The sequence below is a fragment of the Vicugna pacos genome, unplaced genomic scaffold, assembly GCF_048564905.1.
Source record: "Vicugna pacos unplaced genomic scaffold, VicPac4 scaffold_105, whole genome shotgun sequence".
Taxonomy (NCBI): Eukaryota; Metazoa; Chordata; class Mammalia; order Artiodactyla; family Camelidae; genus Vicugna; species Vicugna pacos.
The window spans coordinates 1,640,194-1,784,372 of record NW_027328785.1 but is presented as its reverse complement, the minus strand read 5'-3'; the positions used below and the strand labels follow the sequence as shown (position 1 = coordinate 1,784,372).

General features: G+C 44.3%; 1 protein-coding gene and 3 long non-coding RNA genes across 4 annotated transcripts; 1 reads left to right on the top strand and 3 right to left on the bottom strand.

Annotated features, from left to right (window-relative positions):
* Positions 1-62,957: 62,957 nt before the first annotated feature.
* LOC140694831 (uncharacterized) lies at positions 62,958-93,499 on the bottom strand. The gene is made up of 10 exons (XM_072957883.1): positions 93,317-93,499; positions 92,562-92,842; positions 91,957-92,035; positions 71,031-71,057; positions 69,163-69,221; positions 68,813-68,930; positions 68,153-68,276; positions 63,521-63,580; positions 63,265-63,362; positions 62,958-62,986 (listed from the first exon to the last, which is right to left on the bottom strand). Exons 1-6 carry the CDS (start codon positions 93,453-93,455, stop codon positions 68,925-68,927), a joined length of 591 nt encoding a protein of 196 aa, XP_072813984.1. The 5' UTR covers positions 93,456-93,499; the 3' UTR covers positions 62,958-62,986; positions 63,265-63,362; positions 63,521-63,580; positions 68,153-68,276; positions 68,813-68,924.
* Positions 93,500-103,611: 10,112 nt separating this feature from the next.
* On the bottom strand, positions 103,612-108,630 carry LOC140694836 (uncharacterized). The gene is made up of 6 exons (XR_012070479.1): positions 108,545-108,630; positions 108,069-108,201; positions 107,628-107,681; positions 107,157-107,351; positions 105,279-105,388; positions 103,612-103,886 (listed from the first exon to the last, which is right to left on the bottom strand). It is a non-coding gene; the product is annotated as an uncharacterized lncRNA (long non-coding RNA).
* Positions 108,631-110,620: 1,990 nt separating this feature from the next.
* Positions 110,621-120,650, bottom strand: LOC140694837 (uncharacterized). Its single transcript, XR_012070480.1, has 9 exons — positions 120,447-120,650; positions 118,367-118,487; positions 117,903-118,101; positions 116,194-116,310; positions 115,601-115,775; positions 115,401-115,482; positions 112,080-112,166; positions 111,586-111,745; positions 110,621-110,705 (listed from the first exon to the last, which is right to left on the bottom strand). It is a non-coding gene; the product is annotated as an uncharacterized lncRNA (long non-coding RNA).
* A 139-nt stretch (positions 120,651-120,789) lies between these two features.
* Positions 120,790-125,809, top strand: LOC140694851 (uncharacterized). The gene is made up of 4 exons (XR_012070494.1): positions 120,790-121,016; positions 122,407-122,657; positions 122,805-123,012; positions 125,780-125,809. It is a non-coding gene; the product is annotated as an uncharacterized lncRNA (long non-coding RNA).
* The last annotated feature ends 18,370 nt before the right edge of the window (positions 125,810-144,179 follow it).

Here is a 144,179-nt window from a genome sequence, read left to right as displayed (position 1 = left end):
TTTACAGGTGGGATTTCAAGTTAAAAAGCAAAGTAGGAATTCAATAATTGTCTTGGGACAATCAGAGAATCCCCTGGAAAAAACAAATTCTATTCCAGTCATAATGAACGCAAGAAAAATTACAGAATATGATGTGAATATTAGAAAGTACTAATAACAGCGAATATAATTCTTTGCTCATATTAATTCAACTTCTCTTCACTATAACAAGTACCATCATCATCTCCATCTTAGAGATTAAAAAAACCTACAGAAGAAATTTATACCATTATAAGAAAGTATTTCTAAGAATAATATCAGGAATAAAACCCAAAAAGAAGACATTTACAATCTTAAGATTATTTTGGGCCACAACAAAAATGAACCTACTGAACAAAATGAAAGGCAAAAAATGACAAGGAAAAGCTCTCTGATACATGTTGATGAAGACAAGGGGTTAATGTTCATAATATACATAGAGCTGTCACAAAGCAACAAGAAGCTGCCTCACTTAAATGTGTGCAAAGGACAAAAGAGATCATTCACTTTTTAAAAGTCAGATGGCTAATGAGTGAAAAATGCTCAATACCTCACTGGTCATCAAGTGCAAATTAAAACAATGAAAAAGTACTTTTGCTCATCATATTGGCACATATTTTTAAAAGATATTCTAGCTAGTGTCCATCTTTGAGAGAACAAACTGTGAGCGATCTTTTGGAGGATGACATGTCAATGGATATGTAAACTCTGAAAAACGTGTGTACACACAGGCTGAACTCCACATTTTGGAATCGTTTCATTTAGAAAAATTCAGTTCAAGAAGATGTACTTATCAGAGCATTTACACAGCACTGTTTACAATGGTGAGAAGAAAAGCTGAAGTGAAATCATATCCAGCGATAGAGAATTGGTTACATAAGTTATTCTACATCTTTTCATGCCCCACAGGAGAAGGAATTTCTAGATTCACTTGAAAGGAGCCTGTGATTTATGTAGTTGTCACATCCAAGGACTAAATTTCCAGAAAACTTAACGAAAATAATACTCATACAAGATCACAGGAATGTTTGTATAAGAAGTATGCCAGTCAAACACCCTTTCTGACAGTGGAAAATGGAGAAAACTTAAGTGTCCACCATCAAGACAATGATGCGGTAAATCACGGTGAGCTGTGGGCACTAAAGTTCCGGTGTTTCGGCGTGGTCCAAGGCCTTGTCCACAGTACGCTCCCACGAAAGGTGTCCTTACACAAGAGACCAAACCTGCATATCAGGAAAACCCTCTACTCTATCTGAAAGGACCGGGTGAGTCTGGAGGGAGAGGACGTCTGTGATATATACCTGAGTGAATAAACCGAGCTGCAGAAAACATATAGTATGGCCTTATTTTTCAATAAAGCATATATACACACACATAGACATAGATTTCTCATATACGTGTATGTATGTGTTTATTTATATGACATAGGCATAAAGGTCATGAAATATATACTCCACATTGTCAGCAGTTTTTACTCTCAGGAAAAAAGGGGAAGGGATGTAGGGGACTTTCGGTACCACAACAGATCTCTTTTCAGAATTTCAGTTAAGTATACTTGGAATTTAAAAGTTTATTTAAGTCCAAAGTAAAATGGACGAGGACTCCACAAGACAGAATGCTATACTAGTCATTAAAAATCATGCCAGGGGAGATAGAATATTGTAGAAAAATGTGTAATAAGCCGAATGGAAAATGGAGGTCTCCACACAGTATACAGGCACACATTGCTCGCTGGTTTTTATGACAGAGGTAATACACACTGATGAAAAGAACAGAAAATAGATGTTAATGTGTTAATTATTATCTCTGAGTACTGGCACCAGGATAGATCCTTTTGACCCTTTTTTCAGACATTTATATTAAATACACACTATTTTTCATCTGAAAAATGCATTTTTAGATGTCTAGTACCACACATTGGAAAATTACACGAGTACTTACAGAAACAAATAACTAGGAGACACCGCAGCAGCGTCACAAAGTGTAGAAAGGGCGATCCTGAATAACACCGCGCAATTACATAAGGACCCACAAAGTGAGAGCACCTGCTGTAACAGGGCGCGGCCCCCTTCCATTTGTCAGATGTGTCTTCAGGGCTGAGGCAGTTCTGAGCACGGCCAGTGTCAGTGCTGGTGTCTGGATGGATGCCACTGGAGGTGAGGGCGCCTGCAACCCGAGAGGAAGAACAGAAATCATCCTCTGCTTTTTCTGTCTTGTTTCTTTGTTACTTTTAAAGAGAGGCGGAAATAAGATAAACTGGATCTTTCCTACTGAAATTTCAGTAATGAAACCATTTTTAAAGTGATCACAACTTATATTCTGCCTATGACTGTCTTTTCAACAAAGCATCATATTTATAAAATGTTAATTAACTCAGTTAATTAACTCCCTGTTGAAACATTCTAGTAAAGAGCATGAACTGCAGTATGTAAAAGAACCACACCTGCAGTGACTAGCTCAGCTGTCTTGACGGCAGTGCAGTCAGCCCCCACCATCCCGTGGCCCTGAGCTCCTGATGCTGGTAAGAGAGCGCGCTGCTGCCTCAGATGGAAAGAAAAGGTGAAAGCATTTTCTGAAATCTACAGCACTGACAAAACATAACTGATAAATCCCAGGCTCCTTTGAGGCTGTCATTTTCCGTTTCTGGCCAACCCCCGTCAATGAGCAGAACCACCCCATTCCCGAGTCATGGGACTCACGTGGGCAGCAGTTTTGGAGAAATTTCCAGGTATAGAATGTAAACCAACTATACATAAAACTCTGAAAAAGAAAAGATGCAATAATCTGATTTTGGAAGACACTAAAATATTCTCCTAAGCCTTAGTACTTGGAAAGGCTGGGCTTCTCCTATGCCACTTATTTATTTCACAGCCAATGAGCATCTCCCACAAACCCTGTTTCCCTGTGTCTGCTGGGAGCTTCAGGCACATTGATGTTGTCTATCTTATAAGTCACAAGGCAGAGGCGTGTGTCTCACGCTTGCAACTCTCACACAGGCTCAACTCCTAGCCTCACTGTATGAACTTGGCCCCATTTTCTCACCTGTTTATTTGGTATCTGTTCTTCTGTAAGCTGCCTGAAATGCTTATTGAAACAAGTCAGAAGAATGAGTGGGTAGAGAAATGGACAGATGGACAGGTGAGAGATGGGCAGAAAAACAGAGAGTCTCCAAGAGAAGGGGAGCAATCAAAATTACCTATGCAAAACCCTCTTCTAGTCAGGGAAGGAAACCACCACAGAGAAGTGTGAAGAGGCAGGTTGCTTAGGACTGTTTCCTGGATTCCATGAAAAGTCACACCAAGAGATGAGAGGGTAGAACTATAAATAATAAAAGAAAAAATTCATGCATGTTTGAAAAATATATCTACATTATGTACTTTCTAAAGAATAGAGTCAAATCAGCAAGGCCCAATAACACAATCCTTGGGTATTTACAGAAGTGAGAATCCCATCTCCAATCTGCAAGGCATCCCTTTGGAGCACTGAGAGTCTACACGGTGCGGTCATAAAGCCATCACCGCAAAAGCGATGCTATCCTGCACTTACGAGGAAAGAGCAGCTGTGCTCGGTCTGCCTACATGTGTCTTTTGCACCCCTCAGCACCTCTACGGGGGAGGGACGCCTAGCGAGCCCCATCTCTGCAGGACAGAAAACAAGTCCAAGAGAGGCTAAGCCGACCTATCAATTCTCCATCTCACAGGACTTGTCACTCCAGACCAGGACTCGAACTCGGACCCACGTTTGTAACCACAGTACTACCGTATTTTATGTGCTTTTTGTGTGTATAATACATTTGTTTCTGGCATGAAAGGGTATTTAATAAATGATCAGTTGTCTTGTCTATCTCATTAGCTCACAATCTTTATATTTTTGAATTGTACTCTTCCCATGGAGAAAGGAACGGAAAGAGCGGGGATCAGAATGAGGTGGGGCTCCATTCTTTATCTGTTGCCTCATCTCATCGAAGTCCCCAAACAAGGAGATAGAGCAAATGTTCTCGTCATCATTTAAAGAGAGGGCTCCAGTGATGGTGACTTACTCAACTCCAAAACCGAGTCTGGGGGAAGGGCACATGCAGCAACGAGAGCAGTATCACCTGTAGGAAGGCAAAAAGAGCTCAGGGGATGGCTCAATGGGTCAGCCTGATTTCATTTCAATCGATAATACAATAACACACTCTAAAAAATCTAGCATGCAATGGATTTGCTCTTTCTTGACATCTAGCAAGTTTCCACATCTCACATGTAACATTATCACGAACTAGTGAAAGGAAGAGTCCACAGACAAGGAAAATCAATGCCACAGGCAGGCTGAAACACAGGCTGGAGGAAAGGAAGGGAAAGGGCATAGTTAAGAAGAGGCGAAATTCTGGGAAAAAGACATCATCACAAGGAATCTCAAGCATCATCCAGCAATCATATAATCATTCTTTCAAGGGAGAGTTACTTAGGTCCTATTTTGTGCAACATTGTACAGTGGGCGAAGCAAGAGCGCAGCGTCCATGGTGGCAGCAAGTTGCGGAGCTCCAATACACTTCTGATCCCGGTACCTTGCACACTTGTCCTCAGTATAAAGGCAAAATATATAGTAAAATAATCCAATGTAAACTCTATGCAATGCTGAAAAAAATTAAAGAATACCTAAATACCTGGACAGACACACCACGCACATTCCTGAATCAAATGACAGCATTCTTGGGATGGCAGTGCTCCCCAGAGCGATCCATATATTCAACGTGGACTCGATCACATTCCCAGTGGGTTCCTCTGCAGAAACTGACTATCTGCTGCTACAATTCATATGAGAATTCGAGGATCTCAGTAACCAAACCGTACTTGAAATAGAAGAAGAGTTTGAGAGGACTTGTAATTCTCAATTTCAAACCTTACAACTGTATCCCCAGGTGAGATTAGAGGCCATTTTTAAGTTATAATTGTGTTTATCCTTATTTTCTAAATTCTGTACAACGAATATACCTGTTAGAATAAGAAATTTAAAAAGTAAAGTATCTTTTAAAACATGCAAACCGATTCATTCATTGGGAAGAAAATATTTTGACTATAAAGAAGTAAACAAATATCTAGTGAAAAAGGACTATTTAAAAACAGGAGTGAATTTACATTTTTTGTAAATTGGAAACTGAAAAGCACAAACACATCAAGTTTCTAGGGAGAGTGTTGCAACATATTAATTGTTATTTCCAAAATTCTAATTGAACAATGAAAACTCAAGAAAGAGAAAATCTTGATTGACAGCCAACTGCAAACACATGGAGAGCAAAGGCCTAGAAATCACAGTTCCTTTAACTCTGCTACTAACTCAATAGGAGAGGAAATTCCTCACAGAGGGGACAGTGGAATCCCATGCATAAGACAGGATACACAGTACAAACTGCACTAGAATTGGGGGTGATTTCCATAGAAGAATTCTAAAGTTACAACATTGCTGAAAAACTATAAAAACACTGACAGACAGATTAAAACACACAGTCATATATATAATATAGAAACATATGAAGTCTGCTCCCATGTTGCATAGAAATACAAACATATTTGTTCATTTATGGGCACTGATTACTTTATCCCAGGTAGAATATTTCAACTAAAATAGATAATCAATAATACACTCCTCTTGTCAAAACTAGTTGATAAGTTACTCTGCTATGTATGCATAATGTGTCTAAGATAGATTTAAAATTAGTGAAAAAGATTTTTGTATGGTTTCTTGAACCCTTCTCAAAACACCAAGCTTAATTTTAAAATAAATCTGAGCAGTATTTCTATATGATCTTTTCCCTTGTGAAATGAACAACACAGTCTGTTGTCAAAATTCTTTCCTTACAATGATTCACGAGCACCGTATACTCACAAAACTGCTGGACAGCAAGGCACTATCCAGACACTGTGACAAATCAAATGAAACACAAGGAAGACAGTGACCCTATTCTGCAGGGCTTATAATCTGTTCCAACACCAGGTTTTTATTTGATTTGTTTGATTGGTTAGAAAAATAAAATCACTCAAGTACATTCTTCTTTGAGCATTATGTAAATCATGACTCTCTTTTTAGTGTCATGAGCAGGAAAGACTTGAGTATGAATTGATTAGAACAACTAGGCACAATCATCACTGGAGCCTGTGTAATAAATAAGTACATGAGATCTAAAATAAACCTACACAGATCTCTGCAAGGAAAATGAAGAGGTGAGTTCCCCAATGAGAAAACAAACAATCAAGAAATCAAAAAAGGAAAACTTTTTCATTAACGATTCCAGGCAGTAGTGGAGCATGGTGGTGAAGATCACAAATGCTGGGGACAAACATGAGGGTCTGAAATCCCACAGCACTGGGTAGCTGTGACACTGATATTTCAGTGAAATTTTCTGCACTTCAGTCTCCTCTCCATAGACTGGGGACAACCACAGCACCCATCTCCTAGAACGGTCTTAAGAATTAAGTTATTTTTTATATAAAAGTTTAAATAAAATACCTCAGATTTTAAATATTACCCCAAAAGCTCAAGGAACAAAGAAAACAGTGATAAATTGGAGTTCATCAAATGTTAAAAATTTGCTTCAAAGGACACCATCCAGAAGGTGAAAAAACAACAGAGAGGAGAAAATTTTTTCAAATTATTTATCTGATTAAGTATTTGTATCTTCAAATAAAAGAAAAAACTCCTACAACTCAACAAGAAAAAGAGAACTCAATTAAAATGTGTATAAAGTATCTGAAAATGTATTTTTCAAAGAAAATATACAAATGGCCAATAAGCACAATCAAACGATGTTCAATATCATTAGCTGTAAAAGAAATCAAGTCAAAACCACTAGGAGAAACCGCTTCACACTTACTACAATAGGTTATAATAAAAAAAAGGTGTAACAAGCACTAATGAAGACACAGAGGAAGCGGAGCGCGCAGCCCTTGCTGGTGAGGATGTAACACAGCGTGGCCACTTTAGAAAACAGCCTGGCAGGTCCTCAGAGAGTTGAACATTTGGTTTATGAATGACCCAGCATTTCTGCTCTCTGGTCACACAAGTAAGAGAACTGAAAACAAATGTCCACATAAAAATTCCTACAGGAGTATTCACGGTGCCATTACTCTTCACAAACAAAAAGCAGAAACAACACAAACGACTATCACCTGATGAATGGGTAAACAGTAGGGCCCAGATATACAGTAGAATATAATTCAGCAATAGCAAAGCATAGAGTACTGACCCAGGCCACAACCTGGAAAAACATTGAAAAAGTTACTCAGTGTGAAAGAAGTCAGTCACAATAGACAGTTCCATTTACATGAAATAACTTGTTTTACATGAAATGTCCAGCACAGGCAAATCCATAGAGAGAGAACAATGGCTGCCTGGGGCTGGGGGAGGATGAGGAAGATGGGAATGACTGCTTGTGCATACAGGGCTTCCTGTTGGGGGATGAAAATATTCTAAGATTGACTGCGATGCACAATTCTGGGCTTTGAGTAAAAACCGCTGCACATTTTAATGGGTGAATTGTATTAAAACTGTTAAGGACAAAAGCACCTAGGGCCAGAACCTTCAAATAGTAAATGCAAATTGCTAACTTTTATTACAGGAAGAAGAAACTGCCCTCAGCATGAAAGCAGGAGATCGGCAAATATGGGTTAACAGAATTGGACAAGAGCATTTCACTTGAAAGAGTTGCTGAGTGTACACGAAATATTCAGAAATAGGAAAATCAGCTTGACATCACGAAGAAGCATTCTGCTTCAAATGCAGATCAAGGATTCGGCAAGCCCAGCTGCTAGAAATAACCAGAGAAGAAACCTGGTTCTTACAACAAGCACCAGAGCCAACAAGGAAATGGTGGTGAGGAAAGCAGGCAGCCAAAAATCTGGAACAGTTTGCTACAAATAATTTCTCCACTGAAAATTCAAAAATAAAATGAAAGTGATGCAATGCTGAGCTGGCCTCACGTTAAAGGGCTTCCTCTGCTGCTCGACAGTTCTGTAACCCCGAATGAGAGACTCAGGAGAATCAGCATGGCTCCTGGCAGTCCCCAAGTGACTGCCCACCAGCACGTTTACCACCATCACATCTGCCAGGGTTGTATTGCAGAGAAGAGACCAACTTCTAAAAGGCACAGGAAATGTTTACCAGGGAAGAAAAGGCTGCTGTCAGTCCTGGGACAGAGGCAGTGTGAGCAGAGGCCAGAAGGCTGCAGGTGAACTGGAGCAGACCTGGGGCAGGAAGGGACCACGGAAGAGCAGATCTCAATTTTCTACTCTCTCTCCCTCGGGTAGGAGAGATAAAGCCTGCATCCTTCTCACCTGGAACTGTGGGTTCTGGCTGGCAGAAGTCTTACGTACAGGGAATGAATACTCAAGACTCTGTGGAAAAAGTCACGAAAGAGAGAGGGCGTAGGGACCCAACTCCACGAGCCTCTCAAATGATCCCATATTTATTGTGTATAATCAAAGGAAAACGTCATTAACAGTTGTGTGATAGTAAGCAGGAACTTGGGGAAAGAAGGATGAGACAGAGATTGTAGAATCCACCATGAGTACAAAGGCTTAGTGTATCTTTAGGTAAGTCATGGGGTGAGGGGAATAAGATACATTCTTTAGACATGTGAATTACAAAGCAGACCACCAGACCAGCTAGGTCCTTGCTTGGGGGATAATAGAGTATCTAACTGCACACAAGCCCAGCCTTTATAGCTGTGGGCCTGGGTCATTGCTTTGCGATGAGCAGAGTGCTATCTAAAACATCATCTACGCAAGCAAAGCATTATCTCTGCTTTTTAAGGCAAGGAGACAGGAGTGAGGATGCACAGGCACTTGCTTGCAAAGCAGTTACTAAGCATACGTTTTCTTCTTAAATTTGACAGGCGGCTGGGGTCTGTTACAATTTGTTAACCCAATCATGGGCTCCCACATGGAACCATTATGGAGGACACCCTAAGGTGACAAATCCTGGCTCCAGGTCTTTTCCTGCCAGCTTCAGCCACTCTAGCAGAGTCTAGGCACATTCCTGAATAATGATCATACAGAACCACCCACACTGTTAACTCCTGGTGCTTGAAACTTAATTTTAGCTCTACACAACTTAACTTAGAAAAGTTTCAGAAATAAAAGATATTATATTTACCTTATATCTCATCATAGGACTGATTTTTCTGATTGCTCTAAGCTGCTTCTTCTTGGTAAAGCACCTAATTCTGCAGGTGAATTCAGTACTTTCTTTGGGCATAACTAGCCAGTTTGGGCTCGCTAACTTCTATTGGTCAAATACCGATACACTTAATTGATTTCATTGTTCATCAATTTCAGCTGGGAGCAGAGGGAGTGTCACTCTGTTCCTCAGCCCAACCTCAACTCTTTATCATCAGCAACTCAGGACTCCGGAAACCAAAAAAAGCTTTTGTTTCCCTTCTACAGTTTCAACAAACCCAACAGGATACATAAGCCTGGAGAAAGAATTCAACACAAATGTTAAAACAAAAATCAATAAACCTGAAGCAACTCCATCTCCGAATCATGATACACAATGACATGAGATTAAGTGTGTCAGGCCCAAAGCATGGGTGAGCCTGACCACCTGATTTCTATTCTTCAAAGGAAGGAAAGTTTTCCTATTTTTTATTATCACTCTGTCATTGTTTCTGATTAAGCCAAAAACTAGTGTATGAAATAATTAAGCATTGAAATAACAGATTTTTGTTGTATCAATTACAGAAGGCATTCAGAGGTGTTAGGAAAAACCACCTCTGTAAAAAATGCAAAATTTCTTCCACTGTGAAGAACACGTATACAAAATGCAACAGAGAATTCAAGCTCTTGTGGAGAGGAGCAAAAGCCACAGAATCAAAGCAAAGTCATTACTATGAGTCAACTCAAAATTCACTGGACAATCATGTTCAATGCATTCAATGAAATTTAAAGGCATACTGCAAACCATACACTTAATGATCTGCAGGCTAGAGGAAGAATTTCTCTCTTTAACAGACAAGAGTAATCAATAGGGTGCCCCACCAAACAAGGACCAAAGAACAATCAGCTTTTTAACAGTTATGATAAATCAGCATTTTCTAAAGATCAAAATCCAGAAATTTTAAACATTCATTCACACCACAATGAAACAAGCACTTAAAAAAAAAAAAGAAAATAAGCACATAGAACATGTACATAGATCAATGAGAATTTCTTGAGACGCTGGAAGAAACAGGCTATAGTCTTTTACTTGAGAAATAAAACTACTTTTAAAGATAAATGCTAAAACACATTTCATCATTCATGTTGCCTTGAAAAATCTGAGGCACTTGTATCTGATTAGAAAAGCAATTCTGAGTAATAGTGTGTTACAATTCAGAGCCAGTTTGCTTTAGAAGAAAAGAGAAAAGAAAAGCTACTGTTTCTCATATACTGCACAAAGTGTGAAGTGTCTCCCTGCCTCTTTCTCCTCCCGTTTTCTAAGCTCATGCTTCCCAACCCTTCTGAAACAAGTATGAGAACCTCTTATTCCCGCCAATATGCCAAATGACAAAAGAAAATCAATTTATTTGTGTAAGTATATGCTTAAACCTTGAACTGGAAGAGAAAGATATCAGAAGTCTATATGGAACTTATTTCTACATTCCTGAAATCACACACACAAACGTTCACACAGACACAGACACAGACACATACCCCCTGGATTACTGGGAAATTCACAAACTTAGGATTTCCATCTTCTAGAAGATAACTTTGTAGTTAGTTTAAAATACAAAACTGTCAGCTTTGGAAAGCCTTGATCACCTGCTAAACCATCCAAATATCAAAGAGACCCAATTAGCCTTCTCGGTAGAATGTAATTTCCCATGATGGCAAAACATACCCTAAAAAGTCCTGGATCTAAGTCTCGTGTTTATCACTAGCTATGATCGTTTTTAAGCACATTAACAGATTCAGAAACGTATGTCTCAACAGCATTTATTCTTATCGAAATAGTATACGTGTTCATTTGCCTATACAGAGACCAGGTCCCATCATGGAGTTTAAGAGCTATTTTGTGTATTGCAATATTTATTTTTAAGTGCAGAAAAGGAGGGTGGGTATTACTCAGTTGTAGAGCACCTGCATAGCATGCACAATGTCCTGGCTTCAGTCCCCAGTACCTCAAAAAAAAAAATAAATAAAATAAGGGCATATTTAAAAATGAGTAAAGTTATAAAAAAATGCAGACTAAAAACCACTGCAATCTAGGAGACACAATTACAATAAAAAAAAACAAGAGTTTCTGTCAATTATTGGCTATTTGCCAATCGCAGAGACAACCAGAAATCACACCTGATAACCATCACGTGTGATTCTCAGCAACCCTACTAAGTAGACACGGATGAGAAACCAGGCTCTGCAGATGAGGAGACGGAGCTCAGAGGAGCCGGGGACGCTGACCGTCCTGCTTCCCGTGACACCACATCAGCCCAGGGCAAGCGCTGACGGAGCTGCAATGAGGGGACACCCAGCTGCATGGAACCTTGGGGCACTGGGGAGTCCCAGAAAACACTAAAAACTGTTCAGTGAAAAACCAGCTCAAATATAATACACTGTGCCACATTCTTTAAACAGGGAACATGAGTGAGACCTTTTTGATGCCTCCGTGTCCTTTCTGCCATCGTCAGTTACTTGCCCTCACAGCGTGACCAGTGATGAACTGGACCCCATATGAAGCGCACTCAGATGGCAGAGCATTTGAAGCTGGTTTATGAAGTTTGTAAGACTCTGTCTGTGCCTCACACAGGCGGTCATCCATCACTTCTCACCGGTGTGGACGTACCACCTGAAATCACTCCTTTCTGCTTTTTAAAATCCCTTCATCTACTCCAGACTTTTCAACAGCAAAGAAGCAGCTAAACCACAGACAGTGGACAGCTTTTCACCAAATTTCTTGAACAGCCCATCGGACTACCTGGAAGCCCTTTACTTTTATTAAACCCACTTCCAGGTACTTCATCATTTTCGGATTGGTGGACTTGGCCTCTGACTGAGCTACTCAGAGAGCTCCCAGCCTCACATCCGTGAGAGGACCCTGCTGTTGGGAGAAATCAGTGAGAAAGGCGTACATCCCCCAGTCATGTCTGCATGGCTAGAAGTGCCACAACGTGCTAAAAATTTATACCATCATAACCCCTGGGCTCCCATGGACTGGTTTCACATTAACCAAACTCATGAGACACTGATGCAAGAAAACCAGAAATTTAACTTATTAATGTAACAGAAGATGTGAAACTATGAACCAGACTGCAATATCAGAGTTCAACCATGAGTATATGTTCTCCTCCACGGCCCAAACACGGGCAGGCAGTCACATGGCAAGTGTGGACAGAAGCAGAGCAGGAAGGATTTCTAGATGAATTCAATGGACTAAATTTCTGTTATACCAACAGATCTGCTGCCTGGAAAACAATTAATTCTAATCACGGTGCACTCTTCGTGGACAGTTGCCGAGACACGACTGTGAGCACCTGTGTAACTCTCCTTTCCCTGTCCTTTCTGGGCTAATTGATGCACAGACGTACAGAAATCGAGGGATGCAGATACATCTAAACACCCAAAGCCCATTCTGGGAGCCACAATACCATACAGCCAGGGTTAAAATACTTGCTCTGCCACTTACTAGTTCTGTGACCTTGGTCAACTTACCCTCTGTGTGCCTCAATTTCCACACTGTAAAACTGGGATAACAATCAAACCTTCCTTACTCGCTTGTTGAGAAGATTGAAGGATTCATTTCTGTAAAACGCTCAGAAAAGAATGTAGCACATTTTGGGTGCTCAACAAATGTCAAATTAATATTACAGTGGTTTACAAGTCTCCTTCCTAATCATCTTCTGTGTTTCCTGGCTAGACTAATACCCAAAGGATATTCTTATTTCTCCTTTTATAAACTCATGGGATGCACCCTTCTGTTCCATCCCACCACCTGTTTAAACTGATGGAAGGGATACCTCCTCCCCACTCCTCTGGGCCATGCAGAGTGCTACTCCCTTCACAGCCCTGACGCCTGGCCCACAGCTAGCCCTCCTCACATTAACAGATTGAGTTGTGATTCCAGGGAGACAAGCAGGGCATGTGAACCCTTCCTTTCCCTCCAGTGTTGACTACCCTAGGGAAGCACCCTGGATGCTCAGCTGCATTGCAGAACAGCCCTGTGCATGATGGGGCACATTCTCTCAAGGGAAGGCTTGCTGTGGCCCAGAGATACCTGGGACAGGGTGAGTCTCTACTTCTGGGACACAGTATCATGACACTCATTTATCCACAGCCCTGAAGTTCATGGAGAACGTGGCTTCATCAGTAACAAAGAAGACATTTATCACCTGCCTACTCTTGTGTCATCTCTCATTTGGCTGCTGGAGACAACATGTGTATAAGTATTGGTTCCCCTTAGGCCCCAACATATATGAAGTAACAAAAATTTCTGTGGCTTAACGTTGGTCCAGGGCGACTGTGTAACAGTTCTGACTCGGCTGATGCTAAATTATGGGTGTAGGAATTATGGAACCTCCTCAAATATCTTTCATCATAAAATCAGCTTTTCTTATTTTCTTGTTTCTTTGTAATTACCAAAGACTATAAAATGATGGCTGCACACAAAACAGCAGCTAAAGTTTATGAGCTCTCTTGACATACCCACTGTGGTAAACATGTTACATAATTACTAATTCTCACAATTCTACAAAGCAGATATGAGTGTCCCCTTCTCACAGACGAGGGGAAAACTCAGAACGAGCTGACTCAGGATCACGTGGTTCAGTGTCAGCACGTGCAGGCAAACCCAAGTCAAGAAACTACACCCCATCATATATGTACCAAATCAACTCCCACCAATTAACACACAGCGGCGGGGTCAATACTCAGGGAACTCAACACACTTTTCAGCTTTATGGTGCTCCAGAGGCAGCTTCTAGCTGTTTTAAAATATCCCGGCTCACTGGTTTCTAACACTAGAAGAAAAGCCCGATTTTGCCATTGTTTGCACAGCAAGTCTGAAATGTTCACAGCGAGATAAAAGAATAAAACTATGATATAAGCAGAAAAAATTTTCCAGGTAGAAAGACATAATGGACGTTGTGCTATTCTGAAGCATTAAGCAAAGGAATCAAAATAAAATCACATTGTTTAAGCCTTATTTTACAAACAGAAAAATTAAGACTGTAAAAAGTTGCAACAACGCCACCTATGGCTAAAAAGATCTTCCAGGTTGCCGGGAAACATGCAACACAAAAATTGACTGTAAGATGAGAAACGAGAATCAGATAACTAGAAGCTTATGTAGCATATACTGCACTTTGCTTCGGGGGGATGGAGGGGTATTCAGTATTTAATCTGATATTGCTAATACTCCTAAATATAAACAAAAGACATAGGCTCATGGAAGCTCATCTTAGAAGAGGAAAGAATCCAGTCCAGCCACTTCATTTTACACCAGGGGAGACTGAGACCTGAGATCTGTCCTCCTGGCAATCAGCAGCATAGCTCTCCTAGGTCTCATGTCTTGCACTGTAGTAAAAACCAACAGAACTGTACTACGCCTATATTCATAAAAGTCACGTCTGTATTTTTCCAACAGTAGGTAATCTAAGTATCTTGCAAAATACTTCTCAAAGAGCCAGGAAATCATAGAAGGGTATTGAAATACAAAAACATTTATTTACATATTAAAACAGCATGAGCTTTATTCTCTCTATTAAAAAAGTGACATGTCAAATCAAAATTTTGAAATTTTAAAACCTGAAAAGAGTGCAGAAAAAAATCAAAATTTTCTTTAGTCACAAAATAGAGGAGCTTATTCCCTGATAATAATCAATGTGGATTTTTCTAAACTTAATGGTTCTGGTCAGAATCCCGAGAAATTAAATGTCTGATGGATGGTTACACGGCAACATGAATTCTGAGCTGTAACAATACACATTCTGTGTAAATAATCTTCAAGGTCGTCTGCTTAAGGCAATTTAAGTAGTCCCTGTCTCACTAGAATGACACAGATTTCATTAAAGCTTCATACTGCACTTAAAAAAAAACAATCCTAGTTACTTTAAGCCATAATAATGTATATCATATATATACATATTGAATATGCATCAGAAATAAGCTACCCTTTTTAGTATTCAGAGTTGATACTTCTAAACTATCAGTCACTGTGACAGCACATTTTTATTAAGCACCTCTACGGTGCTTTGTATACAAGGCGTCCAGCTCTCACAGTCAGACAAGGTAAACCATATTACTCAAATTTCACAAATGACGAAATATACTTAAGCCATGTAAACAACTAAGATATTCATCATCAGGAAAGAAAAGAGTAAGGATTTTACTTACAATACTCACTGACAAACTTTTCTTTCATACTAAGACTACATAAAACAAATTCAGTGTTTGGAAATTTTTCAGTAAATAAGCACCACTAGAAAAAACAAGTAACATCATTAGCAACAGTTGGACTTTCAAAGACCACTTCTCTCTTGCACAATAATTATTTTAAATGTTTTGTTTTTAGTTCTCACAAAGCACTAAATTAAAAAAATATTACCTTTAAAGTCATTACCTGAGAATAAAACATTTGTGAAAATGTACAATTTTAATTTATGCCACTCTGCCTCTCATTCTCACTGGTGTCTCTCCTTTGAAGACCTCATCAGGCTGAGATAGCTAAAATCGGTCATTTATGGGCTCACAGGAGTTCGGGAAAACACTCAACGGGAAACTGATTAGAGGAGCAATTGAGAATTCATCCTGTGCAGCCTGGATTCCAGCATCGAGCTAGCCACCGCCAGCTGCGTGTGATTTGGGGCAAGCTGACCCATCTCTCAATCCCTCAGCTACAAAAAAGGAGACACTGATACCTACAATCAAACACTTGCTATGAAGTAAAACATGAGCAAAGCATTTTAGCCTCAGTTAGGCGTCCACTCACAGCGAGTTTGGTCATTATGATGATGAGGATGGCTGTTAACAAATTAAGCACGACCAAACAGGAGAAATCACCTTAAAGGAGAAACATTCTAAGTCCATGAGCATTTCCTTTTGGATGGACTGCAGAATATTCTATAGATTTTTTTTAATAAACCAAATTTTGTCCATTAATTGTAGATTTACAGGTTCATGGACAAGTCTCCAGAAAAATAATTAGAGGCCTCTAACCTCTGAAAATTAAGATGTAAATTTTAAAAAAAATCAGGGAAGAGATTATACCTCATTTGGGAGAGTATGTACTTAGCATGCATGAGGCCCTCAGTTCAGTTCCCAGTAACTCCATCTAAAAACTTTGTTTTTTAAGAAATAGAGAATTAAAGCAAAAGGATGGAGGAATACGGAAATTTTTAGAGACTCATCTCAGATTTAAGATGGGGAAGAAACCATCCAATTCTCAGAAGAAATCTTGAGGACTATGTAAACTGGATCTGAGATGTCTAGTCTTTTAACATTATTCGTGAAATCATATTACCAAGTCTTAAAACTACCTGATAACCCACAGTGGTGATACTGATCATAACAGCTACCATCACGTATCGAGCTCCGGCTAGGACTGCTCTGTTCTGACATCTCTGCCCCTAAGGCCTCACCAGGCGGAGAGCACTAAATTCGGTCATTTATGAGCATCTCGTGTAAGTCCTCCATTTGTGCTTCTCACACTCCCCTCACCAGCTCCTCTGAGGGAAGCACTGTTATCATCTTCCCCACCCGCAGATAAGGCCACTGAGGCACAGACACTAAACCCGTTCCAGGCCACATTGGAATTAAAGGACGTCTGTATTTCTGCTGTTTTGCTTTTGACAAAGGAATCTGAGATATCAATTCAAAGCAGACTGTTAAATAATCAAGTCTGTCAGGTCTTCACCTCAAAGAGCAGATACTATAAATTCCTGTTGTAGGATGAGGCTGCCGCCACAAACTGACTCAGCTTGAAATTAATATCCAAGATGAAGCAGCGGATACACGTAAATATTCACGATTGTCAAGTCTGCCCACGGGTCTGGGCCCTTCACTGCCTGAAAGGGGGTGAAATCCCCACCCGTGTCTGGGAGGGAAGCGCGGCTCTTCCCGGGCTCACCCAGGCTTCATAGGCTATTTACCCCCACAGACTAGCCTCAACGGTTAAAAGCTCTCAAGATTTTTACACCAGGCAAAACTGAAAGACATTTCTGCAGATGGAGCAATTTCTCAGGCTTAAATTTATTTGCCTACACTCAGCCAGAGGGAGAAAAGAAACAGGACTCTACAAAGTCTCTGACCCTCACCACTCACAGGAGTAGAATGACCACAGCAGAATATGGCCCTTCACATTGCAGGATGTGAACAAAATAAAGATGCCCCAACAACAGGCACTCCCAGACACAGCGCTCAGCAGTCTTCTGCACAATCACGGTTGTGCAGCCCTCAACACCTTCTATTTCCAGAACACTTCATCAGCCCAAAAGAATCCCCCTATCACTAGCATTCACCCCGTAATCCCCCTCCACCCAGCCCCTTCCAACCATCACCTGCTCTCTGCCTCTGCATGTGCCTTTTCTGGGCTTTTCAGATCACTGAAATCAACAATATGTGGCCGTTTGTGTCTGCTTCCTTTCAATTAACATGCTGTTAGCAAGGCTTGTATATTTTGAAGTGGCATCAGCATCTCTTTATTTATTTATTTTTTTTGGAAACGTTAAAGATTATTAGAAGGTGGTAAGTACTATCAAAAAGAGTAGAATGGAGCATAAGTGATTGGGTTTCAAAGGGAAAAGTGTGGGTTGAACAGTCAGGGTGGACTTCCCAAAACAGGTGGCATTTTTCATTTTCCTCTTTTTTTTTTCTTTTTTATTCACTCTTACGTGTGAATAATGTTCCACTACATGGAGATACTACATTCTGTTCATCCATTCAGCAGCTATGTATGGACGAGGTCCAGAAGAATGAGTGTAAGGGATGACTAGCATGGATGGCATTTAAGCAAAGGGCAAAATGTGCTTTCAAAAAAAAGCCAACAAACAGAGGCACAAGGAAATTCAGTGCGTTTCTGAGCAAAGTGCTTGCTTGCTTCGGCAGGACTACCGTGCAGGGCTGGGGCGGATATTGGCAGGAATCACGGTGAGGGAGTCACCTGAGAAGACACCCCACTGCAAGCAGCTCAGCCAATCCTCCTCCCTCATCCTGTATTGTTAGAGCAATGTTTCTAGGTTACTCTTATTTCAATTAATAGCATTTAACTGCACGTCTGATCATCACCATCAGACCACATTACCTCCAAGTCACAGAAAATCATTCACTGACCGGAGCAGCACCAGGACATAATGGTGATGGATTAGGGAGTCCTGCAGCATTCCAGCCTGCAGGCACAAACCCCACATGTGCCCTGGTGATGTCCAGAAAATAAAATGCATGGAAATATCTCACTGCTGGAACACGACATCTGCCCTCAAATTGCCCGAAAATCATCCTGGCAAAGCACTACTCAACCTTCTCAGTACAAAAAAAAAAAAGCTAAGAAGGCAAATTTAGGCTCTTCCATTGAAAACCAGCAACCATCACTGCCAGTATCTGAGCTGGAATGCTCCTGACTTTGAAAACCACTGCGCAGTTACTTTTCAAACGTGAAACTTATATATATATATATACCACGTAGATGATATTGCAGTAGGATTTTTCTTTTCAAAATTTCCAGTTGCAACATTAGCACAAGAAAGTTTATGTTTAGGCTTTAAAAAAAATCAATTATCCTGCATTTTCTTAATTTTGAACTTATTATTATTTTATAAATGGAGCTATGGTGCGTATTTAAAACCTTTTGACTTCTGAAAACAAGACCTTTATGACCTCACTATTTCAGAGCAAACTTTAACGATTCTTTGAGAGGTGGGGCCTGGGGTGCTCACTAACAGCTCTTTAAATACTGACAAGGATGTGCTATTAAGTAATGCAAAGGCTCTAACTCCACATTAGCTCAGAAAGCAAAGAAACTACACCAAAGACTTCCTTAAATATTTTATATATTCCTATTCTTTTGAATATTAAAGCTCTTAAAACATATGATTTTTTTTGAAAAAGACAACATCTGTAATAATTTTCCTCTCACCAAGAAAGCAATCTTTATCAGGAATAAAAACCCCTATGGAAATCGAAATGACAGGACGTTTCTAACTAAGTGAACATCCAGATCTGAACACAAACCTAAATCCTATCAGATCTCACTCAAAGGAGCTCTACAAAGGCCTGGGCAACCCTGGAGATTAGCTCTTTTGTTCCAAATGTTGGCTGAACTAAGATCATCAAACTAGGCAGGGAAGGAGAGAAGAGGAATGTCCACCTGGCAGCCTCCATCAGTTTTCTTCCAGCAACAAGGTGCTTCTAGGGCAGCCCCACTAACAAGTCCCCCATAAGGAAAGCCGGCATCCACACTGCCCCTGCCGTCCCCAAGTAGCCCCGAAGCCCATATCCCAGCCTGTGAATGGTCTTCAAATGATCCCCCAGTTGGTGGCACCCTCCACCTCTTTCCCACTACACACACACACAAAGCCACGACAGCCTTCCCAAAGCACAAATTTGATTACATCAACCCCACTTCAAACAGTTCAGAGGCTCCCTGGTAGAGTTCTAGCCCCACCCCAGACCCTGCTCGCCCAGCATCATCTCAGTACATAGGTCCCCAGTGACCTCAGGAGCCCCCTGACCTGCTCCTACTTCCCACTTGCCTCCAGGTTCATTTTGACTGTTTCCCAAGGAAGCCTTCCCTCCCTCCAACCTCCACAATTTGTTCCTCTCTTCCTAGAACATTCTAGGCTAAGTCAACTTCTGACAATGCTAAGCTCTCAAGAAGCAAATACATTTTGCTTATTTATGTGGCTACACTCTCTCTCCCCTAGACTCACTGAAGTGCACGTGTTATGAATAAATGAATGACGGGTTGGATCTCAAAGGGACAGACATACCTGCTCTCGCCCGTCCCGACCCTTTTGTCTGTAGTATATCAGAAGCAAAACCAGAAGTACCTTTCCTGAGGGTCACTTCTGTTGACACCCTTCACTGCCTACTGTGTCAGTTCTAGTAAAACTCAACTTCTTCCAAAGCCCTACACCCCGGACTCTCTCCAGTGTCCTACCCAGCAGGGGCTCCCTCCACCCTGGACCGCACAGGGCACTCTCCACGGGTCCCCACGCCAAAAGCCTCCAGGCCTCTGCCCGGGCTGCACCTGCGACCTGAGCCACATTCTTGACTCCTTCTCTTGGCTGACTCTTACTCTGTCCTCACAACTGAATGTACAGCCCATTTCTTCCAGGAAGTCCTCTCTGATAATGTCCTTTAGGTCTTGACTGGGCTCTATCTATAGCAGCAGTACATGGTGACCAACTGGGTGTTTGCCCGCTCCTTTGAGACCACGAACACTTGGGAACCACGTGGGAAGGAGTGAGAGATTACAAGACAGGTGGGGGAAGCAAAAAGCAGAAATCACAGCCCAAGTCCCAAATTCAAGGATACTTTCTCAGAAAAAAGTATAAACTATTTCACACGTGTGCAATTTGGCTACTATTTTTGTGGCTTGTGGACAGCAAGAACTTGGTGTTCTAGCCCAAAACCCAGGTTACATGCAAAGAAATGTATATATTCTTATCCAAAGGAAACCAGAGCTGCTCAACAACAGTTTTCAGTTAGAACTGAAAGGAAATTTGATAAAGGCAATCTCTCTCTCTCTCTTCTTTCTTTTCTGGAATCATATAATTTTAGAAGTATTTGCGTGACTAACAGACGTCTACAGCCCGTGATTCTGCACTGAAGTGTTTGGGGCTGAGGAAGCCCAGATTACATTCACTCTGTAAATGCAATCACACCAACACACTGATAGGTGCCGTGAGTGGTGGAGCTGATGTTCCAAAGCAGGCAACATTATTCTGTAAGAGAACTCTAAATAGAAAGTAAGAAATGCAATGTCCTGTACTCAATTTCATTTGCTATATGGTCCATTAACTGATAGTATATTTTGACTAATGAAACCCAAAAATAAATTGTCAACGTCGATTTTCTTCATCTGACCGTTTTATGCTAACATCGGATATTAAACTCTCACTCCATATGGAAAGCTCAGGCCTATGCTGCAGCACAGATACATCCCGAGGAAGAAAGCCGACCAAGGGAGAACTGGAGAGTTTCCCTTCAGAAGCTGCAAAGTCTGGTTTTGCACCTGTACACCATTTGCAACCACGTCATCATCAAAGGAGTTAGACGTTACCTCTCTGGGGCGAAAATCACTGCGTGCTTCAGAACCATCAAAGAATGCTGAGCTTTGTGAACCAGTCCAGAGGCGCTTAAATCATACTTTTTCTGAAAGGCTCCAAAACTGACCCACTTCACCATTCCAGGTATAACAGGGAAGTACTGGAAACAGTAGAGAGAACATGCCCTTGAATTCTGACAAGGCCCTGCTTGAATCCTGCTACATCATTTACTAGTCACTAAATGGACCAATTCTTTAACCCCTCTGAGAAGGCTTCCCAATCCCCAAAAGGGGGCTGTCAGCGCCCACCTGGGAGGCATGGATGTGAATGCAACACGCAAGTAGGGCGGCCGACTGGTACCTGACACGGGGCCTGGCTAGTTTCCCTCGGCTGCCCTTTTCCCCCTTTAAACTTGCACTGTTCCCCCGGTAACGATCAAGCCCCCGGAACAGACTGCCCGTATCTTCTGTGTATCCCTGGATACATGCCTTACCCTTAGGAGGCCAGAAAAACAACTGCCTCCTCCCAAGTCACTAACAATGTTCTTAAGAGTCTGGGTATTTTTAACTCTATTTTTCAGGGAGACTATTCCAGAATTTTGCAAGCACCATTCTCCAGGTTGGCTCCCCTCCCAGTGCCCATCCCTTCTCACCTCAGATCCTCTGTCTGACTGCCTTCTGTTCATGGGAAAGCGAGTCCGGTAAGGTGGGGCTCCCTAGACCTCCCTCCCTCCCTCACAGGTGACTGTGAATACCTTCTCCCCATTCCTCACTGCAACTCTAGCATCTGAGGAGTCTACCCTCCCGTACCCTGCAGACTCTGCACCTTCCCAAGACGCACACGTGGCCACGACCCTCCCTTCAGATTTCTTCCTGGCTGGCCCTGCCCAGCCCCTGGCCCCTTAAGGATAACTGGCATTGCTTTGAAAATGGCAAACGCCACTGACTGACACACCAAAGCTGTATGGTCTGGGCTTTCCTCCAACCAAGACACAGCCCTGCCCCCCCCTCAGCCTCAGTCTGCAGCTCTCGAGATGATCTAATTCACATGCAAGGCTGTGAACACCAGCTAAGAATGACGACTCCCAACGTGTATCTCTAGTCCGGCTCCTTCACCTGAGCCCCAGGCTCATCGACCCGAGTGCCTCTTTGAAGTCCTAATTTGGATGACAAATGGCATCTTAAAAATGCCTCATGTCCACCACTTACTCTAGAATTCCATTCCTGGCAGGTATCTCCCAGACTCCCCATTTTAGTAACAGCCCCAGCACCCACCGAGGTGTCTGAGGTCACATTCAATTTCCACTGTTCCCTCCCCCAGGCCCTGCCCTGGAATCAGTCCTGTTATTTCCATCAATAAGCCCATCTCAACTGTAGTTCTGTAGGGACCATGGCCGGAAACACACAAGCTCACAGCATGGTGCACTAACAGTCCGCCGTAGGGTGCTCCCTGGAGGGGGAGGCATCTCCTGCCGCTGTTCACCTCAGAAGGCAGTGGATTCTCACACAGGATGTCCAGGAGAAGGGACTCAAGGTTCTCCAATGGTCTGAGCTTTGAAGGGCCCGAGGTCTGTGGGAGCTCCTAATTAGCAGACACACTTGCCAATGAGCAGATGAGGATGGGGGAATCCACGCAAGGCTGTTATCACTTCAACTCATGGGCTCTCAGGAGCCACGGGAAAGGCCTGTGTCCAGTGTACAGCCCAGCCATCACAGATCCCAGCCTGCATTTGCCAACCCGGACAGCCTAGACTCCATCTACTTGCGACACTTACTTCTGTTCTGTTCCCCACCCAGAATGTGATGGACTCATTCAGATATTCTGGCCTGTCTCAAGCGAGACAAATTCAGTGAAAAATGAAGTGTCCACATTTGGACCAGAGCATGAAAGGAGAAACAAGGCCTCATGGTCAGCATGATGGTGGTGGCCAAACCCTTCCACCGGGTGAGATGAACCATGGTGAGGGTGAGAATCCAGGGTCCTAGGTCGGCCAAATCATCTTCCTTCACGGTTGTCTGGGGTGTTGGAGACTGACTACCACAAACTAACGACACGGCTGTCAGTGGTGGATGTCAGCTGCAACAGAAACGGATTCAACTCTTTACTGCCAACATGGGTTAAAAGTAAAGGCCGGGGCAGGGAGGTCTGCACGGCTGCTGAGGCAAACCACAGACCCAGCTCTGAATGCCCACTGGCTGGAGCAGAGAGGAAGCTACGGCCCTTTTAGCTGTCCCTGTGTCCAACAGATCCAGGTGAGCCAGCTACTTAGGAGAAGGTCATGTTGTCCTGATACCCAGAAAAACCAGCCTCGTAAAGGGAACAAATAGTGTCATGGATTTTAGACCCAATTCTGCCCCTTTATGAAGGCAAAGTAAAGTAAATGGCACGGGGAAGTTGAATGCAAAAAAAAATTTAAAGAACCAAACGGTGACCGCTTCCTCCAACAGCGTCCCCTGCAGCTGTCACCTCCGTGGCGGCCACTTCCTCACCAGTGACCGCCGGCCATGAAGCACCGTCACGCACGTCACACAGCGACAGCCAGGAACCGCGTGCCGAGCACGTTTGTGTAAAAGCAGGAATCGAGCAAAATGCTGCAGAGTTTGACCTTACAAGTTTAAATACTCCATGAAAAGAATCCCTGAGCAGCCGACAAAATCAATTCGCATCTTACTTCTTCAAAACAATCAAACAAATTTAATAAGGGCGCATTTGTCACCAAATAAAAGGAGGACCAAACATGTTCCTCAAAAGCAAGGATTTCAACAGGTATCAAACACCAGTAGGTGATGAGCTAACAAAGCAAATATTCCAAAAAATTAGAAAATAAAAAATGACTAAGATAATAGATGGATCAAAACAGCTGTTAAGTTGTTGCTTTTTAAAGTGATGGAGACTGTACGGAGGGCAATCTGGCTATTTCCAATGCAGGGTGTGCACAGCCCACATTTTCAGATGCAACAACATGCTCACTGTGCAGTACAAGTGAAAAAGGAGTAAAGAAAAAGGAAAAGAGGAACAAGAGAAAATTAGAATCACACAAGAATAAAAATGATTTTGACTGCATGTACAAGAATTTATGTGAGTGTGTGAGGCCAGGGACACGGGGATGGTGAGGCCCAACCTCACCTCCTGCTCAAGGGAAAGCAGGGGCCTGAGGGGAGCGGCGCTGCCGGGGGACCACAACGTGTTCAGCTCCCCTAAACAAAATTCGACCTACAAGCGTCTAGGCAGCTTTTGAGCTACAAATTGTTGTCGCATTTCAGTCTGGACCGTTTTACTCACTTCCACCAAGAGTAGCAGGAGAGAATGAGGCTCTGCTCCTGCACCAAAGCATTGTTTAAAAAATTAATGACTGTGGAATAGTAAAAGAAACAATGGAGTAAAAGTGACTGGAGGAGAATGTGCTTGACCCTAGCTCACTGGCCGCGTTATCTCAATGACGTTCAGATGCTGGCTGAGCCCTTATGGTACCACAATAGACAGACCCACAAGGAGGCAGGTTCAATGCGCTGAACCACTGTGGGCTAAGTACACATCCGGCTACTCCGCCAAGTCCCAAGGGCAGACTTCAAAAGGCAAAAACAAGCTGGCATTCTCTGGTGGGTCTGCAGACTCAGAGACAAGCATTTGTTGAGCAAAAATGTCACCAGTGCCTCCTATGACAAAAGAAGTGGCACTGGTGTGGGGGCTGGGGCAGGGCTTCAGGCTTCCACTGCTCACTCACCACTCTGTCCAGGGGGAGAAGGTGGTCCCTGCTTAGGTTTCGCTGATGCACCTACCTTGACTAATGTCTGGGGCCTCAGCAGGAGTTGACAGGTGAGGTGAACAGAGCCAGACTCTGTGTAGCACGGTGCTGGGAGCTATGCCCTCAGCAGTGCCCAGGCTCCTAAACATGTCAACTCATCTCCAAGAAGCAGATGGGGAGTGCGAGCATGTAGATCACAGGGCCCTGTGAGGACAAGTACAGATCATGGCCACGACATGCCTCTCCTCTTCCTTAAGCCATAGAGGTATTTCCGGGGAGGAACAGAAAATTCATCCAGAGCCTGCTAGGTGGGCTCTCGCAGGTGGGACTAGTGTCCCCTGTGCTTCTCACTCACAGGGCTGGTCTAGACATTCTTTTTATTAATTCTCTAGCATCTTCTCCTCCAACTTACCAACAACCAGAAAGTAGGATCTGATCTTAGGTAAGTTCAAGAATCACAGAGCACCACCTCCAAAGCGGGCCCGGTAGCACATGCCATGTCTTCTGACCGCCACCTGTGGGACCACCATGAGCCCTCTCCAGACTCAAGGACCGAGGCCGTAGGCCGGGGGGTCACAGCTTAACTCACTCACCCCAGCAAAGGGGGACCACGTCTCGGCAAAGGCATCTCACCCTCTTCAGCCCGAGGGACAACACGATAGATATATGGGGAAACAGAGCAGAAGGTGGGGGGTAGGCAGCCCAGAAGAGCTCATCTGTACTTCCAAGGCAAAGTGGGGCCATTGACTTAATCACAGGGACAAAGTGGGAATGAACATTTCCCTGCTCTGTCCCATACACCGTGATACGCCTTTCCCTGCATAAGGAGTTCATTAGGAAGTCCCTGGCGGTGTTTCTGATGTCCTAACTTGGCATGGTGGCTGTCGGGCAGGAAGAGACGGCCTGAGCTGAAAAGTTGCTGGGCCTGGGAGGCAGGTGACAGCGGCTCCAGCCGCAGCTCAACCAGCGCCTCGTTCTGCCTCTCGGGGCTCAGCATCTCATCTATAAGCAAAGGGATGAGCATGTACCAGGACAGGCTGCCCAACAGAAATGAAATGAGAGCCATGTAAAGAAAGTTTCCCAGTTGCCACGTTTAAAATTTGAAACAAAGAAACAAACCAACAAACAAAAAACAAATACTAGAATGTGATTTTAAGAACAGATCTTACTTAATCTACTGTATGTAAAATACTATTATTTTGACATGTAATCAATATAGGAAGTAAAGAGATAGTTTATGTACTTTTACTAGACAAGCCTCAGCGTCTGATGTGCATTTGACCTACAGCACATCTCAGCTCAGTCCAGCCTCCTCCCCAGTGCTCCTAGCATCAGTGGCTTTGGCTACTTTATTGGACAGCAACTCCAGGGGTCCCACCATGTTCCTGGCTGTAAAGCGGGAGTAAGTGTCCACACTAACCCTAAAAGGATCTCTCTGAAATAAAGGCGGATTCACTTTGAAATGTCTGGAAACCGGCGGGCTGCACCTCCCTCCCACCTTGGCTACAAGATTGACTTCTTCCTTGCTGATCCCTTTCTGGATGTAGGGAAGCAATCCAGTACACAGCCAAGGTGGACTGGCTTCCAGGTAAACTTACCTGCTGTCTGTGTCCAGTCCCATGAAGTCCTCCTTCTCAAACGGGATGCAGGGGAGGGGGATCTTGTGCCCAGAATTCTTGGGGCCACCATCCAGCCACTTGGACTTGAGCAAGATGAAGAGTGACTCAGTGAAGTCCTCGATCCTCTTCTCCACCACCCTGCAGTACTCTTAGATTGAAGGCAACGTCGGTGCGCGTCTGCTCGGCTACCTCCCCATGCTGCACAAAGACAAAAAGCTGAGAGTCATTAAGCGATGTGCCATACAGCTCCTCTGCATGTGGAGCTTCTCGAAGGCCTTGGCAGAGAGACATTCGGTAATGGTGACAAGGCCCACGACCTTGGGGTGTTTCTGGAAGACGCTCCACCGATTCTCGGGCACATAGCGGTGCCTGTAGTGGATACAGAGTGTCCACTGGGAGCCACAAGGGTTGATATGGCTAACCGAGGTGAGTAGCTGATAGATGCAAAAGAAATTCTCCTCTGAGATGATCTCTATGGATTGGACCACAACGGGACGAGTCTGGTGGTCCTCAGCACACTGCACGTAGTCAGGGATGCTCATGTTGCAGGCCCTGCCGAGAGGGGAGAGGAGATCGAGGTACATTCTCTGCTGTGTGCTACGGGCCCATCTGGGTTGCGGTGACCTGGTGTGTACCAGCCAGAAGACAAGGGAAGCCAAAGCAAATCCAAGGGTACAGTTTGTCCTCAGAGTCTGCATATGGCTACTGTAGCTCGATCACATTACCCAGCTTTTGGTCTAGGCTTCCTGCCTCTGCAGAGAAAGGTCATTTCTTATTTTCTATTTCCAAGCACATAGCAAGGCCCTGATGCAAAGTCACTGCTCAAAAATGCTGAATAAAGAAATGAACAAAGGAAATGCTTCCCCAACCCCCTTCAGCAGAATATAAAGAAAAGGACCACAGTAGGATCAAAAGATCTGGATTCCTATTCAATTTATTTGAACTCCTAAGCTTCATAATAATGGATAAGAAAACTTGCCTTGGGGTAGAGGGTACTGTTCATTGGTAGAGCATATACTTAGCATGTACGAGGTCCTGGGTTCAAACCCCAGTACCTCATTTTAAAAATGAAACAAGTAAATACACCTAATTACCCAGCTGAAAAAGTATTTTTTAATTCAAAAGTCAAAAAACACCTTGCAATTGACACAACATTGTAAACTTGACTATACTTCAATTAAAAAAAAAAGCCTTGCCTTACAAGAATATATCTGGATTACGGATGTTTGAAAATGTAAAATGCATAGGGTACCACCTGCATAAAAGGAGGTGACTGTACACATGTTCTATCCCTCCTTTATGAGTTATACTTCCTTTGGGGGGGTTATAACCTCTCAGAGCTAATTTTCTCAGATTAAAAAATATAAACATTACCTGATTCTCAGTACTGCTGAAGAATCAGATAACTCTATGAAAGCATCTGACCCACAGAGTTTACTCAATAAATGTTTGTTGAATGAATGAATAAACAAGCAAAGTGAATGCTGCTCCCTGCCACAAACCATCATAATGGTACTGCCTGGAAATCCCAAGCCCACGTTCACCCGACTCTGCATTAACAATGTGGGTGACCTGGACAGGCCTGTGTGCTTCTCGAAGCCCCAGTTTAATCGTGAATAGAAATAAGGGCAATAACACAAACCTCAAATTGTTAGTGAGTCAGTAATGAATTGTACCCCAACACTGCAAGATGGAACCATTAAGAAAACTGGGCAAAGGGCCCATAGGCCCTCTCCATATAATCTCTTACTACCACATGGGAATCTACATTACATCTCAAAATTAAAAGTCTAATATTTTAAAGAGGTTATCGAGGTTAGGTGAGCTCACTGTCTCAAATAAGGAACACACAGTACAAATAGGACAATGCCCAGCCCATGAGATACACTCAGTTAACATTCCCACTGAGCCCACTAGTCCCTCCAACTTCAGAGCAAGAGGATGGGTCCTCGTGGCAACAGGCCACAGCACCTGAAGCTAACAAACTAATGGTGTCCACTTAAAAGAGCCCCTGTCACCACCCTTGTTCTAATTTTCTATTTGTAATTTTTTTCTTTTCATTAAATTGGAACTCCAAATTGCATAGAATTCTTACCAGATATCATGATGGCAGCCCTTCAAAACCTGACCACAGAGATCATGATGGCAGCCCTTCTTGGTGAAACAATAAAATGAAAAGCCATTTCCACAAGACCTCTGTGTAAATCTACTAGGGAACTTCATCCTGGACTGAGGAAGAGGACTGGGGAGTAGGGGGTAAACTGGGACACGGAGAAATATGGGCCACCTGTCCCACAATGGACTTTAGACTCACCCTCACCCTCCAGGAACGTCTAAATACACACAGACAGAGTGCTATGGACAAGAATTTTTTTTAAACAAATCCCTGAATCCCTAGCAGATCTTGTTTCTACCGAGACACAAATGTCTTATTTGTATAATGTTTCACAGAAGCCTTAAAATATTATCACCCCAACTTGACACATCAAGAAACTGAGGTAGAGAAGTTTATCACATTCTACAAGATTAGAGAGAGGCCACGTCAGACACCGTATTTAAATCCAAGTCCCTGCTCCGTTGCTCACACTAGAAAGTGTCACATACTGCCTCTTTCCTGCCCTCTCCCTGCAATAAATCTCTGAAGAGTCTTTTCTGTGTCATCTGCAATCAAAATCACATCAATGTTTCACAAAGAGCTATGTCACTCCTTGGAGGACATACCAAAATCTAAAGGGTTGGGTTGAGAGGAGATATTTGCATTTTCTGTTTCTCAAAGGAAACATGGCTTTAAAAGTAACTGAAAAGTATTTATTTAGTCTAAGCGCTCATTGTGCACAGAAAGAAACGGAGGCTCAGAGGAGAAGAGGAAAGGGCGTTATTAACAAATATTGCCTCAGTGCAGCACCAAGCCAGCCCTGGGCACTTCTGGGGGAGGATCTGGAAGGCCCAGGAGAATGAGTGTTAGAAAATAGAAAGAGAAGAAGAATATAAGGCCCCGTCTCTACACCACCATACCATGAATTTCCACCAAATTACCCAGTATGGGTGCAGCCAATATTAAGGTTGTCTAAACAGGTTATTGAAACCTGGAATTCTCAACCATAGTGGAAATTCCAGCATTTACTGTGCTTTTTTCCCAGTTCAATCATCAATTTAGTGGGCATTCTGTACCAGGGACTACACGAGACCTGGAGTTCTCCCAAATAAAGATCTCTATTACCACGTGTGCAAACCACATAAAGGCCACCAGAAGAAAAGCGCCCACAGATAAGATGGAATTACTGAAACTGAAAGCAGCCAAAGAGCATATATTACTAGGAAAAATGGTGCTCCTATAAATGGACTCATGGACATAGAAAGCAAACTGTATTTAGCAGGCAGGAAAGGAGGGATTAACAGATACAAATTAGGAAATATAAAATAAATGACAAGGACTTGCTATATAACACAGGGAACTATATTCAATTTCTTGTAATGAGTTATACTAAAAACAATCTAAAACATATGTATATACATATGCATATGTTTATAACTGAATCTCTGCTGTACACCTGAAACTAACATTGTAAATTGACTACACCTAAATAAAAAATAATTTAAAAAATAAGTAAAAATAAAAGCAACGCCATTAAGAAAAAATAAAAGAACACTCTAATCCCCTTAGCTGTAGGTGGTGGAGAATTCTGGTTGCAAACACCAAGTCCACTGGATCACTCCATCAATGGCTGTCACTCTTTCTGACCATCAGAGAGTCACTTGTTTCACTGAGGTTTCTTTTCTCTTCTGTGAAAGGCTACAGCTGCAACTAACGATGTATAGAATCTCATCATTCACAAGCCCAACAAGTAGTGAGGACTTCCCATGGGCCAGGCTCTGGACAGAGGAAAATATAGGGTCCGAAATATATTCATGGGTAGAAGAAGTTTGTGCCATAAAGACGTTAATTCTTCCTGTTTTGATAGACAGATTCATTGCAATTCTGATTAGAATTCCTACCAGATTTTTCTTGGAATGTAACAAGTGAATTTATGGTCAAGATAAGCCAAGAAATTTCTTTAGAACCACCACTGGGGAGGGGTGGATAGGTCATTAATTTCCACTGCTCTTTCTGAAGTGATAAAAACGTTCTGGAATAATAATGGTTGCACAACTGTGAATATGCTAAAAGCTGCTGAATTTTACCATTTAAATGGATGGAATTCATGGTGTGTGAACTATATCACAATAACGCTGTTATATGAAAAAATATTTCTTGACAAATATTTTTCTTTTTATACCACTAGTCTGTCCCACAATTTAAGAAAAACAAAAAACCAATACAAACCAAACTGTGCCAGGAGTTCTTTAGGACTGCAATATCCCTGGGTCTCCAAGGCCTCTGGTGATGCTGTTCCTGTTAACACACACTAGCTGGGCTGGGCTAGTTAGGGACTGTAACTGTCTTTTTAAAATCGACGGTCACACGTTTCACCCTTGGAGAGGGAAGGAAGGAGGATATCACAGCTTCATGCCTTCAGCTCATTTTTAACAGAACCAAGCCCTGCTTTCACCACTGTTAATCCCTCTCACTATAAAAACACGTGACATCAACAAGCACCGCCATCATAACACCTGAAAGTGTTCAAGGTACTTACCTGCGGCAGAAACACTGAGGGAGGAGACAGAAGCTTGCTCAGCACTGATGCTCCCTTTTCCCGACTCCACCAGGTGAAGCTGGGCGCTACAGCCAGAGGCTCTCAGCCCGGGGAGCAGCACACACGCCACTGAGCTGGTCCTGAGGGAGGGTGAAAGGGAAAGGAGGGCAGCCCTAGGGGGGAGGGAAAGGGGGGTGCGGGCTGCAGCCCCGCTCGGAGGCCAGCCCCAGCACCAGCATAAGCCGCCCGCTCCCGTCCAGGTCCGCAGACCACGCCCGCCCGGGAAACAGCCCGCCCATTGGTGGGGACGGGCAGGCGGCCGAGGAGAGGAAGCCCGGGAGGAGAGGACTCGCGGGCGGGAGAGGGGAAGGGGACGCCAGCCGTGGACTGAGGGGATCCCAGCTGGGTGAGAGGTGGCAGGCGCACACCTGGACCTGGACAGCTGTGGCCGGGGCGCCGGGGCAGGTGGTGCTGTCAGAAGGGTCTGGCCAGAGAAATTCAGCTGAACACGGGCTGACTGGCGCCCTTGGGGGCTGTGAAAGGCGGATCACCCTCCCGAAGCCGCCTGAACCCTTTCCCGGGAGCCCCCCACCTTGCACTTCCACAGCCAGAAGCCCCGGCCCCAGGCAGGAACCAAAGGCCTAACGGGCGACAGAGTTGAGAAGCATTTGGGGCCAATCCCTGGCTTGGACATGGAGCTTCGAACCAGCGGACCACCAGGCACCCACAGCGCATGCGCAGGAGGGAGATGGATCCTCTCTGGATTCTGCGAGAGAAGGTGGGACAGCGAGGGAGGGAGAAGATGGGAGCCGGTGGAGAAGAGGGGAAAAGTGGAGGGATACAGATGGACAGGAAGAGCAGAGAAGGGATGGGTCTGGATAGGGCAGTGTCGTAGCGGAGTTGGAGAGAAAAAGCTTTACCTCTAGGGCACCCTGAGATGGCAGACCTACCTCTGTACCCTTCTGTAACCGTTCAAGTCCTGCAGCTCATGTTTTACCTCCCTGATCCAGCCCTCCATCAGATGCTTCTGCAGAAACACTACGGGGATCACACCCGTTGCCCCCATGCGGAGCTGGGTTTTCTGTTGCTCTGAGAACCAAGCACCCGCAGGTGTTGTCGCTCAGAACTTCCTTGGGAAGAGCACATATTCCCCTTTTACACGCTGGGAAACAGGCAGGAAGGATCACTGCCTTAGCTCCACTGTCCCAGGTGTTGGGCTGGGGGGAGTGGTGTGGTACAAGATCAGAGCCCCAGACAGAGCAGACTGCCTGAGTGTTGGTGCATAGTCCCCATCCCTCCTGGGTAAACCATACCCCACTCTAGTGGAAACATCAAGGGCTCACAGTGGTTTCCTGGGGGTGGGAGAGCTGTCCTCATGTGAAGGAAAAGTCCAGCTGGGCTAACAAGCTAAGTCACAAATCTAAGTGTGATAAGTGTCGGTTTACTGATCTAAGTTCTGCTGGGCTTTCTCGTAAATCTGAAGTTTAGTGTCAGTTTATTGGCCTAACAACCTAACTCGTAATTCCAAGCTCAACAAGTGTCAGTAATGTGATCTATTACAAATTGATAAGCTCCAGTGTACTGATTCCTTGCTTTTTGTTCTTTAAGTCTTATTGGCTAATATCCCCTTACTTGTATTGAAGTATTTAAAACCTCATGTGCACGTCTTGGAGGTGCTCAGAACTTTGGAGCAGAAGCCCCTCTGAGCCCGCCGGCATAATAATTCTGAGTACTCCAGCACTCCGATTGGTGCTTGTTTCTTGGCTGGCCTGTTTCCATAACACTCAGCTCCAGTGCCCAGCTTTCTAGGTAGATAGGAGTGTTACCAAGTCCAAATTCATTCTCCTCAGTGCAGGACAGGCCAATAAGTTTGGAAACCAGATGTTGGGGCTTGGAATAGCAAGTTTCTGTAGACCTAGTTGGCAAACTAATGTTCTGGAAAACCATCTCCCCAAGTCACAATTCAGGCTCCTTTTCTACGCGCTTGGTTGTTGCAAACTTCTTAGTGTAGGAATTCCTTCTTGTTAGAATCCTTTGTTCTTACAGCTATCTGCGTGGGTCAGATCCCTGTAAATCTCCAACAAAACAAACGTTATTTTCTATTCTGCAATTTGCTATCTTTTAATGAATGAAAAAGTGTTAAATATCCTTAAAGGTCAGAGCTTCAGAATAAGCTCTCCTGTGTATTTCAGGCTCTAGGCAACAATTTTTTACAAGCAAGATGAAGCCTAGGAGACAGAGCATAGGGTTAAATTCAAAGGAACAGATCTAATATGGAGTCAGATTTGTTCTGTTCTATTACCCGGGCAGAAGCCACTTGAGGATTTAAATCTCTTTAAGTTAAAAATAACTAAAATTTTAAAGGAATTTACATACATAGGTGGGAATGTGCAAAGCATATCTGGAAAAGCACCCAAAAGATAGTAAACAGTGGCATCTCCAGACAGGGCTGAAAGAACAGAGGATGAGGGAAAACTTCTTTCAATTGTGTATTTTTGTGCTCTGTTTGAGTTTTTTTTTTAACCATTTGCTTGCATTTCTTTTTCAGTTAAAATAATGTGTAATGGAGCAAAGGAGTAACTAGATTAGCAAATACAGCAGCCATGGAATCACTAAGTCATCACTTTTGATTTAAGCCAGAAAGCATTTATTGACTCTCTCCAATGTGCTCAGTCCTGTTTTAAGACTTCTTTTATATTATTATTATTATTATAATACTATTATTATTTCTAGTACTATTACTATTACTATTATTACTATTATTTTATGAAATAATAACATGGTATACCTCACCCCTGCCCATGGCTGGTGGAAAACCAACTGAGTTTTTCTTGAGTTGTTTTCCAAGGAGTAGAGATGAGTTTATAAACAGAACACATCTTCAGGGCAAAACAGGCAGTGTGCATTACCAGCAGGCCAGACAGCAATGAAGGGTTTTCAATAGAGGCGCCCAGAAGCTGAGAGAGAAAGCCTCCAGGACACTACAAAAAGCTGCCCAAACTGCCATCTCCATGGTACTACTGAAATAGGAAAGAACAAATCTGACTCCATATTTGATCTGTTTCTTTGACTTTAACAAAGCCAAGTTAATATGCTCCGGTCTTTTCATGGGTTATGATGTCACAGAGGAAACGGACAGGTCAACAAGGAACCACTCTGCCGTGATCACGGAGCCGGGGAAAGGGATGGGCTGCAAGATGTATGAAGCAGCCACAACTGTGCCCGTGCTTCTAGGCAGGTATCCAAAATCGCCTCGACAAGGTGTCAAACATTTGTGCCCATGTCCTCATCAACAGACATGTATTAAAGACAAATGGAAACATATAAAAGGCCAATACCCTTGCTGGGTACACTGTCCAAAGAACAAAGTCTCAGTTTGACAACTGGCCATCTCGGTTCCATGGGATTCATTCTTGGAGAACCTTAAAAACCACTCTTCTGTCCTCAAGAATTGCTGCATATTTGTCCTATCTTTGGCTCAGGGATGCAGCACGTTCAAGTGAACTTTAGTGTCTGCACAGATTTGACTGTCTTTCTCCAGGTTCATTTGTCCACTCCAATGAGGCCTGAGCTAATTCCATCCTCTGTAAGATCTATTCCCTCCAGTGACAGCTCATTGAGCCTGCAATTAAAAGCCAAGTGAACAAGACTGTCCTCAGCTAAAAATTTCACCCACCCTTCACTGTTTTCTTAATCTCCTCTCCTGGCTAAGTGCAACAGACTAACACCTCCCTCCACCAAGATTACCAACTATGTCATTTTGTCTCCCCAAAGAGAAAGTAAGGTCCATAATAGAGGAGATAACTCCATAGTCACCTCTGAATTCGTAGCATATAGAAATGTTAATAAATAGAACTATGATCATGGCTTCTTTCCTTTAAAACCTTTCTGGTTATTTGAATGAGACCTTGGAAGAGAGGTGTTTGATGTCCAGTATCTTGATCCACAAGACTCTGGAGGCCTTTTTCAGAATGGCTGTTCACTGATTCATTCAAAACACAACTTATCAATCAAGGAGTAGCTGTGCTTTTCTGCCAGGTGTTTGTGGTCACTCTAATGCCAGAACAACTTTAAACTATATCCTTACTTTGGATTTGTTATTTTTCCCCTCTTCCAACAAAATTGACTTTCCTTATTTTCTTGCCTTGAGGAATTCTTTTTTTTCCTATTTCACCATTTAGTAAACCAAGATCCTCAGGATGGGCTTGGCCCATAATATGATCCCCCATCCAACTCATAGTGCCAGAGGCCTGGGGCTCACATCCTGCCCTCCTGTCAAGGCAACTGAAAATCAGTTCAGGATCGAACCAGCACCCCAGGGATTCTAAGGCTCGCATATCTCCCAGAAACCCTGCTTTCTCATTTGTCTTGGCTTCTGAGAATTTCCCCTCACTTTCTTGACAATTAGTTGTGCAGCTTGAAAGATGAGGAAGGAAGGTTTTATTTCTTAATCAGCATTTTAAGGAACTTGTGTAATGAAAGTTTTCACGAGTTTCTAGAACCCTCCATTGCCGAGATAGAAAACACACTAGACATTTTCTAAATTTAGCTCCCATGTGCATTTTTTCTTTGTTTTTGTTTTCTTAACTGTTAACAGACATTTTTTAATTAAAAAAAAATAAGGCCCCAAAAAGGATAGAACACTGAAGGGGCAATCAAAATTAAAGGGCAAAGACAGAAAAATGATAACTACTCTACAAAGTTAATATAATACATTCACTATGTATCAGATCAGCAATTCTCAGTAACAGCTAATTGAAACATGACCATGAGGTAAAATTTCTCTCCTGTCAGGACATGGCCAACAGAAAATACAATTAAACCAACAAACTAATATCCTAAGTCTGGCGAGGTACAGAAGGCTACAAGCTAAATGTGTCTTCTTCTGGAAAAGAGGAAGACACACCAGCTCTTTTCTGTGGAGCCTGAGCCCACGGGAGGACGGTGAAGTGAGCTCTGTAAGTACCCAATTAGCAAACTGAGTGATGAATAAATAGACGTGAGCTTTGATGACAGAGGTGATACTACTATTCATTTGTCCTGTAAAGTATGACTTCCGTTCAGTGATCAATACTTCGGTGTCCTCAGGAGTTGACATTATTCGAAAATGCACAGCCTGGGCCCAGACCTCCTCTTTCAGCTCGTGACACTGCACTTAGATGTCACAAGGGCACCTCCAACTCCACCTGCAAAGAGCTGACTTCACGGTGCTCCTCCAATAGCCGTCCTGCCCAGGGCCTCTGGTCCGGGGCTAAGTTCTCCGTGCCTCTCCCAACTCAGACCCATCACTCACAGATGTGAATGGACCCCTCCTTCAGGGCCCAGATATCCTCAGACACCGAGTCCCACCACCCACACCTGAGCTACCAGATACTCACTGTCACTCACTCAGCACTGACTCTGTGCTGGGACCATGCTGCACACTGCAAACGTTATCTCACTGGATCTCCACAACAGTCCTGGGAATTGGGTACATCACTGCTTCAATTGATTAGATAAATTGTTTCACTTCCTTGAGTGTGTCATTCAAACTGACACGGCTACTGAGCCACAAGCCTGGGCCTGAAAACAACTTGAAAATTGAACACTGCTACACCTCGCAGCCACCCTACTCTGACTCATCACATCACCTCCTGCCAAGCCTTCTAAATGTTTCCAAGCATTCTACAAGACAAAAGTGAACTACGAGAGCACCCCACTCTCCAACATAAAATCTGTCAATGATGGTCCACTGCCCTTAGTAGAAAGCCCCACCGGGCCTGAGCACAGCCCAACGGCCCAGCATCCGCGTTCCCTGTGCGGCCGCGCCGCCTCACCCAGTACGCAGCTCTACACGTGCCTTCTCTAGGACAGGGATGCTGACTCCACACAACCCAGGGCTTGTCTCACTTGAACAATGATCACCTTCTTCAGTGTTCATCTTCTTCTTTGCTGACCCTCAGAAAAATGTTTTCTCATGATGAATCAATATCTTTTTCCTTATAACTTCCCATCATTGATAATGAGCTCCCCCAAAAGAGAGAAGACCTAATTGTCTGTCTCCTTATCTGTAAAGTGAGATTAACAAGGAAATATGTGAGGTTTTATGAAAAATAATATTCATGTGAGGCTGAGGGACAATTCCATCATACAATAAGCACTCAATATGTGCTTAATTAATATTAATAAGAATATATTGCATTCCAGCAACCTTCAATCAATTTTTAATGACTTTGTCCAACAGACTACTGACAAACTGTTGGACGAACCACTTTGAGCAGATCAGCACAAGCGTACTGGGATAGGTAAGAGCTGACTCCAGTTGCAGCTGCAGCCACCCAGCACTATGGGGTAGGGGCAGTTTGCTCAAGCTCTTACATGTTGCTTGAGCATTTAGTTGTCGTTATTGATTAAAGACAGGTGTTCTTTAGTCAAAGCCCCTGAAACATAAATCTTCAAAGATTGATGCAAATTAGGTTTCAAGAACAACACTCTCATTAGAAATTATTTGAAAATCATAGTCTTAGCTACTCCGCACATCAAAAGGGCATGTTCTTAATGTATCTGACTAAATACACCGAAAGGGTTGTTTAAAAGAAATTACGATGAAGCCATCCTGAATAAGCTCCAATATCATCTGCACAAAGCCCCACCCAAGGGTCTCATTTCACATTTCCACATAGGTGTTCAGGTAGCTTAACTTGGGTCATGGTTTCTTATAACACGGGGTGGGGAATTGTTGTGGATAGATTTAAGTAGCAAATATATAACTAGGGTAATTGCTGTTAAGGAATTCTAGAAATAAGAAGATTGATATATAGTCCCACCCATAAGAAACTCAGCATTTCCAATTACAGCAGCATTAAAAATAAAATGAGAGATACATTTAACAAAAATTTACAAGATTTGTACATTGAACTTTTTGAAGTATCACCAAAATAAATTTTAAAAGATCTACATATATGGAAGACATCCCATTTCCATGGAATGATAGACAGTATTATTAAAAATATTAAGACTCCTCAAAATGATCTACATATACAGTGGAATCCCTATCAAAATTCCAGCTGACTTCTTTGCAAAAATTGAAAAACTGATCCCAAAATTAATATGGACGTGCAAGGGGCCCAGGATAGCCAAAACAACCTTGCAAAAGAAGAGTAAAGTTGGAGGACTCACTTTAAAAGGTACTAAAATGCTATAGTAATAAGTCAGTATGTTGCTGGCATAAGTTTGGATAAATAAATCTATGAGACACAATAAAAACCCACGGGGAAAAACTTACATTTACAGACAGTTTTCCACTAGGGGGCCAAAAACACCCCATTGAAAGAATAGTCTATTCAACAAATTGTGCAGGGACAGCTGGGTGTCTGCAGGCAAAAGAATCAATCTGGAATCTGAACACCCATATTTTATATAACAAATAAAAATTAAAACAAAGTAGATCACAGACAGAAATGTAAAAATTAAACCTATAAACTTTCTAAAAGAAGACACAGTATAAATCTTTGTGGTCCTAGGATAGGCTTTGGTTTCCTGGATACAATACCAAGAGCACAAGTGATAGAAGAAAAAAGCAGATAAACTGGACTTCATCAAAATTAAAACCCTTTTCTTAAAAAGGACATCATCAAGAAAGTGAAATGACAGGGGAAATGGGTATTTCAAGTCAGAGAGTGCTTGCTTAGCAAGAAAAATAAAATAAATCATTACATCTAACTACCTCCCCTGTAAAGAAATTGTTTTAATGTTTAAAAAAACATAGTGAAAGACAATGTGCAGAATAGAAGAACAATTTTGCAAAACATGTATCTAATAAGAGAGTAGCATCCAGGATATATAACGAATTCTTACAACTGAACAATACAATAAAACAGACCCAATTTTTAAATTTACCACGAATTTAGATACATATACAAATGGCCAATAAGCATATGAAAAGATGCTCAACATCACTAGACAAATCAAAATCAAAATGAGATCTCATTTTACACCCACTAGGATGGTTATTACCAAATCACGGACAATAACAAATGTCGTTCAGGAGGCAGAGAAACCTCATATGCGGCCAGGGGAAAGGGACAATTGTGCAACTTCTTTGGAGAAGCCTGGTATTTCCTCAAAAGCTTAGAGTTATATGGCTCAGCAATTCCACTCCTATATGTAGAGTCATCCCTCAATACCCTTGGGGGGTTGGTTTCAGGAACCCCACACCCTGGATACCATAATCCAAGGATGTTCGAGTCCCTTTACAATCAGCCATCTGGATCCATGTAGTGGAAACTACAGATATGGAGGGCCAACTGTAAAGCCAACAGAATGAAAACATATTCTCATAAAAATTTCACATCAATATTCATAGCAGTATCATTCAGAGTAGCCAAAAGTTACTAACAATATCCATCCATCAATGAACGGATAAACACATTTACCAAGAATAGGCCCACAAACTTTTGGTCATTGAAACTTTGACAAAGGAGGTGAGAACATACAATGGAGTAAAGACAGCCTCTTCAGCAAATGGTGCAGGAAAAACTGCACAGCTGCATGTAAATCAATGAAGTTAGACTACTCCCTCACAGCATACACAAAAATGAATTCAAAATGTGTTAAAGAATTAAACATATAGACAAGACACTATAAACCTCTTAGAAGCAACCATAGGCAAAACATGTGACATACATCTCAGCAATGTTTTCCTAGAGCAGTCTACTCAAGCAATAGAAAAACAACCAAAAATATACAAGAGGGATCTAATTAAACTTACAAACTTTTGCACAGCTAAGGAAACAGTAAGCAAAACAAAAAGACAACCAACCTATGGAATGGGAGAAAATATTTACAATAAATGAAACTGCTAGGGGCTTAATTCCCAGAATATGTAAACAGCTTTTACACTTAATAAGAAAGAAAAACAAACAATTCAATTCAAAAAATGGCAGAAGTCCTAAAGAAACATTTCTCCAATGAAGACGCACAAATGGCCAGTAGGCACATGAAAAAATGTTCAATATCATTATCAGAGAAATGCAAATCAAAACTGCAATCAAATATCACCTCTCACCAGTCAGAATAGCCATCATTCAGAAGTTCACAGACAATAAATACTGGAGAGGCTGCGGAGAATTGGGAACCCTCCTACACTGTGGTGGGAATGCAGTTTGGTGGAGCCATTGTGGAAAAATGTATAGAGGTTCATCAAAAGACAAAACCCTGACCTCCCAGATGACCCAGCAATCCCACTCCTGGGCATATATCCAGAAGGAACCCTAATTAAAAAAGACACCTACACCCCAATGTTCACAGCAGCACTATTTACAATAGCAAGACATGGAAACAACCGAAATGTCCACTGACAGATGGCTGGATAAAGAGGTTGTAGCATATTTGTCCAATAGACTACTATTCAGCCATAAAATAATAATAAAATAATGCCATTTGCAGCAACATCAATGGACATGGAGAATGTCATTCTAAGTGAAGTAAGCCAGAAAGAGAAAGGAAAATACCACATGAGATTGCTGACATGTGGAATCTAAAAAAAAAAAAAAGAAAGAAACAAAAAAATAAACTTATCTACAGAACAGAAACAGACACAGAGTCACAGAAAACAAACTGTGGTTACCAGAGGGGGGAGGGTGTGGGAAGAAATAAATTGGGAGTTCAAGATTTGCAGTTACTGAGTATGTAAAGAATAAACAGCAAGTTTATACTGTATAGCACAGGAGAATATATTTAATATCTTATAGTAACTTATGTTTAAAAACAGTATGAAAATGAATGCAGGTATGTTCCTTTTTAACTGAAGTCTTTTGCTGTAGACAAGAAACTGACACAACATTATAAACTGACTAGACTTCAATGAAAATATTTTTAAATAGACTAAAACCAAAAAAAAATGGAAAAGGATATTATCAAACAAAAAGAATAAAGTACTGATTCAGGCTACAATATGGATGAACCTTGAAATTTTATGCTAAAATAAGCCAGACACAGAAAGCCAAATAGTGCCCTATAAGGTGAACTGTATCTAAGCGTTTATTGTACTACTGTAAATTTTCCAGAGGTTTGAAATCTATCAATATCAAAATAAAATGTATTATGCATTAAAAACGCTTCCTCACAGGAGGGCTTTAATTATTAAATGCAGAAACGCATATAAAGCTCTTGGAAAAACAATTTGCACGTCCACACACAGTCACTGCTGTCACTGCCACTCAGAGGGTGGTGACAGCGCTGATGAGAGCTGCCTCCACTCGCTCCCCTGCAGAAAGGAGTGAAGGCCTGAGCTCTGACAGGCAGGGTGAGCGTGAACCTGAGTCATACACAGCCACGTTCCAGACTCTGCGTTACCCAACTTTCTTATACAAACTGCAACATGTAATGTAAACACGCTAGAGGGATGTATCTTACAACACAGGGAATACAGACAATGTTTTACAGTAACTATAAATGGAGCATCTATTGTACACCTGAAACTAATATCATATTTTAAATCAGCTATATTTTTATGAAAAATTAAAAAATATTTTTAAAATGCTATCACTTTAATATTCAATTCGGTTTTTAAGTTACTACTAAACAGCTCAGAATGTATAAAAGCATTTAATTGTGCTGTTTGCTTACATATTTATTTACATTCAGCCTCTTGCTAAAAGAGAATTTAAACAATTCTGTTAAACACAGCTTAACAACCATAACAACAAAAATGCAAAACGGAGAGTGAAGAGAAAATGGAGATTCAATACTTAAATGAAACCAGGGGGAGATAAACTCATAAAAATGGATTCCATGAAGTCAGGGCAAGTGTTAAAGGCCGACTACAAATTCAGCTGTAAGATTCTTGGCAGCTAAAGCAAAAAGAAAATGATGAAGGGGCGGGTGGTAGAGCATGTGCTTAGCGTGCACGGGGTCCTGGGTTCAAGCCCCAGGGCCTCCACTAACAGATAAATACATCTAATTACCTCCCCCCCAAAAGAACCCCAAAGAAAAGATAAAGAGAAATTTCTTTCCCAAAAAACCCTGATATTAAATTTGGGTTAAATACTTAAAAAAAGATAAAAAGAAAAATAAAAAATATAAGTGACACTGTGAAGGAAAACCCCAGCTGGGCTAACAAGCTAAGTCACAAATCTAAGTGTGATAAGTGTCGGTTTACTGATCTAAGTTTTGCTGAGCTACCTGGCAAACCTGAAGTTTAGTGTCAGTTTAATGGGCTAATAAGCTAACACGTAAATCCAAGGACAACAATTGTCAGTAACGGGATCTGTTCCCAATTGATAAGCTTCAGTGTACTGATTCCTTGCTTTTTGTTGTTTGAGCCTTATTGGCTAATAGCCCCATACTTGTAATTAACCCTATAAAACCTCATGTGCACGTCTTGGAGGTGCTCAGAGCTTTGGAAATGAAGCCCCTCTGAGCGTGCCAGCGAAATAAATCTCAGTACTACAACCTTGTGAGTTATACTTGTTTCTTGGCTTGCCTGTTGTTTCTATAACAACACAAGCGATAATGCCCGTGAGATAAATCTGCGGAGGTTGCTGTCAGGTCCCCATGTCTCACGTAGGAAAATCTGAAACATTTTTCTTACCATTCAGGGTCATCATAAGCCCACCTCACACCTCCCACCTTTAAATGCAGGAGCACAGGTAGGGCCCGACCTTTGCTGTCTCTGTGTCATCACAGTGAGACAGGATGGAAGGGGGAAGAGCACAGCCATTCAAGGAAGGCCACAGCATTTAACATCAAAATGTTAAAGGATTCAAACCCCAATAGGCCTTGAGGCTCAGGATGAAGAGATTTAACTTCTAGCAGATCTTGAGCTTCAGTAAACATCCATTGTAATAGTAACTTGGTGAATAACATGCCCCAGGCACCATGGCAGTCCCAATGATAGCCACAAAAGGTCAAAGGGTGGGAAATGGCCAACTCCCTGGGAATCCTAGCCCCTTGCCCTAAGGCTGGTCCTTCTACTTATTAGCATATGAAACCACCAAGCCCAAGAAAACAAGCAACACAGCGCCACCTCGCGGTCACCACTCTCTCTCCCTCTTTGGGGAAGGCCCACAATGTGTGGAGTGCGTACCTACTTCTAATATGAGCATCAAACCCCCACACCTCGTGAAGTTTCTCTTGCCTATCAATGTATCTCTCTGAATAAATCTACCTTTACTCAACACTGGCTTGCTCTTGAATTCTTTACTGCATGAAGTTAAGGAACAAAATCTGGTGGGGCACATCCCAGGGGCTCAATGAAAGCCTGGGACACAGCCCTTCTCATGCCCAACGTTTTTTATTCTTGTATCAACAGGACTGGGCTGTGAAGGGAGGTCTGAGGCCACAGCTAAGGGACAGAAGCAGCCTCCAGGCCTCCAATTGGTGGGCAGTCTCTCCCCCAGCATGGGTCTTGGGGTCTGCCCGGTTCTCTGTGTTTCTCTGTTGTGCTGACTCCCCAGACATACAGCGTACTCCTAGGCTTGTCCCCACAAAACCCTTCTCTCCAAAATACAAGCACATCATGTCACAATCCTCTTGTTCAACAAGGAAATGTTCAGCCCACTTTTTTTCCTCCCCAATAAAGTACCCAACTGTCCTCGCTCCCATCACACCACTATTTTCTTTGTGAGAACTCTGCACTCGCCACACCCCATCCTGAACACAGGTGCCTTACTGGCTGTGATTGAGATGTTTCTTTCTTACACAGCAAGCGTCCTTTCACTTTCCCCTTGTTACCTTAAAAAAGCATTTCCTGAGTCACTCACCCCTCTGATTCTGAACTAACAAAGTGCTGAGTTTGCAGTCACTATATGCATACATCCCAGTTTTGGCTAGGTTTCCATCACAATATCTTCATTAAGGAGCTGCATCAAGAAGTTTAAAGAGGCTATTCTTACATCTGAGTGGAGGAGCCTGCAAAAAAGTTGAATGGCTTTGAAGAGAGAGTTAACCAGGGACAAAGAATTTGCAGGTCCTAGTCAAAAGTGTCATGAGGCAAAATGTTCTCCCAAGACTCAGTGTGGCTTATGAACACGGAGTCGGCGGGGAGGAGGTGACAGGCAGTGAGGAGGGTGAGTGATACAGGTTACGCTCCCCCAGCTGGGGAAGAAAAGGTTTTTTCCAGTTTTCCAAACAATTTCTTACTACATTTTTCTATTATTGTCACATACTATTTCCAACGAATTAAGCATATCAATGTCAGTCATTTGGGCCACTTGGGAGAAGCTACACGATGCCATTCACAGGGCTGGGACATGACAGCCACACCAGTCTAGATTGAAAGAACAGTCGGGGTATTTGCAAGGTAATCACGGGCATGCAGCAAACTCCCCAGCTTCAATGACCTCATCTCAATGCTGGGGCCAATAAAACTACCAAGCAAAGTGCGTGATGATTATGGCCAACATCTGTTTATTAGTTAAGTGCCCGAGACAACTGTCGCTTAATGGGGAATGAGTAAGATCAACGAGGCCCTGTCTACCTGGCCACACGCGCCCTGCCTTCCTGCCTTGGTGCAGCAGCAGAACTTGTTTAGCTGAGATGAACACCCCCAGAGCAGCCCAGACGGGAAAGCTCCCAGCTCTGCACGGCGAGACATGTTCCTTTCCTTCTCAGAGCTGATCACAATTTGCTGTCGTCTGTTTTTATGTTTATCCCTTTTGTAACTGTCTCTCCTTTGGAGTTTTTGCTCAAGCAGCACGGGGCCAGATGTGTCTTGCGGCCTGCCGGATATTCTGGGCAGGGAAACAGCCGACTCCATATCTGGCTCTGGTGCTGAACAGAGAGGGCAGAAGGCCCAGGGGCCCATGCTGAACCGAGGCCTCTGCACCCAAAATTATGGTCTGATTTTGGGCAAATTATACAGTCTTTTTACCATGAGATTCCTCATCTGTCCATGAAAATAACTGTCCATGGCACATAGAATTACAAGGATTATAGGAAATCACCAAGTTCATAACCTAGCCAAGGGGCTGCAAGTGCATCCTCAACAGACAAATGCTGCCTTTACGGCTCTGACACATGCTAAGCGGGGCGGCCCCACACAGTGAACACTGCTAAGTGCCAGTGGGTTAAGTGCTTCATGTGTGCTATAATACTCTTTAGATCTTACAACAATCCCAGGGTGAAACGAATATTATGCCCATTTCACAGATTCACCAACAGGTTAAGAGATTTTGAATTCTATTCCAAGGCCCTATGGTGAAGAAATGGCAATTTAAACCGGAATCTGGGCCCAGGCCTTGGCTCCATCTCTCTCCAATCCACCTGACCACTTGCCTTTGAATTCCACCTCTCCAATACACAAGTTTCAGCCGGCCAGCTCTTAAATGCAATTTGTGCAGTTTGTCAATGTTGGTTAATTACCATAAACTGTTCTCAGAAACCACTACAGTAAAGAAAGGTGGACGTAAGGAATTCTGCATTGCGTTCTCCTGCAATGTGCAGGATCCCTTTCCTACACCTCCAAATCCAAGTGTATGCTTCCTCCCTGTTTATGTTTGCACACGGCTTATTAAAGCAGAAGGTACCTGCAGTAATTCCATCTCGGTTGCTTTCCAAGTTTGCAGATTATCCATAATCAGTCTGTGAACGAAAATACTACAATGTGAATGAGAATACTGCAACCATGACAGTAAACAAAGAATACTGAAACCAAGTCATTAAAGGCTGCCGCCACCCCCCAGCTAGGACAGGCCTGCAGCTCAGCTGCTACAGCAACTCACAATGGTGTCATCTGAGCAGACTCAGAATAAGAAAGGACAGGCTACTGGCCCGAGATAGCTAGGTGCTTGTCTAAAAAATGAATTCAGTGAGTCCAAATATTTGCTTCCTCTCACACATACAAAAGTACTAAATTCTTGAACTTGAGATACCTGGCTTTCTTTAGATAACAAGCAATCTTTTATTGTTCCAACAACCTGGTCTTTGTTGTAAAGCTCCTATATATCCTAGCTCTGCCTCAACCTCTTGGGAGCAGTCCCTCAGAGAGTTCTGACAGGTGTCATCCTGGCTCGAGTCCTCCCGCCAAATGAAACATAACTCTTAACTTTTAGGCTGCACATGTATTTCAGTCAACAGTTTTGGACACCATGAAGCACCACAGCAGATTTCTCTCCACCTGAACTCTCCAAGTAACCGGAGCCTTGGTACCAGCAGTGGCCCTTTGTGCCCATCCACCTCCTCGGGGAGTCCAGATGAATTTGGGTGAGTCTCTCTAGGTTCTCGGATCTCACATATTGGTTGATGATCCTAAGTTTTATCTGGCGGTGTATCCAGGTACGTGGCCCTCCAGTTGAAAGAAACTGAGGTGAATTACCCACCCAGTGGAGACATATTGAGTGGGGCCTGGTTGAAAGATAACAGGAAATATCCACCTTGAGGATATGTCCAAAGTGGGGCTGGTGGAAACATATGAGGAAAATACTCACCCAGTGGAGACATCCTGAGTGAGTCCAAGTTGAAAGACACTGGGTTCAGGACTGAGTGGTTAGGTAAGAGTCTGGTCTAATATTTTCCTCAATTTGGTTACCTCCATTGAATTTTTCAGGATAAAAGTAAAACTCTTATGAGGAAACTTTCAACTCCAAAATTCGGACCATCCTCCTGGCTGGTAACAGCTTTCTCGGGTGACAGAGAATCTTCCAGGAGTGGTAGACACAAAGACTTCATGACACAGAGTTGTCCCTGTGGGAAATCTTACTAGCAAATTTATTCTGAGAACCCGACCTTACAATGGGGAATAGAAATTTCAAAAAAAAAAAAAAATAAAGAACAGAAAAGAAAAGAAAAAGAAATGACAGTTTGCCAGTCTCCAACTATTACCCCAGCCAGGTTTATGTACATACAAAATTTACAACATTAATTGGGAATAAGAAAAAAAAAAACTCACTCTGAAAATAACTAACCAGGCCTGATAAAAACATTTTTTGGAATTCTGAACTTATAAAAACAAAATCCCCTTTAGGGGTAACTTGGATTTCTCTTCCTGTGTCCTTGAAATGTAAATGTTTTATCTTTCTCTGGGTGTTTTAAGTGTGTGTATGTATGTATATGTATGTTTATTTTATTTTTTAAAGGAAACCTTGGACTCCACCATACAAAAGTTTCAAGTATTGTGTACATATGGTGGCCACGCAAATAAATTGGGATTCTAAGCAATTCTTTGATTGTACCAATTTTCAGATATTTTGCCATCTTAAACTTGGCTGCATCAGCCTGGACCACAAAGGCTTTTAGCTTTTGGAGAGTAAACCTTTGAATTTTATTTAGGCAACACCCCGACTCTCATGTGGAAGTGCCTCTTCATCTTATTGGTTTAAAATCACTATATATATATTATATTTGTATATAAATTGACGGCCATATGATGGATTTTTTAATTTGGAAAAACTTTTTAATTGGTGAAAGTTTAAAGAGATCTCATTATAAACAGTTGTTTTATGGTTTCTATTAAAATCAAGTTTAAATGTAGAAAAATATATCTAATGGTTAACCTAAGAACTTAGTTGAAAAAATAAAACTGGTTTGAAAAGCTACGTTTGTGTTTTCCTTTCTGATAAATGTTTCTAGATATGCTAATAAAAACTTAGAATAATTAATGTTAATTAGGTTGAATAACTGGAAAAATGATTGTAAAAATGTGGAAAAAAAAAATAAGTGGCTTATCCCAAAAGGATAAATATTTTTATATGGTTATTTTGAATCAAATAAATAAAATGGACATTTTTGGATTTACATACAGGGTTTTGATACTACACAACGTAAAGTTAAAAAAAAAAGGGCCAAAGAGTTCACCTACTCCCCCCCAAGATTAAAGTTCAAACAAGCCCATTTTACTTACCACAGTTTGAAATATATGTATATATAGACTGAAATACTTGATCAATAATTGGGATAACAGACCAATTAATGAAATTAAAAACTGAGAAGTGCCTAAGCTCTTTGGCTGAATCTTGGGCATCCTAGAGACTTCTATAAAATTATATACAATGCACACACACACAAAAAAAGGTTTCTGGCACTCCTTCTAGAAATAAGAATTATTGATTAAACTTAATAAATATAAAAATTAAAGGTATAAGATTTAATAAAATTGAGATAAAAGTTTGTGAAATTGGTATATTTAAATGGTCTTTATACAAAACTTTTGCTTGTGTTGTGGGATACATATGTTTAAGAGGAAAAACACTTCCCCTTCTTGGTATTATAAGGCTAGGCACATATCTGTCCCTCTGAAAATATTAATTGAACAAATTAAAATAAACCAATATAGTTACATAAGCCGTCCAATATAATGTAAACTAAAAACTAATTTGAGTGGCTAATAAAAAAATACAGGTTTACCCTGGGTTTAACTTATAACACAAGGAAAAGAGATCTTACTAAATGCCTTATGCAAGTTTTGGAAGACATATTTAAGTAAGCCTTAAAGTTTTAAATCATGGAATTCTTTGTTTACAGCTCTTCTCACTGATACAAAAATGCCATTTAAGGAGATAAAATACGGCCTGGGTGAGAGAGCAGTTCTCTGGGGACCTGGAAGGCAGTGTCTTTGTCTTGCACATCAGAAATATAAATACAACAAACAGTGACCTAGGACTGAGTCTAATTAGCTCAACGAAATAAACCTTAAGGCCAAGAAATTTTTGGCATATTAGAACTCAGAACTCTGAAGGGTCCTTCAGACATTGTGAAGAAATTTTAACTGTCTGTTTCATAAATAGTAAGCCTTAATGATTTGAGCAAGCAAATTCAGCTTACTCCAACTATTATTATACCTATCTTATAAGTAAGTTTTAAAGTGAAGCTATGAGATCTCTAGCTTTTTTCTGATTATAAGCCTGGGTACACATTATAGAAGTGAGATATTTCTACTGCTAAAGAAAAAAAATTCAAAGTCATAGAGCTCTGCTTAATTGACGTAAAAATATAAGAGCTTAAACATTAAGTATTTTTAAAATAACAACTGAACAAATTGACTTTCAGCGTCATGTGAAATGGAAAATATTCAATATTAAGATAATATTTGATATTGTTTAGTTTAAGTATGTTCTAATTAATATAGACATCTTTAAAGTCATCAATATTATGTATAATACCTTTACTGTACCTAGGTTTAATGAAAGTCAAATAAGATCCTGTTATATCTGTTGCAGATTTGTCAAAAAAAAATAAAAGTAATGTGCTGTGGTAAAATTTTAAGTAAATTAAATGCAAATGAGATGAGAGCTTTGGGTAAATATTTAAAATATATTTTTAAAATGTATGTTTAAGATAATCTCTAAGTGTTTGGTATCTTTAAATTCTAGTGTTGTGCTAAATTAAGTTAAATCACAAGATTTTATTAAATAGCTATGCCATTTTCAGATAAAATAACATTGAAATACGAATTACTTAACATTTAACTTCCTCTTACAGTGAAACTAAAGGTATATAGAAATATTAATAAATGGTTGGTGCCACACTGAAATAGTCTCTATTAGTAAGGGAATGATCTCAGTATCCTAGGAAAGTAATATAAATGCATAAAGGAAGATATAAGAATGGAATTATATTTTGTTAATGAAAAATAGTGACTTTCTCCTGAACCTGGTTACTTCTGAATAGAAGAAAAATAAGGGACACACTAATATAAGTATAGAAAGCTGTGGAAGGCTTGTGGAAAAGGAACCCTGAGGGAAGAGTTTTGTACATGGTCAGAATTGGCTAAGTTTAGAAACAAATTGGGCAATGTAAATGAATCTTAGAAGTAAGCTGGTACAAGTTTAGAATTGTTTTTCTCTCTGTTAAGAGGAAAAAATTTTCTTAAAATGTTAATCCTCCTTCAGTAACAGATTGTAAAACTTCTTATACCACTTAGCTGATCTGTTCTGCCTTTACCTTTGACGTATTTTCTTGTTAATGAATTAGTACTACTTTACAGTGATCTATATGTTTATCTGATCAAGTGTTCTGAAATCTTTCAAAAAGCTCCCCAAATATAAAATTCTAATTAATTAAATAAAAATTAATTTAATTAATTAAAATTCTTTTAATCTCCAGTTAAGTTTGGGATGCTACAGAAGGCCCCTGAAACATCCCAAAGAGAGATTTTTAACTATAAAGTTTCATTTGGCATTTTAAATAACATGGAATTGTCAAATGAATCATAAAACTTCTAAGGTTATATTGAATGAGACAATATTATTAATATAGATATTGTAGAAATTATATGGACTCCCTAAAATTCTGGTATATCTGAAATGTTACCAGTGATAATTATGGGTATAGTGAACAGATTTTTTTATTGATTATAGTGTAACGGTGTTTAACCATGGTTTTAAATCTTTTGTCATTTATAGACAGTTAATTGTTTTCTTCTGATGGTTTTGCAAAATGCTTTCTCTTCAAGGAGATTTACTGATTCCTAATAAATTTCACACTATAGCACTGAACTAAACTGGGTAAGACATTTTAAAGTTCTAATGAAAACTCTCATTAAAAGAATTAGTTACATGGGACTGATTAACCTGCTGAATATGGTTATAATTTTTGATATTGTTTGAAATACTACTGGCTTTTAACCTGTTTCCCAGACGTAAAGAATCTCTTCTCCTTAAGCTAGTTATGGTTCACAGCAATTTGATAAATTATACCTATGTAATCACACTTGGAACACTTATCTTTTCTCTCTATCTGATCCCTTAAGAGACTAAAAACACTTAGGTCCCCAGTGGCTCTATCAAACAAATTAGGGAGATCATCTCCTAACAGATATAGGAGTATAAAGATATTTTAAGGATTTTAAAGAGAAAAGAATTTACCTAAATCTGTAAGGCAGAAACCCATGAAAAGCCTTGACGTGTCTTTCTTGGCCTTAGCAAACCTTAACATTCTACCCTGAGACTCCGTATTAAAACTTCCAACACAGCCAATTTAAAAAAGCCTATATGATCAAATAATCAGACTTAACTTGTAAAAAATTAATCTTGATTTGGCTATATTTGAGAAAACTGAGGGTAACTTAAGAGAGAAAATAAATTATATTTTAGTGGATATTAAATTCTAGTTTTGTTAATTGAGGTCCATATTTACTAAGACACTTCCCAGATCATTCCTTGCTGTTATGTCACATTACTGTACGGTTTAATTGAATTATGAAAAGGATACTCTAGGTTTGTTTCTGAAGCTCAGAAATCTATCCTTGGGTAAAGTTCCAATGCCCCATGACCTGCAGCCAGGGGATTATACATACTGCAACAGGCATGACTTAAAGAACTGTCTCCAACCTGAATGGAAGGACCCTTTTTCAGGTACTCTTTACCAGACCATACACACCAAAGCTGAAGGAAACGAAGTCTCGGATTCATTTCCTATCTGAAACATCCCCTGCAGTGCACTGGCCTATCGAGTGCTGCTCACCTTAAAACAATGCCCAAATGGAGAAAAAGCTACCAGACCAGGATGAGAAGAAGACGACATCTGTGCTAGACAGCTGACCCAAGACACCGGACCAGGACTGTATACCAATTACTTTGATAATTTCTCCAACCTTTGATTATGATCTACTCCACTTGTTAAGTTTATGATAAATTACCTATGTCTAGTACTTCTGTGTTACCTTGGTGGGTTTCCCTACTCCAAGGCTCTAATTAGATAGCCCTCAGAAACGTTATTCTAAAAAGAAATTATAGTTCTGTTTAGGCCACTGTTGATCTTACAAGGTGGGAGATTTCAACTGGCCAATTAATACCTGCTCTGACCCTGACCAAAAATATGAACTTTCTCATAGGATCAAACTCAGAAACACAAGCAAAATTTTAACCCAAAAATACAACTTCTCGACTATTAAATTCTTACTCGTGACTTTATTAACGTTACTAGCTGTATTACTTATATCCTGTCTATTTTATAAAATTGTTGTCTGTTACATTTCCCAATGTGTAACTAAGCCCACAAGATTGATGATGGCTAAACATCTTGAAGAAACAGATAAAATTTATAACCCTGAATAAAATAAATATAATAGTGTGATTCTAGGTATGGGAATGAGCAAAGATGGGTAAACACTTTCTGTATCATAATAGACTAGTAAGACAGGTGATCCAGAGAACTTTTAGTATCAACAGGGCCTGACCAAAAAAAACTTACACCTTGAATGGCAACTTAGAAGATTCTTCACCTGAACTAGGAATGAGCCATCCTAGCACCGTGGGACAAAATTGGTCATGAAATTTCTCTCAAAATATTGGTCAAATTTAGGACCAAGTGGGAGCACTGTGAATGAAAATACTACAATGTGCATGAAAATACTGCAACCATGACAGTAAACAAAGAATGCTGAATCCGAGTCATCAGCGGCTGCTGCCAACCCCCAGCGAGTACATGCCTACAGCCCGGCCTCTCAGCCACTCACAGTGGTGCCCTCTGAGCAGACTCAGAGTAAGAAAGGACAGGATACTGGCCCTAGATAGCCAGGGGCTTGCCAAAGGAATGAATTCAATGACTCAAATGTTTGCTTCTCACCATACATAGAAAAGCAGTAAATACTTGAACTTGAGATATCTGGTTTTCTTTAGATAACAAGCAATATTTTATTGTTCCAATTACCTGGTCTTTGTTGTAAGCTTCTAATATATCCTAGCTCCTCCCCTACCTCTTGGGAGCAGTCCCTCAGAGTGATCTGAGAGGCTGTCATCCCGGCTCGAGTCCTCCAGCCAAATAAAACAAAGCCCTTAACATATAGGCTGAACGTTTATTTCAATGACGTTCCAGAATAGACACAACTCATCAATTCTGTAATGGAACACACTGAATCAGGAACCAAAGCATGTTTTAGTCAGGAAAATCTCCGGGTTCCTATTTCTTCCTGTCATTATACAATCCCTCTAGAACTCATTAATTTGCTGTCTGCTCCTCTGGCAACAAAACTCGTAGAAGACTCAACTCAGCAGAGCGCCCTGCTGGGGAGAACACCCCGCAGAAGCACTGCAGGCTGCCTGCCCTCCTGCACGCTCTGCTGACCCTTGGTGTCCTCCGTGGAGACCAGGCCAACAGAGCTGTTCCTAACAGCTACAAATTCGCACACGTTAAATAAATCATTTTATTTTATATGATATTTTACGTATATACACATCTCTGAAAACAGCTTTGCAGAAGCTCAAATCTTCAACATCAATCCCCAAAGGCAAATCCGGTCCCCAAGGGGAAACAAGTCTTAAGACGACGCTAAGGCCTCCAAAGTCCTCTCAAGGACCGTCAACCAAACTGCCTGCAGGTCTGCAGCTGCAGGCTGTTACATGTCTGCTTTTAAAGCAACCCCTTCCTGCCCTCGGGTATTACAGTGTCCCTCTATGCCCTCCCGTCTCAGGGTAAAAGCAGCCGTTGCAGAACCTTGCAGGGAAGCACTGACAGGAGTCGACAAAGAGGATCAGAGCTAAGCTAATACTTCTGATGACACGACCTTGTCACTGTGTCACTTTACAGATGAAGATATATATAGAGAGAGGTGGGGTGATATTGCTCAAAGTCACATAGCTAATAAGTGGCAAAGTCTATAACTCTGCTCTTCCCTTCGGCGTGACGCCCCAGCTGGGACGCCCACAGGGTTGTCTCATGCCTGCCTGAACAATCCTCTCCTGTCACTCATAACCCACCACAGGGTCTGACCCTAGCCTGCCTTTTCAGCATCTATTTCCTCCAGTCTCTCAGGAACAAGGCCGTTTGGGCCACTGTATGACTTCCGGCTCCCGGAAACATCAGTGCTCATGCTGGTCTTGCCTGTGCATCCGGCCCGCTGCTCAGAGGCTCTTCCTCCCCTGCAGGAGTACGTTTCCACTCTCCGCAGGGACACCTCCTCAGGGGAGCCCTCTTCTCGCTCTCAGCACGGCAGGGCCACATCCCGAGCTGCCCCATTAGGACAGTGTGCGCCCAGGTCTGTTAATCAGACCAGCAGCATCAGAGCTAGGGATTATGCCCGGGCTACCCTGCAAAACTACTGCCTGCCACACAGCCCCCAGCCAGCAGGTCACCTGGAAGTCACAGCAAGTGCCCCACCCAATCCAGAAGCCTCTTCATTTGCCAGCATCGCTGATGACTGGTTTCCAAACTTTGGTCAGTTTCGCACAAAACAGCACCTTCAACTGTGAAGCAGAGGGTTTCGCTTCTGCTCCCCATCGTTACTGGTAATGTCAAGGAAAACAAAGAGGCCTTTTCTCAACACTTTTATAATGACACCCTCCCACCCACAATACTCATATGCTCAAGAGCTTTGGATCCACGTGATTTTCTTTCCCTTATGATAAGCGGCTCAAAACACTGCGGGATTCCTTCTATTTAGAGGGTATTTGTACTCAGTTTATCGGCTTTAATCTGTTTTTGTCTCTCTTCAATATCCCTAGCAGTTGCCACCTCTTACTCCCTTCAGCAGCCTCCCTCCCAACATCTACTCTAGGAAATCAGCTGTGATGAGGGGCCCTGGGGCAGTCACAGACGATGCAACTAAGGCAAAGAGAGGGTCCATAATTTGCCCGAGAAGATCAGCTTCAACCCCCAACAATGTGTGTCACGTCCCCGTGTTTAACTCTTATGCTAAGCAAGATAACTTTTTGTAGATTATGGTTATAAACAGATGAGGTATAAAAATACATACAAGGACACACATCTACTCTAAGATGCTCACTAACTCCACTATTTTGTTTCTACTTATTTCTATTAAAAAATATTAAGAACCTCTGCAGTCAGTATAGCAAAATGTTACTGGGCTTTAAATCCAGAATATAGAGGTGTTAAATGTGTCATTACTCATACTTATTTGTATGTTCATAATACAAAATTATTTGAAAGTCCCTCTCACCTCCCCCTACTCACTACTGGCTCTCACCTGAGCTCCCAGACCACACATCTAACAACCTTTCACTTTACCCACAGCTGAACTCATCAGTTTTCCGCAGAACTCCCTCTGCAGCTTTCCCTCCTCAGAGCACAGAAGGACCATCATTTACCTCATTAATCCACCCAGAAACCTGGGCCTTACTCCATCCTGCATTCACAGCCAGCCTTCATCCTTTCCTTTTTACCATCTAAACATGCCTTCAATATGTTCGCTTTTAAACACTGACCGTCCCACCGCTCAAGTGGAAGCCACCAACACTGCCCACCTGGACTCACGAGTCTCCTAAGTGGCCCCACAGCCGCTCTCCCCTACTTGAGACAAATGGGACTGTGCCACTCCCGCGCTTTTTGGACTCTTTTAAGACCCACTCTTCTTAGAAGAAACTCCAAGTTCTTCACCAGGTGAAAGTCTTTGCCATGAAATTGTCACCTCAGGGAGGGCAGGACCCGCCCTCTCCCCTCGGCCCCGCCCTCTGGCAGAGCATCAGCTTGGGAGGACCTGCTGAGCTACACCAACCTGTATTCTAAACCTGGTCTGAGTTCTTAGCAAACTGCTTCACTTATCCATACAATTCCAAGGTAAATTAGAAAGATTTTAGATGTTGAGCTAGACTATTGATTTTGGGATTTTGCACTAGCAACCTGCAAGGACATGTTCTAAAGATTCTGTCTTCTTAAAACCACACCCAGGTTAAAGGAGTATTTGTGGAATGTCTTCGGAGGAAAAGGGACTGTACTTTTACAGGCTTTATGTTTTATAACATGAACAACCCGGACAGGGTCACAAATGGAACCGCCTCACAAGTGACAGAAGACAGGTGAGAGGCACAAAGCAACAGGTTGCAAAGATGGTAAGAGTAAACATGATTCTCCAACCCCCCCAAAAAATTTTTGAAACAACCAAAAATTCTGAATTTTAAAAGTAAAAGAGTATCATATAGAGAAATGAAATAAATAATGCTCTTCATCAGGGTTTCAAGATCTCACTCCAGAGTTTTTAGCAGGCCATACTGAATCCTAGCACAGAAAAATCAAATGGACTTGTAGTGAGAAAGTTCCAGGAAAACTGCAGTAATTCCTCCACTTGTGTAAGGACATACACTCACCTGCTGAAGGTGAATGTAAACCGCATTCTGGATAAATTCGAAAGCTTCCAGGCTCCGCTTCTGGATGCCAAGGACATGGACAGCTTGGAAGCATGCTTCTAACTCAGTCACCGGCATTTTTACACTGCAGGGGAAACGGAGGCACCCAGTCAAGAGCAGAGATGTTCCTGTCGTGTCTCACAGGCCGTGCCTCGGGGATTCAGTGCCCTGCAGCAGCCCGGCCCCAGGCAAGGACCAGCAGCGTTTTCCACCCAAGCAGGAGGGGCACTGTGCTTGAGAAAGCCCATCTCCGATGGGGGCAAGAGGGGCTGGTGGGGTTCAGTGAACCTATAAATGCCCACAGAAATATGCCTGCATTCATTCAAGTGATGCAAACAACTGTAGCAGGCTATTTAACAAAATTTCAATTGTCAGTGGAAATTTTGCCATTCCTTTCCGCTTGTCCCCTGCACTCTGAGACAGGCTTAGGCTCTCTTACACCTGCAGCTCTGTGCAATAGTTGTGAAGTCATTTTACTTTACAGATACCACGGTTCTGCCCAGGGTGATATCCAGCCCAGAGAGGTGGCCCAGGCCAATTTAAAGCTATGTGGCTTGCGTGCAGGGACAATTACAGGAGCTGGTTCCAGAGCCAGGCCCCTCCCCACCTCTGCTCCCCTCTCTCCCGAGGCCCCGCTGCCAAGCACTCAGGCTCCGTGATCTTAAGTCCTACTCTTCTACTCTACTCCAAACCCTTTTCCTTTTCTTTTTTTTCCCTAATTATTCCCAGCTGGAGTGATTTTTCAATCTCAATATCTGAAAAAATTCCTGCAGCCGAAAAAGAGGTCTCCAGAGGTCAATGCCCATATGCTGGTTCCTGAAGAGAGCCCCTGGCTACGGGGACCCTCACCAACACTCACGGGGCATCAGAGATGTTGCAGGGTCGGCCACCCCCTACAAGAGTTTGCTGTCACCCCAATGCCTGCACAGCATCCCTGCTCACAAAATATAGTTGGTACACTTATCGGTTATTAAGAAGCAAAAATACAAAATTGCTCATATTTCTTACTAATATTATCTATGAAGCTGGAAACGGAATTGTAATAAAATGTAACAGTTTTTACCCTATGTTAAATCTGTTCCTTTGAGTTTAAACCTGTGCCCTGTTTCCTAGGCTCAGACTTGGTAGCTCTGCACCATTTGAAAAAGAAAGTTGCCTTTAGCCTGAAATCTGCAGGAAAGCCTATTCTCCTGGCCCTGATCTTTAAAAATGTTAGCTCATCTGCACTTCTGTAGAGATGGCAAGTTACATAATAGAGAATAGCCTTTGTTTTTTTGGAGGTTTTACAGGGGTACCATGATTTGATCCACATGGACAGCTGCAAGAACAGCGGATTCAAAGGACAAACAATTCATAAAGCAAGAAGTATGCAACAACCAACCACAACCCCCCCCCTTTTTAGTATAAAAGGAGACTGAATTCTTACTTGGGGAAGATAGTTCTCCAGGACATCAGTCTGCCGTCTTCTGGGTCTGCCAGCATTGCAAGTGAAGTCACTATTCCTTGCTCCAACACCTCATCTCCCGGTTTATTGGCCTGTCATGCGGCGAGCAGAACGAGTTTGGACTCGGTAACAAAATGACTGCATTGGAGGTAGTATGTCTCCAATGTTTCCTCGTTTCCAATATGTAACATTCACATCATTTATGATCTAGTGCAAATAATTCATCAAAGACAACCACAAAAAGAAACTATACTCACCTAGCTATCAACACTGAAGTCACAACCTGTCAATTTTATATGATGTTGAACAACACAATGGAAAAACCTAACATAGGGAGTTGATTCCACGGAAATAAAATTATTTCTACTCCTTCAATACTTTTTCTTTTCTTTTCTATTTTATTTTGTTTTGCTTATTGAAAGGAAAATAAAAGTCAAGTCATTTTATTTCACGTATTTTTGTTATAGCTACATTCTTTAAATACTACAAAGAGATTTAAACTGCAAAAAAAATTGTTCATATATTAGTATAAAGATATATACACAATCAATGGGGATTAGGAAAGGAATGGACATTTACTAAAAATCCACTGCAATCTTGTCTTTTACAAGCATATCCTGGAATATAAGCTGTATGATCCAGGGGGCCCCATCCCCATTCTCACTGTTGAGTCCCTTAGCAATCAACTACTAAGGCACCAGCATAGAACCATGTGATCAGTATTTGAGGAATAAATTAGGGAATTAGCACATTCAATTCTAAAACAAAAACCCTAAAATAAATACTGAACTTATTTACAGATAAAGAAAATTGGAACCAAAAAATAGTTATTTCCCCAAGGTCACAAAGCTAATAACTGGTAAAGACAAGATTTGAACTCATCTGCCTGATTCTAAAAACTAAGGTGGAAATCCCATTCAACTGGGGAGGGTCCAGCAGCAGAGCCTATCACCCTATCTTTGTTCAGATCTAGCCTTAGACAGCCTGAGACAGCACCCCATTCCTATGGAACTCGAGGGCAAATGATAACTATAAGGATTTTATATCCAGTAGTTTGTTAGGTCTCATTTATATAAAGTGTCAGCAGGTCAGCAGAAAAACTCTGGAAAATATGAGTGGGTCCAGAGCTTTCTGCTGATTAGTAACTCAGTCTCTCAGGACATAGTGACCTTCCCATGAGAGGCCTCATGGACATAAACTAAAGGCAGCTGAGCAATGAAAACTAACAAGAACCTGGAACTCAAGCAAGAAGGTTCCCTGCCATCCCCCACCCAGTTGCCTCTTCACCCGCATGGACACGATGGCAGGAGACCCAGATTCTTGTCCAAGTTACATCATCATGGATTCTCATCCATAATAATGTATGACTCTATGCCACCTTATGTCCATTAAAACTCAAATATGATAACACCAATATCTCAGCAGAATATCTATGTCTCCACTTCCTGTCTTCTAATAGGAGAATATTTTTATGGACAAAAAGCAGAAATCCAATTTAAAAAACCATGCACGAAGCCAGGTGAAATTCTGCTTAAGAGACTGCTCTCACGCTGAGTAAATGAAAACTCAGAAAAAGTGGCCCTTCTCCCTCAGTAAATGGGAGGTAGCCTGATGTGTGTGTGTGTGTGTGTGTGTGCACGTGTGTGTGTGTGTAAATCAAATACAATGAATTCTGGGATGTGTACAGTTTTTTTAAGTCACTGTCATTTCATGGGAATGAGCCAACATTTAAATAATTTGAATCTAGTGTTCTGAGAGAGTCTCGGGCTCTTGGTGGAGGAGGTGAAAGGGGAGAGTGAAGGAGGAAAGAGGTACATGAAGCAAAGAAGTAAGAATACTGCCAGGGAAAGGCAAGACGTTAGTTTTGTTCTTCCTTGCACCACATACAAACTAGGGACTCGCTTTCTGCTGATGACTTATCGAGCACTGAGTTGCAGGAGAAGAGGGGACAGCTCATTGCTCACTGAGCTTGTGACTGTACGTGGCATCTTATAGACACAAATCATTTACCCTGATCAAACACTCTAGCAGCAGGCTGTAATTCTTCTGTTTTGAGAGACAACAAAGCAGGAGTTCAAACAGGATGCATAACTTGACAAAAGTCAGAGGTCCAGTAAACTAAAGAGGATTAATTCAAACTCAGATCTGAATGCAGAGTCTGATCTTCCCACTCCCAGGACTGGAAAATCCTTAACACAGGCTCCCCAGCTCCCCTGCATTGTTCCTGGCACCAAGCATTTGCCATGGCAATGGTCACCATTTCTCACAGACACAGCGCTCTGTGCAGCAAATGACCTTGATCAGACCTTGATCATCTACCTGCCACGCCCACCAGGCTTCACCATACAGGCAGGAAAGCTGGCTTTCAAGTGCATACAAAGCCATTCCTTGTCTAACCTGGGCTCTTCTGTGGTTTCTCCAGCCTAAAGGCAGCCATGAAACTGCTCACAGTTTGTACATGAGCCACACTACCTCTCTCCATCTGTCTCCCCACCTATACTACTTAGCTATGAACATTTTGAGAATCTTCGACACAAATTTTTAAAAACAAAAAAGAAAGGATTCTGGAACAACTACTTAATACTTACAATTTTAAATGACAAATTACAAAGTGAGTATTTACAAACCGAATCTTCCTTTCTAAATTTCAGTTTTAAGCGTTTAAAAATATAATAGCAAAAAATTTTCACTTACAAAATTGACAAAAACATAAACAATAATCTGGAATAAGTTAAAAAATAATGCCCATGTTCTAAATGGAGAAACTTCAGGGCTGTACTGAGGGGTAAAGTAAGAGGTGAGAATGTAGAGACATCAACAAATTGCATGGAGGAAAGCAGTTTTGTAAAGATGTAAGTTCCCATCAGAATAATTCAAAACTTACTGAAAACTCCCATGACAACTCCAATCTGATTTTTTTTTAACTTGAACAAAATATTTTGGAATTCTTCAGGAATAATAAAATCATAATACTAGACAAGAAAATTTGGGATGGAAGAAAAGAATGAAAAAAAATTCAGACTGCCAATTATTAAATAAATTTTTACAATATGTAAGTTATGGTGCTGGAGTAAGAAAGGCAGATTGACAGAAGGGAACCATGAGCTCAAAAAGAGACTCTAGTGTACATAAGTATTTTGTAAAGGTGGGATTTCAAATCAAAGAGAAAAGTATGACTTCAGTAATTGTCCTGAGACAATCAGACAATCACCTAGAAAGAATAAATACTATTCCTCTCATAAGGACCACAAGATAATTTACAGACAGTGATGTAAATATAAAAAAGTACTAATAACAGCAAATACAACACTTTGTTCTTATTAACTCAACTTACCCTTACATTAACAAGTACTATTATCATCTCCATCTTAGAGATTAAAAAAAACCTACAGAGGAGATTTATTCCAGTATAAGAAATTATTTTTAAGAATAATTTCAAAGATAAAACACATAAGGAATACATTTATTATCATAAGACTATTTTGGGACACTACCAAAATTAAAATCCTCCTAAACAAAATGAAAGGCAAGAAATGACAAGAAAAAGCTCTGTGATACATGTTGTTGAAGACAAGAAGTTAATGTTCATAACATACAAAGAGCTGTCACAAAGCAACAAGAAGCTCCCCCACTTAAATGTGTGCAAAGGATAAAAGGAATCATTCATTTTAAAAAAGTCAAATGGCTAATGAGTGAAAAATGCTCAATACCTCACTGGTCATCAAATGCAAACTAAAACAATGAAAAAGCACTTTTGCTCATCATATTGGCAAATATTTTTAAAAGATATTCTACCTAGTGTCCATCTGTGGGAGAAGAAACCATGAGCGACATTTTCAGAGGACGACATGTCAATGGATATGTAAACTCTGAAAAACGTACGTACACACTGACTCAACACCACTTCTACGAATCGTTTCCTCTAGGAAAAAACAAATTTAGTCCAAAAAGATGTACCCATCAGGGCATTTACACAGCACTGTTTACAATGGTGGGAAGAAAAACTGAAGTGAAATCATATCCAGCAATAGAGAATTGGTTACATAAGTAATTGTGCATCTTTTCATTCCCCTATGGAAGGAATTTCTAGAGTTACTTGAATGGAGTCTGTGATGAATGTAAATGTCACATCCAGGGACTAAATTTCCAGAAGCCTTAACTAAAGGAATACTCATAAAAGATCACAGGAATGTCTGTACAAGAAGGATGCCAGTCAAATATCCTTTCTGACAGTGGAAAATGGAGAAAACTTAACTGTCCACCATCAAGACAATGATGCGTTAAATCACGACGAGCTGCGAGCAATGAGGGAGCCGGCGTTTCGCCGTGGTCCAGGGCCTTGTCCACAGCATTCTCTCACCAAAGGTGTGCGTGGGAAAGAGACCACACCCGCAAATCAGGAGACCCCTCCACTCTATCTGAAAGGACCGTGTGAGTCTGGAGTGGGAGGACGTCTATGATATACACCTGAGTGATTAAAGCGAGCTGCAGAAAAACATATAGTATGGTCTCATTTTTAAATAAAGCATATATACACACACGTATACATGGAATTCTCATATGTGTGTATATATGTATGTCATAGGCATAAAGGTCATGAAACATATATATCAAATTTTCAACAGTTTTTACTCTTCGGAAATAAGGGGAAGGGAGTTAGGGCCTTCCTCTACCACCACAGTTCTCTTTTCAGTATTTCAGTTAAGTATACTTGGAATTTAAAAGTTTATTTAAGTCCGAAGTAAAATGGACAATGCCTCCACAAGACAGAATGCTATACTGGTCATCAAAAATCATGCCAGAGGAGATAGAATATTGTAGAAAAACATATAAAAAGCCGAATGGAAAATGGAGGTGTCCACACAGTAAACAGTCACAGAGTGCTCTCTGGTTTTTTATGACAGAGGTGATCCACACTGATGAAAATATACGTTAACGTGTTAATTATTATCTTTGAATAGCGGGACAAGGATAGCCTTTTTTGCCCCCTTTTTCAGAGTTATTATTTTAAATGCACATTCTTTTTCATCTGGAAAATAGCATTTTTAGGTGTGTAGTACTATGCATTGGAGAATAATACAAGAATACTTAGAGAAACAAGTAACTAGGAGACAAAGCAGCAGCATCACACAATGTAGGACGGGCGATCCTGATTAACACCACGAAGTTACATAAGGACCCACAAAGTGAGAGCACCTGCTGTAACAGGGCGTGGCCCCCTTCCATTTGTCAGCAGTTTCTTCAGGGCTGAGGCAGTTCTGAGCATGGCCAGTGTCAGTGCTGGTGTCTTGATTGATGCTACTGGGGGTGAGGGCACCTGCAAGCCGAGAGGAAGAACAGAAATCATCCTCTGCCTTTTCTGTCTTGTTTCTTTGTTACTTTAAAAGAGAGCCATATATAAGATAAACCGTGTATCTCCCCAAATGAAATTTCAGTAATGAAACCGTTTTTAAAGACTTCACAGCTTATATTCTACCTATAACTGTCTTTTCAACAAAGATCATATTTATTAAATGTTAATTAACTCAGTTAATTAACTCCCTGTTGAAACATTCTAGTAAAGAACATGAAATGCAGTATGTAAAAGAACCACACCTGCAGTGACTAGCTCAGCTGTCTTGACGGCAGTGCAGTCAGCCCCCACCATCCCGTGGCCCTGAGCTCCTGATGCTGGTAAGAGATTACGCTGCCGCCTCAGATGGAGAGAAACAGTGAAAGCATTTCTTGAACCCTACAGCACTGACAAAACATAACTGACAAATCCCAGGCCCCTTTGAGGCTCTCATTTTCTGTTTCTGGCCAACCCCCATCAATGAGCAGAACCACCCAATCCCCGAGCCATGGGACTCACGTGGGAAGCAGTTTTGGAGAAATTTCCAGGTATAGAATGTAACCAACTATACATAGAACTCTGAAAAAAGAAAAGATGCCATACTCTGATTTTGGAAGACACTCAAAATATTCTCCTAAGCCTTAGTAGCTGGAAAGGCTGGGCTTCTCCTAAGTCACTTATTTATTTCACAGCCATTAAGCATCTCCCTCAAATCCTGCTTCCCTGTGTCTGCTGGGAGCTTGAAGCACACTGCTGCTGTCGATCTTATAAGTCACATGGCAGAGGCATGTGTCTCACACCTGCAACCCTCACACAGGCTCGCCTCCTAGCCTCACTGTCTGAACTGGGCCCCATTTTCTCACCTGTTTATTTGGTATCTGTTCTTCTGTAAGCTACCTGAAATGCGTTTTGGAACATGTCAGAAGAAGCAGTGGGTTGAGAAATGGACAGATTGAGAGGTGAGAGATGGGCAGACAGAGAGAGAGACTCCAAGAAAAGGGGAACAAATAAAATTTCCTATGCAAAACCCTCTTCTAATCAGGGAAGGAAACCACCACGGAAAAGTGTGAAGAGGCAGGTAGCTTAGGACTGTTTCCTGGATTCCATGAAAAGTAACACCAAGAGATGAGAGGGTAGAACTTTAAATAGTAAAAGAAAAAAAGCACGCATGCTTGAAAAATATATCTACAATATGTACTTTCTAAAGAATAGACTGAAATCAGCAGGACCCAATAACACTATACTTGGGTATTTACAGAAGTGAGAATCCCATCTCCAAACCACAAGGCATCCCTTCAGAGCACTGACAGTCTACATGGGGCGGTCATAAAGCCATCACCGCAAAAGCTATGCTACCCTGCACTTACGAGGAATGAGCAGCTGTGCTCAGGCTGCCCACGTGCGTCATTTACACCCCACAGCACCTCTACGGGGGGGACGCCTAGCGAGCCCCGTCTCTGCAGGACAGAAAACCGGTTCTGGAGAGGCTAAGACGACTTACCAGTTCTCCATCTCACAGGACTGGTCTCTCCAGAGCAGGACAAGAACTCGGACCCACGATTGTAACCATGGTACTACAGTGCTTTGTGTGCTGTTTGTGTGTATAATACATTTGTTTCTATCATGAAAGGTTATTTAATAAATGATCGGTTGTCTTGTCTATCTCATTAGCTCACAATCAATCTTTATACTGTTGAATTGTACTCTTTTCCCCTGAAGAAAGGAACGGAAACAGCGGGGGTCAGAAAGAGGTGGGGCTCCATTCTTTATCTGGGATCTCATCTCATTGAAGTCCCCAAACAGGGAAAAGGAGCAAATGTTCTCTTTATCTTTTAAAGAGAGGGCTCCAGTGATGGTGACTTATTCAATTACAAAATCAAGGCTGGGGAAAGGGCACATGCAGCAACTAGAGCAGTATCAGCTGTAGGAAGGTCAAAAGTGCTCATGGGAGGGCTCAGGGGGCAGCCTCATTTAATTTCAATCAATAAAACAATAACAAACTCTAAAAATACTGGCCTACAATGGATTAGCTCTTTCTTGACATCTAGCAAGTTTCCACAGCCCACATGTAACATTATCGGGAACCAGTGAAAGGAAGAGTCCACAGACAAGGAAAATCAATGCCACAGGCAGGCTGAAACCCAGGCTGGAGTTTAGGAAGAGAAAGGGCATAGTTAAGAACTGGGGAAAGGCTGGTGAAAAAAATCATCACAAGGACTCTCAAGCATCATCCAACAATCATATAATCATTCATTCAAGAGAGAGTTACTGAGGTCGTATTCTGTGCAAGATTGTACAGCGGGTGAAGCAAGAGCGCAGCGTCCATGGTGGCAGCAAGTTGCGGGGCTCAAATACACTTCTGATCCCAGTACCTTGCACACTTGTCCTCAATATAAAGGCAAAGATAATTAAAGTAAAATAATACTCTGTAAACTCAAAGCATTGTTGAAAAAAAAAGTTAAAGAAGACCTAAATACCAGGACAGACACTCCACACACATTCCCCTATCAAAAGAAAGTGCTCTTGGAATGGCAGTGCTCCCCAGAGCGATCCGTATATTCAACGTGGTCTCGATCACAATCCCAGCGGGCTCCTCTGCAGAAACTGACTATCTGCTGCTACAATTCATATGGGAATTCGAGGATCTCAGTAACCTATACGTACTTGAAAAAGAAAAATTTGAGAGGACTTATAATTCTCAATTTCAAACCTTACAACTGTATCTCCAGGTGAGATTAGAGGCCATTGTGAAGTTATTACTGTGTTAATCCTTATTTACTAAATTCTCTACAATGAATATTACTGTTACAATAAGAAAAATAAAAAGTAAGTTATCCTTTAAAACATGCACACCAATTCATTCATTGGGAAAAATTATTCTATCAATTAAGAGATAAATATCTATTGAAAAAGGACAACTTAAAAACAAGAGTGCATTTGCATTTTTCATAAATTGAAAACTGAAAAGCACAAAGACGTCAAGTTTCTAGGGAGACCAATGCAACATATTAATAGTTATTTTCAGAAATTCTAATTTAACAATGAAAACTCTGGAAAGGGAAAATCGTGACTGAGAGCCAACTGCAAACACATGGAGAGCAAAGGCCTAGAAATCACAGTTCCTTTAACTCTGCTCCTAACACAATAGGAGAGGAAATTCCTCACTGAGGGGACAGTGGAATCCCATGCATAAGACAGGATACACAGTACAAACTGCACTAGAATTGGGGGTGATTTTTTTAGAAGAATTCTAAAGTTACAAAATTGCTGAAAAACTATAAAAAACACTGACAGAAAGATTAAAACACACAGTCATATATATTATATAGAAACATATGTAGTCTGCTCCCATGTTGCATTTAAATACAAATATATTTGTTCATTTATGGGCACTTATGACTTTATCCCTGGTAGAGTATTTCAACTAAAACAAATAATCAATATAACACTCCTTTGTCAAATCTACTTGATAAGTTACTCTGCTATGTAAACATAATGTGTCTAAGATAGATCTAAAATTAGTGAAAAAGAGCTTTGTATGGCTTCTTGAACTATTCTCAAAATTCAAAGCTTAATTTTAAAACAGATCTGAACAGTAATTCTATATTACCTTTTCCGTCGTGAAATGAACAACACAGTCTGTTGTCAAATTTCTGTCCTTACAATGATTCACGAGCACCGTATCCTCACAAAACTGCTGGACAGCAAGGCACTATCCAGACACTGTGACCCAACAAATGAAACACAATGAAGACAGTGACCCTATTTTGGAGGGCTTATAGTCTGTGTCAACACCAGGGTTTTATTTGATTGGTTTGATTGGTTGGCAAAATAAAATCAATCAAGTACTTTCTTCTTTGAGCATTCTATAAGTCATGACTCTGCTGTTAGTGTCATGAGCAGGAAAGACTTAAGCATGACTTGATTAGATCAACTAGCAACAATCATCACTGGAGAGTGAGTAATAAAGAAGTTAACTGATAGCAATGCTTCTCCCTACATGAGACCTAAAATAAATCGACACTGATATCCGAAAAGAAAATGAGAATTTGAGGTCCCCAATAAGAAAAAAATCTAACAAGAAATCAAAAAAGTAAAGATTTTTTCATTAACGTTTCCTGGAAAGATTGGAGCATGGTGGTGTTGAGCTCAGATGCTAGGGAAAAACATGAGGGTCTGAATTCCCACAGCACTGGGTAGCTTTGACACTAATATGTCAGTCAAATTCTCTGCATCTCAGTCTCCGATGCATAGACTGGGGACAACAACCGCACCCATCTCCTAGAACGGTCCTAAGAATTAAGTTATTTTATATATACAAGTTTTAATAAAATACATCAGATATTAAATATTACCCCAAAAGCACAAGGAAAAATGAAAACAGAAATAAATTGGAGTTCATTAAACTTTAAAACTTTGCTTCAAAAAACACCATCCAGAAAGTGAAAAAACAACACTCAGGAGAAAATTTTTTCAAATCATTTATCTGATAAGGAATTTGTGTATCAAAAAAAAAAATTCCACAGCTCAACAATAAAAAGGCAACTCAATTAAAAAATGAAAAAAGAATCTGAAAAGATATTTTTCAAGGAAAATATACAAATGGCCAATAAGCACAATGAAACGGTGTTCAATAATATTAGCTCTAAAGGAAATCAAGTCAAAACAACTAGGAGAAACCTCTTCACATTCACTACAATAGGTTAAAATCAAAAAAAGATTAACAAGCACTAATGAGGACACAGAGGAAGCGGAGCCCGCAGCCATTGCTGGTGAGGATGTAACACAGCGTGACCACTTTGGAAAACATCCTGGCACGTCCTCAGAGAGTTGAACATTTGGCTTCTGAATGATCCAGCAATTCTGCTTCCTGGGCACACAAGTAAGAGAACTGAAAACAAATGTTAACATAAAAACTCCTACAGGAATATTCACCATTACTTTTCGCCATTAATTTTCAGAGCCAAAAAACAGAAACAACCCAAATGTCTATCACGTGATGAATGGGTAAACAAAGGGGCCCAGCCATACAGTGAAATATTATTCAGCAATAGCAAAGCATAGAGTACTGACCCAGGCCACAACGTGGACAAACATTGAAAACGTTACTCAGTGTGAAAGAAGTCAGTCAAAATAGACGGTTCCACTTACATGAAGTGACTCGATTTGCATGAAATGTTCAGCACAGGCAAATCCACAGAGACAGAAGAGTGGCTCCCTGGGGCTTGGGGAGGATGGGGAAGTTGATAATGTCTGCTTATGCGTACTGGGTTTCCTGTTGGGGGGAAGAAAATATTCTAAGATTGACTGGGATGCACATTTCTGGGCATAGAGTAAAATCCGCTGTACATTTTAATGGGTGATTTGTATTAAAACTGTTAAGAACAAAAGCACCTCGGATTAGTACCTTCCATAGTAAATGCAAATTGCTAACATTTATTACAGGAAGAAGAAACTGCCCTCAGCATGAAAGCAGGAGATCAGCAAATATTAGTTAACCGAAATTGGACAAGAGCATTTCACTTGAAACTGTTGCTGAGTGTACAAGAAATATTCAGACATGACAAGGAAAATCAGTTTGACATCACGAAGAAGCATTCTGCTTCAAATGCAAATCAAGGATTCGGCAAGCCCAGCTGCTTCAAATGACCAGAGAAGAAACCTGGTTCTTAAAACAAGCACCAGAGCCAACAAGGAAATGGTGGTGAGGAAAGCAGGCGGCCTAAAATCTGGAACAGTGTGCTACAAATAATTTCTCCACTGAAAATTCAAAAATAAAATGAAAGTGATGTAATGCTGTGTTGAACTCACGTGAATGGGCTTCCTGCAGTGCTTGACAGTTCTGTAACCCCGAATGACTCAGGAGAATCAGCATGGCTCCTGGGAGTCCCCAAGTAACTGCCCATCAGCACGCTGACCACCATCACATCTGCCAGGGTTGAATTGCAGAGAAGAGAGCAACCTCTGAAAGGCACAGGGAATGTTGACAAGGGAATAAAAGGCTGCGGTCAATCCTGGGACAGAGGCCCTGTGAGCAGAGGCCAGAAGGCTGCAGGTGAACTGGAGTGGCCCTGGGGCAGGAAGGGACCACAGGGGAGCATATCTCAATTATCTCCTCTCTCTCCCTCGGGTAGGAGGGATAAAGCCTGCATCCTTCTCACCTGGAACTGTGGGTTCTGGCTGGCGGAAGTCTTACCGACACGGAATGAATTTCTCAAGACTGCGGAAAAAGGAAAGAAAGCGAGAGGGATTAGGGAGCCAAATCCACGAGTCTCTCAAATGCTCCCATATTTATTGTGTATAATCAAAGTAAAAAGTCAATAACAGTTGTGAGATAGTAGGCAGGAACTTGGGGAAAGAAGGGATGAGACAGAGATTGTAGACTCCACCATGAGTACTAAGGCTTAGTTTACCTTTAGGGAAGTCATGGGCTGAGGGGAACAAGATACATTTTTTAGACATGTTCATTACAAAGCAGACCACCAGACCAGCCTGGTCCCTGTTTTGGGGATAATAGACTATCTAACACCACGCAGGCCTGGCGTTTATAGCTGAGGGCCTGGGTCATTGCTGTGCAATAAGCAGTGTGCTATCTATAACCTCAAATATGCAAGCAAGGCATTGTCTCTGCTTTTTATGGCAAGGAGACAGGAGTGAGGATGCACAGGTGTTTGCTTTAAAGCAGTTAATAAGCACATTTTTTTTCTTAAAGTTGACAGGCGGCTGGGATGTGTTACAACTTGTTAACTCAATCATGGGCTCCCACATGGAACCATTATGGAGGACATCCTAGGATGAAAAATCCTGGCTCTGGATCTTTTCCGGCCAGCTTCAGCCACTCCAGCAGGGTCTAGACACATCCCTGAATAACGATCCCACAGAACCACCTAAACTCTTAACTCCTGGTGCTTGAAACTTAATTTTAGCTCTACACAACTTAATGTAGAAAAGTTTCAGAAATAAAAGATATTATATTCTTTTTATATCTCATCATAAGACTGATTTTTCTGATTGCTCTAAGCTGCTTCTACATGGTAAAGCACCTAATTCTGCAGGTGAATTCAGTACTTTCCTTTGGGCATAACTAGACAGTCTGGGCTGTCTGACTTCTATTAGTCAAATACCAATACACTTAATTGATTTCTTTGTTCATCAATTTCAGCCTGGAGGTGAGGGTCTATCACTATTTTCCTCAGCCCACCCTCTACTCTTTTCTCATCAGCATCTCAGGCCTCCTGAAAACAAAACAAAGCATTTGTTTCCCTTCATCTACACTTTCCACAAAGGCAACAGGAATCATCATGCCTAGAGAATGAATTCAACACAAATGTTAAAACAAAAATCTATAAACCTGAAGCAACTCCATCTCCGACTCATGATACACAATGACATGAGAGTAAGTGTGTCAGGTACAAAGCATGCGTGAGCCTGACCACCTCATTTCTATTCTTCAAAGGAAGGAAGGTTTTCGTATTTTTTATTATCATTCTTTGTCATTGTTTCTGATTAAGCCAAAAAATTTTTTATGAAATAATTAAGCACTGCAATAACAGATTTTCGCTGTATCAATTACAGAAGGAATTCAGAGGGGATAGGAAAACCCACCTCTGTAAAAAATGCAAAATTCCTTCCCCTGTTAAGAACACGAATACAAAATGCAACAGAGAATTCAAATTCTTGTGGAGAGGACAAAAGCCACAGAATCAAAGCAAAGTCATTATTATGACTCAATCCAAAATTCACTGGACAAACATGCTCAATGCATTCAAATAATTTTTAAGGCACACTGCAAACCATTCACTTAATTATCTACAGGCTAGAGGAAGAATTTCCCTCTATAACAGACAACATAAATCAATAGGTTGCCCCACCAAACAAGGAACAAACATCAGGTTTTTTGCAGTTCTGATAAATCAGCAAGTTTTAAAGATCAAAATCCAGAAATTTTAAACATTCATTCACACCAGAATGAATCAAGCACTTAAAAAAAATAAATAACCCAAAGAAACTAAACACATTGATCACGTACCTGGATCAATGAGAAATTCTTGTACAGCTGGAAAAAAAGAACAGTCTATAGACTTATACTTGAAAAATTAAACTACTTTTAAAGATAACTGCTAAAACACATTTCATCATTCATGTTGCCTTGAAAAATCTGAGGCACTTGTCTCTGATCAGAAAAGCAATTCTGAGTATTAGTATGTTACAATTCAGTGCCAGTTTGCTTTAGAAGAAAAAAGAAAAGCTACTGTTTCTCATCTTGCACAAAGTTTAAAGAACCTCCCTGCCTCTATCTCCTCCCATTTTCTAAGCTCATGCTCCCCAACCCTTCTGAAACAATTATGAGAACCTCTTATTCCCACCAATATGCCAAATCACAAAAGAGTATCAATTTATTTGTGTAAATATATACCTACACCTTGAACTGGAGGAGAAAGATTTCAGAAGGCTATATGGAACTTATTGCTACATTCCTGAAATCACACACATACACGTTCACAGAGACACAGACATATACAAACTGAATTACTGGGCACTTCACAAGCTAAGGACTTACAACTTCTAGAAGATAACTTTGTAGTTAGTTTAAAATACAAAACGGTCAGCTTTTGAAAGCCTTGAACATTACAAAATCATCCAAATATCAATGAGATCCAATTTGCCTTCTCTGTAGAATGTAATTCCCCATGATGGCAAAGCAGACCCTAAGAAGTAGTGGATCCAAGACTCGTGTTTTTCACTAGCTATGATCGTTTTAAAACACGTAAACAGATTTAGAAAGGTATGTCCCTATGACATTTATTCTTATTGAGATGGCATATGTATTCAATTGTCTATGCAGAAAATAGGACCCATGATGGTGTTTAAGAAATATTTTGTGTATTGAAATATTTATTTTTAAGTGCAGACAAGGAGGGTGGGTATTACTCCATTGTAGAGCACCTGTTGAGCACGCACATGTTCCTGGCTTCAATCCCCTGTACCTTCATGAAAATAAATAAATACAAGTGCTTACTTAAAAATAAGAATAAATTTATATAAAAAAATAAATGCAGACTAAAAACCACTGCAATCTAGGAGCCACAATTATAATAAAAAACAAGTGTTTCTATCAAATATTGACTATACGCCAATCACAGAGACAACCACAAATCACACCTGACAACCATCACGTGTGATTCTCAGCAATCCTACTAAGTAGACACGGATGAGAAACCCGACTCTGCGGATGAGGAGACGGAGCTCGGAGGAGCCGGGGACACTGACCGTCCTGCTCCCCGTGACACCGCGTCAGCCCAGGGCAAGCGCTGACAGAGCTGCACTGAGGGGACACCCAGCTGCATGGAACCATGGGGGATTGGGGAGTCCTAGAAAATACTCAAAAGTGTTCAATGAAAAACCAGCTCAAATATGTTACTCTGTGCACCATCCTCTAAACACAGAACATGTCTGGGACCTTTTTGATGCCTCCGTGTCCTTTCTGCCATCATCAGTTACGTGCCCTCTCAGCGCGACCAGTCATGAACTGGACCCCATATGAAGTGCACTCAGATGGAAGAGCTTTAAAAGCTGTTTTATGAAGTTTGTAAGACTCTGTCTATTCCTCACACAGGCGGTCATCCAGCACTACTCACCGGTGCGGATGTACCACCTGAAATCACACCTTTCTGCTTTTTAAAATCCCTTCATGTAATACAGACTTTTAAACAGCAAAGAAGCAGCTCAACCACAGACAGTGGACATCTTCTCACCAAACGGACTCAAACAGCCCATCGGACTACCTGGAAGCCATTTTCTTCTATTAAACCCACTTCCAGGTACTTCATCTGATTGGTGGACTCGGCCTCTGAATGGCCTACTCAGAGAGATCCCATCCTCACATCCGGGGGTGGGAGAGGACCCTGCTGCTGGGAGAAATCAGTGAGGAAGGTGGACATCCTCCAGCCATTTCTGCACGGGTAGAAATGCCACATGCTCAGAAATTATACCATCAGCACCCCTCGGCTCCCATGGACTGGTTTCACATTAAGCAAACTTATGACACACTGATGCAAGAAAACCAGAAATTCAATTTATTAATGTAACAGGAGATGTGAAACTACAAACCAGATTGAAATATCAGAGTTCAACCATGAGTACAGATTCTCCTCCACGGCCCAATCTCGGGCAGGCAGTCACATGGCAAGCGTGGACAGAAGCAGAGCAGGAAGGGTTTCTAGATTAACTCAATGGACTAAATTTCTGTTATAAGAACAGATCTACTGCCTGGAAAACAATTAATGCCAATCACGGGGCACACTCCATGGACAGTGGCTGAAACACGACTGTGAGTACCTGTATAACTCCACTTTCCCTGTCCTTTCTGGTCTAACTGATGCAGAGGTACAGAGATCCAGGGATGCAGATACCTGTAAACACCCAAAGCCCATCCCTGGGAGCCTGGAAACCAGATAGCCAGGATTTAAATCCCAGCTCTGCCACTTACTAGCTCTGTTACCTTGGCCAAATTACTTACCCTCTGTGTGCCTCAATTTCCACACTGTAAACCTGGGATAACAATCAAATCTTTCTTACTCACTTGTTGTGAAAATTGGAGGATTCATTTCTGTAAAACTCTCAGAAAAGAATGTAGCACATTTTTGGTGCCCAACAAATTTCAATTTAATAAGAAAGTGATTTACAAGTCTCCCATCTAATCATCTTCTGTGTTTCATGACTATTCTGAGTCCCAAAGGAAATCCTTATTTCCCCTCTTATAAACTCTTGAGGAGCACCCTTCTTTTTCAAGCCACCACCTGTTTAATCTGAGGGGGGATTCCCTCCTCCCCACTCCTCTGGTCCATGGGAGACTGCTTCTCCCTTCACACCCCTGACCACTGGCCCACGGCTAGCCCTCCTCACACTAACAGATTGAGGTGTGAGTCCGGGGAGACAAGCAGGGCATATGAAAGCTTTCCTTCCCCTCCAGTGTTGGCCACCCTTAGGAAGCAGCCGGGATGCTCAGTTCCATGGCAAGACAGTCCTGTGCATTATGGGTCAGAATCTCTCAAGGGAATGCTCGCTGTGGACCAGAGTTACCTGGGACTGCGTAAGTCTCTAATTCTGGGACATAGTGTCATGACACTCACTCTCCCACAGCCCTGAATTTCATGGAGAACGTGGCTTCATCAGTAATAAAGGAGACATTTATCGCCTGCCTGTTCTTCTTTGTCATCTCTCAGTTGGCTGCTGGACACAACATGTGTATAAGTATTGGGTCCCCTTAAGCCCCAACATATATGAAGTAACAAAAATTCTGTGGCTTAACATTGGTTCAGGGCGACTGTGTAACTGTCCTGACTCTGCTGATGCTAAATTATGTGTATAGGAACTATGGAACCTCCTCAAATATCTTTCATCATAAAACCAGCTTTTCTTATTTTCCTGTTTCTCAGTAATTGCCAAAGACTATCAAATGATGGCTTCACACCAAACAGCAGTTAAGATTATGAGCCCTCTTGTCATACACACTGTGCTAAACACTTTACATAATTTCTAATTCTCACAATTCTACAAAGCAGAAATGAGTGTCCCCATCTCACAGACGAGGGAAAAACTCAGAAAGAACTGACTCAGGATCACGTAGCTCAGTGGCAGCGCGTGCACGCAAACCCAAGTCAAAACACCACACCCCTTTGTATATGTACCAAATCTCCTACCACCCATTGACACACAGCGGTGGGGATAATACTTAGGGAACTCAGTACACTTTTCAGCTTTAAGGTGCTCCAGAGGCTGCTTCTAGCTCTTTTATAAAATCCCGGCTCACTGGTTTCTAACACTGCAAGAAAAGTCCGATGTTGCAACTGTTTGCATAGGAAGTCTGAAATGTTCACAGCGAGATGATAGAATAAAACTAAGACATAAGCAGAATAATAGTTCCAGGTAGTCAGACATAATGGACATTGTGCTACCCTGAAGCACTAAGCAAAGGAATCAAAAAAAAAAAAAAACGTTGTTTAAGACTTCCTTTACAAACAGGAAAGTTAAGACTGTAAGAAGGTGTAACAGCGCCACCTATGGCTTAAAAGGCCTTCCTGGTTGCCTGGAAAGGTGCAACACAAAAATTGCCTGTGGATCAGAAACAAGAATCAGATAACTAAAAGCTTATGTAGCACATACTGCTCTCCTAGTCCTCATGTCTTGCACTGTAGCAAAAACCAACAGACCTGTACTAGGCCTATATTCATAAAAGTCATGTCTGTATTTTTCCAACAGGAGGTAATCTAAGTATCTTGCAAAATACTTCTCAAAGAGCCAGGAAATCATAGAAGTGTATTGAAATACAAAAACATTTATTTACATATTAAAACAGCATGAGCTTTTTTCTATTAAAAAAGCTGACATGTCAAATCAATGTTTTGATATTTTAAAACCTATTAAGAGTGCAGAAAAATAAATCAAAATTTTCTTTAATCACAAAAGAGAGAAGCTGAAAATGATCAATGTGGATTTTTCTAAACTTAATGCTTCTGGTCAGAGTCCTACGAATTTAAATGTCTGAGTGTATAGTTACACGGCAGCATGAACACTGAGTTGTAACAATACACATTCTGTGTAAATAATCTTCAAGGTCGTCTGCTTAAGTCAATTTAACTAGTCCCTGTCTCAATAGAATGATACAGATTTCATTAAAACTTCATACTGCACGCACACACACACACAAAACCCTGAATCCTTGTTACTTTAAGCCATATTCATATATATCCATATTGAATATGCATCAGAAACAAGCCACCCTCTTTAGTATTCACAGTTGATCCTTCTAAACTATCTGTCATTGTGACAGCACATTTTTACTAAGCAGCTCTTGGATGCTTTGTATACAAGGCGTCTACCTCTCACAGTCAGACATGGTAAACGGCATCACTCAAATTTCACAAATGAGGAAATATACTTAAGCCATGGAAACAACGTACATATTTATCATCAGGAAAGAAAAGAGTAAAGATTTTACTTTCAATATGCACTGACAAACTTTTCCTCCATACTAAGACTACATACATAAAACAAATTCAGTCATTGTAAATTATTCTGTCAATAAGCACCACTAGAGAAAAAGAAGCAACATCATTAGCAATGATTGGACTTTCAAAGCCCACTCCTATTTTGCACTATAATCATTTTTAATGTTTTGTTTTTAGTGCTTACATAGCACTAATATAAAGAAAACATAAACTATTTAAGTCATTACCTGAGAATGCAACATTTGTGAAAATGTACAATTTTAATTTATGCCACTCTGTCTCACATTCTCACTGGTGTCTCTCCTTTGAAGGCCTCATCAGGCTGAGATCGCCAAAATCGGTCATTTATGGACTCACAGGAGTTCGGGAAACCACTCAACGGGAGGCTGATCAGAGGAGAAATTGAGAATGCATCCTGTGCAGCCTGGGTTCCAGCACCGAGCTAGGCACCGCCAGCTGCGTTTGATTTGGGACAAGCTGCCCACCTCTCAATCCCTCAGCTGCAAAAAGGAGACATTGATATCTACCGTCAAACACCTGCTTTGAAGTAAAACATGAGAAAAACAGTTTAGCCTTTGGTAGGTGTCCACTCACAGCAAGCTTGGTCATTATGATGATGAGGATTACTTTTAATAAGTTAAGCTAGACCAAAAATTAGAAATCACCATAAAGGAGAAACATTTTAACTCAATAAGCATTTCCTTTTGAATGGATTGATAAAAGTTCTAATGATTTTTTTAATAAACCAAATTTTGTCCATTAATTTTAGATTTACCAGTTTATGGACAAGTCTCCAAAAAAAGAATTAGAGGCCTCTAACCTCTGAATACTAAGAAAGTAAAGTTTAAAAAAATTATGGGGGAGAGTATACCTCAGTTGAGAGAGTATGTGCTCAGCATGCATGAGGACCTCAGTTCAGTCCCCAGTAACTCCATTTAAAAACTTTTATTTAAAAAAAAGGAGAATTAAAGGAAAAAGATGGAGGACTACAGAATTTTTTTAGAGAATCCACTCAGATTTAAGATGGGGAAAAAATATCCATTTCTCACAGGAAATCTTAAGAACTATGTAAACCGGATCTGAGTTGTCTAGTCTTTAACATTATTCATGAATTCATATTACCAAGTCTTAAAACTACCTGATAACCCACAGTGGTGATAGTGATCATAAAACCTGCCAATGCGGATCGAACTCCGGCTAGGACTGCTCTGTTCTGACATCTCTGCCCCTGAGGCCTCACCAGGCTGAGAGCACTAAATTTTGTCATTCATGAGCATCTCGTGTAAGTCTTCCATTTGTGATTCTCAGTCTCCTCTCACCAGCCCCTCTGAGGGAAGCACTGTTATCATCTTCCCCACACGCAGATAAGGTCACTGAGGTACAGAAACTAAACCTGCTCCAGGTCACATCGGCATTAAAGGACGTCTGTATTTCTGCTGTTTTGCGATTGACAAAGGAATCTGAGATATCAATACAAGATAGACTGTTAAATAATCAAGTCTGTCAGCTCTTCACCTCAAAGAGCAGATACTATAAATTCCTGATGTAGGATGAGGCTGCCGCCACAAAATGACTCAGCTAGAAATTAATATCCAAGATGAAGCAGCGGATACACATAAATATTCATGACTGTCAACTCCTCTCACGGGTCTTGGCCCTTCACTGCCTGAATGGGGGTGAAATCCCCACCCGTGTCTGGGAGGGTAGCGCGGCTCTTCCAAGTCTCACCCAGGCTTCACAGGCTGTTTCCCCCTACAGACTGTCCTAAATGATTAAAAAGCTCACAAGATTTTTACACCAGCCAAAACTGAAAGACATTTCTGCATATGGAGCACTTTCTCAGGCTTAAACCATTTTTGCCTACACTCAGCAAGGGGGAAAAAAGAAACATGACTCTGCAAAGTCTCTTAGCCTTACCACTCACAGGAGTTGAATGGTCTCAGCACAAGATGACCCTTCACATTACAGGATGAGAACAAAATAAAGCCGCCCCAACAACAAGCACTCCCAGAGACAGCGCTCAGCAGTCTTCTGCACACTCACGGTTGTGCAGCCCTCACCACCATCTATTTCCAGAACACTTCATCACCCAAATAGAACACCCCTGTCACTAGCAGTCACTCCACAACCCCCCTCCACCCAGCCCCTTGCAACCATCATCTGCTCTCTGCCACTGCATGAGCCAATTCTGGGCATTTCTAAGATCACTGAAATCAACAATATGTGGCCGTTTGTGTCTGGTTCCTTTCAGTTAACGTGCTGTTATCAAGGCTTTCCCATGTTGAAGTGGTATCAGCATGCCTCTTTTTTTTTGAAAATGTTAAACTTTATTAGAAGGTGGTAAATACTATCAAAAATAGTTAGAGTGGGGTATAAGGGGTGGGGTTTCAAAGGGAAAAGGCCGGGTTGAGCAGTCAGGGTGGACTACCCAGAGCAGATGGCTTTTTTCATATTCCCCTTTATTTATTTTTTCTTTTTTATTCACTCTTATGTCTGAATAATATTCCACTAAATGGAGATACTACATTTTGTTCTTTCATTCAGCAGCTATATATGGACGAGGTCCAGAAGAATGAGTGTAAGTGGTGGCTAGCAGGGATGGCATTTAAGCAAAGGGCAAGATGTGCTTTCAAAAAAAAAAGTGAACAATCAGAGGCACAAGGAAATTCAGCGCGTTTCTGAGAAAGTGCATGGTTGCTTCAGTAGGACTGCCATGCAGGGCTGTGGGGGATAGTGACAGGAGACACAGTGAGGGAGTCACCTGAGAATATTCCCCACTGCAAGCAGCTCAGCCAATTCTCCTCCCTCATCCTGTATTTTAGAGACATTTTTGCTAGCTTTTCTCTTATTTCAAGTAACAGTACTTTAGTTACACATCTGATCATCTGCATCAGACCACATTAGCTCCAAGCCACAGAAAATCATTCACTGACCGGAGCAGCTCCAAGACATAACATTGATGGACCAGGGAGTCCTGCAGCATCCCATCCTGCAGGCACAAACCACACATGTTCCCTGGTGATGTCCGGAAAGTAAAATGCATGGAAATATCTCACTGCTGCTGCACGACATCTGCCCACAAATTGCCCCCAAATCATGCTGGCACAGCACTACTCAACCCTCGCACTACCCCCCCCAAAAAAAAAAAAGAGAGAGAGAGAGAAAAGAAAAGAAAAGAGAAGAAAAGAAAAGAATAAAGCTAAGAAAGCAAATTTAGGCTCTTCCATTGAAAACCAGCAACCATCACTGCCAGTATCTGAGCTGGAATGATCCTGACTTCAAAAACCACTGTGCAGTTACTATTCAAATGTGACAGACATATATGTATTTCACTTAGATGATATTACAATAGGATTTTTCTTTTCAAAATTTCCAGTTGCAACAATAGCACAAGAAAGTTTATGTTTCATTTTTTAAAAAAAATCAATTATTTTCCACTTTGTTAATTTTGAATCTATTATTATTTTATAAAGGGAGCTATGCTGCACACTATAAACCAAATATCTGGCTTCTGCAAACAAGACCTATATGACTTCACTATTTCAGAGCAAGCTTTAATGATGCTTTCAAATTGGGGGCGCTCACTAACAGCTCTTTAAATACTGTCAAAGATGTGCTATTATGTAATGCAAAGGGTCTACCTACACATCAACTCAGAAACCAAAGAAACTACACGAAAGCCTTAGTTTATCATTTTAAAATATTCCTATTATTTTGAATATTAAATTTCTTAAAAGATAAGATATTTTTTGAGAAAGACATCAGTTGTATTAAAATTCCTCTCACCAAGAAAGCAATCTTTATCAAGAATTACTACCCCTATGAAAATCCAAAAGACAGGACGTTTCTAGCTAAGTTAACTTACAGATCTCAACACAAGCCTAAATCCTATCTGCTCTCACTTGAACGAGCCCAGCAAAGTCCTGGGCTACTCTGGAACTTAGCTCTTCTGTTCCATATGTTGGCAGAGCTAAGATCATCACACAAGGCAGGGAAGGAGAGAAGAGGTAAGTCCACCTGGCGGCCTCCATCTGTTTACTTCCAGCCACAAGGTGTCGCTAGAGCGACCCCGCTAACAAGCCCTCCACACAAGGAAACCCGGCATCCACTCTGCCCCTGCGGTCCCCAAGCAGTCCCGACGCCCCTCTCCCACTGGTGGCCTCCGAGCCTGTGAATGGTCTTCTAATGACCCTCCCAGTTGGTGACACCCTCCCCCTCTTCCCCGCTACACACACACACACACACACACAGCCAAGGCAGCCTTCCCAAAGCACAAATTTGATTACATCTCCCCCACTTCAAACCCATCAAAGGCTCCCTGGTAGAGTTCTAGCCCCACCCCCGACCCTGCTTGTCCATCCTCACCTCAGTACCAGGTCCCCAGTGACCTCAGGGGCCCCGTGACCTGCTGCTACTTCCCACTAGCCTCCAGGCTCATTTTAACTGTTTGTCAAGGAAGTCTTCCTTCCCTCCAACCTCCGCACTTTGGATTAGGTGCCCTGCTGTGTTAATAAAACATTTTAATCTAAGTCAACTTCTGACACTGCTAAGCTCTCAAGAAGCAAGTACATTTTGCTTACTACTGTGGGTCCACCCCCTCTCCCCTAGACACTCAGAATTGCGTGTGTTGTGAATAAAAGAATGAAGGGGTGGGACTCAAAAGGACAGGCAGAGCTGCTCTCCTAAGGGTCACTTCCTGCTGACACCCTTCACTGCCTCTTCTGTGTCAGTTCTAGTAAAAACCAAGCTCCTCCAAAGCCCTCCACCCCTAGGCCCTCTCCAGTGTCCTTCAAAGCAGGGTCACCCACCACCCTGGACCACACAGGGCAGTCTCCCCGAGTCCCCACCCCACAAGCCTCCAGGCCTCTACCCGGGCTGCTCCTGCCACCTGAGTCACCCTCTTGATTCCTTCCCCTGGCTGACTCTTACTCTGTCCCCAGAACTGAATGTAGAGCCAATTTCTTCCAGGAAGTCCTCCCTGATGATGTCCTTTAGCTCTTGGCTGGGCTCCATCTACAGCAGCACTGCTTGGCGACCAACTGGTATTTGTCCACCTGCTCCTATGAGACCATGACCTCTTGGAGGCCATGTGGGAAAAAGGAGTGAGGTGACAAGAGGGGTGGGAAGAGCAAACAGGAAAGTCGCAGCTCAAGTCCCAAATTCAAGGATTCTGTCTCAGATAAAAAGAATAAACTGTTTCATACATGTGTCATTTGGCTATGATTTTTGTGGCTCATGGAAAACAAGAGCTTTGTGTTCAAGCCTGAAATCCAAGTTACATGCAAAGAAATGTATATATTCATATCCAAAGGAAACCAGAGCTGCTCAACAACACTTTGCAGTTAAAATCCAAAGGAACTTTGATAAAGGCAATCTCCCTCTCTCTCTTTATTTTTATTTATTTATTTTTTTTTGGTATCATATAGCTTTAGAAGTATTTGTATAACTAAGTGATGGCTACAGCCTATGATTCTGCACTGGAGTGTTTGGGGCTAAGGAAGCCCAGATTACATGCACTGTGTAAATGCAATCACACCAACACAATGACAGGCGCCCTAGTGGCTGAGCTGAAGTTCCAAAGCAGAGAACCTTATGTTGGAAGACAGCTCTCAGTAGAAAGTAAGAAATGCAATGTTCTGTACTCAATTTCATTAGCTTTATGAGCCATTAACAGATAGTATGTCTTGTCTAATGAAACCCCAAAATATATTGTCATCTTCGATTTTCTCCATCTGACTGTTTTATGCTAAATTTGGATATCAAACCCTCACTCCATACGGAAAGCTCAGGCCTTAGCTGCAGCACAGTTACATCCCGTGGAAGAAAGCCGATCAAGGGAGAACAGGAGAGTTTCCCTTCAGAAGCTGCTAAGTGTGGTTTTGCACCTGTATGTCATTTACAACCACGCCATCGTCAAAGGAATAAGACCTTACATCTGTGGGGCAAAAAGCACTGCGGTGGTTCCGAACCATGAAAGAACACTGAGCTTTGTGCAACAGTCCTGAGACACTTAAAGCGTACTTTCTCTGAAAGGCTCCGAAACTGACTCACTTCACCATTTCAGGTACAACCGGAATTAGTAGAGAGAACATGCCCTTGAAGTCTGACAAGGCCCTGCTGGAATCCTGCTACAGCATTTACTAGCTGCTAAATGAACCAATTCCTTAAACCTCTGAGGAGGCTTCCCAATCTTCAAAACGGGGCTGCCACCGCCCACTTGGGAGGCATGGATGTGAATGCAACACGCAAGTAGGGCGGCCGACTGGTACGTGACACGGGACCTGGCTAGTTTCCCTCCGCTGCCCTTCTCCCCCTTTAAACTTGCACTGTTCCCCCTTGGTAAGGGTGAAGCCCCAGGAACAGACTGCCCGATTCTTCTGTATATCCCCGGATACATACCTTACCCTTAGGAGGTCAGAAAAACAACTGCCTCCTCCCCAGTCACTATCAATATTCTTAAGAGTCTGGGTTTTTTTAACTCTATGTTTCAGGGAGACTATTCAAGAATTGTTCAACCACCGTTCTCCAGGTTGGCTCCTCTCCCAACGCCCATCCCTTCTTACCTCAAATCTTCTGTCTGATTGCCTTTTGTTCGTGGGAAAGAGAGTCCGCTAGGGTGCGGACTCCCTAGGCCTCCCTCCCTTCATCACAGGAGAGTGTGACTACATTCTCCCAACTCCCCACTCCGACTCCAGCTTCTGAGGAGTTTCCCCTTCTGGACCCTGCAGCCTCTGGATCGTCCCAAGACGCGCACACATGGCCAAAACCCTCTCTTCAGATTTCTTCCTGTGTGGCCCTGCCCACCCCCCAGAACCTTAAGGATAAATGCCATTGCTCTGAAAATCACAAACGCCGCTGACTGACACACCAAAGCTGCATGGTCCGGGCTTTCCTCCAAACCAGGCACAGCCCTGCCCCCCCTCAGACACAGTCTGCACCTCTTGAGATGAGCTGATCCACTTGCACGGCTGTGAACACCAGCTAAGAATGACGAATCCCAATGTGTATCTCTAGTCCGGCTCCTTCACCTGAGCCCCAGGCTCATAGACACGAGTGCCTCTTGGAAGTCCTAACTTGGATGACAAATGGCATCTTAAAAATGCCATATGTCAAAAAAAAGGCCTTATGTCCACCATTTACTCTAGACTTCGATTCCTGGCAGGTACCTCCCAGGCTCCCCATTTTAGTAACAGCCCCAGCACCCACCTAGGTGTTTGAGGTCACATTCAATTTCCACTGTTCCCTCCACCTGGCCCTGCCCTGGAATCAGTCTTGTTATTTCTGTCGCTAAGCCAGTCTCAAGTCTGGTTCTGCAGGGAGCACGATGGAAACCCACAAGCTCACAGCAAGGTGCACTGAGTCACAGTCCTCCGAAGGGAGTTCCCTGGAGGGGGAGGCATCTCCTGCTGCCAGTCACCTCAGAAGGCACTGGATTCTCACAAAGAAGGACCAGAAGAAGGGACTCAAGGATCTCCCGTGATCTGAGGTTTGAAGGGCCCGAGGTCTGGGGGAGCTCCTAGTTAGCTGACACTCCTGTCAGTGAGCAGATGAGGATGGTAGGAACCCAGGCAAGTCTGTTCTCGCTCCGACCCCTTTTCTCTCGGGAGCCATGGGAAAGGCCAGTTTCCAGGGCACAGACCGGCCATCACAGATCCCAGCCTGCATTTGCCAACCCAGACAGCCTAGACTCCTACTTGCAACTCTTACTTCTGTTCTGTTCCCCCCCAGAATGTGATGGACTCTTTCAGAAAGTCTGGACTGTCTCAAGCGAGACCAAGTCAGTGAAGGATGAAGTGTCCACATTTGGACCAGAGCATGAAAGGAGAAACAAGGCCTCATGTACAGCATGACGGTGGTGGCCAAGCCCTTTCCCTGGGTGAGATGAACCAGGGTCGGGGTGAGAATGCAAGGTCCCTTCACGGCTGACAGGGGTGTTGGAGACTCACTACCGCAAAATAACCACACGGCCGTCAGTGGTGGACATCAGCTGCAACAGACACAGAGTCAGCTATTTACTGCCAAAAAGGGGTAAAAGTAAAGGCCGGTGCAGGGAGGCCTGCACGGCTGCTGAGGCAAACCACAGACCTGGCTCTGAATGCCCACTGGCTGAAGCAGAGAGGAAGCTACGGTCCCCTTTAGCGGTCCCTGTGTCCACCAGATCCAAGTGAACCAGTTACTTAGGACAAGGCAATGTTTTCCTGATACTTAGAAAAACAAGCCTCATAAAGGGAACAAAAGAGTGGCATGGTTTTAGGCCCGCTCCTGCCCCTCTATGAATGCAAAGTAAAGTAAATGGCACTGGGAAGGTGAATGCAAAAAAAAAAAAAAAAAAAAAAAAAAACCGGTGACTGCTTCCTCCAACAGCGTCCCCTGCAGCTGCTCACCCCCGAGCCGGCCACTTCCTCACCAGTGACCGCCGGCCAGGAAGCGCCGTCACGCACGTCACACAGCGACAGCCAGGAACCATGTGCCGAGCACGTTTGTGTAAAAGCCAGAATCAAGCAAGGTGCTGCAGAATTTGACTTTCCAAGTTTAAATACTCCATGAAAAAAATCCCTCAGCAGCCGCCTAAATCAATTCGCATCTCACTTCTTCAAAACAAATAAACAAAATTAGTAAGAGAGCATTTGTTACCAAATATAAGGACGAACTAACAGGTTCCTCAAAGCAAGGACTTTAACAGATATCAAACTCCAGTGGGTGATGTGCTAACATAGCAAAAATTCCAAAAAAGTAGAAAATAAGATGACTAGGATAATATACGAATCATGGCAACTGTTAAGTTTTTGCTTTTTATAGCGATGGAGACGGCACAGAGGGCGATCTGGCTATTCCAATGCAGGGTGTGCACAGCCCACATTTTCAGACCCAACAACATGCTCACGGGGTGGTATAAGGGAAAAAGGAAAATAGAAAAAGGAATAGAGGAACAGCCAAAATTAGAAACACACGAGAACAAAAATGACTTTGACAGCATTTACAAGAAATTACCTCAGTGTGATGAGGACAGGGACGCAGGGACGGTGAGACCCACCCTCACCTCCTGATCCAGGGAAGGCAGGGGCCTGAGGGGAGCGATGCTGCCGGGGGACCCCAACGTGGTCAGCGCCCCAAACCAAAACTTCACCTAGATGCGTGTAGACAGCTTTTGAGCTACAAAATGTGGTCGCATTTCAAGCTGGAAACTTTACTCACTCCCACCAAGAGGAACAGGGGAGAATTAGGTTCTGCTCCTGAACCAAAGCATTGTTTAAAACATTAATGACTGTGTAAAAGCAACAATGGAGTAAAAGTCACTGGAGGAGAACGTGCTTGACCCGAGCTCACTGGCCACTTTATCTCACTGACCTTCAGATGCTGGCTGAGCCCTTATGGTACCAGAACAGACAGACCCACCAGGAGGGAGGTTTAATGCGCTGCTGTATTTTGATGCCGGCAGCCATGCCTGGTACACGAGGTTCTGGGTAAACAATGGTGACAGTGTCAACCACTATGGGCTAAGCACACATCCAGCTACTCCGCCAAATCCCAAGGGCAGACTTCAAAAGGCAAAAACAAGCTGGCATTCTCTGTTGGCTCTGCAGAATCAGAGCCAAGCAGTTGCTGAGCAAAAATGTCACCAGTGCCTCCTAATAGGAGGCACTGGCGTGGGGCTGGGGCAGGGCTCCAGGCTTCCACTGATCACCCACCAGTCTGTCCAGGGGGTGAAGGAGGTCCCTGCTTTCATTGCACCGATGCACCTACCTTGAATGACGCCTTAGGACTCAACAGGAGGTGACAGGTGAGGTGAACGGAGCCAGCCTTGGTGTAGCACGGTTCTGGCAGCTATGCCCTCAGCAGTGCCCAGTTTCCTAAACCTGACACCTCATCTCCAAGGAGCAGAAGTGTAGTGTGGGCATGTAGATCACAGGGCCCTGTGAGGACAAGTACAGATCATGGCCACGACATGCCTCTCCCCTTCCTTAAGCCATAGAGGAATGTCCGGGGAGGAAGTGAAAATTATTCCAGAGCCTGCCAGGCACCACACGCAGGTGGGACACGGATCCCCTGTGTCTGTCATTCACAGGACTGGTGTGGATTTTCTTTTTATCAATTCTCTGGCATCTTCTCCTCCATCTTACCAACAACAAGAAAGTAGAATCTGACCTTAGAATCACAGAGAATCACAGAGCCCCTCCTGCACAGCGGGCCCGGCAGCACGTGCCATGTCCTCCGACCGTCACCTGTGGGACCGCCATGAGCGCTCTCCAGACTCAAGGCCCGAGGCCGTAGGCCGGGGGGACACAGCTCACCTCACTCTCCCCAGTAAAGGGGGACCACCTCTCGGCAAAGACGTCTCACCCTCTTCTGCCCGAGGGACAGCTTGAAAGATACACAGGGAAACATAGTAGAGGGTGAGGGGTTAGGCAGCCCAGAAGTGATCGTCTGCACTTCCAAGGCAGAGTGGGGCCTTTGACCTAATCACAGGGACAAAGTGAGGACGAATTTTTCCCTGCTGTGTCCCATACACCGTGACACGCCTTTCCCTGCGTAAGGAGCTAATTCGGAAGCCCCTGGCAGTGTTTCTGATGTCCTAACTTGGCATGGTGGCTGTCAGGCAGGGGAGAGGGCCTGAGCCGTGCTGGTGCTGGGCCTGGGAGGCAGGAGACATCGGCTCCACCCTGAGCTCAACCAGCACCTCGTTCTGCATCTCGGGATTCAGAGTCTCATTTATAAGCAAAGGGATGAAACTGTCCCAGGACAGGCTGTCCAACAGGAATGAAATGAGAGTCATGTAAATAATGTTTCCCAGTTGCCACGTTTAAAATGTAACAAAAAAAAAAACCAAGTAACTGATTTTAAGAACAGACCTTACTTATTCTACTGTATGTAAAATACTATCATTTTGACGTGTAATCAATATAGAAAGTAACAAGATAGTTTATATTCTTTTTACTAGACAAGTTTCAGCGTCTGATGTGCATTTGACTTACAGCACATCTCAGCTCAGACCGGCCTCCTCCCCAGCACTACTAACATAAGTAGCTGTGGCTACTCTATTGGACAGCAACTCCAGGGGTCCCCCCAAGTCTCCTGGCTGAAAAGGGGGAGTAAGTGTCCACACTAACCCTAAAAGGATCTCTCTGAAACAAAGGCGGATTTAGTTTTAAACGTCTGAAAACCGGCGGGCTACACCTCCTTCCCGCCTTGGCTACAAGAAAGCCCTCCTCCTTGATGATCCCATTCTGGATGTAGGGAAGCAATCTGTCACACAGCCAGGGTGGCCCGGCCTTCAGGTTGACTTGCCTGCTGTCTGTGTCCAGTCCCACGAAGTCCTCCTTCTCAAATAGGATGTAGAGGAGGGGGGTCTTCTCCCCAGAATTTTCGGGGTCCCCATCCAGCCACTTGGACTTGGGCAAGATGAAGAGTGACTCAGTGAAGTCGTCGATCCTCTTCTCCACCACCCGCAGTCCTCGTAGATTGAAGGCCACGTCGGTGTGCGGCTGCTCGGCCACCTCCCCATACAGCACAAAGACAAAGAGCTGAGAGTCATAGAGCGTGGTGCCATACAGCTCCTCTGTGCGTGGAGCTTCTAGAAGGTCTTGGCCAAGAGGCAGTCAGTAATGGTGACAAGGCCCATGACATTGCGGTGGGTCTGGAAGTCACTCCATCCATTCTCGGGCGCATAGAGATACCTATAGTAGATACAGAGTGCCCACTGGGAGCCGCACGGTCTGATCTGGCTCACCAAGGAGATTCCATTATAGATGCAAAAGAAATTCTCTAAGATGATCCCCACGGGTTGGACCACAATCGGGAGAGTCTGGTGGTCCTCAGCGCACTGCACATAGTCAGGGGCGTTCATGTTGCAGGCCCTGCCGAGAAGGGAGGGTAAATCGATGTACATACTGTGCTGTGGGCTGCGGGCCTCACTGGGATGCGGCGACCTGGTGTGCACCAGCCAGAAGGCAAGGGAAGTCCAAGCAAATCGGGGATAATTTTGTCCTCAGCATCTGCACATGGCTACTGAAGCTCAGATCACATTACCCAGCTTTTGGTCTAGGCTTCCATCCCCTGCAGAAAAGGATCATTTCTTGTTTTCTGTTTCCAAGCACCTAGGCAGGCCCTGATGCAAAGTCGGTGCTCAAAACTGCTGAATAAATGAATGAATAAAGGAACTGCTTCCCCACCCCTCAGCAGGATATAATGCAAAGAACCATAGTAGGATCAAAATATCTGGATTTCAACGCCAATTTATTTGAACTCCTAAGGTGCAGAATAATGGGTAAGAAAACTTGCTTTGGGGAGGAGGGTACAGTTCAGTGGTAGAGCACGTGCTTAGCATGTTCAAGGACCTAGGCTCAATCCTCAGTACCTCATTTTAGAAAAATGAAACAAATAAATAAACTTAATTAACCCCCTCAAAAAATATTTTCTCCATTCAAAATTCAAAAAAAACCACCTTGCAATTGACACAACATTGTAAACTTGACTATACTTCATTTAAAAAAAACTTCTTGCCTTACAAGAATATATCTGGATTATGGAAGTTTGCAAATGTAAAATGCCTAGGGTACCACCTGCATAAGAAGAAGGAACTGTACAAATGTACTATCCCTCATTTATGAGCTATTTTTCCTTTGGGGAGATTATAACCTCTCAGAGATATTTTTCTCATATTAAAAAAAAAAAGAAAAAGTAAACATTACCTGATTCTCCATACTGCTGAAGAATCAGATAACCCTATGAAAGCATCTGACCCACAGAGTTTATTCAATAAATGTTTGTTGAATGAATGAATAAACAAGCAAAGTGAATGCTGCTCCCTGCCACAGACCATCATAATGGTACTGCTTGGAAATGCCAAGCCCACGTTCCACCCAAATCTTCACTAACCACGTGGGTGACCTGGGCAGACCTGTGTGCTTCTCTCAACACCAGTTTATTCATAAATAGAAATGAGGGCAATAATACAAACCTAAAAGGGTTAGTGAGTCACGAATGAATAGTACCCCAAATTTGCAAGATGGAACTATTAAAGAAAATTGGGCAAAGAGTCCATAGGCCCTCTCCATATTATCTCTTACAACTACATGGGAATCTACATTACATCTAAAAATAAAAAGTCTATTATTTTAAAGAGGCTATTGAGTTTAAATCAGCTCACCGTCTCAAATAAGGAACACACAGTACAAATAAGAGAATGCGCAGCCCATGAGATGCACTCAGTAAATATTCCCACTGAACCCACTGGTCCCTCCAAATTCAGAGCATGAGGATGTGTCCTCGTGGCCAGAGGCCACTGCACCTGAAGCTAAAAAAGCTAATGGTCCCCACTTTCAAAAGCCCCTGCCACAAACCTAGGTCTAATTTTGTATTTGTAATTTTTTTTCTTTTTATAAAATAGAAATCCCCAATTGCATAGCCTTCAGGTCACCAAAACCTGACCACAGAGATCATGATGGCAACCCTCCTTGGTGAAACAATAAAATGAAAAGTCATTTCCACAAGACCTGTGTGTAAATCTACTAGGGAACTTCATCCTGGACTGAGAGGAAGAGGACTGGGGAGGAGGGGGCAATCTGAGGCACACAGACCCATGGGCCACCTGTCCCACGATGGACATTACACTCAACCCTCACCCTCCAGGAACTTCAAAATACACACAGACAGAGTGATGTGGACAATATATATGTATTTTTAAAGAAATTCCGACTCTCTAGCAGGTCTTGTATCTACCGAGACACAAATGGCTTATGTGTATAATGTTTCACAAAAGCCTTAAAACATTACCACCCCAACTTGACACATTAAGAAACTAGGGATAGAGGTTTATCACATTGTGCAAGATTAGAGAGTTGCCACATCAGACACTGTATTTAAACCCAAGCCTTTGCTCCAGTGCTCACACAAGGAAGTGTGACATACTGCCCCTTTCCTGCCCTCTCCCTGCAATAAATCTCTGAAGAGTCTTTTCTGTGCCACGTGGAATCACAATCACATCAATTTACCACAAAGAGCTATGTGACTCCTTGGAGGACGTGTCAAAATCTAAAGGGTTGTGATGGGAGGAGAGATTTGAATTTTCTGTTTCTCAAAGGAAACATGGCTTTAAAAGAAACTGAAAAGCACTTATCTAGTCTAAGCCCTCATTGTGCAGAGAAGGAAATGGAGGCTCAGAAGAGATGAGGAAAGGGACTTATTAACAAATATTGTCTCAGTGCAGCACCAAGCCAGCCCTGGGCCCTTCTGGGGGAGTACCTGGAAGGCCCAGGAAAATGATTGTTAGAAAAAGGAAAGAGAAGAAGCATACAAGGCCCTGTCTCTACACCACCATACCATGAAGTTCCACCAAATTATCCAGTATTGGGTGCAGCCAAAATTTAGGTGGGCTAAAGAGGTTATAGAAACCTGGAAGTCTCAACCATTGTGGAAATTCCAACATTTACTGTTTTTTTCCAAGTTTAAGCATCAGTTCAGTGGGCGCTCCATACGAGGGACTACACGAGGCCTGGAGTTCTCCCAAATACAGATCTCTATTATCACGTGTGCAAACCACACACAGGCCCACCAGAAGAAAAACGCCCACACATAAGATGGAACTACTGAAACAGAAAAGAGCCAACCAGCATATATTGCTAGCAAAAACGGTGCTGCTAGAAATAGACTCATGGACATAGAAAGCAAACTGTTGTTAGCAGGCAGGAAAGGGAGGATTAACAGATACACATTAATAAATATAAAATAAATGACAAGGACCTACTATATAGCACAGGGTACTATTTTCAATTTCTTGTAATGAGTTGTACTAAAAACAATCTGAAAAACATTTATATACATATGCATAAGCTTATAACTGAATCTCTGCTGTACATCTGAAGCTAACATGGTAAATTTACAACACTTCAATAAAAAATAATTTTATATAATAAGTAAAAATAAAAGCAACGCCATAAAAAAAAAAGTAAAAGAACACGGTAATCCCCTTAGCTGTAGGTGGTGGAGAACTCTGCAAGCACCAAGTCCACTCGAATACTCCAGCACTGGCGGTCACTCATTCTAACCATCAGAGAATCACTTGGCTTCTACGAGGTTACTTTTCTCTTCAGTGAAAGGCTACAGTTGCATCTAATGATGTATTGAATCTCATCATTCACAAACCCAAGAATTAATGAGGATTTCCCATAGGCCTGGCTCTGGACAGATGAAAAGATAGGGTCCCAGATATATTCATGTGTAGAAGAAGTTTATGCCATAAAGACATTAATTCTTCCTGCTTTGATAGACAGATTCATTGCAATTCTGATTAGAATTCCTCCCAGATATTTCATGGAATGTAACAAGTTAATTTATGGTCAGGAACAGCCAAGAAACTTCTTTAGAACCACCACTGGGAAGGGGTGGATAGGTCATGCATTTCAACTGGTCTTTCTGATGTGATGAAAACGTTCTGGAATAATAATGGTTGCACAAATGTGAATATGCTAAAAGCTGCTGAATTGTAACATTCAAGTGGGTGGACTTCATGGTGTGTGAACAATATCACAATAAAGCTGTTATATGAAAAAATCCTTCTTGCCAATTATTTTTCCCTCTATACTACTAGTCTGTCCCACAATTTAAGTAAAACAAACAAACAAAAAAAACAAAACAAACCAGATTTTGCCAGGAGCTCTTTAGGAGTGCAATGTCCCTGGGTCTCCAACGCCTCAGGTTGTGCTGTTCCTGTTAACACACAATAGCTGGGCTGGACTAGTTAGGGACTATAAGTATCTTTTTAAGATCGACGGTCTCACGTTTCACCCTGGGAGAGTGAATGATGGAGGATGAGACAGCCTCATGCCTTCAGCTCATTTTTAACTGAACCAAGCCCTGCTTTCACCACTGTAATCCCTCTCAGTATAAAAACATGTGACATCAACAAGCACCACCATCATAACACCTGAAAGTGTTCAAGGTACTTACCTGGGGCAGAAATCCTGATCAAGGAGACAGAAGCTCCCTCAGCACTGCCGCTCCCTTTTCCCGACTCCACCAGGAGAAGCTGGGAGTTACAGCCGCGGGCTCTCAGCCTGGGGAGCAGCGCCCACGCCGCTAATCTGGACCTCAGGGATCGGGAAAGGGAGAGGAAGGCAGCCCCGGGGTCGCGGGGCAGGGAGAGCGGGGTGGGGGACGCGGGCTGCAGCCCCGCTCGGAGGCCAGCCCCAGCCCCAGCCCAAGCCGCCCGCCCCGTCCGGGTGTGCAGACCCCGCCCGCCCGGGACACAGCCCGCCCAGTGGTGGGGACGGGTCGGCGGCCTAGGAGAGGAAGCCCGGGAGGGGAGGACTCGCGGGCGGGAGAGGGGAAGCGGACGCCAGCCGCGAACTGAGGGGAGCCCGGCTGGGCCAAGAGGCGGCAGGGGCACACCTGGCCCTGGACAGCTGTGGCCGGGGCGCCGGGGCAGGTGGCGCGGGCAGAGGGGTCTGGCCCGAGGAATACAGCTGAACACACACTGACTGGCGCCCTGGGGGGCTGTGACACGCCGACCGCCCTCCCGCAGCCGCCTCACCCCTTTCCCGATATCCCCTCACCTTGCACTTCCACAGCCAGAGGCCCCGGCCCCAGGCAGTAGCCAAAGGCCTACAGGGCGACAGAGCTGAGAAGTCATTGGGGCCGATCCCCGGCTCGGAGCTGGAGCTTCCAACCCGCGGTCCAGCTGGCAGCAACTGCGCATGCGCAGGAGGGCCAGCGATCCGCTCTGGGTCCTGAGAGAGAAGGGGAACCGAGGGAGGGAGAATAGGGGAGGAGGAGGGGAGGCGGGGAAAAGTGGAGGGAGACACATGGACAGGAGGAGCAGAGGGAAGGCAGTTATCTGGAATTGGGAGGGGAGTAACAGAGATGGGGAGAAAGCGTTTTACCTCTTGTGGCACCCCGAAGGAGGCAGCAGTCCTGCCTATACACCCTTCTCTTACCCGTCATTGCCCACAGCTCATATTTTACGTCCCTGGCCCAGCCCTCCAGCTAAGGTCTCTGCAGAAACCCTACGGGTATCATACCCGTTGCCCCCACAAGGAGCTAGGTTTACTGTTGCTCAGGGAACCAAGCACCCGCAGGTGTTGTTTCTCAGAACTACCTTGGGAAGAGTACATATTCCCCTTTTACACGCTGGGAAACAGGCAGGCACGATCTCTGCCTTAGCGCCACTGTCCCAAATGTTGGGCTGGCAGGGAGCGGGAGGTAAAATGTCAGAGCCCCAGAAGGAGCAGACTGCCTGAGTGTTGGTGTAGAGTCCCCATCCCTCCTGGGTAAACCACACCCCAACCTCGGGGAATAATCAAGGGCTCACCGTAGGCCCCTGTGTGTGGGAGAGCTGCCCTCAGTCCCAGTGTCCAACTTGCTAGGTAGGTAGAAGTGTTATTGAGTCCAAATTCATTCTCTTCAGTGCAGGACAGGCCAGTAAGTTGGGAGACCAAGTGTTGGGGCATGGAATAGCAAGTTTCTGTAGACCTAGATGGCAAACTAATGTCCTGGAAAACCATCTCCCCAAGTCAGAATTCAGGCTGCTTTCCTATGTGCTTGGTTTTTGCAAACTTCTTGGTGTAGGAATTCCTTCTTGTTAGAATCCTTTGTTCTTGCAGCTATCTGCGTGGGTCAGATCCCTGTAAACCTCCAACAAAACAAACGTTATTTTCTATTCTGCAACGTGTTATCTTTATATGATTGGAAAAGTGTTAAATACCCTTAAAGGTCAGAGCCTTCAGAATAGGCTCTCCTGTATATTTTAGGCTCTAGGCAACATTGTTTTACAAGCAAGAAGAAGCCTAGGAGACAGAGCACAGGGTTAAAGTCAAAGGAACAGATCTAATATGGAGTCAGATTTCTTCTTTTCTATTACCGTGGCAGAAGCCACTTGAGGATTTAAATCCCTTAAAGTTAAAAATAAGTAAAACTTTAAAGGAATTTACATACATTGGTGGGAACTTGCATAGCATATCTGGAAAAGCACACAAAGGATTGTAAACATTGGCATCTCCAGGGAGGCGTGTAAGAACAGAGGATGAGGGAAAACTTCTTTCACTTGAGTATTTTTTGCTCTGTTTGAATTTTTTTAACCATATGCATATATTTCTTTTTCAGTTAAAATAAATGTGTAATGGAGCAAAGGAGTAACTAGTTCAGCAAATACAGCAGCCATAGACTCACTGAGTCATCATTTTCGATTTAAGCCAGGAAGCATCGATTGTCTCTCTCCTATGTGCCCAGTGCTGTTTTAAAACTTTTTTATATATTTTTTTTATAAAATAATAACATGCTATCCCTCACCCCTGCTCAGGGCTGGTGGGAAACCAACTGAGTTTTTATTGAGTTGTTTTCCAAGGAGTAGAGATGAGTTATAAACAGAACACAACTTCAGGGCAAAACAGGCGGACTGGTTTTCCAGCAGGCCAGATAGCGATGACGGGTTTTCAATAGAGGCGCACAGAGGCTGAGAGAGAAAGCCTCCAGGACCCTACAGAAAGCTGCCCACAGTGCCTTCTCCATGGCACTACTGAAATAGGAAAGAACAAATCTGACTCCATATTAGATCTGTTCCTTTGACTTTAAACCTGTTCCCTGTTTCCTAGGCTTAGTCTTGCTGTTTCTGCACCTTTTGTGAAACAATGTTGCCTAGATCCTGAAATATACAGGAGACCCTATTCTCAAGGCTCTGACTTTGAAGGATATTATCACTTTTCCATTCGTATAAAGATAACAAGATACAGAATAGAAAATAACATTTGCTTGTTGGAGGTTTACACGGATCTGACCCAGGTGAAGAGCTGCAAGAACAAAGGATTCTAACAACAAAGAATTCATACACCAAGTTTGCAACAACCAAGCATTCCCGCTTCCCCTTTTTAATATAAGAAGAGCCTGAATTCTGACTTGGGATGATGGTTCTCCAGGACATTGGTCTACCATCTTCTCCTCTGGCTTTACAAATTAAAGCCGCTATTTCTTGCCCCAAATCCTTGTCTCCTGATGTGTTGGCCTATAATGCACGAGTAGAACAAGCGTGGACTCGGAAACACAAACATACATTGAAAGTACGCATTTGGTATATTAAATGACCTGCTTCCACTCGTATTCCTGAGGTTTTCTTCTCTTGACCACTCCTACTATATTTATGAAAAACCTGTCATGTGGACACATTTCCTTCTCTAGCCACTACCCTTCCATGTAAAAACTGATGCCAAGAAGGCAATGGAAGTTGCTAGAAGGTATTACCTGGCCAAAAAAGAGCAGAAGTGGGTTCTGGCTGATGTTCAGGAGCAGGCCGGGGCACCTGACAAGATGTCATAAGTACGGATAGACAGCTGGGCACCAAAGGAGAAGCTTCTAAACTTCCATGAGGGACTTGGATAGGAAGGAACAGTCCCAGACTATAGCTCTGATCCCACCACGAGCTTCCTGGGCAAGGCTGGGCAAGTCATTTAAATTCTCTAGACCCGTGCTGTCCAACACGGGAGCCACCAGCCACATGCAGGATTATGATGTTATTCTGTAGCCAGACAGAATTATAAATAAACACTTTATTGCAAAGGGTCAGCAGGTATAATATTTAAAAACATTATTGGTTATCTTGCCTTAACAAGTTATTTTTGTATGTCTAGCTTTCTGTGGGTTGTAATGCCTGTGACTAATGTTTCCCTTACAGTGAGGTATTTTGAAATTATAAGTTACTGGACACAGTACACTCATATCACAGTTGAAAAAAACTGATTAAATAAGCAAGGTGATCTGACTTAGTAGTTATGAGCAGGGGCTCTGGGGCCAGCCTGCATAAGTATTAATTCTCACTCTCCCTCCAGGGAGTTCTGTGTGAATCTTGGACAAATTATTGTTGCTGTTGTTGTTGTTGTTGTCATTGTCATTGTTATTATTTGTGCCTCTTTTTCCTTACCTTTTAAATAGCGAGGAAAATGTAGACTCTATCCCCTACAGTGTTGGCAGGATTAAATGAGTAAACGTCTGTGCTGCCCACTTCCCTGGGTTTCAGCATTCTCCAGGCAATCAGTGCAAAACACAGTGGCATTCTCCACTGTCTTCGTCAGTCTGGGATTCTGTAACAAATTACCGTGTGTCGGGTGGCTTAAACAACCAGCATATTCCTTATGGTTTGGAGGCTGAGGCTTTCAAGGTCAATGTATTTGGGAGAGGATTGCCAGCTCGAAGATGGCTGTCTTCCCACTATCTTCATGGCCCAGAGAGGAGAGAGAAGCAAGCACTTTGGGGCCCTGTATAAGAACACTAATACCATTCATGAGGGCTCTACTCTCATGACCTCATTTTATCCTACTAATCACCTCCCAAAGGCCCCACATCCCTATATCATCACCCTGGGAGATGAGGTTTCGACATATGGATTTTGAGGGGATGCATTCAGTCCACACATCGGCTAACTCTCCCAAACATGCAGTCATCAAACCTGTAGCTAATTTCAAAATAATGTTTATATCTCTCTGCCCATTTCCATTCCTACATCTACTAACACTGAAGCCCTGCTACATTTTATTTCTTATTTTCCTTGTGAGGTTTAATTGATTCCTCTAACTCCAAGGATTTGCTCACTCCAGTCTGCTTGACAGCCCTGCCAGGTAGGTCTTCCTTAAAACACCTTCCCACTTCACCTGGTTGTTTTTAGGTGTAAATGTCAGAATTCTCTCCACACCCCATCCTAGACCTTTAATCCCTTACAATACCACTCACTATGTTATTTTCCTATTACCACTGTAACAAATTCCCATAAGCTTAATAGCTTAAACCAGCACAGAATTATTAGCTTATGGCTGTGGATGTCAGAGATCCAACACAGTTCTCATTGGGATAAATTCAAGATACCAGCAGGGTTCCTTCCTCCTAGAGGGTCTAGAAGAGAATGTTTCCTTTTTTTTTTCCAGTTTACAGAGGTCACCCACCTTCCTTAGCTTGTGCCCCTCAACTTCCTCCATTTTCATGGTCAGCAGCCTTTCTGAACATTGCTCCATCGCTACACCTCCCTCTGATTTTAAACTCAGCTGGGAAATATCCTCCATTTTAAGGACCCCTGTGATTACATTCAGCGCACCTGGACAATCCAGACTACTCACCCTATTGTCTCATCTCAGGATCCCCTTGTCCCATCCCACTCAGGCAGTATGTATGTGGCTGTGACATTCACCTTGTGTAACATTTCCTCATGAGCAATTTATGGTTCAAGGCACTTATAAGTGACTTTTTGTTTTTCTTCCTTATCCTTTCTACATTCAGTTTGTCTGGTGAGATTATATGAATCCTTTTTATTTGTGCCCCTGCACTAATCTATAATAATGTATCATGGGTTTAAAGGCTAACTAATAGACAATTTAGGAGACAGAAATCCTCTAAGATTTTTAATCCTAAAATATCTGTCATCCCTTTTGCCATGTACAGTAACATGTCACAGGTGGCTACCCTGTGGCCGGGGAGGGACATGATTCTGCCATCACACTCCCCTCATTCTCACCAATGTGCTGATCAACTAACCAAGGATCTATGCTCACCAATTCACTCACTTCCTCTCCTTTCCATTGACTATCCTGTTCCCACCGCTTCCTTCATTCACCACATCAGGATTTCATGACCACATTCTCCCCTAAATGAAATGGGTATCTTGCATCTAATGTCTGACAGCTGTTCTTATTGTATATGCACACACTGACCTACACATAATCCCGTCCATCTCTTTATTTTCCTAGAATCTTCCAGAAGAATCAGTTCCATGATGATGATGATGATACTGACAATGATGACAGGGGCCTCTCAAGGATTCTGATAAAGAGGGAATCGATAAAGGGAGGGAATCATTGCAAAATTGCCCCAGAAACAGGCTTAAAGGTAAATAACTCTTATAGTGTTTAATGAAATTGACTAATATTTAACTATTTTTAAGACTTTATATCACTGAATTTAAAATTTTAACGGGAATTTTCATTCACCACTAACCAAGATTCAACTCTGGGACCAAAATCTAAGGATTTCTGTCTTCTAAAAAATTGTCCACTAGCCTTTTAAACACGTGATCCTTTTAAAAAGTTTAGTGCTGGGCTGAAAATAAGCAGGATTCATATAATCTCACGAGACACAGTGAATGTGGAAAGACTAAGAAATAAAAACAAAAAGCCATTCATAACGTCTTGAACTTTACGTTGCTCACAGGAGAAAATGTTTGCCAATGTGTGTGTCACATCAACATGACGACTGAGTGGGATGGGGAAGCTGATCTTCCTCATCAGTCATTTATGCTGATTTGTTAGATGCCAAAACAGTTTCCTCATTGAAATTGCTTCTAACAAGTATGGAAGAATTTAGGTTCTACCAAAAGCAGGCTAAATATTTTCCCCTGCTTTCAGGTCTCTGGACTGAATGTCCCCACAAGAAGGACATGGTTATGTTTCATAGGGAAGTCTTCCTGAGAAGCAACAGGCTTTTCTAGGGCAGAACTGCAGGGCCCCCCATGGAGGGCTGGAGGAGGTCTAGAGGGGACACTGGAAAAACAGCAGGAGTGAATTCAGATACTGCTGCTCAGGTCGCCAAAGACAGCATTGCTATCTCTAAGGATATGACATTCTCCCAAATTTTCCATGAGTGAAGGAGCCTGTGAACACTAAGCAGGTTGTTAAGACACAGCAGCACATAAGTTGCGTGACAACACAATTAGAGTATGATTTGATATTTGGAAAATAACTAGCCCATTGTTCTTTGAAACTGCAGCAGTAGCAATAGAAATAAAAAAGACTGAGCCGTCTTGGAGACAACAATCAATAAACAATTCTAAATCTGCAGAATTCCTTGACAATATTCAAGCAATGAGCTAGATGTGTGCTGCAGATACCTCTTACTGCAGGGCTCACTCCTGCAAAGCATAGAACTAGTTTCTCAGCACACAGAGGGAACCAAGTCAAGATTCCTAATCTTTTGAGATTTACTAAATGGCTGGAAAGATCAGACAAGTACATACAGGCAAATATGATTAAATGTAATCAAATAATATCAAATGTGATTTGAGCACAGACGAAAGAGAAATTCCTTTCACCTGGGATCTAGAGAGACTTCTTCAGAAAATGTGGCTTTGGAGACGGCCAAAGACATGGGTGGAATTTTGGCAGAACAGGATGTAAGGAATTTAAAAACTTATTCTATAATTCATATAAAAATTCAAAGGATCCCAAAAATCCAAAACAACTTTGAACAAGAAAAACAAAGTTGGAAGACTTGCACTATCTGATTTTCAAACATTTTTTTATAAAGCTACAGTAATCAGAAATTATGGTGTTGGTGTAAAACAGGAAAATAGAATAATGGAACACAATAGAATGTTCAGAACTAAACCAAGACTTATACAGACAATTGATTCTCAAAAAGGATGCGGTGGAGAAAGGATCTTTTCAGCATGTAGTGCTGGAACAATTAGATCGTGATACGCAAAAAAAAAAAAAATGAACTTTGATCCACACCTCACAAAATATACAAAATTTACCTCAAAATGGATCATAGATCTTAATAGGAAATCTAAAACTATAAAACAGCTAGGAGAACAAGCATAGGCTTAAGGTTTATGGCCTTGGGTTTGGCAAATTTTTCTTTGCTATGACACCAAAAGTATCATCTATTTTAAAAAGAAACTGATAGAGTGAACTTTATGAACATGAAGACTCTTCAATGCTCTTCTAAACACTGCTAAGCAAATGAAAAGACAAGCCATAGACAGAAGCTATTTGCAGATCATATATCTGATAAAGGTCTCTCTTTGTATCTGATCCAGAATAAAGAGGTCTCAAAATTCAATAATAATTCAAACACCTGAATGAATGAGGCCAGAAAACACACTTCAGTAAAGATATCCAGATGGATAATAAGCATATGAAAAGATGCTGATTAAAGGTGTCATTAGTCATTAGAGAAATACTTTTAAAAACCACAGTGAGATACTAATTCACATACATACTAGAATGAATACAGTTAGAAAGACTGACCTTACAAGGTGCTGGCAAGGAAGTAGAGCAACCAGAACTGATACACACCACGAGGAATTTACAATAGTACAACCATTTTGGAAAAGTCTTTAACAGATTCTTTTAAAAAGGTAAACACCTGTGTACCATATAATCCAGACATTCCTCATCTGGTGCTTTAGAAAGGAAAAGCATATGTCCATACAAAGACTTGTAACCAAATATTCACTGCTATTTTATTTATAATAGCACAAGTTGTAAATAACCCATGCATCCATCAAGAAGTAAATGCAGAAAGAAATGATGGTCTATACAAACACTGCTCACAATAAACTCTTCAGTAAAAACTCAGCACTAAACAATACTCTACTATAAGACAAACAAGCTATTAATACAGCAACACAGATGATTCTCAATTACACTGAATGAAAGAAGTCAGACAACATAGAGTAGATACTGCATGAATCCATTCATATAAGGATCTTGAAAATGCAAACCAATATGTTGTGATAGAAAGCAGATCAATGGTTCCCAGGGGAAGAGACGGGGAGGGAGGGAGGGACAACAAAAGTCAGGAGAGAAGCTTTGTGGGTGATGGGTATGTTCACTGTCTTGAGTGTGGTCATGGTTCCTTGGGGATATACTTACGTCAAAACGTATTAAGCTGTACACTTTAAACGTGTGAAAATTATTTTGCCAAGTATACCTCAAAGCTGTTTTAAGAAAAAAGGCACTTTAGTCCTGATCCACCTCAGCGCCTGATTGGAGTGACATGATCAGTCCCTCACACTGTCTGCCTAACGGGAAGGTAGAAAAGCTCTCACGGAAGATAACATGGATTTTTCATTTGCAATGTCTGCCATGTAATAAAGAATTTCTAGACATGCAACATGTCCAGACTATATGACAGATAACATGAGAATAAGGAGCATTAGACAAAGGATGCAAACCCCAGGTGATGTAGGCATCAGAGTTACCAATAAAGGCTATAAAATACTTTTAATATATTCAAGAAAATAAGGAAATGATGGGACAATAGATAACAGGGTAGAGACTTTCACCAGAGAAATATACTGGAATGTATTTTTAGGAAAAATCAAACTGATACTCTAGAACTGAAGCTTTCAGCTCTGGAAACAGGTAAACAGAGCTAATTAGGATCCCTTTTAAGTAAAACTTTCAGTAATTCTGGGTAAAATATAACAACAAATTAACACAGAGCTAACTATGGAGAGAGAAGTTCCCTGATGACAATACAAAGAGGACACTTAAAGCCCAGAGTGGTCATCTTGTGAGCTGATGCCACCGCACCCTGGAGGGAAGGGGTTTTCTTCTGCACATAAATAGGGATACAATGTCCATGTAGGAAAAAGGGTCCATACCAGATGTAGAAGACTCTTCCTCTATATCTATATAGTCAGAGACAGAGATGTAAAGTGGCAGCAGAGGTCACAGTGACACAGGACCCTGGGCCAAGGAGTGTGAGCACCTCTGCAAGCTGGGAAAGGTAGGATGATGAATCCCTCCCAAGAGCCTCGGTGTGGAACTTAGCCTTGGCCACTCGTTGGTTTTAGCCCACTGACATTGACTTTGCACTACTGCACCCTAGAACAGTGAGAAGATGAATGTGTATTGCTTTAAGCCACTGAGTCTGTGGTCCTTTGTTACAACAGCAATAGGAAAGGAACTCAGGAACCAATATGAACTTGAACCACAGGCTGCCTGCTGTGCTGGCAGGAAGTCCTTTGTCTCTGATCCTGGGGGAGTGTCCTGTCCTCTGGCAGCATCCACAAACTACCTCATGCTAACTTGGCAGTTTGCAGAGGGTTAAATCTTATCCCTGCACAGTTCTTCATATTTAGTTAATAAAAATGATGGTGTCATCATGGGTATTTTTCCATCTTTTAAATACCCTTCAGTCTTCTAATAAAGCTACTTCTAATTAAGAGACCGTGTAAATAGTTTTCAATCTTCATAATAAATAACTGTGGTTTTATCTGGTTACTTAAATTATGAATAATAATGTTCACATTTGTAAAAGTTATTAAAATCAACATTGTTTAATGAAAATATCATTTCTTTTCGCATGAACATGTATTAACTACAAGAAATGTTCCATGCTTTCTTCTACGATTTACTGTTAGAGCCTTAAAGAATAATATTTTCCTCAAAAGATATTACGGCAAAGGGATTTCTTTTGGTGGAACTGTTCCGGCATCAAATCTGGTGCATGTCTCAGGCCACTGGCAACATAGAGATGATAGAAATTAGGAGGCATTATAAACACAGAATCATTTTTAAAGGAATTAAAAAAACTGGATGTGTGTAAACAAAGAATCAGAGAATATTCTGGTGAAATAAATGTATTTTTCAGCTTAAGCAAGACATGGGGTGAATAAATCTGAAATGAAAAAACCACCCAGAGATTAGCAGCGAGTCATGCATGCAGTGTGAATGATCAAAACCAAGTTGTTTCCAAACCAGTGTGCAGGCTTGATGCCTTCATGAATCAAATCTGTGTGGCACCAGGCCACCTCGAATACATGTTGATGAGGTATTTATAAGCCCTTCACCATCCCAAATCAAAGCCCACGCACGAGCCACAAGACCATCACCTACACATTTGGAAAACACACAACATGGTGAATAGCACTTTTCTTGTTCAGTAGCCGGTGGCAGCGAACTGTGAGCAGACAGAGATACAGGGACACAGAGGCACCTCCCCTCACTCAGCTGATAAACTTCCGTGCATCCCTGGGGACAGGATTGTCATAAAATGCACCATGGATTGATTCTCCTCCTAGGAAAGGAACCGTAGTGCTGTCATTAGGTTTGAGCAGGGGTGGGTGGAGGATCTCAGAAGAGTTGTTTCAGCACACCAATAGAATTCTTGGCCACCGTGACCACGAAAGACAAGTCCCCTGCCATCCCGGTAGGCACTTGGGCTCCTGACAAAAGCTGGGCTCAGTAAAGGGTTGAGTAGAAGGCACAGACCTGAGGGATGCCCCAGCAATAGGCAGGAGGTAGGGCCTGGTTTATACTGCTCTGGGTGTATCCCAGACTCATCCGAATACGAAATCAGAAATTTGCAAAACAGCAGAGCTGGGGTGCATCATCTACTCCAGACTCCTCACCTTACAGTTAAAAGGGTGGCAACCCTGACAGGCAAAGCAACGTGCTAAAGGCAGAGCGTGGAAGTCGCAGTGCCAGATGAAACGCAGCGTGCAACCCCCGTTCAAGGCCGCTGACTCTGACGACGGGGCCAAGGTTTCCAATGAGGAGAATAAGACAGTGTAAATACTTTGTTCCCCCTAAAACCCCAAATGTTTTTTAAAGGCACAAAAACTCACCTTAACTAGATCTCTTCTGAGGGGGCTCTCTTCTGCTTCTTCGTCTTTCTGTCTCCATTTCCCTCTCTCAGACACAAACACATTCAGTTTTGTGAAAGGGGACTTCCTTCCATACAAAGACAGACTTCACATCTTCAGAAAGATACCTGAGAAAGCACGTTTCTCAATTCAAGTCTTTGTGGGAGTTCTGGGCAACTGGCTTATTTTCTAGAACAATCGGTAGTTACAAAATCAGGAAATCATCTTCCACAAAGGCAGAGTTCTGGTCCGTGTTGATAAAGTTGGGGATGTCACATTTCATGAGTCTGTTCGGCTCCTCCTCTGGCCACCTGCTGCATCTGATGGCTTCCTGGAGCCGAATAACACTGTAAAGGGCTATGGTAGGGATACCAGCTTTGGCCTTGTCCAAGTGGTCCACTTCATTGATGTAGCAGTGAAAGAGGGACCTAGATTCGTCATTGCACTGCCAGAGAACACCTTGGGCAGCAGCGGTCTTCCAAAGTCTGACACAAAGCTGTTGAGTCTAAATCTCTTCTCGGGAGACTCTGCATTGCTACAAAGAAAACCAAAATAAAATATCGTTCACAGTGTAGCTCGGTGACCTGAAGAATCATAGTTTTTGCCATCTACTGAGAGTAAATCCCTGCACAGAGCATGCTGACATGCACTGGAATCGAAAGACATCACTTCTGAACACATACAATTAAACCCAAGGCAAAAGTCTAAAGTGAGGGCCCATGGACCATCCTAAAAAGACATCGTTCCCTGAGAATCCTCAATATTGGTGCCTCGCACACCAGTGTTTCTCCGTGGGACACTCAGATCTCTTCATCAGGATTCGTTAAAGTGCTTCTTAAAATGCAGAATTCTGGGGTGCACACCCTCAGAGTCTCCAGAGGTAGCGACAGGTAGTCTGTATTTTCATAGCCACCAGGATAACTAAACATGCTCAGGTTTAGCACCACAGTCTACATCGGGTCACCTGAGCATCGACAATTCTGTCTCATGGGATGGGGGGTGCCATGTGTGTCAGGGTGCTGTCCTACCCATGTGTCTCCCCTGATTCTCAGAACTGACAGTGCTGCCCCATTGGGCACGAAATACCGTTTCACAATGCATACGCAGGGCGCCCGACTGAAAAACAATCAGTGATAGGAGAGGGGACAAAACTCAGCTTCCTGTTACCTTGTTTCACTTACTGTGGGACGAGTGATCAATTCAAGGGTAATAAATCAGTGAATGAGTGAATAACATGACTCGCGTTAGTCCCACGAGTGCCTGGAAGAGCAAGCCTGGGCACATTGAGAACCATAACAGCCCATCTACTTAAATGTCATCCTCCACAGATCTATGTAAAGGTTACTTCCACCCAGGCAGTGACTCCAGAAGGGCAAGAATCATGTATGAACACACTCTCAAATCCAGAACAGAACCTGACAACAATTAGGCTCTGGAGTCTGTGTTTAGCGAGTGTGGAATCTCAGTGATTCCAGCTCTTACACCTTGCCTTCCCATCCCACCACACACGATATGGCCCTTATGTCCAGTTCTCCCGGGGCTGGGGCCACGGAACCCATTTATAGGACTGGAAGAATCTGATCATTTAAACCATCCCCCAGATTACCATCAAGAGTCACCTGCATTTCAGGGATCAGTAATCCCAGAAGCTTTGCAGTTCAGGCAGCTGAGGGATTTTTATATCAGCTCTGTCTTCTACTGTGACTGCCTGGGTGACATCAGACAAGGAATTCTGAAAAGCCTGAACTTTTCCTTTCAGGAATAATCTAATTAACAAATCTCGTTGACCACTCAACAAATGTGATGTGAAGATCAATAATTTACACAGGAGTACAACATTCACTAGGTCGTGGATTTAGAATCAGAGGAAAATCATTTTAGAAAGATTGACAGAATGTAGCTTTAATGCGAATTTAAGTATTCTTACCTTTCAGTAAATCATCTTCCCCTACTTATCACTTCACCCAAGTTTAAAAGATGTCTGAGAACAGGGATGAGTGTGTCAGCAATCTGAGACCCAATAACCTAAAATGTCACCTAGGAAAAAGAGGGGAGTAACACATTTTTAAAAAGCATGGTGAGGATGGCGGGGCCATCCCCAACCCCAGACTAAGAAGCTCTGAGTAATAGCTTTCCTGCCTGACTGGGGCATCAGCTGATGTGAAAATCCACCCAGAAACCTCACTGTCCAGCAGCTCTTCCATAACACAGGCTACACTTTCTCAGAATTAAGAATTGCGTCCAGTAACCACTTCGCTGAAGAATAAAGACAAAGGAGAACAAGAGAGTTCTGCCCCTCCCAAGGGAGAGCCCAGACCTAGGGCTGCATGCACTGCGCCCACCTCCCTGGAGAAGAATAAACTGGAGAAGGGCGTTCTGCGAAACTGCGGCAGCAAAGGTTGAGATGGGAACAAATTGACCAGCTGGCCAGGGACAGCCCCCTCCGTCGCTGCCTTGGCGCATGCCTCAGCCCTCTCAGCCCATCCTGCCCACCTCCGGTGGCTAAGCTGTCAGAGAAATTGCTTTGCGACCTGGAGCAACAGAGGCTGCCCTCAGGCCAATCTGCGGAAAAGATGGGAGCTAAACCCCCAGCTCCCGAGCGGCAGGCTCCATACCCCCGCCAACACCCCGACGCCCCCGCACCCTACCGCAACCCCGGGGAAATATGACCCGAAGAAGTGTGACCTGGGAACGAGGGGCAGCAGAGGCCGCCCCCACGTCAGGCCTGCAGAGAGATTGGAGCTTATCCTCCAGCTCTCCAGGGGCAGCCCCTGTCCTCTCCACCTCCTGATCTCACCGCGCCCACCTTCCTGGAGCAATCAGACCAGGTGTGGGGTGTCAGGCGAATCTTGCGCCAGAGAGGACGTCCCCAGGCCAGGTCAGGGGAGAGGAGAAGAAGTGGCCCCATTAGGCGGGGCAGCCGGCCGTCGCAACTGCCTCTGCCCCTCGACCACATCGGGCCCGTCTCCCAGGAGCAAGCTGACCTGGAGACGGGCATCCGGCTTCTTGGGCAGCAGAGGACGCCCCCAGGATTGGTCACGGGGAAGAGGAGAGCAAATTGACAGGCTCCGCGCTGCAGGTCTTCTACCCCCGCCATCGCCACCCCCGCACCTTAAAGGCACCGCCCAGGGCGCCCCTCCCCCAGCAGGCTGAGTGGGACAGGTGCGTCTGGTGACCTGGGGCAGGAGAGGCCACTCCCACACCAGGCCATCAGGGAGACGGGAGCCAATCCACCAGCTCCCCAAGGCAGCCCCTACCCCCGCAGCAGCCACCACTCTTGCCCATGACCTCACAGTGGCCTTCTCTAGGGAGCAGGCTGACCTGGAGATGGACGTCCGACGAACTTGGGACAACAGGGACCGCCCCCAGGGCAAACCATGGGGGGAAGTGGGAGCAAATGGACAAGTTCCATGGGAAAACCTGCCGCTGCTGCCACCACCCCCAAAGTACCAAGTCCAACTCCCGGGGTCAGGCCGACTAGGATACACGCGTCTCATAACACAGGGCAACAGCGACCGCCCCCAGGACAAGACGCGGGGAAGATGGGAGCAAATGGTCCGCTCCCCCGCTGCAGGCCCCCGACCACCGCCACCCCTGCACCCTGACTACCCTGCCTCCCGCCCCCAGCAGGCAAAGTGGGACAGGGGTGTCCCGGGACCTGGAGCAGCAGAGGCCGCCTTCAGGCCACGCGGTGCAGACATGGAGCTAATCCACAATCTCCTCCGGGGCAGCCTCCCTATGCCTGCAGCCACCACCTTACCAGCCCCCTGACCGCACCGCACCCATCTCCCAGGAGCAAGCTCACCTGGAGTCGGACCTCAGGCAAATCTCCGGCGGCAGACGTCGCCCCCAAGCCAGGCCGTGGGGGAGAGAAGAAATGGAGCAACTCCCTGGAACACATCCCCTGCCCCTGCCGCCTCCGCCGCCGCCTCCCAGGAGCAAGTTCATCTGGAGACCCGCGTCCCGCCTCTAGGGCAGCAGAAGCCGCCCCTGGCTCCGCCTCCGGGGAGAGCGGAGCGAATTGATCGGCTCCCCCGCGGCAGCCTCCCTCCCCCCGTGGGTCCCGCACCTTAACGGCCCCGCCCCCACTCCGCACTCAGCAAGCTGAGTGGGACAGGAGTGTCCGGCGACCTGGGGAAGAAGAGGCCGCTCCCAGGCCCAGCAGCCGGGACAAGGCAGCTATTCCACCCGTTCACCAGGGGTAGACCCGCTCCGCCCCTCTGCCGCTGCCACCGCCCTCTGACCTAACCGCCCCACCTACCAGGAGCAAGCTTACCTGGAGTGCAACATCTGGCGAATCTCCGGCGGCCAAGCCCCACCCCAGGCCAGGCTGCAGGGAAGAGAAGAAATCGATCGGCTTGCCCGGGCAGCCTCCCAACCGCCACCGCCGCCGCCGCCGCCCAAAAGCATTGCAATAGCCTACCGGGGTCAGGCTGACTGCAAGGATGTGCACTTGCCTTCTTATCCTGGCCAGGTCCCTGAGCACCTCCCTGCATCCCTACACTCCCTGCACCTCTGCACCCCTGCTACTCTCTGCAATTCTGCATCCCTCCACCCCCACATCCCCTGAAATGCCTGCGCCCTCCACAGCCCCTGCACCCCTGTCACCAGTTACACTTTTGCGCTGCTTACACTTCTGCACCCCTGCATGTCCCACACACCACCTCTTGGGCCTTTGGCAGAGTCTCTGCTGTTAGACCAATGCACAGTGACTCACTCTTTGCCAGTATATGATGCATCAGTGGACGTCAGGGGTTGCCTGCAGGAAGGTACATGTTCCCGGTCACTAGCCTGGGCCACTAGGGTGATCTCTGTGAGGTCACCCAGGACGGGTTCAGAGATGCTGTTCTCTGGGAAGAGAGGAGTTGAAACTGGTCTTGAGGGCAGAGCTGTGCTCACCAGGCCGTCCACGCTTCATGTTTTACACAGGGCTTCGGAGAAGTGAAATGGATCCGGCCAAGTAATACCGGCCTGCTGTGAGCCCACCTCAGTCCTGGGCTCTGAGTCAGACCGACTGGCTCCCTCAATCAGGGCCCAGTTTGGGCACCTGAATGGTCCCTTTGAGGCATCCCAACAGTTCTCAGGATGAAGTCTGGCTGCTTCCACCCCATGGCCCTCCCTCCTACTGTGCTGGCCTCAGGAAGGTTCCTTATATGGGGAAGAAGGCAGCCCACACCCTACCCCACCCCTCACCTTTCTCTAACCCAGGCTGGTGCTCTCTCTGCCCCTCAGAGTCTGGGAAGCCATCCCTCTTCAGTTATGTCCCTTCTGAGATGGACTTACTTCCACTCAATTCTAGGCGAGGATGCACCATGGAATGCACTGGGTAAGAGAACCAAAATAAATAATTTCTTCTGTGAGGTTGTCTGTTTATCTACTGGGGCTGGGCTGTGTGTAGTTTGCTACAGCTATTGGTGTGAGAGGCTAAAACAGCCTGTGTGTCCTTGTTTTCATCTCCCCGCTGTCTTTGGGTTTTCCCTAGACACTCCTGAGACATTTACTTCTGTTAGTATTATTCCTGTTATTACACACGGGCCCTACTGACATGGAGGTAAGGTGTTGGGGGAGCGGGACAGAGCAGGGCATCTGCAGTCCTGTGATTAGTTCTCATTGAGCCTGTGCCCTGAGCTGTGACCTCCACAAGTGTGTCTCTTTCCCCCCACCCCAATTTGGGTGACACAGAAGGGATTTCCCTTCTCCCAGGTTGGTTAGGCTCTGGTAAAATAATTTCTCATTAAAAAAACAAACAAAAAACAACTTCCCCCAATGAAACAGAATGTTCTGGGTGTATTTCAATACAGTTATTTTCTCCTCTCCAGGCAGGAAGCATGAGGAGTTATCCTCTGACCTTCATTCTGAGAACAGGACACGGTCCTGGATGTAAAATACATGAAAAAGAGCATGGGGCCCCTCTGACTGGCCCCCTGGAGTTGTCACACTCTGATTTCCCCACACTGAGCCTCCTGCTGGCCTCAGGGACCTGTTAAATCTGCCTGCCCCCGGGGTTCTTACAAAAGCAGGTTCTGCCTTGGGAGCTGTGACTCTCCAAGCCTGCCCGCTGTTCCCTTTGCAACCTCTCTGGGTTGGAAGCAGCTTTCCCCCTCAGTCTTCTGGGATCTAAGAAGAGCAGTGGGTTTGCAGCTCCCTCAGATCTGGTGTTATTTTCAGGACAGGAGGAAGAACTTCTGAGCTCCACACGAGCTGGACCAGAGGCTGGAATCCTCCCTTCCTCTGCCACCGTGCAATCAGTGGCTGTGGTTCTAGCCGAGTTTCTGAAGATGTGGACTTAAACACACATATCCCAGCCCTCACAGGAGCACACAGTCCCATAAATCCCCCTAGTTTCCACTGGTAACTATGGAGCCGATGGGGACACGGGTTTCGGGACCACAGAGGCCTGACTGCACGACTTGCTCCGTGGCCTATTTACGTGGTTGCTCCGGGCCTTGTCTGAAGTGGCTTGTTTACCACACCTGGTACGTGGGAAACACAAAATAAGTACTAGAACCTTCACTTTTTCTCCCTCCAGGGCCTTCAAACGTAGAAAGTAATAAGTGAACTCAGACAGCCTAGTCACCACAATGAGGTCCGTCCAGCCTGGCTCTCCTGAGTGATGGGCACTGACTTGCACCTTAACTCGGAACAGTAGGGGAACTGCCTTCCTCTAACTGGGCCTCTCCCCACACCAGGCACGCCCGCAGCTCAGACGGGGCCAGCTCCCCAACTGAGGTGTGTGCTGGTGGCTTCAGTGTGACCTGGCCCTGCCGGGACATGAACCTGCAGTGAGTGAGGTGGAGGGTCGGGTGGAGGGGGGTCCCTTCTGGGGTGGCAGGGGGCCCGGTAGCACCCCTCCCAGCCTGGTGCCTGGGGCTCCCTAACACCTCCTACAGCTCCTGGGTTGGCTCCGGTCCTGGCCACTCCACACACCCTCCCAGTATCTTTTCATTATGTCCCTTTTCTGCTTTTATCAGCGAGAAGTGGCTTCTGTTGCTTGTTCAGTGAAACAGTACATCGGGAAACCAGACTACTTCTAACATCAGTAAAATACCAACCTCGGTCAGCTCGCCAGGCAGACCGTGCAGCACAAAGGCCTGAACAGGGCTGTGCGAACGGCTTACGTGAAGGGTCCTCAGCATCTGTCTTCAGAGATACAGAAGCTGATGGTTCAGGTAAAACCTCAGGGTGGGATTGAGGAATCCAAAGCTGGTTGGTTTCAAAGGCTAATTGGTCAAACCAGACCCCTGAGCTGTGGTCAGAAGCCTGGCTCACCGTCACGCAGACTCAGCGCCCTAAGTGCCGGGTGGGGCCGGTGCTGTTCCCTTTGTAGGCTCTCGTTGGGGATTCAGTGTAGCCCCTTAAATACAGCAGAAATTCCAGCCCCATTAGCCCCCAACCTGAGTGTTCCATGACACAAATCCCGGGAGTGTTTAATTTTCATCTTTGTTTAGGAGGATGAAGGTGGTTCAAGAGAAGACATAAATTCACACTTAGTGACACAAGGTCACAGCCAGTACTTCCTCCATGGAGAGCTATGTGCTCCCACAGTGGTGGCTGGGGGCTCGGCAGAGACCCTCTGCTGGTCCCAGAAGGACTCGCTCCTCTGGCCACAACTCATGGGTTGGACAGCAGATCCAGAGGGTGACAGAGCATCTTTCCTGGGAATTTGGAACTGACACATAGAAATCAAGTTCACTCATCTGGAGTTTGGCGGAGGGGAGGGGCGGTGGTTGGAAATCAAATGAAACCAGAGCATGAGAGACACTTAGAAGTGAAAGAGCGAGAGACAGAGAGACTGAGCTTGTGAGAGCAAATAGTCAGAAAGAAGGCAAACAATCAGGGGACAGAGGAATTCCAGCTCCTGACTGTCTAGTCTGTCCCAGCCCATCAATGACCCCGTGAGATGTTTAATAACATTCCAGTTTTGCAGATTAGGAAACAGGCTGAAAGAGGTGGGGGCTGGGTTTGGGTGCACAGTTAATTCAATTGCCACTGGACCCCACACTTCCCATTGCCTGAAGGCACCCTAATCCTCACTGGGACCCCTGTGGTCCCCTGACAGCCCAGCACCCTGATCAAAGGGACCCTGCGGGAGTGGGAACCCCTCTTGAGTGTGGAGAGTTCCCTGCCCCGAGATGCCATGCATCAGCAAGCTCCCGCTCACCCCAGGTTAACATCAGCCCAGCTGTACAGTCTCCCAACCCGCTTCCCTCCCTGCCAGGCACCCCCAACCTTACCACCGAGTGTACTGCAGGAATTCAGGCACAGGGATGCCCAAATCAACACGAGCCCACCGGCTATAGAAACAGCAGACTCCCAGCCCCACCTGGGTTGCGAGGGGACAGAAGGTGTCCTCAACTTTCATGTGTCTAAAACAATCTTCTTCAGCTGGAGGTTCTAGAGAAAAATAAAAGGTCCAAAACATAGTTCGGTGAGGAATTCCTCCAAGGACCTGACTCCAGTGTCTACAACCATGTGTACCTACCCCCGGAATTGGGGTGAAGGTGGATTATTGATCAGCACAACCCCTGGTGGCCCAGCTCCTTGGCTTGGCTGCCCAGAGGGGGCTGGGGGAATGGGTAAGGCCAGGGCACTCAGGAAAAGCACAGAGGACCTGACCTCTCCCTTCTGCACTCGTAAACCCTTCCCCAAATCTCAAGGCATTGGACAGAGATCCGCCACAATAATGAGATGCTCCCATCTCTTCACTCACTCCTGTCGGTTCACTTACATGCTGAGCATCCACTGGGTCCCAGGACAAGACACATAGAATGGCTGATGGGACAGGCTTGGTCCTTCCCCCTGGAACCTGTTCAATCTGATCAAAGAATGATCACTCATAAAGAGTTTCTCAAAATTATACAGAGACCAAAGACCAACTGCAGAGTGAACCAAATTTAAAAATATATATGAAGATCCCCCAGTCTCCCCGCCTAAGGTTAACAGCATAAAGCAAAAAATTCTTGCCTTTAATCACCAGGGATGTTGTCACCCCCTCTCAGGTGGAAAGGAGAGTTATTCTTTGAGCACGTCACAGAAGTGCTCCATCGGATTGGACCAGGGCATCTACATTCATTCAGCAAATGTGTATAAGCTCCTACTACATACGGGAATCTCCTAACTAGACCGTTCCCAAGGCTCTCGGGCTTTATCAGTCAACAAAATAGACATGACTCCCCATCACTGGGGGCTCAGAATTTTAGCAGAGGAAACAGGCAGCATGTTGGGGTAGCAAGAGTTTGGATAAATTTTTAAAAAAGAGTGATATGAGCAAACTCGGGTGATGGTGGTGGGGTGGGAGGCAGGCAGGAGAGAATAAGGCAATCCTGGCAGATCTCACGGAGTAATGAACTTGAAGCAGAATAGATCCGGAGGAAGAAGGAAGAGCCAGAGCCAGAGGCCCCCAGAGTGAGGGGGAGAGTGTGGGCAGAGAGGCAGAGCACGCCGGGTTCTGAGGCCTTTGTGACGACTTTGGCTCCTAATGACATGGTGACCCGTTTAGTGAGTTTTGAGGGGAGGGGTGATGTAGTCCAACTTATGCTTTTGTGTTTGTGTTTTTTGGGGGGAAGTAATTTATTTATTTTAATGAATGTGCTGGTGATTGAACCCAGGATCTCAAGCATGCTAAGCATGCGCCCTACCACTGAGCAACACCCACCACCCCCAATGTATGTTTTTACAGGCTCCCTCTGACTCTGTGTGGATGAGAGATTGTAGGAAAGCAAAGATGGAAACAGAAGGCTATTGGTATCCAGGAAAGGCTGAAGGTGGCTCTTAGGAGGGCGGGGAGCAGAGAGCAGGTATTTAATTAAGACAGAATATCCAAAATTTTCTAACAAGCTGGATTTGCTGTCTGTGAGTGTAAAAGAAAGAGAGAGAAAGGACATGGTTCCAACATCTGGGCCTGGACAATGGGAGGGATGTCCTCTCCGGATGGGAAAGGGGATGGGAAAAGGTGGGGCTGAGCAGGTGGAAAGGGGCTGGTATCAGCTCAGTTCTTCAATGTCATGGTTAAGGGGTGTGTTACATATTGCCACAGAAGTGCCTAATAGGTAGAGGAATCTGTTTTCTTTTTCTTTTTAACATTTAAAAAATATAATTAAACATATTAATTGTATTATGTGAATGATTTGGGAATTTTGTTTCATGCCAAGTTATATGTTATATATAGCCAAATGGAGCATATATCAAAAAGGGGAGAAATGAGGGCTTTCACATAAACTGACTGTCCGTAACGTAGGTAAAATTTCAATAAAACCAGTCTTCAGGGCAAAAACCTCATCTCGGTGTTACATAAAAATAAATGAAAAACGACTATGTTGATGTACCATTATTTCATGTTACATAATAGCCCCAAACTAACAGTGTTTAACTATGAGGCTTGTAGAAATACTATTCGCTTTATTCACATAAATACAGAAGTGCAGAAATGTTCTAAGGTAGAATTAGCATCTTAGTGGAAATAATACATATTTGAGCATTTTACATGATATATATGTACTGATTCAAAATTTGGAAAAGTAATTTCATAGTAGAACATATGTATGAATGTGAAAGCAAGATGAATGAAAGGAAAAGAATGTGATGTGAGTCTCAGGGATAAAGGCTCAGATGGAAAGGGGAAATCAGGGAATTTTGGAGAAATCGAGAAATTGATGGCATGCCAATTTCCAAGGCTGGGTTGCTTCCACCAAAGGAATAGCAGAGAGAGAGAGGAGAGGCCCAGGAACCCACCCTGGGGAACACCCACAGTATATGTTTGGAAAAAACAGGAGACATTGGCAAAGGACCAGCCAGCAGGCCAAAAGCAGAAACAGACAGAGAGATGGGCTGGAGGTTGAGTGAAGCAGGAACACGGGGTAGGAGGGATGGAAGAGCTGGGTCAAATGCTGCCGAGGGGCCAAGCATGATGAGGAGTCAAAATTGACCACTATATTTAGCAACATGGGGTCACTGATGGCCTTGACAGGGCAGTTTCCATAGAGCGAGCGATCAGGCGAAAAGCCAGAATGGGTGTAAAAGGGGATGGCTCAAGAGAAGATGCAGACAGTGAGTTTAAACAACTCCTTAAAGATTTGCTGCAAAGACACAGGGTGGCAATTGGTGGGGGTGAATTAGGGTCAAGGAGTGCTGTTGGTTTAAGAGGATGGACGTTTATATACTGATGGTGCCAACTAGCAGGAGAACAAAATAGATGAGGCAGTGAAAGAGAGGATGGTTTTGGGAGTGACAACCCAGAGAAGATGGGAGGGATGGGGCCTCGGGGACTTTTGGAGGAACTGGCTTTCGATGCCACTTTTAATAAGCGGTGGGGCACCGAGAGTGAGGTCACAGACATCAGAAGGCGAGCGGATGTGCTGGGAGTTGCTTGTGAAATTTCTCTTCTGTTGGCTTGTTTGCTTGTTCAAAGTAGAAAACTAACCTTACCAGCTGAGGAACAAGGAGGAAGAAAGAGTTACTGGAGCCATGAGCAGAAGATAAGAAAGAGCCTTCCAGGGAGAATGGGACAGTAAAAAGGGCAGGGGGAGGCGGGGGAGTGCGCTCCCAGAAAGTTACATTTTCTCTTTGACGTCCCCAAATGTGTGACGTGTTATTACCCTTCCTGCTGTCTACAAAATAAAAATTAATTATGGTTCAGAGGAAATGCTATTTCATTCTAAGAGGCTGCCTGTTTCTCAGGAATGGTCATCTTAAACTGCAAATATTACAAACAATGTTGAAAAGATGAACCTGTGTACCTAAAATCCCCTATTTTCTATTAATCTGTTTACTACTTAGTTCCCCTATCAATAACACATAACAAATACTGCCATGATGGAGGTACATCGATGCTTAAAAGGAAATGAGATCTGTATCCTTTTGCTAAATTCCATGGCTTCCTTAATATGCAGTTCCACTTGGAATTTAGGAATGTCTGGTATAAGAAGTGAGAAACAGTTTGAGAAAATCCCGACTCAGAATTATACATCACAACCACATCTCACAAGTATATACAGCCGTAAAAAAGTTTAAAAGCAAAACTCCGTAACTACTCTTAAAGACCTTTGCAAACCTGGGCCTGCCAAGATGTTTCCAAACTGGAAAGGAACTCCAATCTCTTGCCTGGTACCGGACCAGAGGCTGGCCAGCCTTTTCTGTAAAAGCGAGAGAGTAAATATTTTCAGTTTTGCAGATCATTTTGTTGTAACCATGCAGGTAGGCAATAAGAAAGCTAAGAGCACTGGAAGATAGGAAACAAACGGGCATGCCCACACTCTCCCTTCCACTCAGGGCAGCTTCTCTGTGGTGGGGAGCTTTGCCACAATCACTTGCTTCTTTTTTCCATTGGTTTCTTTGTTTCCACCTTACTGCTCGAGCTCAGAACTTCAGGTGGGCCTGGTCCTTCAGCATCCATGCAGAGAAGGCTGAGCGGGGTTGGGAACCCCACCTGATGGAGAAGAGAGATTACTGGGAGGGACATTGTGGAAGCCACCATGACACGAGACAATCACACCTTCCGGGGTGAAAGGGAACGAAGACAAGGGAAGGACACAGTAGTGGGACCCCTAGGTCGCCTGCCAGGCTTGTTCTCCCTCCACGGCAACCATGGGGGCCTGGGGGGTGTTGGGCTTCAGCTACGGTGATTAGGATGAAGGGACTCAATATAAAGGACCCTCCAACTCCTCACTAGGTTCCAAACGTAGCCCCTCTAATTCCACCCTCTGAGTTTCTGGAACTCTGCTGGAAGAATACATGAGCAGGCCAGAACCAGAGCCCAAGCCAAACATGACAGGGGCTCGTGGGGCTGTAACCCCATGCTCAGTGGTCGGGGACTCCTTGCAAATCTGCAGAAATCCCTGTTCCACCTCATTCCTGGGAGAAACCCCAGATCTCCTCCTGCTCTGTCTGTTCTTCTCTTGAGGCTATTGTCCTGGAGGGATGCTGAGTCCTTGAACCTGGTCCTCCAAACGTACATAAGCAGCCTGTTCAATAAAACAAATTATGCACTTTTTCACATTTGCCAGTTTTTTGATTCCAGAAAGGCTGTGGGACTCATTCTCACAGTCTCCTGTGCCCCCACCACATGGTGGCCCTCTGCTCATGTAAACACGATTTCCCACAACTGCACCCTGCCTCCCAGCTTGTCAGAGGGGAGTGTCCCACAAAGACACAGGTGTTTGTGAGGATCCTGTCCCCCAGCAGAAAGCCTGCTCCTGGAGCCACGGACAGGGATCTGGCCTCCTAAGCCACTCAGCTCTAATTCAAAGCCTAAAGTGGAGGCCCCGAACATTGCTGAATGACTTTCTGAATCACCTGGACTGGAGGGGACTGATTTTCTTTCCAGGAATGGAGGTAGCGCAGCCTCCATTTTCAGGGCTGACCTTGACGATGGATCTAGTTCCCCCGACTGCACCGCAGGAAGGAGTGGCCCTTCCATCCCACAGGTTGGAGACCCAACCCAAGGGAGTACTGAAGCAGTGCATTGCTGCCAGGTCCAGCATCCCTGCAGAGTGGCCTCTGCCCTTGAATGACCCCCTTCCCAGGGCCTTTCTTGCCCGGACACCACCACACCCCAGGCTGTGCCAGAGCTCTGGGGCTTTGCGTGTCCAGGGCACACAGGTGGCACCTGAGCCAGGTGTCCCCTGGGCCTCAAGGGAGAGAGGTCTGCTTCTGCATCAGGGGAAGGTGACCCCACAAGGCTGGCAGGACACTCTCAATATGGACCTCCAGGAGCCCTGGGAGCAGTTTCCCTGCAGGTGTTAAGAGCCATCATCAGGAGGGCAGGCCCCTCTTTGTGCAGACCATCCAGCAGTGCTGGGCCCACGTGCTGACCTCAGAAATCTACATGCCCCCAGGATACCCCAGGCAACCTCACAACTTCGTCACTTGGTGACCTGGGTACCACGAGCTCCTTGGCCATCCCATGAGGGTGGTCCTTGCAGGCATGGTCTCCAGGTTCTCCCGTTGAGAAATCCCCCTGGGTTTCTGTGGTCACAGAGCAGACACCAGAAGATTCTAGTCCTGCAGTGACCCCCACAGCAGTCAGCTCCCCTGTGCATGTCCAGGGACAAATGACAGCAATTTATTGCCAGGTACCGTGATGAACAAGGGGGTGGGATTCCATACTAAGTTCAGGATCCTGGTAACTCACTCTGCACCCCAAAAAGCTTCCATGAGAAATGTGTGTATTGGGATGTCTGTGCCCCTAGAAGAGCTGTTCCTGAGGGTTCCTGGGACCCTCCAGCCCCTCTCAAGGTTCTCAGATCCTGGGTCTAAATTTCTATCTGCCTCTTTTGGTGTATGACCACCTGTGTCTCGTGGTCATGGGTCACTTTATTGCATGACTTGGCATGTTCTTAGTGCTCGTCCTCCACCCCTGCACTAGACTCCCAAGATGTTCCCACTGACCCTTGGCTCCCTGGGTGGCTCAGGGGGCCCTAAGTCTGCACCCTTCACTCTCCTCCTCTACCCCCACCTCTGGGGCCACCCCTAGGTGGACTTGGAGGTGTTTGTAAATGAGTCTTACACAAGGACATGTCTGGACAAAGCAGGACCCCACCCCCGGAAAACTCACCTGCTCCCTTCTCAGAAGAGGACCCCACAGCCCCACATTGCCTCCCAGGGGTCTACTCAGGACACAGTCCCCCAGTTCTGGGCAAGGTGTCTCCCTGGAATCCTTGCTTCCAGGAAGAGTCTCTCTGTCCTTCTTCAGAGTTTAGAGGTGTTCCCATGTCCCTGACCACCAAGATGCCCAGCACAGTCCCTTCAGTGACCTGGAGAGACAAGTAACTTATGTGGCCACAGGTCTCACAGGACACACCTGCTGGGACCCCAGGCTAAAGGGCTGTCCTTCTGCCTTCTCAGGTGTGGCTCCCGTGGTAACTTTTTGCAGGGGGCCCAAACGGGGAGTGTGGCCCAAAGCAGTTCATGGGGCTCTCTGGGCAGGGAAGACTTGGGCCAGGTGGCCTTGCCTGGTTTCCCTGCTGGGCCACTCTGAAAACCCCCGCTCCTCTGGCTGTGGCTGGAGGCCCCTCAAACCTCAGGGCGGGGCTCTTTCTCTCAGCCTCCACTGACTCCAAAGCCACGCTGGTGCTGGCGAGGGGAAAGAGCTTTCTTGCCTTCTTTTGGCCAAGTTGCCACAGGTGGATGCTGCGGGGAGCTGGAGAGAGAGGTAGCACTTGCTCAGATGTGAGTGGTTAAGCAATTTGACACCCTGTCAACTAGCCTTAAACATTGGAATGAGGTCTTTCCCGGTAAAGCTGGAAGTTACTTTCAGTAACTTGTCTAAAGATTTCTTTTTTTTTTTCCACTTAAAGACTCATAAAACCTCTCCCAGGTCATTCCTGGTATGGACCATTATCCAGGGATCAATCAGGAAATGCAGGAGGAGAGGGGTGGGGGTGGGGGAGAGGGGAGGTTAGATCAGAGCCCACGGAGAGGTGATGCCCCTCCCAGGAGCCTCACACTGGGCAGTGGCTTCTGGCATCCAGCTCTCCTGTTCTCAGGCCCATTCCATCTGCGGGGTTTTCCAAAAACATAATGGTGGAAGGGCCATGGAGGACACCTAGAACTTCCAGAATAGACAGGGGGAGCAGAGTTACCATGCTGGCCCTGGGTTTGGAGACAGACCTGCAGTGGAGACCACAGGCTTCTGAGAAGCCAGTTTCGAAATAAAGGCAGTATGCACTGGAATACCCGGCTCGAGAGAGTGCTTCATCATAGACATGTAATTTACATAGTTCTCACCACTAAATTCTGTGTTCCCAACACGCTACATGAATGACGGCTTCAACACACATTCATCTCTGAGATGTGAAAAAGTGTAGAGCCGCTCTTTCATCCTGCATAATGGGCATGGCTACACTTAAGAACACTTACCAAGATTTCTCAGCAAGATCCAATTTCGAAATAAAGGCAGTTTGTGCAGGAAAACCCTGTTGGAGTGAGGGCTGCCCCATACACATGTAAGTTATAGAGTTCCCCTCACCATGAAACGCTGTTCCCAACATGCTACATGCATGAAGGCTTCGACACACATTCAGTTCTAAGCTGTTAGCATGTGGAGAGCCGCTCTTTCATTCAGCACAAAAGGCATGGTTACACCCAGGAAGATTTACCCAGATTTCTCAGCAGCTTCCTTCAGCCAGATTCAAAATAAAGGCAGTTTGTGCTGGGAAAGCCTGTTGGAGCGTGTTCAGAGCTGTTTCGGGCTCTGTCCCAGCTGGAGGGTGCAAAGCCCAACCTCCAGAAAGAGGGACCAGGACCCCACCCGCCAGGTGGTGTTGCCTTTGTAGGGGAACAGTGATCTTTGGGTAAGATATATTGCGGCTCTCTCTAAAAACTGCTTTGACTTAAGTTTGCATCCTAGTCACCAGTTCCAGGACAACAGAAAAGGCATACCCTACATCCCTTTGCACTCAACTCTTCCCAAAAGAGCAAATATTTGTCCATGAAAATACCAGCTGCTCTTCTAAGGCCCACTAAATACCCAGCAGTGTGGGCGGTGCACTCTTGATCAGGGACAGGTGGAGAGGGAACAGCGGTCCTCCAGCAGGCTTGGCCTGGTGTGGCAGCTGCGCTGTGGGTGCGTGGTGGGGAGGGAATGCAGGGAATCCTGTTTGAGGGGCCTCTGTGCACGCCTGCATTATAGTCTGAGGTTTCATACAAAGGCTCCAGGCATCCTAACTGGTCAGATACAGCCCCCACCCTTGGGCTGGAACCACCAGGAGATAAGTACCTGTAACAGGGACGGTGCCTGGTGTGGGGAGAGGTCATGGGACACTCCGGGGGCAGGGGCGGTGGTGCTGGGGAAGGCAGGGGATGCAGTGAAGGGTGGAGGGAGCAGGGTCCTTTGCTTGGGGGTGCGAGTTCTTTGGGAGACCACAGGGAATGGCACACATCATCCCCACCCTATACCCCAAATTCCTAGCCCCGCCAACACAGGGGCTGCTCTGCACCCTCTCAACGTGGCTCTCCTGTAAGACCGCACCCAACCAGGCATCTGGCACCCTGCCCTACCTCCCCTCTTGGGACAGATCCCGTCTTCCTGGAAACTGCCTAGCAGCGCGTATTCAAGGCCGGCAGCCGGCCTGGCGGTTCTGCATTTCAGGTGCCCTACCTGGCCAGCCGTGCCTGCCTGGGCTCAGTCCTCTATCTTGCCCACCGGTAGCCTGGGTCCACTTCCGGTGCAAGCGGAGGCCGCGGAGCCCAGGCTGAGCCCCGCACACAGACAGGTGAGGGTGCCCCCGCCCCGCTGCCCCGCCGCCCCGCCCACTGTTGGCAGCATTGCCCCAGCCTCCGGCCGGTGCCACCTGCAGCTGAGGACCTCCGCGCGGCCCCGCCCGCCCCGGCCCCACCCAGCTGCCCCATAAGCCTCCCCCCACCCCCGTCCTGGCCGCGCCCTTGCTCCCATTGGCTCCGAAAGTTCTGCTCTCGCACGTCTAGCCTCGGGAGGACGCAGACGCAAGCGCTAGGGGAGGGCCCCGCGGCGTTGCCATGGATAAAGACGCCGCGCTCCTCGCGGGCTGGCGTGCGCTTCTGGGGCAGGCAGCGGGCTCCGGAAGTGTGCAGCTGCCCGGGACCATGGCGGTGTTTGCTGCTGGGGATGGCGGCTTGCTTGGCCGGGCCACTAGTTCTGGCCGCGTCAGTCGGCGGCCGACATCCTTTCTGGGGCGGCGTCTCACAGACGGTAAACGTACGGCAGCGCCGTTGGCGGGGCCAGTGGACATGGACCGGGGTGGGATCCGGGTTGGTGTGGCGGCCGGGGAGGGCTGTGGTGCCGGGGAGCGGGTTGGGGCGGGGGGGACAGGGCTGGGGCACAGCCTCCGGCTTTCCTCCCCCTCGGGCTCTGGGGCTTGGACCGCGAGTCCGGGTAGCCCTGCGTGGCCGCGGCCTCCCAGAACCCCTGGGAAGGGCAGGTGGAGGACTCGTCTTTTATGAAGCGGGGCCTTACCCGCGTTTTGAAGAGCCCCAGAATCAGATGTTGGAATAGGGTGGTTTATCAGCCTTGTATATCAGCAGGGAAATTTCAGTTCCATCCAGATGTTGGCTCCTTCGCTAAAACTCAGGAATAAGACAAGGGTCAGTGTCAATTAGCAGTTATCTAGGGCTTGACTCAAAATAGACTGTGCGGGGTGTAGAGATGGTAGATGGGCCCTCCCTTTCAAGGTTGGTAGTCTTCTGGGATTAGAGGCCTCAGTTGAGGATTACATCCTCATCTGCAGTAATGGAGGTTGTGGGAAACATTAACACAGAGAAGGGAGGGGTGTTGCTGAGGTAACTCATTAAAGAAGCCAGGACACTTGCCTGGCTCTTGTGTAGGAGAGTCTCGCCTAGGGTAGGGCAGCAGTTATCAAAGTGAGTCCGAGGCCCCTGAGATGCAAGACTATTTTCGTAGGAACGCCGGGAAGTCACCTGCCTTTTGCACACTCTTGCACTCCCGAGTTTCCTGTGGGGTTTTCCAGGGAAAACCTAGTCTGTGATATCACAAAACAGGTAATGTAGAGGCAGATAGAATTAAGCTCTCACCAGTCCAAAAGAGATTCTCAGAAATTAAAATCACTGCTATTCCTCTCATTAATGATTTTTGTTTAGAAAAATATACTTATTTTTTGCTTAAGAGTATTAATGGTATCATGTAGTAGGTTGTTATTATTTTTAAGTGAACTCATAAGCATTTTTTAAAGTTCTTATTTAACTTCTAACACAGGAACTATTGATAGATTTAACCCACATAAACAGCAGCCTTTTGAAGTCCTCAGTATTTAAGAGTGTACAGGGGTCTTTAGGCCAAGAAGTTTGAGATTCCCTGGAGAACGGGTGCTCAGGTACTAGTCAGGTGCTTAGCGTTGATAGACAGATGCCAAGATGTCTTCTGCATGTGCTCCCGGACTCGAAATAATTGGCCACACAGAGATCGGTGGGCAGTGCCTCCACTATACAAACCAGAAGCTGCTGAACGTGTCTTGAGTCTAGGCCATGTGCTGTGCAGAGATTCCCATTGTATCTGTTCTATCTAAGCCGGGATTCCTGTGCAGAGACCTGGCTCTGAAGACCCGCTCTCCTTTGCTCCCTGCCAGGTACCTTCTGTGTTATGTCAACCCTCCGGAGGGCTTCAGCCTCCGTAGGGGCGTCTGTATCCACATCGCCTTCCTCCTGAAGACCCTGCTGAAAATGGAAGAGTCGGTGCTGGTGATACCCCCTTGGGGCCGCCTCTACCATTAGCAGAGCCTGGACATCCACCAGGTCCGGATTCCCTGGTCTGACTTTTTTGATCTCTCAAGTCTCAACAGAAACATCCCTGACAATGAGTACGAACAGTTCATTGCAGGTGAGACGGTGATCGTTTAACTGGGGCCAGACGGTTTTTGTTCTGGTTCCGATGTGAACATCGGGCCGTCTTGCTTCGGGTTTGTCAGTCTGCTTAGGGGCCGTGCTCATGTTTCCTGCACTGCAGGTGAATTTGGTCTTTCCACAGTTTTTCTCAGGAAATATATCTGAAGTGTATGAGCTCTGTGTTCCCTCCCCTCTGAAAACCCTGGCCTTCTGGTGAGATGGAGCGGTGACAAGGAGGCCACTGCCACAGAGGCCTTGTCCCAGCAGGACTCGCTCCCTGGGCAGTAAGGGCCATTCTTACCTGAAGGAAAACACGATGTATGTGTACCATGGGCCACGTGCTGGAGAAGGTATGTAACCTCTCATTCAGTATAATTTGGTCCTGCTCAAGCTTCCCATTTTACTTTTTGTAGGAGGTAAGATTTGAAGATTTTCTTTGAATACAGCTATTTAGAGCTTATCTTTTTTTTTAATTGAAATGTGGTTGATTTACAATGTTTAGTTAGTTTCAGATATACAGCTGTTTTGTTAGTTTCAGGTATACAGCATAGTGATTCAGTTGTACATATACATAGTCTATTCTTTTTCAGGTTCTTTTCCATTATAGGTTGCAAGATACTGAACATTTTCCCCTGTGTTCTACAGTGAATCCTTGCTGTATGTCTGTTTTACATATAGTAGTTTGTAATTGTTAATCCCAAACTCCTAAGTTTGTTTCCTAAGTCTGTGAGTCTGTTTTTGTTTTGTAAATAAGTTTATTTGTATCTTTTTTAAAAATTCCACATATAAGTGGTATCATATGTTACTTGTCTTTCTCTGTCTGAGTTATTTCACTTTAGTGTGATAATCTCCAAGTCCATCCATGTTGCTGTAAATGGCATTATTTCCTTCTTTGTTACAACTGTGTAATATTCTTTTATATCTAAATACTACATCTTTATCCAGTCATTTGTCAGTGGGCGTTTAGGTTGCTTCTATGTCTTGGTCATTGAAAACAATGCTGCTGTGAACATTGGGGTGCAGGTATATTTTGAAATTAAGGTTCCCTCTGGATATATGCCCAGGAGTGGGATTGCTGGATCAAATGATGTCTTTTTTCAGTCTTTTGAGGTATCTCCATATTGTTTTCCACATTGGCTTCACCAAACTACATTCCCAGCAATAATGTAGGAGGGTTCCCTTTTCCCCAAGCCTCTCCAGCATTTATGGTGAGTGGATGTTTGAATGGTGGCCATTCTGAGTAGTGTGAGATGATAACTTATTGTAGTTTTGATTTGCATTTCTAAGATAATTAGCGATATTGTGCCTTTTTTTCATATGCCTATTGGCCATTTGTATATCTTCATTGGAGAATTGCTTGTTTAGTTGTTCTGCCCATTTTTGGATTGGGTTGTTTATTTTTTTTTCTTATTAAGTTGTATGAACTATTTTTATAGTCTACAAGTTAAGCCATGTTCAGTCTCATCTTTTGCAAATATTTTCTCACATTCCATAGGTTGTCTTTTCATTTTGCTTATGGTTTCTATTGCTTTGAAATAGCTGATAGGTGTAACTAGGTCCCATTTGTTTATTTTGGCTTTTATTTTCTGTTGCTTGGGTGGATTGCCCTAGGAAAACACTGCTGAGATATATGTCAAATAATGTTTTGCCTATGTTTTCTTCTGAGAGTTTTTTAGCGTCTTGTCTAATGTTTAAGTCTTTAAGCCATTTAGAGTTTGTTTCTTTTTTGGTTTTTTTTTTTCAACTCTATTATATGCTTTCGATTTGTGGTTACCCTATTTTTCAAGTATATCAACCCATTATCATATCTATTTCCTTTAGACTGATAATCACGTAGGCTCCAACACATCCTAAGAATAATGAGAAAAAGGAAAAAGAAAGAGAAAAAAATCTATCTTTTCTTGCTACTGTCTCCCTTTTCCACCTTTTTGTATTTTGATATACTTTTTCTTTTTTACATCTTCATGTTTATTGTCTTGTAACTCGTTATTTCATTTCCAATGATGGTTTTCCCATTTCTATAGCATCCTGCTTCCTTTCTGTTTAGAGTAGAACCTTTTAATGTCTCTGTTTGGTTCCATAATGCTGAATTATCTCCCTAACCCCCTCCACCCTGAGCCTCTGAATACTCAGTACAGGGAAGCCAAACCATCCTAGCCTTCATCAGTCTTGGGATGCAATCTTCAGAGTGGGAAAGTAGAATCATTGAAAAATAATATTCTGTTTGTTGCTTTCTACCCTTGCCCAGAGAGTGAGAATCACCTCTGAAGGCGGAGGAAGAAAGATGGGGGCATGGGGCACAAAGTCTTTTCTCCTTTTGCTACTGAAAAAATGATTTCTTTTGTAATTAGTGATGATGCCCTTTAAAATGGTAAGATCGAGATTCCACAGCTTCAGCGCCTGTGAATAACCAGCTGGGAGAAAGCTCTCCAGGGCCCCTGCAGTGGGAAAGGCAGCCCCTCTGAGCACCTGTTGTTCTGTATTCTTCCGGCCTCCACGCAGTTTCGCTAGGCACTGTGCAGGACGATGCAGTTCCCCAAGGTGGAGGACTGGGAGACCCCTGCTTGGTGGCAAGCCACAGGAGCCCACACTTGAAGGACAAAATGAAGAGTAGTGGGGCGGGCATAGGAACAGAGGATGGTTGAGACCCAGGATAGTTTCCTGGAGGCCAGCAGGTGAGACTGGCGGGGCAGATGGGGCCCTGGTGCATGGGCAGTCCTTGAGGGATCTGAAGCAAAGATATGAACCAAGATACTGGATTCGTGTGGGGGTAAATCGCCCCCTGGAGGCCACGTGGCAGTGCAGCCAGCCCAGGAGGAGCGGGCAATTCCCCAAAGTTGGGTTGACAGATCACAACCAACTCACTGGGAACTGAGAGGTACAGAGATATTGTTAACTTTTTGTCCCTCTTCCTGGAAAAAAAATTGCTTCCTGTTGAATAGCCTGTGTAGTTAGTGAGAATTAAAGACATGAAGTAACATTTCCTCAAAAGTCATCCATTGTGCAGTTGTTAATAATGGTCAAATGCAAACTTGAATAGATTAAATCAAACAGTCATCATCGTATTTTAAAATCTTTTAAAATAAAAAATCTTGCTGTCTTTGTTCTTCATTTCAGGGTTCACTTGGTGATAATAGTAACAAAAGCAACAGCAAACTTTTAAAGAATTCTGTCCTGCTGTTCAAGGAACTCTGTGTTCATGACAAACAAATGAGGTGGCACTTTACAGGAAGGACAGTCATTAATCACACAGCTAGTAAATGGCAGGGGTGGGACTTGAACCCAAGCTGTCTGACCCCAGAGCCCCCTCTCAGGCCCTTCAGTGCAGCTCATCACTTGGTATGCCCAACAGAGGCCAGCATTAAAGAGCAGCATGACCTTGGCTGCTTGGCCTCTGTTTCTTCATCTGTAGAATGGGGGTGTGGGCAGTGAACTCTGTGAGCTCAGTGGTCACTTCCTGCAGCTCTGCTATTCTACTGCTTTGAGTTAATTTAAGAAGTATCCGAGCCCCTGAATGGCCCACCCATAGGCTGGCGCTTTGCTAGGCCGTGGGTTACGGAGAAAAATAAGATCAGCCTGCTTCTCCAAGGAGCCTGTGTCCCTCCACGGCAAACGGCTTTGAGGCCCAGGCTCCCTCGCTGGCAGTCGGGGACTGGGCAGGAATGTCTGATAGAAGATGGAGGCAGAGCCCTTCCGGGAACAGTGGTGGCCACAGAGCTATCAGGAGCGGGAGCATCTGTCCAGGCTGCTGAGAGGGGGGCCCTCATGAGGCCAGTAGCCCCCCCAAACTAAGCCCTCAGGACAAAGATCCAGCCATTCCTGCAGTGTCACAACAGAGCCAGTCCATCCTCATCACTGTGCCCCTGTGCTCCTTTGTCCTGGGGCCTCTCTTCCCCCTACACCCAGAAGACTCATCTCTCTCTCTTCTCTGAGTGTCCCCTCACTTCACCCATGGTCCCTGCTTCCTAGGCCACCATCTCTGGAGTTGACGATTTGCCCCCTCACACTCTCCGTTTGATCAGGAGCCTGGGTTGACCTCCTTGTGCTCACTTTCCCCCATGAGGTGATTTCTCCTCCTCTCTTGGGAACACCTGGAAAACCCAGTCCATTCCTAGCAGTGCCTGCCACCCTGGCCTCCCTGCTCATCTGCCTCAGTCAGGAGCAGCTGGACCACCAACTCTGTATTGCCTCACCGCCTACCATCAAGACGTCAATGTTGATTCTCCCTCCACCACCCAGAATGGTCATTGTAGGGTCTTCTTCTCCGTCAGCCTGAGCCAGACACCTCCCATTCACCCTACCCCCGGGCTCATACCCGGGCGTGTCTCCACCCCAGGTCCAGCCTCTCTCCTTTATGTGCCCAACTCTAGCCATCCAGCTGCTTCTCCACCAGCCTCGTTGGCCCTCCTTCACCCTCACTGGGGCATCATGCACTGACTCCTCTGCTTTCCTACCTGTCCACGTTCCTCTTACTTCCACTTCCCCACCTTCCAGCTCTGCATCCACAGTCAGCACTCTCTTTATGACAAACAAAACCCCCTTGACCCTCGATCTTTTCATTTCCTCACCAGGATGACTTCCATCTCGGTTCACCCAGCTCTATTTGTTCTGAGCCTGCAGGCAGCAGGCTCTCCCAGCACAGATTTCTAAGACTACAAATCAATGCCCAGCATGTTGCCACTGCCAGGCAATCCTCCAGGATTTCTCTAGTGAGCACATTTCCCCACTTGCCACACAGTGGTGTCAACATTCTATGCTCTCTGCACACCTCTAAGCTTCCCTCTGTCTCTTCCCTGACTCCCAGCAGATGGCCTTGCCTCCTGCTTCAGAGAGAATGACATGTTACTTGAAGGGAACTCGCTCACCTGCAGCAAATCTGCTCACCTCACCTTTTATCTGTCCCTCTCCCACCTGGACTCTAGCTGTAGTTGTTCTTAATTTAGTGAGTTTAGTTGACATATATATACACAGTTAAAAGCTTAGCACACTATAGGCTACCTTCTTGGGCTTACTTTTTCAATTTAACATAGGGTGTATGATGCATCCACTTCGTTGCATGTACCTGCAGTTCATTTGTTTTAACTGATCTTAAATGTTGTGTGTGTGAAAGTAACACAAGGCAAGTGTAAGCCAGGATTCAGGATGCTGGTTGCTTCCTGTGAGAAGAGGCCTAGGGCAGGATAGGACACAGTATGTCACTGTCAATAGTCCTGTTCTGGTGCTGGGTGACAGGTTCACAACTGTTTCTTATAATATTAATTTTAATACATAAATACTTCTGACAGGCACCTAAGGTGAGAATGTGTCATGAGCCAAGATATACAATGGATAATATTACATCATTATTGTTATGTAATCTTGTTATAAAATATAATATTCATAATCCTACATTGTTATGTGTTATATATTATATAGATGCATGAATTATATATTATGTATATAAATAACTACATATGTATTATATACTATCTGATAATAAATAAACAGAACATAACATGCTAGTATATCTACTATTATATATTATTTAATAAATAATATACTATATCCTGTTATATGACATGGCACCTAATCTTTAATCAAATAAAAACATGTCACTATATGTAATGGTAATTAATAAAATTAAATGAAAATGCCCGCAGCTTTTAACGCCAACACCGCTCCAGCTGTCACTGTCTATCTTCTTCCCTTTCATGGTCGAGGTCCTCACGGTGCTATCTGTTCCCCTTTTCACCTCGTTATCCTGAACCTTCCTCCCCCTCCCATCCCATGCTGCCTTCTTCCCCGTGGTCCCTCTAGTCACCAGCGGCCACTGGGGCACTGATTTCAGGGCAGTGTCTCAGGCCCAAGCTCACCCGCCTGTCCTCCACCTCTGCCACTGCTGGTGGGGACGGGGCGGGGGGCAGAGTGCACCTGTTGTCCTGGAAGAGAATACAGCACAGACTCCGTGACCAGCAGGAGGTGTGGCCGGAACCTGCAGGACTGGGGGGAGAGCCAGACTGTCTGCATCCAGACCGGGGGCACTTGGAGTGTGAAGAAGCCCAGTCCTCACTGCCCCTGAAGTGAGGAAAACACCCTCAGGTGAGTTAAAGTGCTTATGACCTAGGTCTGTTGGCTGCAAAGGACAAAGGGGTCCCTAAGGGGAGGTTAGTTGATGTTCCAGGCCCCACAAAGGCCCTAAGGGCTGGCGGGGAAGCAGGCTGGACGCTCCACTGGACCCAGTGTCCCCTCAGGGGTGGGGCCTTCCGGAACAAGCAGAAAGCCCTCAGTCTCTGGGGGAACGTGGCAGTGTGGGAGCATCCCTGCAGTGAGTCAAGTGACGTCAGGGCCTGTGGGATCCGTTTTTATGGCCACATTGAGCCACAGCAGAAGCCACAGCAGGAGTGGATTCCTGTCTCTCCAGCTGACATCCTCGTGTCTGAGTGCCAGGCTTCAGACCCGATCCCCTGGGGTGCTAGGACAGTTATACACAGAGGCGGCTCGGGGAGGCCTCAAGAGGGCTGTACTGGCCTTGCTGTCGACATGATTACTCAAAGATCAAACAATCCATCGATGGGAAGAAAATAAGAACCATGGTCACATCTGGACCGCAAGCTTAGATGTGGTATATGGGTGATATTTATCGACAATCTGGCGAGGATCTGGTCAAAGCTAGAGGCCAAGGCAGCAAACCGGTAGTGACACTAAGGAACATCGTGGTGCAGAGGCTGGATTGGGGGTCTGAAGGCTCCTCCCAGGAGGAGCCTCAGTGTTTGGGAGGTGGCTAATGTGCCTGCTTCATGTCACTAGCAAGTGATGCAACCTGCGGAAAATCAGCTATAATCCTGAGCCGGGTCAGCCCTGGGTGATGTGATAAAGGCTCCTACAAGAGGAGGCGCCAGACGGATAGTGAACCAACCAACAGGCTGATGAGTTTCTGGCCTGTGTTTATCGTGCTTTCGCAGCCAAGAATGAGGAGAGAGTTGAATGGTTCACCATGAAGATTTTAACAACTTAAGAGAGTTCCGTGTCTCACTGCATTTCAGTGTCACCCGGAGGAATTCAAGAGGTGTTTAGACCCAGAAGGGACTAACAGCCTCTTGGTTCCTCATCAACCTGACAAACCCACCAGCCCTCTATGGCCAGACCTTGGCAAGTGCCTTCCCTTGTTCTAACAAATCCCTTTCCACTCACGCCTGTGGTATGCTTTTATTTTTGTTTAATTAATGGGAATGAAGATACCTTACAGCCTCTTCAGACCTTTCCTTAGGCCTTCTGCTCTTAGACCCCGGCAAGGGGGCCCGCTGCCCTGGGTCCTGCACTGCAGAGGGTCCCTCTGGCCCTGACACTTCCTCTGGCCACGCCCTCCATGGGGTGGAGTCAGCAGGGCCAAGGGGGCAGGGTCATTGGCTCCATCCCATGCTCTAGAAGCCCAGGACCCCAGATGCCCTGTCTCAGCAGCCCCTGACCCATTCCTAGTGCCTGCACCGGCTCTCCCGGAAGCTCAGATTCCCAGGACTCACAGAGAGGCCAAAGGGCAGCTGTATGTATGGAGGGTATGAGCAGATCCCGAATGTGAGTTTTGAGTGTCCCCCTGTGAACATCCAAGGCCACTTGTGGCAAGGGATGGACCCAGCATTGGGAAGAAAAGGATCAGGCTAGTGGTCAGAGACTGGGAATCAGCTCTCCCCACACGCTCACTTTCTTTGCCGGACTCCCCTGTGTCTTGGAATTCTAAATTTGAACCTGGTCTTCCCCCTTATAATGAACGTATATTTGTAAAGGCAGGACTTTAGAACCTACTGCACTTAACATGTTTACATGTACAGGATGTGAGCTCCCAGGTATGCTCTGGCCTGCACTTCCAAAGGTCCAGAGCAGTTATGTTGGCTCTACTGAGACTGTAATTGGTAAAGACCATCTCCAGAGAGGAGAGCTCCTGCTTCACGCTCCAAAGTCAGGACCTTCTGAGTGGATAAAACAATGGACACTGTGACCCTCAATTGTAAATTGATTTAGAATAACGCCAAAGTGTGTAAGACGTGTGTGTGTGCACGCGCGCACCTGGGGACGTGTGTTGTACATGACTGTGTGTTTGTGTGTGCTCACGTGCACCTGGGGATGTATGTGGTTCTGTATGTTATGTGTGTGTGTGCGCCTGAGGATGTGTGTGGTTGTGCGTATGTTATGGGTGTGTGGGTGGTACATGACTCCATGTGTGTGTGCCCGTGGGGATGTATGTGGACTAGAGCCAGTGTGTCTGCACGTGTGTTTGTGTGTACGTGCATGCATTACTTTTAATAGTAGAAGCTGTCCTTTAGAAATACGATGTAGTAAAAATTGTATGATGTCCTTTGCTGTATAAATCAAAATTAAAATTATCTTCAATCTCCAGAAATTTAGTCCCCCTCAGATTCTGTTTTTTTTCCATATTGATTATGTCCTCATTTTACTGATGAGGAAACTGTAGCTTAGAGATGTTGACTGACTCAACCAAGGGCATGGAGCTCGTGCGCCCAGGGCCAGGACCCAGTCCAAGCCGCACTGCTCCAGAGGCCTGGAGCCCTGCTCATGATCATGCGTGGCCTCTTGGCGGGGGAACAGATTCTGATGGGCTGTGGCCAGCGTGCAGGCTGCCCGTGCCGGGGACTCGGGAAGCCGGGTGGAGAGTACCAGACAGCAGACAAGAGTGAAGGGCTGCTCAGAAGTCAGATAGTTTCCTAGGTCTTGGATGAGGAAGGAGGCTCACTGCTCATCCTTGATCCCTTTGCTGGTGGCCAAAAGGGACCAAGGCCCACGAGAGCACTTCTGGGAGCTGCCTGCCAACACCTGGAAAAGGACTGCTCAGGACTGGCTCTGCAGTAGGAGCAGAGGAAGGAAATGTCGCCTCCTGGTGGACATCCTTTGTGATGGCAGTAGGAGGCCTAGGAGCCTTGGTATCGAGGTGGCAAGGCAAGGTCCTAGTGGATGATTGTTTCCACGTGTCTTAAAAATCATTGCTTCATATATTTTATCCATTTTGTGGTTTATTTTAGGGTGGTAAATATGGTCAGTGTTACTCCATATTACCTAGATTAATTAATTTTTTTATTGTTAATTTTCTCTTCAGTGATTTGGAAGCTATATTGCCTCTTAAAGAAAATTCTCTCTAAATCTTTATAAATCATCTGTAAGTTCATAAATTTTTATGCAATTGGACCAGTATTCCTATAAGAGTCTCAAAAATGAAATAATCTATTAGATCCTGTTCCTCAATAATGATAAATTTAGCATATTTTACCTCTCTGTTGTTCTAAATTGTGTGTGTGTGTGTTTGTGTGCTCCAGTTACTACTTTTTAGACAGTTGCTTTAAGTTTGTTACATTAACAAAGAAAATATAGGTATATACATCTTGGATTTCATTGCTCACTACCACTATTTAATCCCATGTCTTTCCCACTTTTGAGTTATTTACTTATTGGGATTTCCCAATCAACTGGACACATTATTGACTAATTGTTTTTGAGTGGTGGACTTGGAACACTTACATATCTATATGCAGATTTATGTTCTCCTCGTCAACAATTCTCAGAGTGTTGTTGATGGCCCAAGCCTTGTTTTAAATTAAGGCATTGATTTTCATCACCAAAAAAAAAAAATTATTAATTTAAGGTGTTGTCTTTTTATGGCTGGCTAGTCTTTTATGGTGAATGGATATTAATAGAGATTTCCTTAACCTTCCTCCTTCTTTTTGCCATAACTCGAATTCATTGAGAAACATGTTTTTACCATTTCTCAGATGGGCTTCAACTTTGACTTCTGCTTTAAACCATCACTCCACTCTTTTTCTCCATGCTTATTCCTGAAAAAGTGAGCTCTCTATTGGTTTATAGGTGGTTCCCGTCAAAGATTTGTGACTCCCTGTCCAAAGTTCCAAAGGAAGAGAAAAGGAAAGATTCCTGTTTCTGGTGGTTACATTTTGTCAGGTTAGAGATCTAGTTATCCATGTGGCTGCAGTGGAATCTGCAATATCTTGGCTCAGAGTTTCGTTTTTCTGGCTTACTAGGGGAACCGCATTAGCTGGGGTCACGTCGCTGTGGCCATTGTCAGGATCCTGGGACTGAGGCAGCCCCTTTGCCTCCTTGTTATTTTGATCTTGCAAACTGGGTCCCAGTTATGTGAACCCTGCACCTGGTGGCCAGGATCGCCCCACACGTGACGTGTACCCAGTTCCTTGGCGTCCCTCACTGCTGTCAGCTAGTTCCAGTAAGAGTACGTGATGGCTTCCACTACTGTCCTTCCTCCATCCTCTCCAGGCAGGCCCTCCTTTCCCACTAGTTGGCCCTAAACCTTCTCTCCTGCTCTACATACGCTGACGGAATTCCTCAGGGTTTCCAGCAGGTAGATGGGTCTCTTCTATGTTTGGACCCCTTCAGTGCTTGCAGTGAAAATATAGGATGTGGGAAGGAGGAGCTTGGGGATTCTCCATATCTAGGGCCTCCCTATCCAGCAGATTCAACTAACGGTGGATTGAAAATATTGTTGAAAAAACAGAAAGTTTCAAAAAGCAACACTTGAATTTGCCATACACTGGCAACTACTTACATAACATTCATGTTGTATTAGATACCATGAGTAATCTAGAGATAACTTAAAGTACACAGGAGGACACAGTGAAAGAGAAAGTGACAACAAATATATGTGTATACTCATGTATAACTGAAAACTTGTGCTGTATGCTGGAATTTGATACAACTTTGCAAAATGACTATAACTCAATAAAAAAAGTTTGTATATATATATAAAAGTAGATGGGGGGATGTACATGAGTCCCATGCAAGTCCTATGTCATTTTATACAAGAGGCGTCAGCATCCATGGATGTTGACTTCAGGGTGAGTCCTGGAACCAGTGCCCCATGGTTACCAAGGGATTACTGGAAGTCCAGGCTCCTTATCCCAGCCTGCCATGTCCCCACATGGTCTGACTCCTACCTGTACCACACTTCCCTTGTCACTCTCCTCCAGCCCTGGCAGACTGCCCTCTGATTCTTGAACAGGCCACACTCACTGCACTTCATGTCTGGCCCTTAGAAATACCCATTACTTTCTGAGCATGGCTCTGCTTTCACAAGATGGGCTGCATTGTCACTAGAGAAGTCAGTGTGGAGGTTCCTTTAAAAACTGAAAATGGACTTAACTCATGATCCAGCCTTCCCATTCCCGGGCATATGTCAGAAGAAAACTCTAATTCAAAAAGTCACATGCACCTCAATGCTCACAGCAGCAGTATTTATAATAGCCAGGACATGGCAACAACCCAAATGTCCATTGACAGGTGACTGGATAAAGAAGTAGTAGTATATTTATACAATGGAATACTACTCAGCCATGAAAAAACAAATAATGTCATTTGCAGCAACATGGATGGACGTAGAGATAGTCATTCTAAGTGAAGTAAACCAGAAAAAGAGAAAAATGCCATATGATATCACTTATATGTGGAATCAAAAAAAGAAACTTATGAACTTAAATACAGAAGATAAACAGACCCACAGACATAGAGAAACAAACTTACGGTTCACAGGGAGAGAAGGGGATGGGAAGGGATAAATATGGGGATTCGAAAAGTGCCCCTCTTGGGGAGTGATGGAAATGTTAGCTATCTTGATCGTGGTTATGGTTTTCTGGGTGTAGACATTTATCAAATTCACCAAGTAGTACATGTGAAATATGTGTATTTTATTGTACAGGTATCATACCACAATAAACGTGCCCTTAAAAAAAAAACAGGAAAACACTGGCAGCATTTTGTCCTACGTTTTTATGTGTCTTAAGTGAGTGGGTCTTCAAGATTCTGGTCTGCCATATTTTCTGAACCAGAAGTGCCCTCCTTCCCTTTTCTTTGGTAAACTGTCAGTGGGTGGCATTTATTCCCATGGCTTCAACTGCTCTCTGTCCAATGATTAACTGTCAAATCTTTTCCAGCATGGACATCTCAGTTCAGTCCCAGAAATATATTTCTAATTGACAAGTAGACATTCACATTTGGTTAGCACATAAAAATTTCAAGCTCTGTTTGTCTGGATTTACACTCGCCCAGAACTAGTTTTACTTTTTCAAACAATGGCATCACTGTCCCATCTCTTTTCTGTGCCAAACATCTGGGAGTTTTCCTTTACTTTTCCACTCCCTCACCCCCATCAGTACTACAATTCTATTCCTTAATGTCCCCCAACTAAGTCCCTGCTCCTCGCTCCCACTGCATTAATTCCCACCCCTTTCTAGTCTCCCCAGTGCTGTACTTTAGAGTGAACAATCCACTTTGCTCACTTTTAATGACTAATCTGTGTCACTCTCCTCCTTAAAACCGCAAAGAATTCCACGCTGCGTGTGTGAGGAAGTCCACGCTCTCTGATTTAACGTCACACCTTCTCATCACCTCGTTGCTGCTTTTTTTCAGCCTCAGCTTCCGTTAGTTCCTCACAGCCTCTAGCCTCACTGACGTTCCTTCCCTAAGTGCAAAGTGGTCTTAGACATGACCAGGGGTCTGCACGAGACACGCAAGCTGCTGAGAATCCCGTCCCCACCATGCACTCTCCTGGTCTACAGATTTGCTGGAATCCGTCAGATGTCAGTGCAGAAAGCATTTCCTCTCTGACACCTTCCCTACCTTCTAGAACACAGCCCCAGGCAGTGCAAGAGCCCCTCTGAACATATAGTATATATGATGCAAAGTGACTCTTACCAAATTGTTTTGAAAACCTATTTAAATTTTTCCCTTCCACGACACACTGTGATCTCCTTGAGGGATGGGGGGCTGTGTGGTATTTGTCTAGACAGCTAATGTCTGACATAGACCCCGGGCCATCGGAAACAGTCTGCTGACTCATCAAGAAGACTTGTCGTCTTTGCGATGTACGAAAGACTACATGCTCTCTGATCTTACACCATCCGGCAAGGGTCAAAATAATTTCACATAGAACTACAGAGGCAAAATATGTGTATTCTTTTCCTCTTTGTGAGCCCTAGATCATAGGCATCCTGGAACGGAGGTGTCACTCAAAGCTGTCTGTCCCCTAGGCTGTTACGCCCAGCTTCAACATATTTTTTGAAGTTGTAGGGATACGTGTACATCACCCCGTCTTAGAGCAAATGGTGCTTCAGCCTGACCAAGTTTAATGTCCATATAAAAATCAGAAATCTTCCAAACTGAAGCCTGAAGAAACATTTCCCTTTTCTCCTTCCAGTCTGTGTGTCATCTGCACCCCACATCCCCACTGCTCATCTGCGTCAGGCCACGTTCTATCTAGAAACATTTCCGGTGGGACACTTGGACAAGAACTAATTACAGCAGTAATGAAACTGGTCCCATGAACGTAGGCTCTGCACAACAAGGATGTTTGACGGGAGGCCTCAGCCGCGGCCTGCAGGGTCTGTTCACGTTTTCTGCCTGGCTTCCCTGCAGATGTTGTGCAGAAAATGAAGCCTGCAGTTAAAGTCATAGAAGGCCTAAGAAATCCAGAAAAATGGAGTGAGATTCATCTCCTTGGGAATATTTTTGAAAACCATCCACTAATAAGAAGAAATTTAAGAGGTTCGTTTCAGAGCAGATGATGTCCAACTGCAGGTGGGTCAGTTTTGTCATTGTTGCTCGCTAGTTGGCTTTCTGCTGCTTCTAACACGCCGCTTTTAAGAGAAGTGGCCTGAGTCGGCCCTCAGAGCAGAAAGGTGAGCTGGGCCTGGAGACAGCCAAGCTCCTCTGCTGTGTAGTGACCCGCTGAGAAGGAAGGGTTGGCCCAGGGCTTCCTCTGACTCTCTCCCTCAGTTATAAACTCTATGAAGGGAAAATGGAACAAAAATCTTAATTCAATATGGTATTGTCAAAGTATAAAAATAATTGTCTTTGGAGGGGATGGTATAGTTCAAGGGGTAGAGTACATGCTGGATTCAATTTGCGGAACCTCAATGTAAAAAAATAATAAGAAAAAATCTTTAAAAAAAGAAAAATAATGAAGAAGAAAAGAGATCTCAAACAACCCCAGTTTAAAAAGAAAAAAAATTCCTTTAAAAATAATAGTCAGCTAGGTCTTTTGCTAGATTAGGAGTTTGGGATTAACAGGTACACACTACTATGTATAAAATAAATAACCAACTCTCAGGTCCTTAATAAATTATTTCAACCTGAATCCTTTTTCTTTTTTCCCCTAAGCAACCCGTGGAAGCCTCTGAAATTCTCATCTTATAAAAGAATTCATTTAAAGGTGGTTTGAAAGTTACTGGTTAAAACAGTTATTTGTGGTTCCATGAATATAGGTCTAGTAAGAAAGACAGACAGTAAACCAGTAAGCAAATAAATATATGATGTACTACCAGGTACTAATAATTGCCACAAAGAAACATAAAGCATTTTAGGAGGGAAAATGTTTGAATAGGAAATATGTGCATGCTATTCTAAATAATCTGGTCAGATAAGTCCTCTCTGAGGGTAAATAATTTGAACAAAGTCCTGAATAAAGCAAAAGAATAAGCCACGTATGTAACAGACAAGAAAAGCCTCCCAGGCCGGAAGAAGTGTAAGTACTAGACTTGGAGTTAGAAACGCAGCTGTCCTGGTGGGGACCATCGGGGTGGTGAAGATGGGCTGGAGCAGAACGGTGAGAGCTGAGGCTGCAGAGATCGGTGAGGGCCCGGATCACATAGGGCCTTGGTAGGGACTCTGGATATCCTTCTGAATACAATGGAAAATCACAAAAGTATTTTGCAATGCGGAACAACTTGATCTGATTCATACTTTAATAAGACCCTTGTGGGTAACGTATGGGGAATAAGCAATGGAAGCAGGGCAAGGTAAGCTGATGGGAAGCCAGTGGGAAGAGTACTGCTGACCTGGAGAGAGACACCGAGGTTGGACTGGGATGATGGCGGGAGACGGGCAGAAAGGGGGACACGAATTAACAGTAACGGTCACAGGCCTTAATGCTCGAGTTGGACACAGACACAGAGTGGTACAGGGTGATGGGTATGTGATATTTGGGGATGAGCCACAGTTTTTGTGCAGAGACCTGACAGGAGAATAAAGTGGGGATGTTGACGTCGGTAAGAAAGGTTGGTGGGTTTTGAATTCCCCCTAGAGTCGCGTCTGTTTCTCTGTACATGACGTCAGCCGAGCAGGGATGGGTGTTCCTACTTCTGCAGAGAATTGCGTGTCCTCCTCATCGACTAATTCGAGAGGCCGACCTGCCCATCCAATTGCAACATCTTGAATCTGCTTCTTTCTATCCAGGAGGAGATTTCCAACTAAGATGCTAATCAAAAATTCCCGTGTCCAGAGTTAGAGATGTGTGCCTTTGGGAGGATCTCAGAGATGCCTCCACAGAGGCTCGGTGTGCTCTCTCTCCCTCAGAGAACACAGTTCCCTTCAGCCCACTGGGTCTCAGCAGAGAAGATTTCACACATAGCCCCTCTCAGGCCATGGGGACCAACCTCCCGCTTGGCCGAGCTCTGAAAATGAGCACGAGTTCCGGGCAAAGGGCCTTCTCCAGGGGGCCATCTGGCAGATTACATGAGGACAGTGTACAAAAGGGTGGGAGGGTTGATGGTATAAATGCATTTTAATTTTTGCTCTGAAACTGATTCTGTCCTTCTGTTTTGTTAAGCAAGTGTTCTTAGGCCAGACATGATTCTCCTTTTTTCTTTATATTTGATCATCCAAGAGGTTTAGATAGGGGATTTGTTTTAGGGTAAGAATCTTTAAAAAAAAAAAAAACCTTGCAAATAGCGTCTTGTTAGGCATTTTGACAAGTGAATTCTCCAGGCAGTATTGAACCCCCTTGTTCCTCCAGGGGGTCTCCAAAGGTATACATGTTCCAAATCTGACCCAAAACCAATGAGACTTTTCTTTTTTTTAAGAACTTCACCATGGGCAAAAGATGTCACTAAAGAAGGTGAGAAAAGAGCAGGTCCCCATAATCCAGAGTCCCTCCCAAAGAGCCCACAGAAGTAAAGAGGAGATGAACGAGAGAAACGTTTTATTTATACACACGCAGGAGCCAACCAGAAAAGTACCTACCATGTTAAATGGTGAAAGTTAAAGGCTTTTTTATCAACCTAACTTAATAGGGAAAAGGGAAAGGAGAGAATTGGCTTCCATGACAGGTTTTCTTCTGCATATTTTGAATCTCAGTTATTTTCAGCTTAAAGAGGTTTTGTATTAACCGTGGGTTCCATCTGACTTTCCATTCCTCGAACTTTGTTCTTCTTTTTCAAGATTCACTCATGTATTCTGACCCCCTGGATTTTCCACGTGAATTTTAGATTGATTGTCAATTCCTGCAAAATACCACCTGGGATTTGGGTAGGCATTCTTTGAATCCTTAGATCTATTCATGGACCTTTGTCATCTTAGTAGAATAAAGCCTTCTGCTCCATGAATATGGGATTATTCTCTTTGAATTTAGGTCTTAATTTCTCTCAACAGACTCTCTCATCTATTGTAGTCTTCAGTGTCCAAGTCGGGTACTTCTTGCTCACCTGTATTGGATGCTGATTCAGAAGAGACACGACCTCCTGGAGAACCTCTGCTTCCACTGAGCTGAAATGGAACTGAGTCCTGAGAAGGCTTTAAATTCTTTTAAAAATAGGATTAATGTACTTTAATTACTCCATAGATGAGTAATGAATGGGTCACATTAGCATAGGATTTTAATCCTTTTAGAATTAGTAGAGTAATACAGACACAGTACAAAAAATTGAAATATTGCCTAAAAAAGAAGTGATTTGTAATTCCCACCCACAGCGGTGTCTGTCATGAATGATTTGGTGCTTATGTCTCAGTCTCTGTGTCTCTCAGTATGTCTCTCTCCATCTCTGTCTCTCACACACTCACAATCAGATCAATTTCCATCTATATTGATTTCACACACATGTGGTCGTGCAGATGGGTCGTGCAGATGCAGAGAGTGGGTCTGCATACTTCCACCCTGAGGCCTCCCTTGACATTGGGTTGAGACCAGGCACCCACTTTTCCAACTGAACAGCATTCATTCATCCACATGAACCAGAACGAATGGACCCCATCCCCTCTCCATCAATATTATTGTTGCTTTAATTCCGACTGTTTCAACCAGTGCTGTGATGAACACCCTTGAAAAGGCATCTTTGAATAGGTGTGTAAGGATTTTAGCAGGATGAACTGTAAGTATCAGATCTTCTGAGGAAGAGATGCATCTGTCGCCCTTTGATGCGTCCTGCACCCTGTTCTCCTGAAGAGGAGCGTCCCTTCACTCTTCCCTCCAGGGGATCTGCTGGAGCCTCTGCCTGCTTACATTGTCACCAGGGCTGGTTGTCACCTGACTAAAGAACCGCCAGTGTGATGGTGACCAATGCTGTCTCTGCAGTGTTTCCGTCTGCCTCTGTTCTCACCTGAGAGGTCAAGCATCTCTAACACACACTGGCCACCTGCATTGCCTCTCATTGGAACTGCCCATGTCTGTTCTGTTTCTGTTTAGAACACTGAGTTTCAAAAGGATTTTGGACTACAGGAATGGGAAAAATTTCTCCAACCTTGGGTTATGAGGAATGCATTTTCCAGGTTGTGGTTTGCCTTTCAAGCAATTTTTCTGGGCTTTTACTAATTTTTTTGATTCGTTTGGTTTTGTTTTTGCCACAGGAAGAGCTAAGCATCTCCCTTGTGTCTTCTGGCTGTGGTGTCACAGGGGGAACAGCAGTGTCTACCCTGAGATTATGCACAGAGTTACCAAAAGGGCTTCATTTTGTGCATCACATCTTTAATCCCCCTGCATATCCCCTGAAAATAATAAAAATGCTGTTTCAAGTGAAAACAAACAAAAATCCTCAGCCCCAGGTGAAAACATGTGGGCAGGAAGGAAAAAATCCTTTTTTAAAATTTCATTGGCAGGGAACAACCAGTAGAGGTAAAGACACGCAAAGAGAAAGAGGACTTGGGGTTGTCAGGGGCTGGGTGAGGAGGGAGGGGAGTGCATGCTCTGGATCCAAGGTTTCACTTTGAGGAAAGAAATAGTGTGAAACTAGATGGTAGTGATGGTCGCACAACATTGTGAATGCCCCTAATGCTCCTGAATTGCACAATTTAAAAGGGGAAAAGTCTACATTTTATTACATGAAACTCTAAAAAGAAAAATAAAGGATGTCATAAATGATGTGAAACAAGCAAAGGAAACTAAAGAAAATGAAACAAAAACATCTCCAGGGGACGTCAAGGGACGTCAAGTTTGTGGGGGGACTGACGGTGGAATTTTGGAGAACATTTTGGAGAAGAAGGTGTGGGTGGGTGCAGAGGGGGCTCTACCCCAGGTGGTGGTGATGCCTGAACTGTTTCTCCGTTGCCCAGCAGTCCAGCTGCAGACGCAGGTTCAGGAGGAGCTGCAGGAGCGGCAGGAGGGAGCTCGAGGTCTCCTGCTGGATCCAGTTCGTCCCATTTTTGGTCTCTGACATCTTCCCCTGCCCGTGCCTCCTCTGTAACTATTGGAAGTGGAGAGAGTTTTAAGTCTTGTGGAAGATCTCATGCTGTGAGAGAGGAAAAATTTACGCACCTGCCTCCCTTTCCATGTGCCTCTACAAGGACAGAAATCTTCCCAGAGCTTTCCAGACAGCTCCCACCCAGAAAGTGCCCACAGGATGTATTCTGTGACTGAATTTTTCCAGACAGGTGTTCTGAGGCCATTCTTTTTTCTGGTCCCAACAGTAGCCTCTAGGGACACCTCCCTGTGTGGCCCAGCCTTCGCCCCACCCTCACCTACACACATACACCAGCCCTGCTTTTTTGACCTTTGGTCTCTGCTTCGGGGGCTCCTGGTCCTCCACCTGACTTGCAGCGAGGTGGGCACGGTGTTCCAGGTCAGACCAGGGTGTGCTGAGCTACCCGTCAGCCCCGGGTAGGTCCCTGGGAGAGCCCTGGGTGATGTCTGGGTCGGAGGCCTGCCCCACTGATTTGTGGGCCATGGTGGTGGGGACCCCTCCATATCCAGACCCACCAGGAGTCTGCGCTGGCCCTCAGAAGAGTGACACACCAGTCCTTCACTTGGGGAGGGGGCGTTGGTGTTCTTATTCATCAGCTTCTTTTCAACATGTGGTATCTGGCTCTGCAATGATAGTGACCAGCAGCTGACCCAGCATGGAAGTCTCAGGGTCCTTCCCGGCCAGGAACACTCCTGATTCTGTAGACTCTACCCTCTGCTGCTAGATCAGACCGGAACCTTGTTCAGCTCAGACATCCGGGAGGGAAAATGCATACCCAGAGAGCATGGGCTCCACCTCGGGCGGCAGGACCCTTCCCCGGCTCTCCACATCCCAGCCAGCCAGCTTTGTCCTGGGCTGTCTACGTGACCGGGCCCCCAGGCCTCTGTCCTGCTCTTTCTTGAGGCAGATACCCATCCCCAACATGACTGCTCCACCTCCACCAGGCAGGATGGGGCCGTGTGGCTACCTGGATGGGATCTGAGTGGTGGCCCAGCCTGGGGGGGCCTGCCCTGGGCCTCCCTGTGTTACCTTTGGGTCTCTCTGGCCAAAAGGCCAGAGGCGCCTTGGGTGAGACCTGACCCAGTGCCGGCAGCGTTGGTAGAGACCCTCGCTGAGGGCTTTCCGGGGCCTGTGGCCTCAGGATAATGGGATGCAGCAGAACATGCCTCTGTCTCCAACCAGGTGAGCTGAGTAGGGACTTCTCTACAGAGCGGGTGCCTGGTGACTTCGGTTCCAAGTTCTGTTGGGCTCTATTGCCAGGGAAGTGAGGTCACTTCCTGGGGTCCACTTCTCCAAGCTTCCTCCTGACACAAAGCTCCTCAAGGGCCTTTCTGGGCTTCCAATCTCTCATTTCTCACTCCATGCCATGTCCACACACAGTGACACCAACTCAGCCCCCCCCCATAGCCCTGGGGAGTCCTGGATGCAACCAGTGCCGCAGCTCTGAAGACACAGCTGGGTTCAGACCTGGCTCCCCCTACTCAGCAGTGTTATCATCCTGGACAAGCCACGTGCCTCTCAGGGTCTCCCCAATCCCCCATCAGCACAGTGGGGATCATTCTGGCCCCTGCTTCCTAGAGAAGCCATCCTGTCTCTAGACCTAGAAACACCTATTGCATCTGTCACCCCCACGGGCTGGCATCACAGGGAGATCGTGCACAGACTCAGCAAAGGAAGGAACCCACAGAGGGCTGGTGGAGTGCAAAGCACACCCCACACAGGCCGGGGTCTGCCCTGGGGTCTGGAGAAAGTCACTTTCCTTGCTGCTTGCTTCCCCGCTCCCAGTCGTGAGACTGAAATTAAATACAACTCTGACATCGTCCGCTCTGGCATACAACCTCCTAGGTCATTCTGTCATGTTGACATACAGGCCCAGTGTCCCATCTCGGCCTCTGTGGTGGGCTGCCCCACAATGGCTTCCTATTTTTTGCCTTCTGTTCCCACACCCTTGTGGGATCCCCACACCCTTGTGGGATCCCCACACCCTCCCCTGGAGGGTGGATCGACTTTGGGACCAGGTTCTTACACATAGACTGACTTGTGAAAATGTATGTGAGTTCCACTCATTACCAGCTCCAGTGTTCCTTCTCTCTGTCTCTGTCTCTCAGTGCCTCTCTGAGTTGTCTCTCTCTTTGTTTCTCTGTCTCCCCCTGCTTCTCTGTGTTTCAGTCTGTCTGTCTCTTTTCCTGTATGTATGTGTGTATATATTTATGTGTATATGTGTGTATTTATGTGTGTGTATTGTACGGGTCCAGGGCAGGTCACTTCTGAAAATCCCTTGACGAAATATTGATTATTTTGAATTCATGTTACTGAAGAAACATTATCTTTGAAAATTGTGCAAGCACTTTGGTGGGATCTTCTCTAAGGCTCAGCACTGCTAGGGAAGGGATGCACCTGTGGCACTTTGATGCATCCTACACCTTGTTCTGCCGGAGAGGAGCGTCCATTTGCTCTTCCTTCCAGGGTACCTCCTGGGGCCTCTGCCTGCTCACGTTGTCACCAGGGCTGGTTGTCACCGGGCTAAAGACCTGCCAGGGTGATGGTGGCCAATGCTGTCTCTGCAGTCTGTCTGTCTGCCTGTGTCCTCACCTGAGAGGTCAAGCATCTCCAGTACAAACCGGCCACCTGCACTGCCTCTCGTTGGAACTGACTCTGTGTGTTTTGTTTCTTTTCAGAACACTGGGCTTCAAGAGATTTTTGGACCACAGGGATGTGAAGCTTTTTTCCGATCTTGGGTCATGAGGAAAGGTTTTTCCAGGCTGTGGTTTGTCTTTCCAGCTGTCTTTCTTGGCCTTTGTTTTCTGCTTTTGTTTGGATTTATTTTGCCACAAGAAGAGCTAAGCATCTCCCTTCTGGCTCTGGTTTCACAGTTAGAACAGCAGTGCCTACCCCGAGATTATACACAGAGTTACTAAAAGGGCTTCATTTGGTACGTCTCATCTTTAATCCATCTGGACTTTCCCCTCAAAATACAAAAATGCTAATTCACGTGAAAACAAAAAAAAAAATTCACCCGTCCCTACTTAAGATATGTGGGCAGACAAACCAAAAAAAAGCCA

Bases quoted from the DNA above. Each gene is read 5' to 3' on its own strand.
- LOC140694831 (XM_072957883.1), bottom strand. From the start codon at position 93,455: ATGCCCCAACACTTGGTCTCCCAACTTACTGGCCTGTCCTGCACTGAA. The intron at 71,058-91,956 runs GTAAGTACCTTG...CTTTTTTTCCAG, and splicing joins GATCAGGATTTCTGCCCCAG to CTGTACAAGAATTTCTCATT. The intron at 69,222-71,030 runs GTACGTGATCAA...CTTTTTCCGCAG, and splicing joins AGAATTTCTCATTGATCCAG to TCTTGAGAAATTCATTCCGT.